Below are 144,179 nucleotides of genomic sequence, written 5' to 3'. Positions count from 1 at the left end.
TCCATTTGGATAGATCGCCTGTCGTCGATTTTATGTGGGTGCTGCGAGGGAGGAGTCGTCTTCGAATGTGCAACATTGATTATGTTGCATGTTGCAGCCACGTGTCGTGCTGGTTGTCGATCGCTGAGGGGAAACGATCACCATCAGAGGAGGGGCAGCTATATCGGGGACACGTGGCTCGATCTCCGATGTCTCCCCGCCATATTCGGAGATATCGCCTGTCAGACAATTTTCGAGCGCTGCTAGGGAGTTACCATGTACACCCTCCGATTGACAGCCTCTGACGGGATTTGAAAAGGTGGCAGGAGCGTATACAGGCTGGTTGTTCGGTAGTCCGGCAGAGGACGAGGATGGTGCACCTTCTTCTCCCTGTCTCTGTGGCTGCGTGTGCAGAGAGTTCGTCGATTCCCTAGCGCTCCACACATCTCCCCATCTGGGTTGAAAGGATTCTGACTGTTCCTTCTACACCAGAAGCAAGATAATCCGGTTATTAACCTTGACCCGGAGATGAGTCGGAAGAGGGGATCCTTTCGATCTTCTCACCCGAGCACTGATAACACCAAGTTCCACTCCCATCTTCGTCTTTGAATCAATTTCGAGAATGAATCCAAGGCGAGATGCTGCTTTGATGAAGAATTCATCGAACCAGCACTCCATCAGAACGTCCCAGATGTGGACCGAGATGTTTTCTTTGCCAAAAATAGAGAATTCTTCCCAAGCCATGATTTTAATGACCGGTCCAGACGCGAGCAATTGACCCGCCATTTTTAACATATCAGGGTTTAGACCTGGGCATACTCTTAACCCACAGAGTATTGTAGCCCAAGGGTTTGCTATCAGAGTTCCCATACTGAAATCCGGTACAGTCTCTAATCCATTCCCTAACTGCCAGAATGGTAGCATCGTCGGTTGTAATGATTACAACCGTTGATGCCAATTCGCTGCAGCTTTTCTCGAATGTTACCTGATCAACAGAGAGAGAAAATTCCTCCTGTTCATCTGGGACATCATTACTAAGGGGAGAACAGTGCTCGACGGTCATCATATCCTGAAGCGGCTCCGCGTGGGTGTCTGCTGAGTTACCATGTAATAGAGCATCTCTAAAAGAGCCGGGATCCATCCTAGTAGGGGGGTCCGGGGGGGCAAGGGGCTTTCAGCTCGTCCCAGGATGAGGAAGACGGTTGTCCGTGGCTTTTGCTTGAGATGGGTTAGCCCTCTTAAGAGTCAAAGTAGGGAATAATAATTCGGGGCCGTAGTGAGCTCTTTGGACTAAAAGTTTTTTCCCGTCATAGCTATCACCATGAAGCATGGCCACCGCCCTGGCCAGCTCAGCCTCGCTGCTCATACGAACAAGAGCAAAACCTCAATAGGCCCCACTTTCTTTGTCGCGCGGTATGACAACGTCCATAACAGCTCCCGCTTTGCCGAAAACTTTTTCTAAGTTGAGCGGGGTCCATCCGAATGGGTATCCTTTGACGAAGAGAGTGGGGTAGGAGGAGTATTTGCGGCGATTGTTGCTCATCAAGGGTCGATGTTGGTTTCTGGGTTCCACAAGAGTCCACACAGAGTCAATATTTCTAGAAGGCTCGTCGAGGGTCATCATCTTCATTAGCATCGTCATTTCAGGCGGCGTCAGCGTCGTCGGCATCAGCATCAGCGTCGTCCGTTCGAAATGTTTGGATGCTCCGTTGGACTGAATTGCAATTCCATGCGTCGATCCCTTATTATGAGTTGGGTGGGGCTAGACCCACTGGAACTTTTTTCCCCCACTCGTTGAATTGACTGATTGAAAATAAGCTCAATTGAGCATCCAAACACAGCCTTTCTAACTGAAGAGTACAAAACCGATTAGGACAAGCTTTTCTTCAACAGGTAATGGAAAATGGAAGGATCGCACAGGCGGGTAAGTTCGAAGAGCTTCTACGACAGAATATAGGATTCGAGGTGTTAGTTGGTGCACACAGCCAAGCTCTAGAGTCGATTGTCACAGCTGAAAATTCAAGCAGAACATTCGACGAATCCAAAAGAAAGACAACAGAATCCTCTAATGGAAATGAATCTGATGCGGAAGCTACTTTGGAAACTGAAGTTGAGAATTGCACCAGGCACGAGTCTGATCTAGAGATCACAGATAAATCAGGTAGAATAATGCAGGACGAAGAAAGAGAGAAAGGGAGCATAGGCAAGGACGTTTACTGGGCTTACTTGACTGCAGTGCAGGGTGGCGCTTTGGCACCAATCATAATCATAGCGCAGTCACTCTTCCAGACATTACAGATAGCAAGCAACTACTGGATGGCTTGGGCTACTCCTCCTACAACAGGGACGGCGCCGACTGTGTCGATGAGCATTGTTTTTCTTGTATATATACTTCTCGCAGTTGGAAGTTCACTGTGCGTGCTGGTCCGAGCAACGCTAATAGCAATAACCGGCCTTCGTACTTCACAGAAGTTCTTCACCAACATGCTTCATAGCATCTTCCGTGCACCGATGTCTTTCTTTGATTCTACACCGAACCATGGACATGTCAAAGAATCTGACTTCCATGCAAAGGAAAAGCATTTTCCAAGACTTTTTTTTTTGGTTAAGAAAGCAAACAAGTGCATAGGGTTTCCTTCCCCAAGCACTTTTACTTTCCCTTTCCTTCCCTTAGTTTCCCTCATTTTTTTCATAACCTTTATGTAATGGCTTTTATGGCCCTGTAACAGCCTTTACGGCACACCATGTCCTTATTCCTTGAAAAAACTATAATTTTAATGGAACTTTATGCATAATATAATTTTAGATGTTATAAAAATATTAATAAAATGGTGAAAAACTGAATGTGCAGATACTTAAATACTTTCAATGCTTTGTTTGCATTGCCTAGGGAATGTAATGCGATACATTCCAGATATCATATATTATATTTTGAGGCCCATGTGGCCCTATGTTATATTAATATTCCCTCGTCCTGAAATCGGCTAATCAGGAGGTCAGGTGGCTTGCTAAAAGTGGAGTGACAGGGGGGTCACTTACACCCGTTCTTATCTTTGCAAATCTCTCTCTCTCTCTCTCTCTCTCTCTCTCTCTCTCTCTCTCTCTCTCTCTCCCTTTTTAATAAAATCATCACCATTTAAAAAATGGGGCTAGTGAAAACAAATGATGTTTTGAATGCCGGGTGTAACTAATGCTTTGGAGAAATGGGCATTGAACTGTAACCAAGGTGTATCCACCACGAAGTCGTGCCATTGTCGTGCATACTCAATCCGGCATTTTCATGATATGATCATCTTATCAAAAGTGAAGCTCCTGCTCGATATTGGAGAGGGAGTATGTGGCTTCTTCTGTTATTTACTCAATGGACAGATAATCCTCAAAGCATGGATTAAAAAATCATCTAACTCGACTTGTCAGAGTCATTTATGATTTGTTGGAAAATGAAATGAGTTGCCCCCTAAAAAACATGCATTGATTCTGACCGAGTTGGAGTGAATCATACTGGTTTCAGTTCCCAGGTGAGCCTCAGTCCAAATCTGAGTTTTGATTCTTCACCCTGAGTGAACTATTTCAGCTTGTATTCATGGTAAGGCCTAGGAATACACTGTTGTATTTCTATATGACTTGTAGTTCTTATATTGAATGACAGCTGCAACTTAATGCTATGGAATTGAGCGGTGTATGTTCCATGCTGTTTTTTTACAAAGCTACGCCTTCTAGGCTTCCACGCTGGTGTTGATCTTTTATTCTTGTCTTCAAACAGGAAGCTAGTTTTGATATAAAGCTTCCTAGGAGAAGTTTGCTTGTACAATTCACCTGCAATGCATGTGGCGAAAGAACACAACGGACTATAAATAGGGCAGCTTATGAACGGGGAACTGTTTTTGTACAGGTACTTTCTTTTTACTGCATATGACATCCTCCATAGTGCCCTGCTCAAGATTTTCTCACTTTATGTTTCTTAACTAGCCAATGGCTTCTTTTTTTCCTCCAGTTTTTATGAACATCTCGTATGATTTTGTTTAACTGCTGTCTACTTGGTTTAAATTTCTCTGTAGAAAACATGCTAGCTGTTACAAAGTTTTTGCATAATTTCATCAATGCTTTATGTAACAAGGAATTTCCATTTTCGTGAATATTTTGTGTTAGAAATGTGTTTGTAAAACCATAGTAGACTACATTGTGGAAACTGTAACTTATTTATTTCAATGACAATAGCATGAATATATAAAGAGATGAGAGATCTATACAAATACAGAGAGATCCTAAAAGACATACATCTCAACATAAAAGAAAATATCCTAATCTAGAAGATTATCCTAATCTAATTTAACATCCTTAAACTCAAGGTGCTTTGAAAGGAGTAGCTTAATTTTGTAAGATACAAAGAACATTATTCGAAAAGAAAAAAAAATGCAACGGTAACATGAGCAGGCATGAGGTGACAAAGCAACGAGTAACATCAAGTGAGCAGGCACCTTCTGGGATGTGAACTATTTGTACTTCCAACAACTGGGAAACGATCTAATGGCACTTTCAGTGGCGGGGATTTCACTCATTACTCTTCCAGTGGATACACACTTTTGGTAGCTGAGAGTTCAACTGTTGCTCTTTTAGTGGCCTTAGATGTTCCGACAACAAAGAAAAAACAGGTTTGACCACAAGGCCAACATATTAACCAGGTCCGGTCCATAGTATCCATACGCCTAGCACAAAAACATGTCTAGTTCATACACTCAACACAAAAACGAGTTCGGTCCAAAACGCCCGGCACTCAAATGAAAAACACATCTTGTCAAAAGGCTGGGTACAAAGAAGATACATCATCGATGTATGAAGGAGATGATTGATGGTGTGATGGACGGGTGCTGTGGTGATGCACGATGTTAAATGATGAGATCAAAGGCCCCAAAACAAGGGTCAACGATCCATATTAAAAAAAATTAAAAAAATGGATGAAGCAGCAATGCACCCTTCTTGATGCTACAAGTGCCTAAAGGGGCCGAGGGTTTCTCTTTCATTGAATCCTTTTCTTTTTTTTTTCCCCGAATGACATTAAAGTTTCAGAGATACTGTAATTGGAGAATGAAGGTCTTTATTTGTGACATTGAAGAACTAATTGCTCTCTCCCTGTGGGACCTCTAGTGCAATGATGATGGTGGCTATGGGTTTGGCCAATGCAAGAGGAGAGACAGAGGAATGGTGACGATGGAGTGGCATCGTGTGTGGTGGTAGATGGGTGGAGTTGGTGATGCTAGCAAACAGGCAATGGATCAAGATCTGCCTGGGATTGGTGGCAGAGGTGATGACAATTCTGTAAAACAAGGTTCTTGAATAGAATGGTTTTTCTTTCTTTGGGTATGTTGAAGACAAAGAGAGAAGACACAAGATCTGGGCGCTCGCCAGATCTGGGTGATGATGACAGTTGGTGATGGTGGCGGTTGTGGAGCAGATCTGGGTTTGGTACTTTCCGGAGATGGGGCAAATGGGGACAGAGGACCAATAATGGTGGCAGGGATCCAAACTGACAATGACGGCACAGAAGAAGATGAAGCACAGGTATGGGTTGCAACTACGATGGTAGAGCAGTAGCGACAACAGGATTTTGGTTCATTAGATCACCAACAGATGGTGGCAGTTGTAGGAGAAGATGAAGATGATGCCGGTGGTTGTAGGGCAGACCGACGATTCCGGCGGCTGACAAAGTAGATCTAATGACAATACCGGAGGTTAGATATCACTGCTGATGATCATGGGTTCCAATCTGGTTGATGCACACTGGTGCCTCAGAAGATGACTGATGCAGAGAGGAGTGCAGGAATGCTCAGGGCCAACAACAGACAATGATGAGAAGGTGGGATGACAATGGTGATGAGGCGGGACAAGGAAGATGGACAGTTGAGATCAGGGCCTAATCATGGCTCTGATAATATGTAAAACCGTAGAATACATTTTGAAAGCTTATTTTATTTCAATGAGAATAACATGAATATATGAAAGACATGGGAGATATGTAGAGATCTGGAGTGATCCTAAAAGATAACATTTCCTAATCTAGAAGATTAGCCTAATCTACTCAGGAGTGGATTAGGTGCAGCCCCGGACTCGCCCAAGATGGCGCAGCCCGTTCTGTGGGGCTCACCTTGATGTATGTATTTTACATCCACGCTGTCCATCTGTTTTGACAGATCATTTTAGGGAATTAGCCTCAAAAATGAAGAAGATCCAAATCTCAGGTGGACCATACTATAGGAATCAATGGTGATTGAATGCCCTACCATTAAAAACATCGTAGGGTCCACTGTAATGGTTATTTGCCATCCAACCTGTTGATGAGGTTACACAGACCTGGATGAAGGGAAAAAGCAAATATCAGCTTGATCCAAAACTTTCGTGGCCCATTAATTTTCAATCACCACTTTTTCCTATGGTATGGTCCACCTGAGAATTGGATCTGCTTCAGTTATTGGCTAATGCCCTAAAATGATCTCTCAAAACGGATGGACGGCGTGAATATAGAATACATACATCAAAGTGGGCCCCGTGGTAAGGGTCGCACTGTCTTGGGTGAGGCCGGGGCCGCACCTAATCCGCTCCCAATCTACTTTAACAGTGACCAACGTGCAAATAGAGGAAAGGAAACTCTGGATCCATCCATTCTTTTGTCTTGTATTATATTTCATACACTTTATATGGTATTAGTGCATTTCAACCTATCTGGTTATGTTCTTACATACTGTATGATTTCATGATCTAATATTTGGAAGATTATAGTTTTGTTGCCATTAAAAAAGAAGAAAAGATTTAGAAGATTATATAGGCAATTGATATTTCCGCCAACCCTCTTCGGTTTCTGATTTATATACAGCTATCTTCCATTTGTAGTCCAAGTGAGGGATTCAAGCTTCCCATTCACCTATCAAAAAGGTACAAAAGTTTACTATTTCAAGGAGAAGACTCCTGTGGCCCTCCTTATCCTTAAATGTGGTGCACCTTTACTTCTATCCAAACATCCAAATTGTGGGCCACATCAGGGATGAATCATGAATCGGAATTCAGAATGATCGGGGTCACTTCCTACCTTCCAATTGGTGGCAATCAAATGGAAAGAAGTAAAATATTAAATGGTCATATTTCAATGGGCGATTTTCTCAAATAAGTAAATAAAATAAAAGGCAAAATCAGATTCTTACTATTGTGTTCTCAATCTGATTTTGGTTGTTTAATTTGCAATCCGGTCAGAATTTGGACAGGCTGGATGTGTGCGATGTTTCTGATGGACGAGTTGTAACCACTTCTAAAATGGTTGGGAACTTTCATGGAATCTAGATGGAAATGTGTGTATGCAAATCAAGTGATGGGTGTAAATACTGGCTCATTATAGTATAGTTCTATCAACATGTGAACGTCCAAGACAGTCTTGTGTCAATGTCAAACTTGCGCAGGTCACGGCGAGTAGTTTCGTACATTTTTAAAAAATTCTGTGAGAAATAAATCTTCAGGTATAAGTTTTTATTGGTATCTACTGATTTTATTATTTGGTTGAACTATTTTATATGAATGCACCAGTGATTACCTTTCATTTGCAATTAAAATTCTTGACTTAGGGTGTGTTTGGTTGCATCAAATTTCATGAAATTTTTACATCAAATTAGACTGATTTATCATGACATGTCATGAAGTTTCATGATATTTGGTGCAAACAAACACACCCTTAGTAATAAATAAGCTTCACAATTTTAGGCAGGGGATAACCAAATTAAATTGATCAAAGCTCTAAGATATATTAAGTTTTTGATTTGGCATTACCGTGCATAATGAGGTACTGATTTCAAAATTGAAGTCCTGAATCTAGTAAAAAATCCATGGAATTTCTAGCTTGAAGTATAAAGATCTGATTGTTTTGCAAATAGCATTAAAAGTATCGTGCTTCAACCCATGAAAGCCTGCTTTCTGATTCATCTCCTTTTCGAGGTCTCGTGGTTCATCTTATTATGAATAAGTTTTGAAAATGTTTTGTACTCTTGCGTATTAATGGAGCTTACCATCAGTGTGCAGGATGTCTCCAGCATCATAAATTAGTTGACAACCTCGGCCTTGTTGTTGAGTATGATTTGCGAGAGGATTCGGATTCTGACACTAATCAAGTGTAACATGTACAATATATTTTCAGGGATTGTAAGTGATGTTGCATCTTATTATAGTGTTTCTTTTGCCCTGTTGAATGCATAATTCTAAAACTTGGTGACTCGACTTGAAACTCGGCCGAGTCAACTTGACTAGACAAGGTTTTGATTTAATCTCTTGGAACTGCTAAGCATAACTCAGTTGAATCTTTCAACCAAAAAAAAAAAAAAAAACTCAAGTTGAAACTTGACTAGACTTGTTGAGTCAGCTGGTAAACTCAGTCGAGTCTACATTACTCGACATGACTTGACAATGTAACTCGACATGACATGACTCGGTCGAGTCATGTAAACTCAGTCGAGTCTACGTGACTTGACATGACTTGACCATGTAGCTCACCCATTCAAATGCTTTTTTCCTTTTTTCTTTTTTATTTCCAATAAAAAAAATGCATTGGATGAAACTTGAACCCATGCCTCGTTTCAAAGCACAGGGGCCCCTCACCGCACAACGGGCAGCTATGTCGTGTACTCTATTGTTTTTGTTTGTTTTGTCTATATTTAAAAAGTTTAATATTAACCAACAAATCATATAGTTTATATTTAATTATTAATATATTGGGTCGAGTCTTCAATATAGATTAGTCTCACTTCAAAAAAGAGATGGGGACACCCTGTGTCTTCAAAAAAATATATATATGAGTTGAGTCGGATAAAGACTCATCAAGTCTTCAAGTCAACTCGATTGGGTTGGACATAGAGTCGAGTTGAGTTTTTGGGTTTTTGAGCTATGGTTGATTGAAAATTAACCCGAAAAATAAATAAGATAAAATAAACAAAGCACAAAGAATCACAAGAACAAAAAGAGAAATCATCATTACATGTAAACAAAAGAGACTTTACTCATCAGCCATCAACGATGATGATAACAAAAACAAGGCGCAGAGAACAACAGTATAATTGCTGAAGTGACTTTGATTCTCAACACTTATAATTGATTTCCATTTCTCAAACTTGAAGTCATCCGCTTCATTAATCACAGAGACATTTTAAAACAATCTTTGGGGCTTTTGGTTTGAATTTGTCTATTGCCGCATTGCCGAAATACATTGGACAAAACAATTACATTCATCTTCCATACCCACATTCCTTAAATAGCTAAAAGAAATCTCTTTCTAGCAGGTCGCAAGAAACTCTAACCCATGACTTCAAACAACACAAAAATGGCCAGCCCAATCCTCGCCCATCTCCCAAACACCCCTCCATTCCTGTAAATTGTAATCCCTTCATTCTGCAATTGTGAAAAAAGATAACAAAAAGATTACTCAATATACACTGGTGGAATCTGATTTCGAAAGTGAAACGCTCCAACAAATAGGTGCACCAGCAACAGCACTCCGTTGTTGGTGAACCACATTGCGCTCCGGTCAAGATCACGCAGAGTGAGAAATGGATCCCACTCACTTTGACCTTTTAAGAGGAATTGTCATCAATTGGAGCCCATTTTAAGACTGGACAATTGTACAGTTCACCAGTAGCAAAGCTAACGTTGGTTTTGAGCAGTGTCCATATTAAAATAATGTTGACTGCAAGAGTGCATTACCTCATCCAGTTGGGGCGCAGGAGCCATTACATCATCTGAGGTTACAGGTGTAGGTGGTGCTGGTGGGCTCTTTGCCAATGGGGCTGGAGCAGGTCCGTGATGATGGTGGTGGTGGTGGTGGTGGTGGTGCTTCCGCTTCTTGCTCTTCGTTGGAGCTGGTGCAGGTGCTGGGACTGGCAGGATCACAGCCGGTGGAGGAGCTGGTGGCTTGACTGCTGGTGCAGGAGCGGGTGGTGGTGTTGCTGGTGCTGGTGTTGGTGGAACCTGCGGTGGTGGTGATGTGGGTGCTAGTGGTGGAGGTGAAGCTGGTGACGGTGGCAATGCTGGAGGTGGTGATGTTGGAGGTGGTGATGCTGGAGGCGGTGATGTTGGAGGTGGTGATGCTGGGGCCGGTGATGTCGGAGGCGGTGATGTTGGAGGTGGTGATGCCGGGGACGGCGATGTCGGAGGCGGTGATGTTGGAGGTGGTGATGCCGGGGGCGGTGATGTTGAGGGTGGTGGAGTTTGTGTTGGTGGCGGTGAAGTTTGAGGAGGTGGGCTCAACGATGGCGTTAATGCAGGTGGTGTTGGTGATGATATGGGAGTGGATGTGGGGGCCACATTTGTTGGTGGCAGTGGGACTGCTGGTGGTGGTATCGAAGGCGCTACTGCAGGTGCCTGCGCATGGACAGTACCGATCAGAATGCCGAGGCAGGCCACAATGCAGGCCCACCACCTAGATCTCATCATTTGAAAGGTGAGTACATAGTGAGAATGTGATGGGGGTTATATATGGGGAAGATGGTGGCAGGAGGTTGAGTAGAAATGACAAGTTGGTATGGAAGGAGAGCTGTGATTTCATGTAGGTGAACGTTCCTTTGTCAGCAGCTGGTGACTTGCAGGGGCAAATTGGTTATTTTGATTCTTAGATTTATTCCCCGAACACCCATCATGCATGTGCCATCCAAACCATTCATCAGATGGTTCAAATGTGTATGAGGAAAACATAGGGTCAGGATTAAATGATCACCGCCTATGTTCTAGACACTTACGCACCCCACCTGAAGAGTGGAGCAACCTGAGTGGATTGGACTATGCTAACAATGCGACTGGAGGTTTGCAAATGGATGGTTGAAAAGAGTTGTGCAGAATAAGCAAGCCTCTACATTCAATGGCCATAACTCAAGAACGGCAAGAATCATCCATTCAGTGCTTTTTGGAGTATGATCCATCTATGCGATGGCCGTCCAAATTGATGGTCTTGATTATTGCACAGATGTGCTGCACACCTTGCGTGTAGATTGTGTGTATCGCAGAAAAGTTGCACTGACAGCCAGCAAATACAAACGGGCAAGATTGAGCCGAGAAAGTGGGTCATCATCAACTTGAAAGATCTTTGTGATGAAACGGTGGTTGGATGATGCTGACCATTTGATCTATGGCTTGTGAAATGGACTGTTATATCGGAAATGACCAACGATTATATCTTAATCGGGTTGATTTTTGCAGTGGCCCACAAACTGTGGGCTGGAACAGATGGTCCATATCAATGCTCAGGGCATCTCCACGTCTCCAAACAGCTGGTTTCGTAGGACAATATACCTTCGTCTCTGTCGACATTGATAGATCAATGGCAACAAATGATGGGCCCCACTTGAATGGGCTAGGTAGGGACTCAAAATCAATGTATTTATGGGAAGCTGCGATTAGTAAATTCTAACCACTTCGACTATCAATGATAATCAAAACAAATGTTTGGACAGGCCTTATCCAGGTCATCTCAATCTACAGGAACTGGATCAGAGCTAGGTCTGGGGTGGGCGTGGGTCAGCCCATTCAAGCCCACCTAATTTTTTTTTCTGAGCTGAAGCCCGGCCATTGATCTTCCTAATCTAAGTCACTTATCATAAAAAGAAGACCATTATCCTTTACTTACTCAATAGGACAAGATGGGTGCGTTTGGGTGCTCTAGTGCGTTGAATTGTGATTATAGTTTTAATCAAGAGGAAATAACAAAATGATAGGGCCCAATTTGGATGCACCCTTAAAATCCACATCCGACGTTTTACCAAACTCCAATCGATCCCTCGACGCCAGGTCCTATGACTCGTTTGGATACCACCAAATAAGTTATTTTTTATCTACTTACAGCAGTAGATAAGTAACTTATTTGAGAAAAGTAGGTTTTGTTTAAGATCAATTATAAGTAACTTCTTCACTTAAAGTTACTTAGAGCCCATTTGGATCAAAGGTTGCTTAAGATAAGTTATGTCGTAAGGAACTTATCTTAGTTTCTACTTACTAAGAAGATAAGTATGTTTGGTAAACAACTTATCAGCTTCTCGTCTCTTTCTTCTCTCCCATGCCTCTCTTAGGCAACTTAAGAAAAGTAGAAAAGCTAAAAAGATTAAGTGAAGTGATTAAGTACTTTTAAGTAAAAAAGTTACTTATAACTAATCATAAGCTAAACTTATATGAAATAAGTAACCTATATACTGCTGTAAGTAGAAAAGTAACTTATTTGGTGGTATACAAACGGGCCCTTAATGGCTTTAGTTTAATAAGTAGAAACTAAGATAAGCTATTTAAGCATAAACAACTGATCTTAAGTAACTTAGGATCCAAATGCCCCTAAGGGCTCGACTGGATACCACCAAATAAGTTAGTTTTTAACTTTTTTTTATTTTTTTTATTTTTTATTTTTAAGTCATTAAATTACTTTTTACAGATAAGGGGCGTTTGGATCTTAAGTTACTTAAGATAAACTGCTTGTGCCTTAAATAACTTATCTCGGTTTCTACTTATTAAGTTGAACTGCAGAAAAAGTAGCTTATTTGGTAGTATCCAAATGTGCCTTTAGTTGGGTAAGCATCATCCTAAAAGTAACTTAATGTTGAATTTTTATAGCTTTTTGACTTGCTACTTTTCTCCCTCATTTACAATAGATGTCAAAGGAGCCTCTCTCTCTCTCTCTCACAGTCCTTACCAAAGAAGGCCGTATGTGATGAACTGTCCCTATCAAAAGTAGGGCCCACAGAATGCACAGTCGACATCAAAGGTGGGTTCCACATGATGGATGGCCCCATGTTAATATGGGCCCACATGATGGATGGTCGACATTAAAGGTCGGCCCCTGATGATAAATACCTCACATCCAAAGCAGACTAGTACAATGGACAACCCGCTTCAAAGGCGTGGCCTACATGATGGACGGTCCACTTTAAAGGTGGGCTCCGCACGATGGGTGGTGGACATTGAAGTAGGGCCCCACATGATGGATGGCTCACATCGAGGTGGGTCCCAAATGATGGACGGTCCACATTAAAGGTTGGCCCTTAACGATGAATTACCTACATCCAAGGGAAGCCTCACATCATAATGGACGACCCGCATTGAAGGTGGGGCTCACATGATGGATGGTCCACATCAAAGGTGGGCTTCACAGGTTGGATGACCCACATCAAAGTGGGTCCCACATGATGGATGGTCCACATCAAAGGTCAGCCCTAACGATGAGTGGCCCACATCCAAGCCGGGCCCCTCATGATGGGTAACCCACATCAAAGGTGGGGCCCACATGATGGATGGTCCACATCAAGGATGGGCTCCACATGATGGGCGGTGGATATTGAAGGTGGGCCGCACATGATGGACAATAATGTTGATGGTGGGCCCCACATGATGGATGACCAATATCAAAGTTTGGTCGTACATAAGGGACGATGCACATTAAAGGTCGGGCCCTAATAGTGAATGGCTCACATCCAAGGTGAGCCTTACATGATGGACAACCACATCAAAGGTGAGGTCCACACAATGAATAGTCTACATCAAAGGTTGACCCCACATGACAATGAGTATAAGGGCGGACCATAAAACCTGAAGGATAAATACTTATGTGATGTTGGAAACAAAACAAGCTTGTGACTTTTTAGTCGACAAGTACTTTGTTTACCAAACAAGCTTATTTACTTAATAAAAAGAAACCAAGATAAGCTACTTAAGGCATAAATAGCTTATCTAAAGTAATTTACAATGCAAACACCACCTAAAAAACTCATGGATGGCTTCTTATAAAAAGCCTCTTTTTTTCCTTTTTTTTTTCTTTTTAAAATTTAGGAGCTACATTCAAATGGGTCCTCAGGGAGCGTCAGGATAATAAGTTACTTTACATATTTTTTTTACTTATTAAGCAAATAAGTATGTTTGGTATATACTTAAAAGCCAAAAGTAAAAACGTATGTTGGGAGCAAATAAGTATGTTTGGTACATACTCATCAACCAAAAATTGAAAAGTATGTTTGGTTTCTAATATCACATAAGTACTTATCTCTTAATTTTGTTTGGTCCACCCTTAATATCCACCGTTCATCATGAGGGCCGAACCATTGATGTAGACTGTTCCTTATGTTGGGCCCACCTTAGATGCTGGCCATCCATTGTGCCCTTTAATGTGGACCATCCATCATGCAAGGCCCAACTTTGAAGTGGGCTATCCATCAAGCGGGGCCCACCTTGGATGTGGAGTCATTAATCAATAGGGGCCTACCTTCAATGTGAATTGTCCTCATGTAGGTCACCTTGACATGGGTCTTCTATCCTGTGGGGCCCACAATCGATGTTATTGTCCGTCATGTGAGGCCCACTTTTAATATCTACCGCCCATCATGTGGAGCTTGCCTTTGATGTGGATCGTCTATATATATCATGTAGGTCGTCCATCATGCAGGGCCCACCTTGGACATGGGTCATTAATCATCGACACCTTTGATGTGAACCTTCCATTATATGGGGCCCGCCTTGATGTGGGTGATCCATCATTTGGGGCCCACCATCAAAATAAATTGTCCATCATATCGGGCCCACCTTCAATATCCATTACTCATCACATGGAGCCCTCTTTTATGTGGACTGTCCATTGTGTGGGCCCCACCTTTGATGTGGGTCGTCCATCATGTCAGGCCCACCTTGGATGTGACCCATTCATCATTAGGAGCCAGCCTTTAATGTGAATCGTTCATTGTATGGGGCCCACCTTCAACCTCCACCGCCCATCATGTGGAGCCCATCTTTCTTATGGACCATCCATCTTGTAGGCCCCACCTTCAATGTGGGTTGTCCATCATGACAGGTAGAGTTGTACACGAGTCGAACCGAGTCGGGCTTGGCACAACTCGACTCAGCTTGGCCACTAGCTAACCCCAGCTCAAACTCAGCTCGGCTCGATCCTCGAGCCTGACTGGCCAGCTTGGCTCTATCCTTACCGTTCATTCATTTTTTTCAGATAATTTTAGATTTTAGTACCAAAAATGAGGGGATCTAAATCTCAGGTGGACCACACCACAGAAAAACAGTAGCGATTGAATGTGCACTATTAAAAACCTCCCCAGTCCCATGGCCGAATGTAATGTTATATATATATATATATATATATATATATATATATATATATATATATATATATATATATATATATATATATAGAGTCATGCTCCCCTGTCCACCTACGCACGTGTGCACCTTTGCACACGTGTCATGAGTGTCTAATCTGAATGGTCCATGTGATGCGGAATCCCATGAAACCCTTTGTGACAAAATTTCACCTAAATCTAAAGTTCTGGTGGGCCATAGCAAAGAGAAATGCAAATCAAGTGAGGAAACTGTTTTCATTTTTCATAGCCCATCAAAGTTTTAGATCAAAGTAAAACTTGGTCCCGGGGGGTTTCACGAGGTGCTGCTTCACATGAACTATTCAAATTTTGGATTCACATCACGTATGATGGGTTCTCAAAAAAGTTCGTATGTAGTACGTACGAACCGGTTCGCAGGTGAGCGTTTCCGTGTGTGTGTGTGTGTGTGTGTGTGTGTGTGTGTGTGTGTGTGTGTGTGTGTGTGTGTGTGTGTGTGTGTATATTTGTAGTGACTTGTTTCATATCCATACCTTCCTCACCACCAGTTGATCCTGCGGAGAATGTATGCACCCGAAACAACATTTCGTCGAGTCAATTCATTGAACACTTGGTGAGCAACATCAATATCAAAATAACCGAGTCACCGAACTAGTTTGATTCGAGTTGAGGTTAGATCCGAGTCGATTCAAGATTGGATAAGCTTGAACTTGGCTTGAAATTTTTTCAAGCTTCAAAAATCAGCTTAACTCCGCTTGAACTCAGTTTCGAACCAAGTTGAATCGAGCTTTTTTGAGTCGAGTCGAGCGAGTTAACTGAGCTAAATCAGTTTGTGTACAACTCTAATGACAGGCTCACCTTGGATATGAACCATTCATCATTAGGGACTAACCTTTGTTGTGGACCATTTATTATGTGGGCCCGTGTTAATATGGGTCATCCATCATGTGAGGCCTACCTTTAATGCGTACCATTCATCATTTGGACCCTACTTTCGATGTGGACCATCTATAATGTGAGCTCTCCTTTGATATGGACCTCATCACATGGAGACAAAAAATAGAAAAGTCAAAAGTTTAAAAAACAAGAACAAAAAACTTAAAGGGGACAAGTAATTTTGATTACATAATTTACATTTCCAATGAGGTATAACAAACTAAAGTTTACAAAAAGTGATTTATTAACTTAATATAAATTTAAAAAATTATTTATTAAGAAGTATCTAAACAACCCTTAATATTTTTTTCTAGTATTCATAATGGGGAAAGCCCACAGATGACTTATTAGAAAAAAAATATTTGTTACAAACAAGTCCTTAATGTTACGGGGAAGTAGCATAAAAGTCAGGCGGTCAACAACCGTGCTTGAGGTTGGCTTCAGCCGGGCCACTGGCCCTATTCAAAATTTCAATTTTACTTGGTGTCGGCCAGGCTGATCGACTACCCTCATTCAAATCACCATGACATTTGTTTTTGGGCCAACTTGAAAGTGATGTATTTAGGATTGGCAGCATAAACCCTATTAGGAATGCAAGGAAATTACCATTCTCATGTTTCCAGTCTTTGAGCCAATCTCACATATGCGGAAAGGTATTAGTTTACTTTTTTCTATGGCCATTTTCATACATTTCCTCTTACACCCTCTTCTTTGCATGTAGCTGCATGCAATGCATCTATTATAAAGCCCATGTGATAGCCATTTTCATACTTTCAATTCCTCTTACACCCTCTTCTTTGCATGTAGGCATCTGTTAGAAAGCTCATGTGATAGAGGTCGTGTGGCGCACCTTAATGGCTGTGTGATATCCAATTCATAAATATATTGTGTTGGCTCGTGTTAAAATTGTTGTTAAAAGATGTCTTGAATATGAGGAAATTCGACCAACCTGAGAAAGTTTGGCTGAAAGTCCAGCAACAATGTATTTTGAAACTTTTGAGAAATTCGACCAATCAGAAGTCAGGTTCTACTAGTCAGAGGTTCGCAGATTGTGTACTTCGACTAGCCTAAGCTCTAGTTCGACAAGTCGGAGGTTACGCAGATTATGCACGGACTGCGTAAATTTGAGGCGGATTCCGAACCAAGTCCGTGTGAAATTATTAGGGTTTCCTAATCTACAAATAGGAGTTCCTAGGGACATTCTAATACATGCTACGGCTTCTTAAAAGTATTCAAAGGGTTTCTAAAAGGGTTCTAAGGTTTGCAAAGGGTTTAGCAAGGGTGAGATCCAAAGTTGTTCGAATCGGGTAAGTCCATTCTCTTTGTAATTTTTGCTTTCATAATGAAGACCCGTCACTTTGTGCTGTGGTTTTTTTCGAAAGGGTTTTCCACGTTAAATCTTTGTGTTCTCTTGTGTTTGCTTAGTGCTCTTAAATTGCTATCCTAGATTCATCTCTGTGTGATTCTGCAAAACAATCCCCAACAAGTGGTATTAGAGCAATTGTTGGGACACAGACTTAAATCTATAGGATTAACATCAATGAGAAGCACTAGGTATGATATTGAGAAGTACTTAAGAAAAAATAACTTTGAGTTATAGAAGATCAAGATGATCAGTTCATTAACCAAGCAAGGTGAGGATGGTGCTCTTGAGGAGAGAAAGTCTACTATGACTGATGATGAATGTAATACTCTTGATAAGAAGACCTTATCCTCGATATGTTTATGTCTCATGGATGAGGTCCTCTATAATGTTTTCAGGGAGAAAATTGCAGTTGGTTTGTGGACGAAGTTAGAGGATATTTATGCTAAAAAATCTATTGAGAATCGCCTACACTTGAAGCTACAATTGTTCACCTTCAAATTGGCAGAGGGTGGAGATGTGGAGGCCCACATCGGTAATTTTAATAAACTGATTTGCAAATTGCTGGACATGGAGGAAGTGATTAACGATGAAGATCAGGCATATATATTGTTGAATACTCTACCACCATCATATGAGTCATTTAGGGACTCATTGTACACAACAAATAAATCCCTAAATGTGGATACCGTTATCTCAACCATTCAATGGAAGGTCATGAGAAAAATAAACGGTGGCATATGGACATCTTCTAATACACTATTTATGAGAGGTAGAAATTCTGAGTAAGTTACAGGATCTTCAAGACCTAGATCCAAATCCAAGGGCAATGACAAAGGAAAACTAAAGTGCTGGAACTGTAGGATGAATGGACACATGAAGAAGGATTACACAAATCCTAAAACGAAAGAAGAAAACTCAGAGGCTTCTTCTAGGGAGGCCAATGTTGTTGCATTTGACGAAGAAACAAGTGGAGGTGATGTTCTGTCTGTGTCTATAGTAGGAGACTTGCATTACAATCTTAAAGATGAGTGGATCTTTGACACAAGAGCATCATATCACATGACTCATCATCGAAGTTGGTTCGCCAGTTATAAGGAATGCGATGGTGGACAGGTCTTTATGGGTAATAACAATGCCTGTAATGTTGTGGCTATTGGTATAGTGAGCATCAAGATATTTGATGGGATGGAGCATACCTTGACTAATGTCAGTTTTGTTTCTTATATGAAGAAAAGTCTGATTTCTCTCGGTACACTCGAGGCTATAGGGTGCAAGTTCACTGGTATTGATGGTGTCCTTAAAGTTCCAAAAGGGGCACTCGTGGTTCTGAGAGCACAAAGGCACAAAAACCTTTACCGGTTGATCGAAAGAACTTTAGTATATGGAACGGTAGCGATTGTTGTAGATTCCACGTCTGCACGTATGTGGCATGCTCGTCTGCGCCACATGAGTGAGCGGATCATGAAGGTACTATCTGATCATTGTTTGATTCCAGCTTTTAAAATTTCTGATTTACATATATGTGAGCATTGTATATGTGGTAAACAATCTAGATTATTTTTTAAATCTGAAAAACATGTATGTAAGAGAGTGTTTGATTATGTGCACTCTGATGTACGGGGGCCATCGCCAGAGGTTTCTATTAAGGGGTCATTATGGTTTGTTTCATTCATTGACGACTACTCCAAAAAAGTTTGGGTTTACTTCATTAAATGAAAATTCAAAGTTTTCACCATATTCAAACAATGGAAGGCAATGGTGGAAAAACAGTCAGGGTGAAAAATAAAGATTTTAGGGACTGGCAATAATAGAGAATTTACTTCCATTGAATTTAATGAATATTCCAAAGATGAAGGGATCATTAGACATAATATAGTGCACCACACTCCCGGATAAAATAGTGTGGTTGAGCGGATAAAACAGACTTTCTTGGAGAGGGCTCGATGCATGTTAAGTAATACTACATTGGGCAAAGACTTATGGACTGAGGCCATTAACACGACTTTCTACTTGGTGAACTAATCCCCATCTATGACAATTGAATATAAAATCTCAGAGGAAGTATGGAGTGATAATAAGCTGGACTATTCAGATTTGTGCATATTTGGTTGTAAAGCTTACTCTCATGTACCATCAGTTGGGAGAGATAGCTAGACTATAAAGCTAAAAATTACATCTTTGTTGGTTATGATGTTGGTGTGAAAGGTTACAGGTTATTCGACAGTGTCACACACAAGGTCATCACTAGCCGTGATGTCAAGTTCGATGAAAGCTCCCTATTCCACAAGAATGATCAGGAGGAGCAAGAGGAACCAGAAAGGTTGATCGTACACATCTAGATTGACACAGATGATACTCAGACAGAAATATATGCACAGACAGAGGTACAAGAGTAGGTGGAGTAGCCATCAGTGAGAGGGAACCCACTGTGTAATCGCAGGTTACTGACAAGATACAGGGACGACTCTAATATCGCATATGCTCTCATTATAGATGAGGGGGAACCGTTAACTATTGAGGGGGCTCTTGATGAGCCTGATGCAGAAAAGTGGAAGGCGGCTATGAATGATAAGATGGACTCGTTACACAAAAATCACACATGGGAGCTGATTGAGCTTCCAGTGAATCAAAAAGTGATCAGATACAAGTGGTTATTTAAAAGAAAACAAGACAGATACGAAGCGAGACTAATAGTGAAGGAGCATGCTCAGAGAGAAGGAATCGACTTCACAGAGATCTTCGCGTCAGTGGTTAAGTAAGTATCCATTAGATTCATGTTAGCGCTAGTTGCCCAATACGATTTCGAGCTGGAGCAGATGGATGTCAAGACTACATTTTTGCATGGGGAGTTAGAATATCAGATCTACATGAAGCAACCAGAGGGCTACGAAGTTAAAGAGGCAGAGAAAAAGGTTTGCAGGGTAATGAGGTTGTTGTACAGCTTGAAATAGTCGTCTAGGCAGTGGTATAAGAAATTTGATTCTTTCATGTTGAGTCAGAAGTTTACTCGGAGTGAATACGATCACTGTGTTTATTATAAGACACTGAGAGATGGCAAGTTCATCATCCTAGTATTGTATGTTGATGATATGTTGATCGTCAGTCATGATATGTCTAAAATCAACATACTGAAGACTCGGTCATTAAGGACATTCGAGATGAAAGATCTGGTGATTGCAAAGAGGGTTCTCGACATAGATATTCATAGAGACAGGAAGAGGAGCAAGCTTTGTTATCACATGCAGAATACCTTAGAACAATGTCCTAAATCAAATGAGAAAAAGTAAGTTATGTCTCATGTGCCTTATTCAAATGCAGTTGGTAGTTTAATGTATGCCATGCTCTATACGAGACCAGATATTTCACAGGCAGTCGGTATTGTGAGCAGATACATGTCAAACCCCGATAAACAATATTGGAAAGCATAGAAATGGCTACTTCGATACATTCGATTTACGAAAGACTACGTCTTAACTTTTGAGAAGACAAGAGCAAAGTTGGTATGATATGTGGATTCAGACTAAGCAGGTAGTGTGGATTCCAAAAGGTCAACTTCAGGTTACTCGTTTGTACTAATGAGTGGGGCAATTAGTTGGATGTCGAAGCTTCAGTTCCTGGTGGCTCTTTCCACGATTGAAGCAGAGTATATGAAAGTGAAAGAAGCATTTAAGGAAGTTGTTTGGTGAGAGGCATGATAAATCAATTGGGGCTTCAGCAGGAAGCTGTGCTGGTTATTTGTGACGAGAAAAGCTTTATAACTTTGACTAAAAATTTCGTTTATCACTCTCGTACTAAACACATTGATGTTCGTCACCACTTTATCTGATAAGTGCTTGAGGAAGGAGACGTAACACTAGAGAAGATTCACACCACCGTGAATTCGGCAGACATGCTCACCAAGGTCGTTCTTACGGAGAAGTTTAAGTTCTGTGCAACTTCTCTGGGCTTGGTGATGGTGTAAAAGGAAGAAAGTGTGCAAAAGAAGCATTGATTGAAGCTATGATGTGATGCAGAGATAAGAGAAGAGGGCAAGAAGCTACATGTTTGAAGATTAAAGGCATGGTGGAGATTGTTTTTAAAAGATGTCTTAAATCTGAGGAAATTCGACTAGTCCGAGAAAGTTCGGCTAAAAGTCCAATAATAATGTATTTTGAAACTTCCGAGAAATTCAACCAATTGAAGGTTAGGTTCAACTAGTCGGAGGTTACGCAGATTGTGCGCTTTGACTAGCTCGAGCTCTGGTTCGACTAGTCGGAGGTTACGCAGATTATGCACGGACTGCGTAAATGTGAACCGGATTCCGGACTATTCCAAGTCGGTGCGAAAGTAGGGTTTCCTAATCTATAAATATGAGTTCCTAGGGCCATTCTAATACATGCTAAGGCTTCTTAAAAGTATTCAAAGGGTTTTTAAAAGGGTTCTAGGGTTTGTGAATGGTGTAGCAAGGGTGAGATTCGACGTTGTTCAAATCGGATAAGTCCTTTCTCTTTATAATTTTTGCTTTCATAGTGAAGATCTGTCGCTTTGTGCTGTGGTTTTTTCCTGAAAGGGTTTTCCACGTTAAATCTTTGTGTTCTCTTGTGTTTGCTTGGTGCTCTTGGATTGCTATCCTAGATTCATCTCTATGTGATTCCGCAGAACAATCCCCAACAAAGATGTCGGCACAAAAATTCAGTAGAATAGAGAATTGAGTGAGCCACATCAAGGAAACAGTGACGAAGAGTTGCCGCCATTCTCTTCTCTCTTCTCTCTCCTTGTCTCTATAACATGTACCCACATGTAGCCTCCACTCTCTCCTTTTTTTCTTTTTTTTTTCTTCTCAACCTTTTATATCTCTCACCTACCAAGATTTGTACCATAATTATGATAATAATGAGATGCTTGGGTCCACCACCCAATCACCATCATATCATGATTTGAAGGTGATAAAGTTAATGATAGAGTTTATAGTATGCAAAATCATTCATAATGCATTGTTATTTTAGGCCATGCTCGGAATTTTTCTGATTTTACATGAAGTTGTGGTAGCTTCTAATAGCTAATGTGTTGCTATTGTAGGGTTTGAACCTTATTCTAAGGCTCGCATGGCCACAGACTGTTCTTCACTCTAACTTAGAATTACAAATAATAGAGTAATTGGATTCTTTTTAGTAACTCTTAAAGTAATTCAAAGCGGGCAATGTAATTTTTACAAGTAAACTAGCTTTCCCAACATCACTTACTGAATTTCATCCAATTAAGATCAACCGCAACGGCCCATTTGAATGCCTACCTAAATGCAAGCGGTCCCAATTAGAGGTGTACACGAGTCGAGCCGAGCCAAGTATTGCCCAGCTCATGCTCGGCTCGGACTGCTCGAGTCCTAGTTCATGCTTGGCTCGTTCGAGTTCAAGCCGAGTTCGGGCAGATTTCGAGTCAAGTCTGAGTTCGAGTCTTCGAGCCTTTTTTGGAGATCAAAAGGTAGACTTGGGGAGAAAGAGGAAGCGGAAGAGGAAAAAAGAAAAACCTCCTTTAGAGATCCCTGTCTGTTTCCAAACGAGGAGATGAAGCGACCGCTCGATGAAAATCCATCAGCTGTGGAGGATCTAAAGAAGAAGAAGAGAAAGGAGGAAGAAGAAATGGCGGCGGATCTAAAGAAGAAGAAGAGAAAGGAGGAAGAAGAAATGGCGGCGGATCTAAAGAAGAAGAAGAGAAAGGAGGAAGAAGAGAAAGGAGGAAGATGAAAATATATCAGTTGTCTGTTCCCAATTGAGCTTTTTTCTTTAAAGGGTTGGGTTTTTTTTTTGAGCGAGCAGCGGGCGCTGGGATGGGGGGTTAGGGTTTTTTGTTTTGGAATAGAAGGGTATATATACCCCTGGTCACTATACCGAGTCGAGTCAATTCTGAGTAATATTCGAGTCAAGCCGAGTCGAGCAGGGTCAAGCTCGTGCTCGGCTCGAACTCGTTTCGAGTACCAAAATTCAGCTCGTTCTCAGCTCGAACTCACTTCGAGCCAAGTCGAGTTGAGTTTTTTCGAGCCGAGTCGAGTGAGTTACTGAGTATCTGTTGCTCGTGTACAGCTCCAGTCCCAATTTCTCATTACTGGGCCATTATTACACCCTTGCATTTAGACCCAAATTAGAAAACACAAGAAAGCACAAAAAATCAGATCCATACATCGATATTCACATGCAATTGCAAGTGGGTGCATTTTGTGGTTCGGGTATGAAATTCACCCACTTCAATTTATCAAGCAAATGTGAACCCAACCTTATAGTAGGAGATTAATGCATTCTTTAAAATCACTACCAATGCAGTGTGAATCTTTTACATAGCGGGTGCATCAATGAAAGAGAAGAAATCATTGTCTTCTTCCTTATCATTGATATCATTGATGAAAATTGTTGCTTACAATGTATCTGATGGCCTTATATAAGCAAAAGATGCCCTAGACTTCTAGTTCAACTCAAGCTAGACTCGTAAACAAAATAGAAAAAAATACTTAAAAATAGTAAAGGACAATTCTACATGGACTCCAAAACAACTCTTAGATGACAAAAAAACAAAGACTTTTGACTACAATCAAACTCATTAAACCATAAAATTAGCAAGAATGCAACTTAGTAAAAATAGGTAGTTTTAACTTAAAACCTAAGTTTGATCCTTACAACAATTGAATATTGCGAAGCTGTTTGAGGGCCAATGAAATTGGCTAAGATGTAAAGCTCATCAATAGCTTTGCAATGACATATTGTACATGCAAACGGACAGCTGATTGGCATTCATGTACTTCAAAAAAGACCGACCCAAATATCATAATGATCAGATGATCCTAACCATCTTAACTATTTTTAACTTTTATTTTTAATCACTGACTTGGGACCTTGACCATGTCTTTCTTCAAATGTCCAATTGGTGGCCCCCAGTTGAATTAATATGATCATTTGATCATCATAATCTGTGGGCAATATAGGCTACCACCATCTTCCAAGTTGCTCCACATGCAAGTATGTAACATGCACTTTGCACCCACTTGCTCATGAACAAGATTTTCAATGTTCTAAGTTGGAGAATGAGCATCCAACCAATGCTGAAAAATTCAGGGCTGTGAAGATTGTACTACTCATCTTTCATGAAGTGGACCAAGATCGATGGACACCCTTAACACTATCTTGTAACCTGGTGAATACTCTGACGTGTCCATCAACAACGCCTACCGACATCGAATATTTTGAAGGGGATTTACTCAAAATACAAGTGGAATACACTAACTCACAACTTGTACTGAAGACCATACACGATTCCTTTACAAGGCAAAGGGAAGAGAACACGACCTAGTTGTCGCTTATCTATCATTTTTAAAAAATTATTTCCGGTCACTCATTTATATTGTTTTAATTCTAATAAATGGTAGTATAATTACATGTGAGATGATTATAAGCACATTGCAAAATGAATATAAGAAACATATCAGATAGGTTAGATGCCTTGCTGGGCAATATAAAGGAACATAACTAGAAGTTGCTCATGTGAACGAGATAATGGTTTCCTTACATATCATGCTTGCTAATGTCCGTACATAAAGTGGGTTCTAAAACATGAATCTACAAGGGTTGGCATGAGAGACCTCATTAGAAAACGAATCGGTAACCAGGTATGAGAGTGTAAGACCAAGGACATAAGCTGACCCATGCTATGTTATTTTGTTTGGGGTGTGTTTGGTTGCACTAAAATTTCTGAAATATCATGATACTTGCACCAAATTAGACTTTATTAATAATAAAACTTCACGATATTTGCTACAACCAAACACACCTTTAGTTATTTTTATTTTTAAAAACAATCAATCCTTCTTACTGGTTTCTAAGCTTTGATCGGCGAACCTCTACTGATTACAAAACCATATCAGGCTCCCCATTTCAAAGAAAAGGCAGGTAAAATAGTTAATAATCGAGGCGTCATAGAATTTTCAAAAGGAATTAGCAAGTTCCCCTCAATCTAGTATAATGACTAGACATAAACCTTCACTTTAAGCCTGGTGCTTATATCTTATGATTCTTATCAACCAGATCATCACCAAGATGGAATGACAACCATGGACCAGTTCCATTGCTCCATAAACTCCACAAGATAAGTCACTCACACCACTCTCAACAAACTGAAGGATAAGACAAAAAATGACACTCTCGACGACCTGAAGGATAAGACAAAGCACAACTCGGAGGTGCATATCCCTAGCATGTAGAGCTCTAGGTACATTTTTCAAGGGCAAACATCCTTAGCAAGTCAAGGCATTTGCGTAGCATCACAAACCTATGCCTTCTAAGAATGCCCAACTTAAATGACAAAACCAAACCTATAAACCTGCATAGAGATTCCTACTCATCGACAATACTAATTAACTATCGTACAGAAGAAGCTACCTTGAATTTAGTGATATGATGGTCCATGATGCAGATGTTTTGCTTATTGTGGATAAAAACCTATATTACGAATTATTGAATTATAAAGCCTAATATGATTAATCTTCCCAAAAGCTAATCCATTCCAATACTAATCTTCATCCAAACAAGCTTGAATGTGTATGAGTGAAGTACAAGTTATGTAAAGTAGCATGGGTTAGAACTAAATAATACATATCTTGAAACTTTTTTGAATTTTAAAGAGCATGTAATGCATGATAGGCAAATTTTTGAATAAGACTATGGGTGGGGCCTATTGCCCACCTTGGAGGGTCATTTATATTTTGCAACCATTCATTTCTCGTACAAGTGTGGCTAACCGGAGGAGTCAAAAAGCCTGAATTTTAATCTATGGCATGTGCACTATCTGATGAACTGACTGTATCAATCACATGGACACTACCATAAAAGAAAAGGCAAATTAAGAAGAAGAAAAAAAAAAAAAAAAAAGCACCCTTGGCAAATTGCGATATTGTCTATCTATTGATTTAACTGTTAGAAACACATGATTTCTCAAAAATGAAAGTAACAAACTTCACAACCTCCATTCTTACTAAAGAATAAATGAGAATGTAATTAATGTATCAAATTAATACAAACTAAGTAAAAGTTGATATGCATAAATTATTCCTTTAATTTTGTAAGAAAAAAGAAGAAGAAAATATTAGTAAATACAAAAGAATTGGGTTTACAAGATCTTCCATTTTTACTATTTGAGATTCCATGCATACTACTTGCAATGGTTAGCGCATAAATTTCTTTTTACACACCCACACAAACATACACCACAGTCTGTCTACCACTAACCCATGTGTTAGAACAAAAAAAATTAATTACATTATTAGGGATTTTAATACGAGTGGCTTGTGTGAAAGTCAGGTATCTTAATAAGGCTGGAAGACAATGGATTGGTAAAAGACATATGACACTGCAAAAAGAAGCATAATCAATGAGCCAAAAGAACTATGCAGAAGATTTATGGGGATGAATATAACTCAACTATTTTTAAAAATGTAATTCAACTAAAGAAAGCCCTTAAGAATAAGAGGGCATATACGACTGATAAAAAAGGTATAAAGTAATTGAATTTTCTACATGGGTCGGTCGACTATTAATAAAATTAAAAAATAATAATTTATTTTATGCTGTTAAGTTAGCAAAATCTTCAAAAATAAAGAAATACACTAACCTAGTAAACAATGTATTATAATCAGTAGAATTCATGTTATTCTTCTTCGGAAAATTGACATGATCGTCCGAGTTTAAAATCTTGAACATCTGAACATAGATAAAAGTAAACACTAAATTGCATAAGTAGAGGAAGCACAAACTCCAACAATATAACCGTGTGAAACCCAAAAATAAACTCTCTTTCTTGATAAGTTTGGATGCTCAATTAAATTGAATTGGAAATATACAAATTAGTAAAGAGGACATGATAAAAACAAATCAAGCTTCATCTATTTTGCTTCAGATAACCATAGGTGTCTTTGTCCCCATTGTTTCCTGTGGTTGGTCGATTCTACCTCATGTTTGGACAGCATAGGTAGAAGAAACACAAACTCCAACAACATAATCATGTGAAACCCAAAAATCAAACATGCTCCCTCTTAAAATCAAATTTAATAAAAATAAAAAAATAATAATAATTAAAAAAAAACCTCCCACTATATGAGTTTGGATGCTTAATTGAATTAAATTGCAAACATATTAATTATTAAATAGGACATGACAAAATCAAATCATGCTTCAACTATTTTTCTTTAGATAACCATGGGAGTCTTTGTCCCCATTGTTTTCTATCGTGTGGTCGATTTTGCTTCACGTTTGGGCCCATGACTTAAAATGAGCTGGCGAAATGGATATATAGAGTGGATATATAACATACATCATGGTGGCTACATGAAGCTTAGGTCACATGATTCACTTACTGCATCGGCTGTAGGCAATTCACATCTGTCAAAGAAAGCCCTTAATCTTTGAGAAAAACTTTGATCATCTAACAAATTTTAAAGGTTGATATGCACGCATTAAGATATTTCACACTTGGCATATAGTTAATTTAAAATAAACCATCCAGATTATAGGTTCAATATTAATGGCTTTTAAATATAAAATTGTTGTTGATGTCTTAAATCTGTAAGCAACAGGGTTCGATGCCATTGACCAGTGGTCGATGCCATTGGAAAAATTTGAAAAATTCACGTTTTGTTGATGAAATGTTTTGGTGTTTTTTTTTTAATGCCATCGATAGATCATCGATTCCATCGAATTCCCATCGAGCGCACGCATAGAATTGCGTAAGTGTGGGATTTGTTTTCTATTCCGATTGTGATACTATGTGATGCTATATATATCAGGTGTAATCAAGATTTGGGTAGCAAGAAAGGTGTTCTAGACCTTCTAATTCATTCATAAGGGTTTCAAGGGCATAACTTGGGCTTGCAAAGGAGATTTGAGACTTGTTCGAATCAATAATCTCTATCTCTTGTAATTTCTTCTTTCATAATGCTTACTCGTCGCTTTATGCCATGGTTTTTTCTCAAAAGGGTTTTTCTACATAAAATTAAGATTGTTTGTATTTGGACTTTGTTGTGTGATTGATAGTACTTTGCTTGATTCATCTCTGTGTGCTCCCGCCGTTCCCCAACAAGTGGTATTAGAGATAATGTTGGGAATCAGATCGAATCTGAAAGCAACACATCAATGGCATCTAACCCAAAGTTCGATGTTGAAAAATATTCCAGTAAAAATAATTTTGAACTATGGAAGGTCAAGATGACCTGCGTCCTAGTTTATCAAAGTTTGGACAATGTCCTCGAAAAGCGATTGGAATCTGTGACTGAAAAGGAATGAAACAAGATGGATAAGATAATAAGAACATTTATCCAATTGTACTTAATGGATGAGATCCTCTATAATGTTATAAGTGAGAAAATTGTAGCAAGTACATAGGCACAAAACTAGAGAACATCTACATGAAGAAATCTCTGAAAAATCGTTTTACTTAAAACTTCAGCTATTCAATCTGAAGATAATAGAGGGGTAGATGTTGAGGTCCACATTAGTAACTTCAGTCGATTAATTTATAAATTATTGGATGTTGGGGAACAATGAAAGATGAGGATCATGCATACATTCTGTTAAATATCTCTTCCGGCTTCGCATGAGTCATTCAAGGACTTGTTGTGCACCGGTAAAACTACCATTAGTGTGAAGACTGTTATCTTAGCCCTTCAGTTGAAGGTGATGAAAAATAAAAATAGTAACGTGAGTAAATTATAAATGCACTGGTTACGAGGGGGAGAAATTCTGAGCAGGATAGTGAATCTTCATGATCGAAGTCCAAATTTGAGAATAAGGGCAAAGGCAAGTTAAAGTGGTAGAATTGTGGCATGTCCGGGCACATGAAGAAGGATTGCCAGAATCCTAAGTCAAGAAAAGATAATTTAGAAAGTTCTTTTAGGGAAGCTAACATTGCGGAATCTAGCGATGAAGCAAATAGTAGTGACGTGCTGACCGTATCAAAATTCAGGTACTTCAACGTAGAATAGATTTTGGATGCGGTGGCTTCGTACCACATGGCCCTTCATCGAAATTGGTTCACCAGTTATAGTGATTATGATGGTAGCCAGGTATTTATGAGTAATGATAATGCTTATAAAGTAGTAGGCATTAGATCGGTACATATCAAGATGTTTGATAGCATGGAGCATATCTTGACCGAAGTGAGATACATTCCTGATTTGAGGAAGAGTCGGATATCTCTAAGAGCACTCGAGGTGATTGGGTGCAAGTTCATCGGGTTTGAGCATGTACATAAAGTTTTAAAGGAGACACTCATAGTCATAAAAGCACAGAAGAACGAGAATCTATACAAGTTAATCGGAAACACTTAATCGGGTGGAGCTGTAACGTTTGTAGCGAATTTCACGTTTGCACGTATGTGAATGCACTCTTGGGCCACATGAGCGAGCGGGATATAAATGTACTTTTTGACCGTTGTTTAATTTTAGTATTTGAAAGTATTAATTTTAGTACATGCGAGCATTGTATATATGATAAACAGTTAATGTTATCTTTTAAGTCTGGTAAACATGTTTGTAAGGGTGTTCTTAATTATGTACATTCTGATGTATGGGGCTGACGCTCATGGTTTCTGATGGAAGATTGTCATAATTTGTCGCATTCAGTGACAACTATTGACGAAAAGTGTGCGTTTATTTCATAAAAAATAAATCCAATGTTTTCACTAAGCTCAAGTAGTGAAAGGCGATGGTGAAAAAATAATTAGGGCAAAAGGTAAAAGTATTAAGGATAGATAATGGCGGATAGTTCGCTTATGGAGAATTCAATAAGTATTGCAAAGATGAAGGAATCATGAGGCATAACATAAAATGCCACACACCAGAGTAGAATGGTGTGGTTGAGCGGATGAAAGAGACTCTCTTGGAGATGACCCGATGCATGATCAGTAATGCTGGGTTGGGCAAAGAGTTGTAGACTGAGACCGTTAACATGACTTACTAATTGGTAAATCGGTCCCCTTCTATGACTATTAAATGTAAAATTCCAGAGGAAGTGTGGGGTGGTCAGCGGGTAGACTACCCAATACTGCGTGTATTTAGTTGCGATACTTACTCTCATGTATCGTCAGTTGAGAGAAATAAACTAGACCAAAGAGTTAAGAAATACATCTTTGTCGACTATGTTAGTAGTGTGAAGGGGTACAGGCTGTATAACCGAGTCACATGAAAAATTATCATTAATTGTGACGTCAAATTTGATGAAGGATCCTTATTCTATAAGGATAAACATAAGGAAGCAAAAAAAGTTGATTATGGACATTTAGGTAGACAGAGATGAGATACAGGCTCATATAGGTATGCAAACAGACGTACAAGAGCAAGTGAAGCAAACATCTGTGAGAAGGAATCCGCCAAGGGATCACAGGTTACCAGCGAAATACAGGGATGACTCAAATATTACATTTTCTCTCATTACAGGTGAGGGGGATTCATTTACTCTTCAAAAGGCTCTTGATAGGCCAAATGCCTAAAAGTAGATAGCCGTGATAGATGATGAGATGGACTCATTATACAAAAACGATACGTGAGAGCTAGTGGAGCTTCTTATCGGCTGTAAAGTTATCGGGTGTAAGTGGATCTTCAAGAAGAAATAAGATGGGTATAAGGCAAAGTTGATAGCGAAGGGATACGCTAAGAGAGAAGGTGTCGACTTCAGTAATATATTAGTGCTGATTGTGAAGAAAGTATCTATTAGATTCGTATTGGTGTTGATTACTTAATAAGATCTTGAGCTGGAGTGTATAGATGTGAAGATTGCATTCTTGCATCGGAAATTTGAATGAAAGATCAACATGAAGCAACCAAAAGATTACAAAATACAAGAAATAGAGAACAAGTTTTGCAGGTTGAAAAAGTTGTTATACAGCCTGAAACAGTTGCTTAGGCAGTGGTATAAAAAGTTTGATTTTTTCATGATGAGTCAAATATTTATGAAGAGTGAATATAATCATTCTGTCTATTATAAGACACTAAGTGATGAAAAATTCATTATCCTGATTTTGTACATCGATGACATGCTTATTGTCAATCATAGGATGTTTGAGATCAACTTATTGAAGACTCAGTTATCAGGGACATTCGAGATGAAAGATCTGGAGACTACAAGGAGGGTTTTCGGCATTGATATACACAAAAACAGGAAGAGGAGCAAGATATGGTTATTTCAGGCAGAATACTTTAAGAAAATATTGATTAAGTATGGGATGGAAAGGTAAAGGTGATCATTGTTCCCCACACAGCTTACTTTAGCTATCTTCAGAACAGTGTCCAAAAACAGATGAAGAAATGCAAGATATGTCTCGTGTGCCTTATTCGAGTGTGGTAGGCAGCTTAATATATGTCATGGTCTGTACAAGACCAGATATTTCACAAACAATGGGTGTTGGTAAAATATACATGTCTAACCCCAGCAAGCAACACTGAGATACAGTGAAATGGCTACTTCGATACATTCGAGGTATGCAGGACTACGTCTTATCATTTGAGAAATTATGGGCCAAGTTAATAGGATATGTGGATTTTGATTACGCGGGTAGTGTTAATAATAGAAGGTCAACTTTTGGTTACTCGTTTTTGCTAGCGGGTAGAGCGATTAGTTGGATGTTAAATCTTCAGTTTGTGGTGGCTCTTTCTACAACTGAAGTTGAGTATATGACGGTGACAGAAGCATTCAAGGAAGGTGTTTGGTTAAAGAGGACGATAAATCAGTTAAGATTTCAGCAGAGGCCATGCAAGTCAATTATGACAGCAAAAGTGCGATCGATTTGGCTAAAAATTCTGTTTATCACTCACGTACTAAACATATTGATGTGTATCACCAATTTATCTGACATGTACTTGAGTTAGGAGGCGTGACTCTAGAAAATATTCATACAAGCATGAATCCGGCTAACATGTTTATGAATGTGATTCTCACAGATAAGTTTAAGTTTTGTGCAACTTCTCTAGGCTTGGTGAAGGCATAAATGGAAGGCGGAGTGTGCACGAGAAGCAATAGTGAAGCTATGATATATGGAAGAATTTGAGATGACGAAAATGAGCTATGGAGCTGATTTAGAGATGAGAAAAATGAGCTATGGAGAATGAAGATTAAAGACATGATGGAGAATGTTGTTCGTGTCTTAAATCTGAAAGCAAGAAGGTCTGTCGATGCCATCGACATCCCACTCATGCCATCTAGTGGTGATTGATGCCATTGAAAAAAATTTTAAAAATATATATTTTGTTGCTAGAACGGTTTGGTATTTTCTCGATGTCATTGACAGATCGTCGATGCAATTGAAGTCCCATCGAATGTGTCATCGAGCACGCGTACAGAATTGCATAAGTATGGGATTCGTTTCCTATTCCGACTATGATACTATATGATGCTATATGTATTGAGTGTAATCAGGATTTGGGTAGCAATAAAGGTGTTTTAGGCTTTCTAATTCATTCGTAAGGGTTTCAAGGGCATATTTTAGGCTTGATGAGTAGATTCGAGGCTTGTTCAAATCGGTAATCTCTATCTCTTGTAATTTTTTATTTTCATATTCCATTACTTGTCGCTTTGTGTCATGGTTTTTTCCTGATAGAGTTTTTCTACGTAAAATTCGAATTGTTTATGTTTGGACTTGGTCGTGTGATTGGTAATACTTTGCTTGATTCTTATATGTGTGCTTCTGCAATTTGCCAACAAAAATTTCTGCAATTTAGTTCATAATTAGCATATTGGTATATACATGACAAATGGTTAAAATGATATGTAATCAATGGTAAACATAAAACAAGTGAATTACTTAGAAATAATGACTCTATCTACTATGAATCTTGTACTTTAAACTTTTTAAATTTAGATTTGATGTGGTGATTATGGGGCGAGGCTTGATTCCATAGTTCACCATTATTTTGAAAGTGGGGATGATTCATCCTCCAAACAAGTGCATTTCTAACAATTCAATCATCTTATGGTTAAAAATGTTAAATGATGAGTGTACAGTTAGTTCTTAGGTTCTATCTATTAGCCACTTAACCATTTGCAGAAGTCTCAATAAAACGACACCTTGTCTCTATTGAAGAGTTGGCATTGGAATCTATCTGTTGGGCCTGATTGCTAGGCTGTTGATAATCAGATAATCAAGCCATGCTCCATCCACGCGGGTCACAAATTAGATGTTACTATTAGCTTATTTCATATTTTGCTGGAGTATATTAGTTGATATGTATGAATTAAAAAGGACTACACTATCTATTATCATCTAGAATGCAGTGAATTGAATTTAACCATCGTCTTTGTATTATTAAGACCACTCACTAAATGACTAATAATCTACCAATACTAATATCAAGTTAACATAATTTTTTAGTGTGTATCAATGATCAATATTAAAATTTTATTTTATTCATATTTCAATACCTGCTGCACTTCGAGTCTCTAATATCCTTTTGGTGGATAAATCTTTCTGTCAACAATTTAAGTCCTCAAGATATTGTGCGATAGCATTCTCTCATCATCTAAACAATAGCGACAAGGATGTTAATGCATCAAAATGTACATTTAAGAATTTACATTTGTGAATTCTTGTTAAATTCCTGAAAATTGATTCTTAGTAAAGATAGAACTTTTATATTTGAACTTAGATAAATAATAAATACATTTTTATAGTGTTTGATATTTACGTTACCTTTTTTAGTTTCCTCCCATATTTCATTTGTTGGAGTGGGTTTACACTGTTACAAATAGTTGAGGCACAATCAGTAAAAAAATATACATTATAAGAACATTTTATAATATTTGTTAAATGTAATTAATTCTAAAAAAATAGTAGTGATCTCTCTATTCAGCTAAATGAAACCAAGGTAATTATTAAATCATGTAATTAAATTGTGTCAAAGTATAGCATGCATTAGCATAGCATAATTGTAAATGTCATATATATATATATATATATATATATGGATTCATGTATATCTGTTAAGACCTTTTGCAGATCTTTATAAATCTCTCACATCTTCTACATATATTAAAATAAATATGACGATTTTCTCAATGTGGTCTCTTGTAGAGTAACAAAATGAAATGAGAGAGTAAAGTTCATGTGAATCCTCTCCCTTGCCAAACCTAATTTAACTTTTTTGTTAACTTGATTTAAATACAAGTGCAATTCACTTTTACTGATTTAATTATAGTGATAGACAAAGGGTATATTAAGCATTAAACACATTTCCCAATTGCATTACGAAATGTAATATGTTTTTTATAAATAAAATTAATTACCTTGGAAATTTTTCCATGGCTATCATAACTCATTTTTGAGTTATCTCATAGGTATAAGTCCATACCATACCAAACTTAATTTTATAATGCATACTGATGAGAAAAACATGAGGTGATAGGTAGGTCACACATAAAGCGTCCTTCATTTCAAAATTCCTTCATCTCTATCACGAATTCACAATGACATCATGTGACAATATCATTTCAAAAAAGCTAAGAAAAATCATTTAATTTTAATTAGCCTTCTAAAAAATCACATTAAAGATAGGACTTGACTACACTGAACTCAGTCTCCCGTATGTATGGCACTGCACGTACAGTTTCCTACACATGCACTTTGATTCATTTCTTATACAGGCATCCTCTTCGTCGCACGTGCTCATGTTATTAGCAAACAAGTTATAGGATTTGGGGCACATGTATGAAATCAGAACTGTCCAACTATAAGGACTTATCATGAAGGGGCCATTGATAAAAATGGAGCTAGTTTTCACATCTCAGCCGTTCAATCAGAGGCTTGTTGAGTGAAGAAAACAAATGGTTTAGGAAAATAGTCACCCAAACACTCCATTTCTAGTACATTGTTTCCTTGAAAATCTTTCATCAAAGGGTAAGAAACTTTGAATTTTTTGATTACTAAGAGGAAATGGCCCATATAGGGGTGGGGAGCAGATTAGGTGTCACCTGGGTAACACATTAGTGAGGGTTTCATTGACTCTGGGGACCTTGATATATGTGTTATATATCCACACCGTCCATTAGTTTTTTCAGCTCATTTAAGGAAATGGTTCAAAAAATGAAGCAGATTCAAATCTCAAGTAGACCACACAATAGGGATTGAATGCCCACCATTAAAAACTTCTTGGTGGCCACCAAAGTTTTGAATCGAGCTGATACCTATGTTCTCCTTCCATCAAGTTCTTTGTGACCTTATCAACAGCTTGGATGGCAAATAAACATTACGTTGGACCTTAGGAAGTTTTGAACGGTGGGAGTTAAATGATCATTGTTTCCTATGGTGTGGTCCAATTGAGATTTGGATCTGCTTCATTTTTTGAGCAGTGCCCGAATATGAGCTGGAAAAACTGATAAAAAGTGCTGATATACAATACATATATCAAGATGGGCCCCACAGTCAGGGTAACACCAACTAACTTGCTACCCGATAAAACCTAATCCGCTCCCCCAAGGATGACTTTGTGCTGGGCAGAAACATGTTTTTAAACTAGGCTTATCGTGCTGACCATATATCCAGCCATACAAAAATGGGCCCATCTGGTGGGGATGGAAATGCCCACAGTCCAAAAACTAGGTTTTACTACTCACTCAAAGTTAGCTATTTCAGCTTGTTTTCACGGTAAGGCCTGGGAATACACTGTCTATTGTTGTTTTATCCTGTCTTCAAACTTCCTATGAGAAGTTTGCTTGTACAATTCAGCTGCAAGGACTGAGTGGTGATACCTCGTTTCAACACTTGAGGTCTTGGTATCGATCCCTAGCGGGGGTGGCTAACACGGTGGGTGTGTGTGTACTGACATGGGTGTGTACTAACAAGCTAACCCAAAAAAAAAAAAGAAAAAAAGAACCCAATGGACTATAAATCATAAATCGAGAAGCCTACTAGCTGTTTTTACTATGAAGGATATAATTTCAATATCTTCATTTTTATTCATTTTCTTTTATTTTATAATAACTAAAAATGAAAAAATTGCTTATATTATTTTATTAAGTATATAACTCAGAATTTATACAGGAGAAATGGCCTAAAAAAGAAAATTTTCAGTTAAATTAAATCTATCTTAGATTAAATTGCTTGTATTATTTTATTGAGCGTAGTCTATAATTTATACCGAGAAATGGGCTCAAAAAGGAAAATTATAATGAAATTAAATTTATCTTAAGTTAATTACAACGTAATCAGATCTCTGAAAAAAATGAAAATGAATATATTGAAATTATATCCTTCCTAATAGTTTTTGTACAGGTACTTGTTCTCACTCTGTTCTTTTTTACTCATGCATTTGACATCCTCTATAGTGCCTTGGTCAAGATTTTCTCATTTTATGTTTTTTAAGTAGCCAATGTCTTACAAAATTTACCAGTTTTTATACAAATGCCCCATGATTGCCTTCTCTTTGCAGTTAAATTTCCTCATTTAGTGTGTGTTTGGCTGCACCAAATTAGACCGATTTGTCATGAAATTTTGTAATATTTAATGCAACGCAAATGCACCCGCTTCACAAAATTTTAGGCATGCAATATCCAAATTAAATTGATTGAAGCTCTAATATATATTAATGGCACAAGAAGGGACATGATGAGGTCAAACACCTTCTTTCTCAGGGAATAACTACTCCGAAACCAAGGAGCTCTCTGGACTCCTCAAAAGGCTTCCTCGAATTCATGAAGGATAAAAGCAGGAATAATACCTAATAAATTTGAAATAATTTGATTGATGAAAAAAATAAAATTACAACTTTTTAATTAAGGATCTCAAACCTAGGAGTCTAAGACGGAGATTTAGACTTAGACTCCAATTCAAACACCTTAAAAATGTGACTTACCATAAATAATAAACCTACTATTTACAAACGACCTCTATTCCTACTAGACCTCATGGTTTTCAGCCTAAAATAGCAAGTGTCCAATTTGGCCTAACCATGTTATTCTCATAAGTTTTCTAAGCCCTTTTCATGTTAGGCACAATTTCTACAACTCAAAGAATCAAAAGTTATACTTAAATTAAAACTTACTATTTATAATAAAAATTGAAATTAAACAGAACTTTTGACTATTGATCTGATGGAAGCTTGCAAATCCAATGTGGGCAACCTGACATAGCATGGTTGGTTGGCTTAAGTAGGTTCTCCTACCCCAAAATTATATATAATATGTCGAAAAACTTTTCCCAATTTGCGAGATATGATTGATTTAAAGTTCTAATGGTTTCGATTATTCCCACATCTGATCGGACCTTCTCTGGTCTATCTTTGCCGTGAAAGTGTTTGCACCCGCTCTACATTAATTAAGTTTTTTTTATTTAAAATTACTATCCGTAATGAGGGACTGATTTCAAACTTGAAAGGCCTTGAGCTAGTAAAAGAATCTCTAGCTTGAAATAGAAATATCTAATTGTTTTGCGGATAACATCAAAAGAATCTTGTTTCAACCCACAAAATCATGCTTTCTAATTCATCTCATTTTGATGTCCTGTGAGCGATCTTATTATAAATAAATCAGAAAATGCTTTGTAATCTTGATGTACAGTGAGCCGCGGACACTTTCATAGCCAAGATGAACTAGAGAATGCCCGGAGGCAGAAGTGATCAGGATCATCAGAACCTCAAAACAACTGTATCTCGCAAATCAAAATGAGTTTTTTGACATATCATATATGATTTTGGGGTAGGAGAAGCTATTTTAACCAACCAACCAATGCTCCGTATCAATGCTCGGGCAGCCCCATGTCTCCAAACAGCTGGTTTCATGAGACCATCTGCATTAATCTCTATCTACATTGATAGATCAATGGCAACAAATGATGGGCCCCACTTGTTTAAGGGTGGAATGGGCTAGGTAGGGAAACAAAATCAATGTATCTGTGGGTAGCTGCGATTAGTAATTCTAACCAATTTGACTATCAATGATAATCAATACAACTGTACGGACAGACCTTAGCCGATCCATCTCAATCTTCATGAATTTGATTTGATCTGGGCCTGGATCAGCCCATACTGAGCCCACATGATTTTACTAACCTGAAGCCTGGCCATTGATCTTCCTAATCTAAACCAGTTATCATAAAAAGAAGACCATTCTCCTCAATTTACTCATTTGGACAAGATGGGTGCGTTTGGGTGCTCTGTGAGTCGAATTGCGATTATAGTTTTAATCAAGAGGAAATTACTAAATGTTAGGGCCCATTTGGACACACCCTCGAGATGAGAGTTTGATGCCTAAATGACAATTTGTGCCAAATCCTTTTTTTTTTTTTTGTCATATGTCTGGATGCAAATTACCAAATCTCAGTTGATTTTTAGAGTTACTGAAAATTTTAAAATTAGCTTCTTAAGAATATATCCTTTCTAGCTGTTGTGTCCAAACAGGGCATTAATGTTATGTTTTGATATTCATAACAAGAAAGTAGCATAAAAGTCAAGTTTGTTAACTGGCCAAGCTTGAGGTAGGTTTCAGCTGGGCCACTAGCCCTATTCAAAATTTCAATTTTACTGGGGCCCGGCCCAGCTGATCGACTGCCCTCATTCAAATCACCATGATGTTTGATTTCAGTTCCAGCTTGAAAGTGATGTATTTGTGATTTGGAGCCCAAACCCCCAGTCAGAATACAAGAAAATTACCATTCCGAATGTTTCCACTCTATGAGCCTGAAAATTGCAATTCAGTTGGATAGTGCATCCAAACACCTGAAAAGTGGACATGTTTGGAACCATGATTGGATGCCCAACTGAGAGGTTCCTTCTCAATTAACAAATGTATAGTTGTGTCTTAATTACAACAGGGATTCTGTCGGTGACACCTTTAGTTCAGTAATCCAAACCGTTGATCTGACAATCCTAGCTGTTGATGGTGAATATCTTAGAAATCTAAGAGATATGAACATCCCAACACTTAAATGTTTGACCCTTTTTTTTTTTTTTGCAGCATCTATTTGTAGGCCAACATATTGAAGGGTTGTGATTTTCCAATATGGAAGAATTCCAAGGCATCATCCATTTATGGTGGGTCCCATTTCCTTTGTCTTGTTAAGATTGTGTTCGGATGCACAAATTATTTCAAATTTGAAAATTCAGCTTAATGAAGAGGACATGTTACAAAAGTTCTTATAGTGCACCATAAAAGTGGAATCCAATTGTGTCTAATCTCATGCAAACCACACCACATTGAGTTTGATACTCCCATCTCTTACCAAAGGAATCAGCTGACAACAACAACCACTAAAATGGTGGGGTCACCTTTCAATGGTCCAGTTGGTGAGCCACACCATGGATATGTGATTCCTATACAAATATAGAATGAAATAAGGCCCAAGTCATGTTATGCATGATCACACTTAAGTGGACCCCACCATCATGCTCAAATAGAAAAAAAAAAATCCAATGGCTAATCTGAACCGGTATTGATTTATGATGGCCATCCAAAATGATCAATGGGCCAAGCCTGCAAGAGTCTACACTAGCCATACTCCAAGTTCTTAAGTAGGTTTATACATGTATATAATACACATATCCATACATGAAAAACTAGATACATATATACATATATACGTACATACGCCCTTGTAGGCCCAGGCCCAGCCCAATCTAGCTTGACCCACTGGATCATTGAGATTGACCCGAGCCGACTAGTAGTTTTATGGACCCGACATGGTCTGATGAGCCACAGACCCATCAGGCTGGCCTAACCCATCGGCACAGAAACCACCACCTATTCCATGGATGGACCAACAGGGCTCACTGAGAAAGCTCATGACAGGCCCTCCACAAAGACCTGCTGATGTGGCTGATGTGCAAGAAACATCTGGGCCGTTGGCATGAAAAGATGGAAGTACAAGATCGTTTACAGAAGATAGGTCCAGTCAAAGATGTTTAGGGCCGTCCTCTTGCTGTGATTATGCATGATAGAAAAGAATGGGGGAATGCACTTAATGGACGGTTCAGATAAGCCATATGAATGCCAACACGTCGAAATTACACTTAAGCTATTAGATCTAACTCTTATTTTAATCTCTGTTTAATACCAGATCTGGACCCTTCATGTGTCGGGCCATGTATTGCACTTTAAAAATAAGCTGGCAGAAAAAAAAAACGTTACCACTCTTTGAGCAAAAGCCCACCAATCAGTGGCTAGGATTATCTAACCACTGTAATTTGTTCTATCTACAGTAGGAAAAAACAGATAAACGGTCTGGATTTCGTACACATGTGCCACATGTACCAATGTGGCACCCCTGACCGAGACCCGGTCCCACCATGAACAGGCCCAAGTCCAAAAATTGGATGCTTAAATTATCTAATTATAATGGTTTTTTGTGTATCTTGGACTATTCACATCGTGGCCCACCTATTGGACGGGGAAGATTTATGGATCATAGGGCTCGATGTACTTTAAAGCTGCAACGACCCAGGGTACTGTCCATCGCGCAACGCACTAGGAAGCTCTTCTAGAAGCGTTTACCTGTCTTTTCTTTAGGAGACTCAAAATTCCTTCTTAAGGATGAGAACATGGTTTTTGCGTAAAGGCTGACGTTAAAATGGGCATTGAATGAATGGACAGGATTATTTTAATCAAATCGTGAGGGTCAACGTGGGGTATTTTGGGAATAATGAAAAAGATGCATGGCCCATACTTTCCGGGCACGGCTTCGGTGGATCCGGGTATCCACCGAGGTCGGTGGATCGCTGCCTGCGGAGCCCACTGTGATGTATGTGCCTTACATCCACGCTGTCCATCCGTTTTGACATCTAATTTTAGAGTATGACCCCAAAAATGAAGCAGATCCAAATCTTAGGTGGACCACACCACAGGAAACAGTGGTGATTAAATACAAAGCATTAAAAAATTCTTTTTCCATCCAGCTTGTTAATGTCACCGAGACTGAGATTTGGATCTGCTTCATTTTTAGGATTATGCACTGAAATGAACTGTCGAAATGGATGGACGGTGTAGATTTGAGGCGCATAAATCAAGGTGGGCCCCACAGTCATAGAATGGTCAATCTATATAGTGGGCCCCACCTCTTGAAGTGGTTCTTACACTGATCCTCGTGGCCCGGGATGACCGGAATAGTATTTGACTTCAGTAGTCCTGAGGCCTGCCTGCCTGGAATACGTTTGAAGAGAAAATGCTCGGATGCCCTCAGAACTCTAAAACGTTAGTGTTCTTCGTTGAGTTTGGACACTCAGAAATTCCAATACATTGATCCAGACCGTTCATTATGTCCAATGAACATCTCATGGTCTACCATACAAATGTCTAATCAATCTAATAAATACTAAACATTTGATAGGTGGACTTTAATAGACGTTAAACAAAATAGTCCAATCACTTGTAGGGTCCCTCTTGGACTGCTTGTGAATTAAAAAAATTTACTTTTGCTGGGCTATCATAACCATCGCATGCATCCCTTTAAAAGAGAGATGGCCAAAGAAAATAATGCTAAATCATGGATGGATTGAATTATCTAGTAAGTGCATTTTGCACTGTCCTAAAAACACTTCATGCAGGACCGAACATTTAGTTCATTTTAATAAGCTAGCTTTTAACTCATAATAGTATTTTTTTCAAGTTCCTGTTTCAAGCTTTATACGACCTACCATTACATTAATGTTATGCATTAATTCTAAACTATTTTCATCTCTATAATTCAGCAGCGATCAGTTTTGTTATCAAACGTTAACAATAATATAAAATTAAAACTTATCGCAATAAAATAAATTTACTACATAGCAACTCAATGAGCCTGTTATCAAACTTTAACAATAATATAAAATTAAAACTTATCGCAATAAAATAAATTTACTACATAGCAACTCAATGAGCCCCGTATAATATATTAATAGGTTTAAAATGTTAGACTTTTACTGCACAAGCAACATTTGTGTGTTTTATTTCTCCTTTTTTATTTTTTACTTTTTTATTTAATGAAAATGGAATAAGGTGTGGAAGGGCTTAGTGTTTTTTAGTGCCCTCCTTTCATCTTCTTTACTTATTCCTTCCTTCCTCATCTCCTCACGTTGCACCCACTTATTTTAGGGCATGAATTCAGAAATTAAGCAATCTGAAACTCAAATAGACTACACCACAGGAAATAGTGGTAACTAAATTCTCACTTGAAAACTTGAGGAGAATCACACAAGTTTTGGATCAGACAGATATCTGTGTTTTCCCTTCATCTAGGTCCTAGTGACCTTACAAACACCAGGGTGGGCCCTAGAAAGGTTTCAATGGCGGGTGTCAATATCTCTATTGTTTCCAACAATGTCGTCCACTAAATCTTTGAATCTGCTTCACTTTTCAGTTAATGCCCTAATATGAGCTGCAAAAATAGATGGATGGCATGCATATAAAATACATATATTAGGTTGGCCCCACAGCGCCCAACACATCAACACGTCACTGCTGGGGTGGCATGGACAACACCACCTAATCCACGTTCGTTGATGCACCACCAATGCTTTCTCGGAATTTCTTTTTAAAATCACTCTTTGGCATTTCTATATCGTTTCCACGAATAACTTTTTAAAGATCACAAACGTTTAAGATATACACATATATACTTCGGATGGATGGGATCATCCCAATATGAACATGGTGGTCCAAAAAGAGTGAGCCAGACGTAACATGGACGGTCTATATAAATTGACCTCGCTATTCATGTGATCAATCTAAGTTATGGTGCCATGAGCTGCATCTCATCCATTCCCTTTTGTTAATTACGTAGTGACGATGGTTAGGTGAAAGTGGTTGAGAGATGATCTAATAACAGTTGTTATTATCTGGTGCTCAGGTGGGCCCACCTGGAATCATGGTGGACCATGGTTGAATGAACAATTATGAGTGGGCCCATGGCCGTTTATCAGGGAACGGATTGGCTACTCCCCCTGCCACCAGCCAATGGCTGATGGTTGGTGCTCTGTGGACCCCACCATGATGTATGTGCTTCATCCATGCCGTCCATCTATTCTTCCAGAGCATTTTATGTATCATCTATTCTTCCATGTCATTTTATGTTATGAGACCAAAATTTAGGTATATCCATTAAAAACCTTTTGGGGGGGCCATAAAAGTTTTTGATGAAGCTGATTTTTATTTTTCCCCTTCATCTGGGCCTGTATGACCTAATCAAAAGATTGGATGTTAAATAAAAAGTACAGTGGACCTTAGCAGGATTTTAATGGTGGATATCCAATTACTATCGTTTTCCTGTGGTGTGGTCCACATGAGATATATATCCCTCTCATTTTTGGGATCAATCCATAAAATGATCTGTAAAAATGGATGAACGGAATGGATGAAACACATACATCATGGTGGGGCCCACAGATCACCGACCACCAGCCACCGGGCTGATGGCAGGGGGAGTAGCCAATCCGTTTCCGTTTATCAGATCGTCGTTCTGTTGAGACGTTGATGAATTAGACGTCCACTTCAATCTCGGTCCATTGATAAATAGACCGTTCGAAGAGAAATGCAACAACGGTCCACCACGTTCAACTGAAGAAAGTTCCGAGATTGGTTCCAGGAAGCTTCTAGATGGACAGAACATTCAATGGTCTGGATAACCCAAACATGGGCCCCACGCGTCTTCTTACTAATTGTAGAAACTCAACGTGGGAATGAGAATCTTCATTGTCAGACAGGTTATGTTTGCCGTTTCCAGAAAGTTCTAAGAAATTCCTTCTCGGCCCAGACGGCCATACGCGTGGATCTGTTCCACATGTTTTGATTGGTTCAAAAAGAGTGGGAAAAAAAGGTGGGTCCCACTCCCCATTTTGAACCAATCAAATACTTGACCGGCCAAACTCGTGTACTTGTCTTAGGTCTAATTAGAAGCAGTGGGGCCCACAACATGTGTACGTATTTTCTGTGGTGGGGCCTACCCTGATATGTATACGCCATCCAAACGGACGCAGATTAATTTCCTGCGAAAGCCTTTCCCAGTAAGTTCCTGCGCTGGGAACCTGGGTGGGGCCCATTGTGATGTCTGTGAGAAATCCACTTCGTCCATTCATTTTTTGAACTCATTTTAGGACATGGTGCCAAAAATGAGCTGGAGTCAATACTCTAAGTGGGCTGAAAACGTGAGGATTGAACATCCACAGTTGAGATATTTGTGGGCCACAGAAGTTTTGAATCGGGCTGATATTTGTGTTTTAAGTTCATCCCATTAGGAATGACGTTATGAACGGTATGGATGGCATGTAAACATCACTTTTGATCCGAGGGATATTTCAACGGTAGGAAATTCCCTTCCCACCTTTTTCTTTAGTGCGGTCCACTTGAGTCTTGGATCCTTCTCAATTTTGGTCTCAATTCCTAAAATGAGCTCACAAAACGGATGGACAGAGTAGATTTCTCAAAAAAGTCACGGTGAGCCCCACATAGGTTTCCACATCCCATCCAACAGGTGCACAATGTGAACCCCACCATGATGACCGGGTAGCAAAAAAGCATGCACATATTATCACAAAAACCTCCAAAAACGGGTAAAATACTATATATTTTTGGTGGACCATTTTTAAATGGCTAGGAAAATTCGATGGCTGTGAATTTTAGACTGACTCATTCATGGTTGCCCTTGGTAAACAATAATGATACGGTTCCCTAAATAGACCATAGACCATAAAATACAACGGTCACACAATCCTAACCATGTAAAAATGTCTTTAGAAAATCAGCAACGACTTTGTAAATGGACCACAAACAAGAACATGATGATCATACAATCTTAACCATGCATCGAAAATAAAAGTACTGATTGAGTTAGATTATTTTTTTTTGTACACCAGTTTCTAATTGGTTAGGATGGCCCAGTCAACATGAATTTTGGTCTGTGACCCCTTCATGGTTTTCCTAAAAAATTAAAATAAAATGAATGGCTTGGATTGCATCGTGTGTAATTGAAAGTGAAAGACTAAAATTACATTCGGGTGATCTTCGTTGGTAGGCCTGATCTACTTATACGATAAAGAAGAACAGTGTCCAACACCACGTATTCTACATATTGTACGTGTACGAGTGTAAAAATTCTATAAGGTGGGCCTCATTGATGAGGACGCGGTTTGCGTCCTACCCGTCTCCAGCTGGGAACGGACATGAGCTTTGAGCGGCCACTGTGATGTACGGACCTTATCCACACCGTCCATTCATTTAATACAAGTGCCAAACGCTCCCTTAACATACTAATTACTCAGTAGGCAATTTGCTTCCTTAGGTGAGACCCAGGATCTACCGTAGTGGGTGGGACCCCATGACTGTGGGGCTTACAGTGATCTATGTGCTTTAAATCCACGCCGTCCATCCGTATTAAAAACTAATTTAGGGCATGATCCAAAAAGATAAGCAAATCCAAATATTATTTGACCGTACCATTGGAAACAGTAGTAACTAACGCACCATGACTGTCAGAGAGCCCAAGTACGTATTCAAACGTGCTTTGCGTTGGCCCATGACTGACGCGGCATCTCTTGTTTTATTCAATGAATGTAAACGCACGTGCGTCGGATCTAACAACTGTTTTGTACTTTAGTTTTTGGATTTTACGTCCGTGTGCAACCAACCACTAACTCAGCTGGGCCCAGCTGTATAGATTCTATATTTGAGAGATGAAGTTATCGAAACATAAGGTGGGCCACACGTGTAGATTAATCCAAGCCTTTGTTGATTTGTCTCCAACCGTCCATTCTTTTTGTACACTTGTGGCCCATCTAATGGCACCAACATTTTAACTTTGGGGAAAATTCATCTTCGTGATTGGATGAATCTAAGAAGAGGCTTGGATCTGGCAAAGGTAGGCCACCTAGCCGTCCGTTTCGGTTCCTGCTCATCCGGGCCGTACAAGAGACTGACGGTTAGGATTTCCTATATGTGGGGTCCATGGTTCATTGATCCTAGCCCTTGTTAAGGCGGATCTAACCATCATGGGTTAGAAACGCCTGAGGAATCTCCTATATTTGACTATTAAAACCCTTCGATACTTGAACCTTTCGCAATGAACACGGACCCTTGCTTTATTTATCCTCTAACGTGTCTTTCTTGGCCGCTAAAAAATAGGAGTTGGATCACCAACCTCGCACGTTTGCCGTCCATTTTTATTTTAATCCGCTCTCAGGGCCAGGCTAACAACGTCTTTGATCAAATGAACCATGTTGCACACTGCTACGTAGTGGACTGCGCTGGCGTGTTGCACAGGGATTGGGATTGAGACGGGATCCTCTGTTATCAGGTCAACAGGAAATTCCTGTTACCCTAATGGTTTGGCGTCCGAAGCTGTTTATTTTTATTTTTATTTTTTTAGTGAGTGGTGACGTGGACCAATGAGAATTAGAGTATCAGGAATTCTCTGTTGACCTGAAAACAGAGGATCCGGACTCATTGGGATTCGGTAGTGACCCTTGATTGGTGCGGGAAAGCTCTGTGAGCCCACCATGATATATGTTTTTTTTAATCCATGCCTTTGTCCATTTTACTAATTTATTTTAGACCATGATCCTAAAGTTAAGACGGATCTAAATCTTAGGAGGACCACACCACAAGAAACAATGGTGATTGAACTCCCACCATTAAAAACTTACTAAGGCCCAATGTAATATTTATTTGCCATCCAACTTGTTGATTGGGTCACACAGACTTAGATGAAGGGAAAACACTAATATCAGCTTCATCCAAAACTTCCCTGGCCCATCAGTAAGTTTTTAATGGCATGCGTTCAATCACCACTGTTTCTTGCCATGTGATACGAGAAAATTTAGATCTGCTGCCTTTTGTTTGGCCCATGCCCTAAATTGAGTTGGGAAATAGACACTAGTATGGTAAAATGCGTACATATTGGTGGGCCCCACAGCACTGGCCAGTATCCAGATCTGAGTACAGGAGGGGTCTCTAATGACAGGTCCACATTCCATAAACAGGCATTCTTTGGAGCCAGCTTCTCTAAGAGCATAAGGTCTACTGATGAAATCTGGCCATATCATTTCCCTATAGGGCATGTTTGGCTGGGCAGATCCCATGGTATTAGGAGAGATGGGAACGCGATATCCCAGGATATGCATGACGAGCCAAACAGACCCGGTGAACTTGTCCCGGGATATAAGCAATCCCATGGATCTTAAAACAATCCACTGATATCGCCATCATTACCTTAAAATTAATCCCATCCCTTAGTTGGACAGATTGGAAGGTAAAATCCTGGGATATGCCGGGCATGCCAAACAGACCCAATGAACTTGTCCCGGGATATAGCAATCCCATGGATCTTAAACCAATCCACTAACACAACCATCATTACCTTAAAATCCATCCCATCCCTCCTAATCCCATGGGATTAAGAGGGATTTGCCCAGCCAAACAGGCCCATAGGGTTGGGTGATGAGCTCCTCACCACTTTCCTTAAAAATGACTTGGACCATCTTACATGCCACGATCAAATCTCATCATGTGATTATTGTTGTAAATATTATAATGAAAAATGAAAAATATACTAATAAACATGCAAGGGTTAATGGAATCTCACACTTGCTTTAGAGAATTGTGATGGCAGTAATAATACAATCACTGATGATTTAAGATAGTTATTGGGTTGAGGCCTATACATAATTGCTATCTTTAGCCATTGGTGTAATAAATTCATACCCAACGTCCCCGACATGACTATTTCCCAATAAGTGATTCTAGATAACATGCATTGGTTGCAAGAAATTGGACACAGATACCACACCACACAACACACCTCTCTCTCTCTCTCTCCCTCCCTGTTTTTTTCTTCTAAAACCCATGTGGTCTGGTAAAACTGTATCCCACCTTGCCACACCATCTTAGGTGAGTCCAGGGTCTCATCGGCTCCCATTTTCCTCTCCATTGTTTTTGTGTTGTGACCACCCACTTATCCTAATATTAGCTGTGAAATAATAGCCGGAGTGGATTGGCTACTTACCCTGCCACCAGCCAATGGCGAGTGTTTGGCTAGTAGTCAGTGCTATGTGGGCCCTACTTGGCCCACTATAATGTTTGTGTTTCATCCATTTTGTCCATCCATTTTTCAAGATCATTTTATAGTTTGAGTGCAAAATTGAGTCAAATCCAAATCTCAAGTGGACCACACAGTGTTAATTGAACGCACACCATTAGGGCCTGTTTGGCCAGGCGAATTAAGAGGAATTAAGAGGGATGGGATGGATTTTAAGGTAATGGTGGTGGTGTCCGTGGATTGGTTTAAGATCCATGGGATTGCTATATCCCAAGACAAGTCCATCGAGTTTGTTTGGCACACCCGGCATATCTCGGGATTTTACCTTCCAATCTCTTCCAATCCATCTAACCAAACACGCAGAAGGCATGACTGAATGTATTAAGAGAGATCGGATCAGTTTTAAGTTAACGATAGTGATGTCAATAGATTAGTTTAAGATCCATGGGTTTGCTGTATCACAGGACAAGTTCACCGGGGCTATTTGGCTCGATTGGCATATCACACACCCCCCTTTAAATCCTATGGGATCCGTCCAGCCAAACTTGCCCTTAAAAACTTCTTAAGGCCACAAAAGTTTTGGATAAGCTAATATTTATTTATTTTTCTTCATTCATGTCTTTATCATCTAAGTAACAGGCTATATTTCAAATAAACATTACTATCAAGGTTTTGAGCGGTGGACATTTAATCCCTGTTGTTTCCCCGTGGTGTGGTCACCTGATATTTAGATTACGCCTTATTTTTGGAATGAAGCTCTAAAATGATATTTAAAAACGGATGAACGGCGTGGATAAAACACATACATTATGGTGGACCACATAATTTCCGCGTACGGTTATCCAATGGGTCTGAGTCGTTGCCGCCGCGCCCGTCACGCTAACGTTTGCCACAAGTTACCAAAAATTTCTTTTTCGTCAACAAGTACGTTTGAATTAGATAAAAGACAAAACCTCGACACTCTGGCAGAACGTGACGGATGACACGCAGGCACGAAGAAATTTAGTGCAAGAATTAAAATTAAACTGTCCACATTGTGGGTCCCAGTATAGATGTATCATGAAAAGGAAATTAAGCTTATTTAGTAATCTGGCCATTTGGATTGGAGAATATTAATTGGATGGTTAAAAGTGAAAATATCAAACGGTTTCCGCAAACTAATTTTCACGAATAGAGATGAGGGTTTTTTAACCAATTTGTATGTTGGAATTTTGAATTATCTACACGAGACTCTACAATTTAGTCGGTTTAATTTTATTAATTCCACGTGTACAATTCTTTTAGCGCTAGTGTATCAAGCGCCATCCTCTGTCAGGTATCAAATAATTCCCGATCAAAAGTCCATGGGCAAATTAGGTGCGGCCCCAGACTCATGCCAGACGGTGCGGCCCTTATTATGGGGGCCATATTGATGTATATATTATAAATCCACGCCGTCCATCCGTTTTTTCATATCATTTTAGAGATTACAACAAAAAATGAAGCGGATCCAATGCTTCGGTGGACCACGAAATAAGAAACAGTTGTGATTGACCATCAATAATCTACAAAAGTCATGAATCAAGCTGATATTTATTTATTTATTTTCCTTCATCTAGGTTTATGTGTGAACATATAAACAGTCGTGATATTTATTTATTTATTTTCCCATGGTTTATATGTGACCTTATAAACCGTTGTGATATTTATTTATTTATTTTCCTTTCATCTAGGTTTACGTGTGACCTTATAAACAGTTGGATGGAAATAAACATGAAAGTGAGTCCTATAAAGTTTTTACTGGTAGACCATTCAATCACCAACGTTTCCTGTAGTATGGTCCACCTGAGAATTGGATCTCTTTCTCTTGGGTTTATTCTCTAAAATTATCTCGAAAAACGGATGGATGGACTGGATAGGGATGCAGGATATATGCATCAAGGTGGGACCCACGGTAAGGGCCTCACCTTCTTGGGTGAGGCTGGCCGCCCTTAACGCGCTCTCTTAAAAGTCCGTGCTCGAGAAGCAAAGGCGATTCTGACAGAAATTTACTGATCTTTTTTCAGAAGGAATCTGGGTAGTGCATTCGAGTATGTTTCTAGGCTCTCACACGCATAAACATCAAACATGATTACACGTGCTTAGAGGATCTACGACGACCATCAGAAGTATATTATTCTATGAATAGTTTCTGCAGAACTTTTAGATGATCTGATCAATACAAAACGTGGAGATTAGAAGTATAAAATGTTAGGAGAAGTCGATCAATGGAGAAATTTCAGAGTATGGATTTACAAAACGTGGAGAATAGAAATAAAAAATTTTAGAAAAAATCGAATGGTGAACGGCTTGGATCATGTGGACGTGGTTCAATTTTCAAACGTGTAGGGGGCGAGTGTTCAAAATGTGCACTCTCGCGAAGGATAGTCTGTACTCCTATTTAACTGTTATCATATGGAGGATTTCTGAACCTGCCACGTGTCATCTAGAACGCTTCTCGACGTGGCATGCGGTTTGCCATCCAACAAGTTGAAAAGCTCGTTGAGACCTGAAGACAGAGACGAAGAGATTCACAAATATCATCTCTATTTAAAACATTTGTACCCATCGAAATGTTTTTAATAGTTGATTACCACTGTTTCCTTTATCATGGCCCACTTGAGATTTTGATATATTTCATTTTGTTTTTTTTTGGTAATGTTCACAAATTAGAGCCGTGTACTAGTCAAGTTAGTCCAGTCACTCGCTAAATTTGACTCAAAGAAGCTCCACTCACCTTGGCTCGAAATTAAATTTGGTCTTAGCTGGGCTAGTTTTTGGAGATTTAAAAAATTTCGAGCTAAGTTTGAGGTAGCTCGAGCTCGGCTCAACTCAGGTTGAACCTCTACTCGAATTGAGTAAATGGAATCAGCTCAATGACCCATTATTTTGATATGGATGTTGCTCACCAAATATTTGATGGAATGAGCTAATGAAACGTTGGCGACGAAGGAATGAATATACTAGGTGTTTGATTTTGATGCTACTCACCCAGTGGTGCATTTTGATTTTGCTCTTTACGTGTTTTGATGAAATACATGTAAAAATGTTGTTTTTATTTTGCATTCTTTAAAAAATTAAAGATGTATTTTATGTGTTTGAAAAAATGTTGCACAGGCTTAAATTCGACTAGATCTAGCCTCGGCTGCTGATTGAACCAAGCGGAGCTTGCTAGGCTAACTCAAGGATCAGGTTGAGCCAAGTTTAAGCTCGGGTTAGCTTTTGGCCAAGCTAAGCCGAGCTATGCCAAGCTCAACTCGCATAGGACTCTACCTAAAATGAGTTTTCAAACTTGAAGGACAATGTGGATACAAGAAAAATACAGCACAGTGGCTCATGGGGCCCACTATGACCTTCATGAATATAGATTTCCTGCATGATTTTTTATAAGAGAATTCATGTAGTATTTAGTATGATGTTTGTAAGAAATTCACCCTGAACATTCATTTTGTGAGCTCGTTTTAAGTTATAAGACTAAAAATAAGTTGCATCCAGGAGAGAAAGTATGGAAAGAAATGATTGCCATTGGAACCTTCTTCAGCTCTACCTTAATGTCCATGTGCCATCCAAGCCGTTTTTATGGTCATTCCCACTACGATGATCTAAAAACATAAAATTCTTAGCCTCAAAACAAAACTTTTGTGGCTATGCAAATGTTTTAATGGTGGCCCACTGTTTCCTCTTATGTGGTCCACTTGAGTCTTAGATACGGTTCATTTTTTGTGGTATCTCCTAAATATAGATATATCAGCCTAATACAAAACTTATATGGCCCCATAAATGCTTCAACCAACACTGTTTCCACTCCCATAGGAGAAAGTAGAAAGTAGAAAGGAAAATACCTACCGTTCAAGCCTTTTCAAAGTCCACCATGAAACTCATATGCCATCCACACCGTTCACAAGGTTTTTTCTACTGGGATTAACCAAAGACAGAGATGCTAGCCTGATCCAAAACTACCTCACGAATGTTTGAATAGTGGGCGTGTGGCCCACTTGAGAATTTTTGGATCCCCTCATTTTTGGAGGTCGTGTGCTGTCATATAAGCCAGTAAAACAAATGAATGGACTGGATGGATTTCCCACAAAATCAAGCTGCCCATGCCCATCTTTCAACAGCACGTGCGGTGGGGGTGGCAGGCAATCCGTGTCCTTCTAACCGTTTAACATAAACTGGTCAATATCAAGACCCAGCAATTGTCCACATTCAACCAAAGAACTCAGTTTTGGTAGGATCTCTCAATCGGGAGAATTTGAGCACGCACCTTCCATTACATGGCCCACCATACTCGAATTTCTGAGGCATGGGCCCCACTTGTTTGAAGGTGACCATATCCAAAAAGTTAGGAGATGTGTACGACTGGGATGTTTGATCTGCATTCTCTAACCGTTTATTTTTCCAAAAATCGGCAGTTAGGTTTGTCCAACGGACCAGATTTTTCAATACGGTAACATCCATTGTGGAACCCACCTGATGAGTGGTTCCGATCTCGTACTTGTGTGCCGACGGTAAGGATCAGAATCCAATATTACGGTTGTAGAAAACAGAAATGAGCGATTTTGATACTCTGGCTCAGCATGATAAATGATACACATGCACTGAGAAATTGTCCACGTAGAATAAATTAATTCAAATCAAACCGTCCAAATCAAGGTTCCTACCTTAGATGTATTGTAAACCAAAGTTATCATGTTGGTGGAGCTTCATTGGATTTTTTGAAATCAATAAAATCCAACAGTCTGTTTTTCAGAAAACGAGTGACCACAAATCAAAGGATATGATTGTTTAAATAATATAATTTTAGGATTTTGATTTATTTACAATATATTTTACAATTTATCCGGTTTAATTTGATTTAATAAGTTTCAATCATATAACATGTGAGTGACTGCGTATCAACTATCATCCATTGCCAGAGTATCAAAATAACGCCACGAGAAAAATTCAGAAAAGGGAATAAAATCACGTGAGCATTTACTTCCCGCCACGCCTAACGGCATCTACTCGTTTTTCCAAACCCTTAATTAATATATGATTAGCCTTAATTATACAATAATCAAGAAAATTCTTTTTGTAATTTCTAACCCGACAACGCTTGCGTGAGTACGCGTAGTCGTGTAGGGGCGTTACTATTCGTTGATGTGGATGGACACCTTCATGAGGAGTAGATCCATACCGTCCATCCGGTAGGCCACCATTTTCTGAAATAGATTATTAAAAATAAGGTTGATTTATAACTTATATGTACCACACCATCGAGAAAAGTTGAGATGGGAAGTTATGCCATTAAAATAGTCCAAGTTGTGTGGGGTCCAACGTAGTGTTTATATACCATCTAATCCAATCATCTGATGCTGAACAACAGGATGAATGGATTTCCAGAAAATAAGGAGATTCTAATTCTAAAGTGGGTCATAATACCTAAATTTGGAGTTTTTATGAATGATTTTGCACTATTCCCTTTGGTGTGGTCCACCTAAGTCTCTTATAATTCATATGTTTTAGTTCCACGGTCAAAATGTGACAGATAGAATGATGAACGTGTTGGATCTGATGTATATTCTTCTCCACGTGGTGCTCCGTTAGTTGTTGACACGCCCTCGGGATGCGTACGTGTGGTCAGGCAAGTGCAGTCCTTTCTTACAAAAAGGACAGCGCGAATCTCGCGTGGAATAGAAACAAACAAGGCCGTTCACACGTGCCACAGTGGCACACCTATTACAAGATCCTGTTCATTCATCAGGTGAGTCTCAAGACCTGTCACATAAATCAACCTGATTTACTTATTAGGTGGGCCACACATGTATGTTTATCTCATACTCTTGATTACAGCTTCCCAACCGTCGGATCTTTTTGTACACGTGTGTATTAATTGTCGGATAGGATAAGATGATTATAGGGCCAGGGTAGTGATCGATGTGGGCCCACCTGATGATTTTACCGCTTCTGTGATACTGGTGGCTCGGGGGCACGTGGGCTGCGAGTCGTCTTTCCTTTATTAGAAAAGATTTGGTACTCTGCCGGAGCAAAGTAGTTCATACTCTTGCACTCATGAATTTGTACACTTCTCATATATTTCACTCAAATTGAACCATCCGTATCTTGGGTCTCACCCTTTTATGGCCAAAAACTAAAAATTACACTGAAATTACATCGTTACCTACCCGATTGGTTGACATCTAAAGGACGGTAAAAATGAAAAAAGGAATTAATTGTTCCGATTGGGATCATGGCCTATCTACTCTGGGTCCCACCCGTTTGGATCTTTCATCTTGAGTTATATACCACGTCTAACCATACGCGCATGCGTATGAACATCACAGCACCGCTGAGTATCAAGTAACCCTCCTTTCCTTTTCAATTTCTTGATGATTAATATCTACCCCACTTTTGTAATGTATTTCAATTATTTCTTCTCTTTTCTATTTTTTTTTTTATTAATAGGACTCCGAACATGCACGTGTGGCATAATCTAATTCAATTTAAACCGTCCAAATTACGGGAGATACTATGATTTGATCAGCTTCCCATGATCTAATCAATTGAACGGCGGATAACACTGATTAAGTGGAATATTCTTATTTAATCTGGACTATTTTTTACTTTCATTTCAACTGTACACCAATCTCCAACTGAGTCATTTAATTCAATTTGATATTTATTTCTCATCCAATCTAATTCATGCCCCACAATTTGGACGGTTTATTTTAAGTTATTCTCATTCCACGTATGCATTTTTTTGTGCCTGCATATGAGTAATCATACTCTGCCAGAGTACAAAAAAATTTCACCTTTCCAAGTAGAATTTTCTTCTCCTCCAAGCAGGGGGCTTCAGATAGAGATGGAGTTGGATACATTGGTTTCTGTTAAAATGCGCACATGGAGATGATCCCATCTCCTTCTGATTGACTTTCTAGAACTGGTTTTTTTTTTCTTTTTTTTCTTTTTTTTCTTTGAAAAATTCCCGCAATTTTTTCATCTTGGTTTATGTCTTTTAAGCTATAGATGCCTTTTTCTCGTCTTTGTGGCGACTAGTCAATGGTAAAGAAAAATGAAAGTCTGGTCAAAGACTCCATGCACAGAAGCTGTTTCTTGAGGGGATTGGATTTGTTTGTGTTTTTTGAGTTCTTTATTTGATGTTTTATAAGCCTTTGAGAGAGTGGAATGTGGGAAAGATTGGATTTTTGAAGAGTTGGTTGAGAGGTTTTCTGTTGGTGGAGGTTTTTGGTTTTTGGCATTGAAAGTTGGGAGTTCTTGTTTTTTTGTCTGAATCTTTGTTTTTTCGACCTTTTTTTTGTCTGAAGGGGTGTTTGGTTTCTGGGTTTTTGTTAGAAAGAGGGGACTTGAAGGTAGAGGTTTTTAGCTTGAAAGGTGGGGTCTTTTGTCTGAAATTGGGGTCCGTTTGGTGTTTTTGATTGTTGGTTTGGAGAATTGAAGTTAGTTTTTTTCTGGGTTTCTGTTGGAAAGTGGAGATTTGAAGTTGGTAGTGGTTATTGTACTGAAAAATAGTGTTTTTGGTTTGAATTTTTTTGGGAGCTTTTTGGGTTGTGGATTTGGAGAATTGAAGTTGTTTTTCTTTCTTTGATTATAGTATTTGGTGGGTTTTTATTTTTTTATTTTAAACTTGGGCTTTTCAGGTCTTGTTTTGGGTTTCGATTTTAGGATTTGGTGTTCTTGAACTGAGCTGAAATTGTTAGAGAATGAATGGTGGAAGGAGAAAGAGGCTCCATTTCAGCAAGTTATATTCCTTCACATGTGGAAAATCGTCATTCAAAGATGACCATTCCCGGATCGGTGGGCCTGGTTTCTCCCGGGTAGTCTTCTGCAATGACGCGGATTGTTTTGAAGCCGGAATTCAGAGCTATGCTACGAATTACGTTTCGACGACTAAGTACACGTTGGTTACTTTCCTCCCGAAATCGCTGTTCGAGCAGTTCAGGAGAGTCGCCAACATGTACTTTCTAATTGCAGGATGCTTGGCTTTAACCCCGCTTGCTCCCTACTCTGCTGTCAGCGCCCTTGCCCCTTTGATCCTCGTGATCGGGGTCAGCATGGTGAAAGAGGCCATCGAAGATTGGAAGCGAAAAACGCAGGTAATTTCCTTTCTGAATTCTGATATTATTAGTACTTCGTTGTATATCTGTAATATATATCTGTATGCATTGCTATTGATAGTGGATAATTCAGTAGCCATTGATGCTTGCTGTTAGTGATGGAGAGATGATTACTAGTTTTTTGTGTGAAGCTCATGAGCGGGATGTTTCTGACAAACATTAGAATATCCAACGGCTAGCGTTGCTTTATAATCTCAGTGGGGAATGCCTTGATCATGGTTTTTCTCAAGTGGGTCTGCACAACCTTACTTAAGGAGGGGATGCTAATATGAAGCTCGGTCTTTGTGGTACACATGGAAAATATGTGGGGTGATTGATACTGTTGATCTGGTGGGCCACCATATCGACCTGGATCGGAGTGTTGTAGCTATCTGAACAATCGTCTGCGAAAGGAAGGGTTGGCTCAGAACAGAGCAATGGTTGACATTCAACAGCCAGAGCTAACAACTGGATGGGCAGAATCATCTGATCACTGCGAATTTTGGCCTCTGGCCCATCCATATGTGGCTCACCAAATCAACAGTCCCAATCACAACACATGTTTTTCAGGTCTACTGTGCAGGAGCTGCATAGATCTTTAATGGCAGAAGCTGGACCCCACCACTGTATAGGTGTTGTGGCCTAAGATTAGGCTGTTCTGGTCATAGCTGGGTTGCACACTGACACAGGGATGAACATGATGATGTCGATCACCGTCTTCCTCAAGGATAACTACTTCGAATCCACGAAGCTTCTTTGGACTCCTCACAGAGTCTTCTGGAATCCACAAGGAAAAAAGTAAGAAAATAGAAATAATATTCTAGAAAATTCGTAAATTGATTGATGTATGAATAAACGAGTTTACACCCCTTTAAATAGGGATACTAAGCCATGGAAGAAGTTTCGGAATTAAACTACAACTAAAACTCCTAGAAATCATGACTTACTATAAATAGTAAACTTACTATTTATAGACAGTTGTGATTCCTACTTGTGTGAATGGTTTTCGGTCAAAAATGTTGTTCTCCTAATTATTCTAAGCACTTTTCATGTTAAGTGCAACTCCTAAAGCCCAATGGATGAAGAGTTATAACCTAACTAAAAATTACTATAAATAGTAAAAATGGAAATAAGACAGTAATTCGACCGTTGATCTGATGGTATTTCGCAAATTTGGCTTGCACAACCAGGTGTAGCGGGTTGGGTGGCTAAAGTAGCTCGTCCTACCCCAAAAACATATATGGCACGTTGGATAACTCATTCTGGTTTGCGAGATACGCCTGTTTTAAGGCCCTGACGGTCCGGATCACTTCCGCCTCCAAACGGGCCTTCTCTGATCCATCTTGGCCATGAAACTGTCCGCGACTCACTCTACATCACACACGTACCAAACGAAGGAATAGTTAAAAATAATTGATCCATGGTCCACATCCAGTTTGCATGTGGTCTGCTTGATGACCGAATCAGCTTAATTTTGGGGCTGTGACACAAGTGGCATGGCCCATGGATATGGTAATCCTACTCTCCCAAGTACCTGTAACAGTTTTCTCTCGTTCTTCAGCACCCTTCCGGTTAGTTGTTACATGGACCTGCCTATGAAATTCATATAACTGGACTTCCCCTAATGATTCTGATGAAGTCTAATTGGACCCATCTTCAACCCTGACCATGTGATCATATCCCATTAAATAATGATCATTTGTTTTAATTGTTCATTTCTGTCAACTGATCCCGATTCCTAGTGTCTGTATTCCATTATTTTGGCCATGCAATGCACCAAAATAACTTCATTGATTGAAACGTTTTCAGGATATTGAGGTGAACAATCGAAAAATCAAAGTTCACCAGGGAGATGGAACTTTCGGTTACACCGAATGGAAGAATCTGAGAGTTGGAGATATAGTGAAGGTGGAGAAGGATGGATTCTTTCCTGCTGACCTTCTCTTACTCTCTTCTAGCTATGAGGAAGCTGTTTGCTACATTGAGACCATGAATCTCGATGGTGAGACGAATTTGAAACCGAAACAAGCATTGGATGTGACTTCGAACTTGCACGATGATTCTAGCTTGAAGGATTTCAAAGCTATAGTTAAATGCGAAGACCCGAATGCGAGTCTCTATTCTTTTATTGGAACTTTGGATTTTGAAGAGCAACAGTACCCTCTTTCACCTCAACAGCTTCTTCTTAGGGACTCGAAGCTCCGGAACACTGACTTCATATATGGTGCTGTGATCTTTACGGGCCATGACACGAAAGTCATGCAAAATTCAACGAAGCCGCCATCCAAACGAAGCAAGATTGAGATGAAGATGGATAAGATCATCTATTTCCTGTTCAGCGTCTTGGTCTTAATGTCTGTTGTTGGATCGATCTTCTTTGGGATTTGGACTGGAAAGGATCTACAGGATGGAAAATTGAAACGATGGTATCTCAGACCGGACAAGACCACTATCTTCTTTGATCCAGAAAATGCATTTGTCGCAGCCATGTTACATTTTTTGACAGCCTTGATGTTGTATGGCTACTTGATTCCCATCTCATTGTATGTATCCATAGAGATTGTCAAGGTGTTGCAGAGCATTTTCATCAACCAAGATGTGCACATGTATTACGAGGAGGCTGACAAGCCCGCACGGGCCCGCACTTCGAACCTGAATGAGGAGCTCGGCCAGGTTGACACAATACTTACGGATAAGACAGGCACTCTGACCTGCAACTCCATGGAGTTCATCAAATGTTCTGTGGCAGGAACAGCTTATGGCCATGGTGTTACAGAGGTTGAACAGGCCATGGCTAGAAGGAAAGGATCACCATTGGTTCGGGAGGTGGGAAATGGTGATCATCTTGAGGACCAAGTGGATAAAAGATCATCTGTTAAAGGTTTTAATTTCGAGGACAGACGGGTCATGAACGGAAATTGGGTTAATGAGCCCCACTCGGAAATCCTTCAAAAGTTCTTTCAGGTGTTGGCAATCTGCCATACAGCTATACCTGAAGAGGACAAACAGATGGGCAGAATTTCCTATGAAGCCGAATCGCCGGATGAGGCAGCCTTTGTGATTGCAGCAAGAGAACTTGGATTCGAATTCTACAAAAGAACACAAACAAGCATCTCATTGAACGAGTTGGATCCAGTGTCCGGAGTGAAAGTCGAAAGGTCAGATTTCATTTTGTTTTGCATTCTGTTTGAGTATGAACATTTACTGCATTCTGAGTTCTTCGCTGCTGAGATATTTCATGATGCATGTCAAAAGAATTCGCATTCCTTTGTTCGACCAAGCACTAGTAACAGCAGGGCCTTCATTGGGGTAACCTAGGCTGTTCAACTGGTGGGACCAATCATTTGGTAGGCCATCCCATAAAAGATGAACCTAGCCATCCAATGAAAATGGACAATTGCAACAAATGGTCCACTTTTAATGGGGTCCAATCAGATGGTCAGGTTCATCTCATGGGGTAGACCTGAGCCATTCCCATTGCATCCACCATGTTAGCCCACCATGTAATGATTTTGGGATTACCGAAAGGCAGGTCCCACATATGCAGTTTTTGGGCTGAGCAAATGCTCGATCAAGCATTATATATTTCTCAACTGCTGTGTGTTTGCATATATTCAAGAGAACTTAAGATGACCTACATTGTCTTTTCATCTAATCAATGTGTTTCCCCGCTTTTTTACAGGTCATATGAGCTTTTGAATGTCTTAGAATTCAATAGCTCCCGAAAACGGATGTCTGTGATTGTAAGAAATGAGGAGGGCCAGTTGTTGCTACTTTGCAAAGGCGCCGACAGGTTTGTAGCCTTGCGTTATTGCTAAATACTACTAAACACTCTTAGGCATGACTGAATTCCTTATGGGCACGTTTGGTTGCACCAAAATCACGATATTTCATGATTAATTAGTCTAATATGCTGCAAAATTTCATGAAATTTAGTGCAACCAAGCACACCCTATATCTAATGTTTTCAACTTCAATTAGCTTGTATTCTGATCCTCGTATGTCTTCTATCCAGTGTCATGTTTGAAAGGCTTGCGAAGAAGGGAAGGGATTTTGAGGATCAGACGAGGGAGCACCTTAATGAGTATGCTGATGCTGGCCTGAGGACCTTGGTGCTTGCATATCGTGTACTCGCTGAAGAGGAATACAAGGACTTTCGTGATGAGTTCAGCGAGGCCAAGAACTCAGTCAGTGCAGATCGGGATGAAATGGTCGACGAAGCAGCGGAGAAGATAGAGAAGGATTTGATCCTTCTTGGCGCCACGGCTGTCGAAGACAAGCTGCAAAATGGGGTAAGCTTAGAGATTAAAAATAAAATAAAAATGAAGTAGTTCAATGTGAGCCTCTGTGCTGGCAGTCGTAGAACTTTTGCCAATCTACCATTTAATACCAGACCCAAATTTTTGGGATGACGTAAGCTGTTGATCTGGTGTGTCTTATCATGTGATGAGCTATTCCCTATCAGGTGATCATAGCCATCCAATGAAACAATTGCAACCAGGAGTCTGCATTTATTGGGGCCCCAATTAAATAGTTTTTACCATCTGATGGGTGAGTTGGGATATCTCCCATCCACCATAGTGTCCAGATGGATGGTTTAAATCGCAAAGATATGGGCCTCACGTGAACTTTTTTGAGGCAAGAAAGTGAACCAAACATTGCATATGCCCTCTTTTTATCAAGTACGCATGTATTCTAAAATCATTTTCATTTGGTCCAGGTTCCTGAATGCATTGACAAGCTTGCACAAGCTGGAATAAAGATATGGGTCTTGACTGGAGATAAGATGGAGACTGCCATCAACATTGGGTATGCTTCTAGGACATAGCTTTCATGGATTTTTACATTTTGTGATGTCTGAGGTGGTTTCTCCTCCTCATCATTTGCATATTTCTGACTGGAGTTTGATTTTTTTTTTTTTGAAGGTTTGCATGTAGTTTACTCAGGCAAGAAATGAAGCAGATAATTATCAATTTGGAGACCCCAGAAATTCAAGCATTGGAGAAAGCGGGCGACAAGAATGCCATTGCTAAGGTACATGGTACTTCATCTTTTTGGTGTTTGTCCTCTCTCTGGCATCCGAGATCTTAAACTTCTTACATGCCCATTCCAATTTCCAACTGTTTGGAATTGAAAGTGTGATTTCATTCGTAACCAATCATCCTTGGCGACTTCTTTTTAATGACTTTCCCTTCGACGGCTCAATAAAGAAGTTAGTATCCATAAAATTTAGAAATTGGAAGGTGCATGGTTTTAAGACCCGGCTGAGTCAGGTGTTTCTTGGACGAGTTGACTCAGATTCAGCACTACCCAAACTAGTTCAACACCCCTAGTCACCCTCCACTCGGGCGGGTTGGGACTGGACTTGAGACGGAACAAGTCCATGCAAGTCTCCTAGTCTAACAACCATGGAAAGGACTCCTCATTTCATTAAATAGCATGAATATTTGGATTTATAAAATCTCTCCACGCCTTGAAGATCACCCAATTCTTGAATATGAAAGAATTAGAATGTGTCTATTTATTCTCAACTTCTTTTATCAGATTCTTGTACCTCATCTGATTTTGAGACGGATTATTATAACGTTGAGTTGGTTTATTGTCAATCTTTTCAGGCATCAAAGGCTAGTGTTGTCAATCAAATAACTAACGGGAAGTCCAGACTCACCACCGCGATCGGAAGTTCTAGTGTGTTTGCTTTGATCATTGACGGCAAATCTCTCACTTTTGCTCTAGAGAAGGATGTCAAGAACTCATTTCTAGAACTGGCAGTCAGCTGCGCATCTGTTATTTGCTGCCGCTCATCACCCAAACAAAAAGCACTAGTGAGTTTGCAAGCTCTTCTCGTCCCAATTTCCCTTCGTTTCTTGAAATTACATGTGGGTGTCGCATTTCCCAATGCATGCGGAAAGCACCACATCTAATCACAAGTTAGATAAGAAAAGATTGGGTTTCATATTTCACTTGTGAGTTTGGTGGAAATCAAAGCATTTGCATGTGACGGAAGCGAAACAAATCGATTTGGATTTACTTTTAGGCATGCATGAATTAATATGAACTTAAAACATACCTTTTATAGAGAATGGAAGACGATCGGTGCTCGCTCTTACATTCTTCTTCTTTTTTTGAACTAGTCACCAATGGGTTTCTACTCGATAAGCCAATGAAGCTTTCTTGAGGGTGTGGAACTCTGTGGGGCTTCCTAGGCCACTCCTATGTATTTATAGACTTGTAAGCCTTTGCCACCAAGCTTTCATTGTCATAGAGGGATCTGTTTAAGGTAATCCTTGTAAGGTTACTTAAGCTAGAAGCAACACTCATAATATATTTGCCTAACTACACAAGAACTTTGATAGTGTTAAACCTGTCTAAGTTTGGACGTTTCAACATGTAGACCACATGGATGTATGTGATTACCCTGTCTCATATTTTACATATCGCCTTTAGGCCCATTGTCCTAAGCCCATCATATCCAACGCCATGATTGATCATCTAAAGACAAATATGCACCATTAATTTTATAAAACGATGCATATGATGATTTCAAAATCAATTGTTTAGTTAAAATGATTTACAAAATTATTTGGCTGGCCATATTGGTTAATCTTTCTTAATCTTGATATAAATCTAAACTCATAAGGATCTTAGATCCTTTATTGAGAATCTTAATCCCATGAGAACATGCTCGGCCACCCAACTCACCATGATCCACCTAAGCGGCTCACATATAGGTGAATTAAAGCACTTGATCAAATCCCAACTAGGACCCTAGGTCCTCTCAAACCTAAGCCTAATAAGCATAGGAATTGCATGCTACTAGACGATTAAATCTAGCTTGACTTCCTCAATTCATTAGGGCCTGTTTGATTTTTCAAACCGGGTGTGAATACCCTGTAAATGAATAATTATTCCCGTTTCACTCGTTTGAAAATTCATCCGAATTTTTGCATGGGAAACTGGCTCAAAAGAGCTACTTTAATTTTTTTTGGACCCAATAGTGAGGTATATGATATATCCTTTCAATGGTAAGTGTTTGATTCCCTTTTTCGTATGGCGTGGTCCACTCGAGTTTTGGATATGCCTCATTTTTTTAGCTCATGCTATAAATTCATCTGGCATAATGGATGAACGGTGTGGATAAGAGAAATGCATCACAGTGGGACTCACAAATATTTTGCACTGTTTTCGGTTTCCGTGTCCAAAAAGTAGGTAGTCAAATCAAGTACGGGTGAAAATATTGTAAATGCATGAGGAAATAATTATTGCCCCTTTTACTTGGTATTTACCAATGCACTGGGAAATCAAACAAGCCCTTAATGTGTACACATGCACACACCTACATGTGTGGAGATGATGTCCTGTGGTAGAGATTCACTATATTCATAACAGTCACACCATTTATAGTGGCCCATCGTGGATTAAGCTATCCCAACTTGTCTGTTGGCCATGACAATATTCTAGGTTTATGGAAAACCGAACAAGTTAAGCCTCAGAATGTATTTCACATCGAATTTGCCCTACATCATTCCTTAGGGATATGACCTCAATGAAGTCTCCAATGAATCTGTCCCAATCATATCCGTTCCATGTATACACAATAACAATAAGTAATAAACAAAGTATTAATGAAGAATATATATAATTCATTGAACTAAAAGGGCAACATTCTAACAAAAGTAGGAAATTAGAATCATATCCCCCTGCCCCCCCGCAAAAAAAGAAAAAGAAAAAAGAACAAGTGTTCATGTCTGTTTTGGAATCCCTGCCAACTGCAACTTCAAGCACACCAGAATGCATCCTATGTTAATGCTTGTCATTGATTAATCTAAAGTGGGTATAAAAAAATGCAGGTCACAAGATTGGTTAAAGAGGGTACAGGTAAGACGACATTAGCAATTGGTGATGGCGCCAATGATGTGGGTATGCTTCAAGAAGCAGACATTGGAGTTGGTATCAGTGGCGTCGAAGGAATGCAGGTAAACAACATAAAAACTTAATGATTGATTTTTTGCACTTAGGCTACTAAGTTCATTTCCTGCCATTTCTTAAATTTTGGTGACTCATCTATCATCATGTGGCATCTTTCAAAAAAAAAAAAATCTATCGTCATGGGTGGCATACATGCATTTCAATCTAGACTGCCAAATCATGGACCCATTGTGAACAGTCTGTTACCAAAAGAGTTGGACAAGCTGATCCGTCTGATATCGGTTGTTGGACCACTGACCATGTTCATTTGCATGGTTCACTTGATGCACACCAGCGGGAGGTTAGGTTCATCTAATCAGTGCTGTTTTCAATGAGTCTCACGATTTTGAGAATCTGGATTGACGTTTGTTCATGCTGACATGCATGGTGGATGAGCCGCAACCATTCAAGCAAGAATTTTTTCCTCTGTAACTTCCATTCTTCTGTCATTGTACTATTTTAAGTTCTCTTGACAACTGTTTGATTTCAGGCTGTCATGTCAAGCGATATTGCCATTGCTCAATTTCGATTTTTGGAGCGGTTGCTGCTTGTGCATGGACACTGGTGTTACAGAAGGATCTCATCGATGGTACTATCTCCACTCTTGGAAATTTTAATTTGCAACCTCTCCACTGTTATTACTTCTCCATATCTTACATTGAGATTGATGTTCTCCTCGTGTCATTCTGCAGATATGCTATTTCTTCTACAAGAACATTGCATTCGGTTTCACTCTCTTTTTGTTCGAGGCATACGCATCATTTTCGGGCCAAGCAGCATATAACGATTGGTACATGTCATTATATAATGTCTTCTTCACATCTCTTCCTGTGCTTGCTTTGGGAGTGTTCGACCAAGACGTTTCTGCACGGTTTTGTCTGAAGGTATGCCTGCCTCTCATCCCTCATTTACTGACTACCATGTGTGGTTGTTCTGTTCAAATCGGGACCATTTGATCGATCAAATGGTCAGGGTGTCAAATGATTTTTTGGAACCAAAAGTGACAGTCTGTCGCCCCATGATGAGACTGTCATGCAGCATTCTGCCCTTTGAAATATTTAAATTGGGGGTTGGATCCCCTGCAAAACTTTTTGGGTTAAGCTTAACCTGTGTCGAGGTTCATGGGGCAGATTGTGATGTATGCATGACATCTAATCTGTCCATCATGTGAACTTCCTCATGTTCTCCTTGGCACCCAAAACTCAGGCCGATTCAAATCTCAGGTGGGCCACACCACTGGGAATAGTTGGGATGGGGATGCTTATCGTTAAAAAACCTTCCACTTGTGGGGGCCACTTTGTTTTGTACATGCTATCATTTAGAAATGTGCCCCACCAAGATGAATGCACACCTCCAAAATCAGGCTATTTGAAACCTTAGGTGGGTCATTCCATATGATTTGCGAGGTTTTAGGCATGATTTTACATGGTTGGCCCAAATGAGTTTTGGATTGGCCTGATTTCCTGTATGAAGGAGCACACGGCGGTTGCACATGATGGATGGATTGGATGTCATGAAAACATCATGATGGCCCCACACATCGCATTACAGGTTACAATTAACCTACAAAACTTTGCAGGGGAACTGGCCTCTTTAAACTATCATCATCATCATCATCATCATAGCCTTGTCCTAGCTATTCGTGGTCCGCTTTTTAAATAATCTAATTCCTTGTAGGATTATTTTTTTCCTTGAACCACTATCTATACCCAATCTTACCACCAATTCTTGAATAGCATGACTCATCCACCAAGCACATGGCATGAAAATGAAATTTGATCAAGAACGTCCAAATCATCACGTGCCCAATAGCCCAAAACTTGCACTGATTGGGCAATCTTAACCCTTAAATGGATGGTTAAAAGAAAAATGGCTTGTGATCAAAATAAGAAAGTTGACATCAGATGGTTAACATCATCCAGTTGGTGTGTTTTTTCTGGCTACACTCCATCCACAATGGGCCCATGATATGGTCACTCTCGATTGCCATACATTATGCCACGTGTATGGTCGGTCAATAACTCATCACCACCATTTATGAAATAATGGAATATGCATGTAGTTATAGCCCATTTATATATAATGGAGATTGAGAACATTCAAATCACCCCAAAAAAATAAAAATAAAATTGCAGCACACTTGAGAATGTTTACTTACAAAATTTATCTTCTCGCTCCCTATGCAGTTCCCTCTCTTGTACAAAGAAGGCACGCAAAACGTTCTCTTCAGCTGGTTTCGGATCCTCAGCTGGATGTTCAATGGCATTATCAGCGCTGTTGTCATCTTCTTCCTCTGTGTGGCTGCATTGCATCACCAGGCCTTCCGTAAGGGCGGCCAAGTCGTAGACATGGAGATCCTTGGTGCAACGATGTACACATGTGTCATTTGGGTCGTGAACTGCCAGATGGCGCTCTCGGTCAGCTACTTCACATTGATCCAGCACATCTTCATATGGGGCGGCATTGCATTGTGGTATCTCTTCCTCCTCATCTATGGTGCAATCACGCCTGCCATATCAACCACTGCCTACATGGTCTTCACTGAAGCTTGCGGCCCAGCTCCTATGTACTGGCTTCTTACCCTTTGTGTGGTGATAGCCGCCCTCCTCCCGTACTTTGCATACTCAGCTTTTCAAATGTGGATCTTTCCCATGTACCATGAGATGATACAGTGGATTAGATTGGTTGATCCAGAGTACCGCCAGATCGTGCGGCAGCAATCGCTGCGGCCCAACACAATCGGTTTTACGGCACGGGTGTGAGCTAAAACCAGTCATGTAAAAGATAGAATTCAGCAGAGGATGCAACTGTTGATAGAGCTTGCCAGGCAATTGTACAGTTTGATTCCAAAGGACTTAAAAACCCCATCAAAAGGGCCCAAGATGAATGAGCCATCTCCTTTGATTATCAGAAACTAAGAATTGGATTTGGGAGCATGGTTTCTATAACCTTATGTGGATTAAGTTCAGAAGCGAGGGTGCCTAGTGTTATTAGTTCAATGGGCAGAAAATTCCCCCAAAAGATGTAAATTCCATTTCTTGCGCTCATGGCAGCTCAGGTTTTTGTTTTTTGTTTTTGTTTTTGTTTTGTATTTGTTGCTTCTTTTAGTTACTTCAACATCAAGCATTTATATTATACTGAAGAAATCAATTCCAATTTTTTGGATTAAAATCAGATATTGAGTCCTTTGACTTGCATAAGTATTTTCCTCCTGGTTCTGTTTGCTATATGCAAGCTGCACCGTTAGATTATGTGCAGTCCATCTGCTCCTATGTGTCATAGCACATGTTTATATGTATGTGATGCAGGAAGATCCTTAAACAATGAATGAAAAGGAAGATTACCGTCTTTGCCAACCATTCAAAACCTTGAATCCACAAGGTAGCTTTTAAGTTCACAAGAAATAAGAGAGAATTCGAGTGATTTTTATTAAATAATAACCTAAAACTTTTTAATTATATCACTTAATTTAAATTCAAAAGTTATCCAAAATAGTAAAATTCTAACCTGAATTCATAGCAAAACTCTCTCAAAGTCTAATTTGTCAAAAATATAAAAGTCTAAATAAATCTTACAGGAATATTCTCAGCCTAATTACAAGCACGACTTGAAAGGCAGAAATCCTAAAACTGCAAGTAAATAAGAAATACAATAAAAACAGATTTTTTTTTGAAAAGTAAAATTTTCCTAAAATTGTGGTGTTGAAGAACAGCGTGTTTTATGGCAGAATGAATGAGTTCAGCTAGCTTGACCTCAAAAATATCATTACATAAATATCTATAGGACAAGTCATGTGTTTCATGAGGATGCCCAAATCAAAAGTTATGGCTGATTTACGGTTCACAATTTAAATGGCAATTTCTCCATGCTCAGAATGGATATCTTTGATCTTATGTCATGCCGTACGTAGGACTAGGTCCAGTTGTGATGGGCTACTTCTGCTTCACTTTTCTTTAGGCTTTTCTGGTCCAGCCGTGCTAATATAGGCGTGGCACATCGCACATCAGTATATGGATCTTTTGGGTGAATATCCGATGCATGCATTTACATGTGGCTGTGATTACAGTCATGTGTGATGACATGTACACATTTTTCACCCAGCATCAGTTTTCATGCACTTGGTTGACGTGTGCCAGCCCATCTACCGTACACTGCACAATGCACAGTAATTTGGACCATCCAAATTGTGGACCAAAGAAGAAAGGATGCAACAAAAAATGCAAAGGACCAACTCTCTTCACCTATCCTATGGTGCCATGATCAGGAACTTCCACTACAAAGGGTTTGGGAAGAGAGCATTAATTTCTAGAAAGTGGGGTCCCATGGTTTAGTGATCCAAAACACTGATATAATGGGACCCACAAACCCTTGATCCAAAATCTGTCAGATTGGAAGATGATTGCTACTGAACATTTGGCCTTTTAGTGGTTGAATGGGAACTGCTTTTCTGTATTTGTTTAGGATTTTTCCCATCTGGGGAGATTTTTGGTGTGTGGACTGTTCGCGGCGGGACCATGGAATCGACGGTTTTGGGTCACTGAACGATGGGTCAGTCACTCTTGTATAGACTGAAAACCTCAACTTGAACCACCTTCAACCATTAAAGCACAACCATATCTTGAGTTGAATATGGACTCAAAGAAACATCCATCTTACTACACCCATATGTACAATTTGAAATGGGAGACCTGAGCTCCCTGTTGTGCAGGGAGTTTGTAAATGTGGGGGCCACGGTTGGTCTATCCAAGCCTTTGATTTGATGGCTGCTGAATCTTGATGACACAGTCCACCTGAGTTCTGAATCCTGCTGATTTCCGCCGCATCGAATTTTCCATACGGAGTACATTCGATGCAGGATTTGGATCTCCCATACACATCATGGTGGTCCCACCTCAAGTCGTATGTATTGTGGTGGTGATGCCATGGTATTAAAACATATACAAATTCACAAATTTCTTGTAAAATTTTTCGAATTTATTGTGGCTTGATAGCCCCCGATTAATAATCATGAGAAATCCTTCTTGTAATAGCTTCGACGGATGTCCCACAAGAGGTGGCCAATCGAATGGACGGTCCAGATCAATTGGGTGTGCACTCCAATCAGATGATGGGAATGGTTTATATTCTAAGCTTCGTTGTCGTTTATTCATTTCATTCTTATTTCCCAAAAAATACATGAGCCCACCTTCAAGATTTTAGATCAAAAGCTCCACTTCATCATTTCTATACATGCTCACCGTGACCATCTATTAAAACCTGGCCCATTCCATGCAACATGGCCCTGATCACTTCAATTTCAGGATGATCTTCATTATCTCCAGCTACAAACTGATGAACAACCCCATCCAACTCAATCAGACTACACCCGGCCGTCTTTGCCACCCCTCTATCTCTCATCATCTTCCTCACTCCCTCCGCATTGGACCATTTACCGACGCTTGCGAATGTATTCGCCAGCATCACATACGGAGAGGCATTGCTGGCATCTAGTGCTATAAGCTTCTTAAAAGTCCACTCGGCGAAGCTCACATAGCCATGGTTAGAACAAGCACTTAGAAGGCCCTTGAGCACCAAGGTGTCAGGCTCCACAGGCATTGCTTGTACCAAATTCCACGCCTCCTCAACGTGCCCGGTTCGGCCAAGAATGTCCACCATACACCCATAATGTTCTACTCCCGGAGCGATGTTATAGAAGTCTTTCATACAGGCAAAGTGATAGCGACCCGTGTCGAGAAAACCACCATGGCTGCACGCTGTTAGGACCCCGATGAATGTGACGCGGTCCGGTCTAAATCCTAAACTAACCATCCTATTGAAGAAATGCAGTGCTTGATTGCATTGCCCATGGGTAGCAAGTGCCAAAATCATGGCCGTCCAAGCAGGTGCATCTCTTTGAGGCATTTCATCAAACACGTTCATTGCATCTACTATAGACCCGCATTTTGCATACATGGTCAGAAGTGCGGTGCCAAGGCTTGCAGTCAGAGGGATGCGGTTGCGCCAGATGTATCTGTGCACCCAATCCCCTTCCTTGAGGGCACTGACATGCGCCGCAGAGGATAGAACTGAGACCAGAGTGGCCTCAGTGGGGTCCACTCCTGCAACCCGCTGCATGTCACGGAAGAGAGCCAAGGCTTCCACATGCTGCCCGCTTTGCGAGTAGGCCGCAATCACTGCACCCCACGAAACGGCATTTCGTTCAGGCATCTCATCGAACGCCTGGCGAGCAGCATCTACCAGGCCACAACTGGCATAAGCAGAGACCAATGCAGTGTAAGAGACGATGTCTCTGTGAGGCATTTTGTCGAACACATGCCGTGCCATTTCAATTAGCCCGGTATCAGCATACAGGCTGACGAGAGCTGTTTGAAGGAAGGGATCGGACGCGAAGCCGAATAGGGTGAGATGGCAGTGAATGTGTTTGACGAAATGCGGAGCTGAGTTTTTGAGGCAGGATTTGAGGAGGAAAGTGAAGGTGAATTTGTTAGGAGGGGTGGCAGGGGATCGGAGCATTTGGGAATAAATGGAGAGAGCATGGTTAGGTAGAGAAGTGCGGAGAAGGGCGTTGTATGTGAAGGTTGAGGAGGGGGTGAGACAGGGGATAGCGAGGGTTTCGTTGTGGTAGAATTTCCTTTGGGTGTGGTTGAATTGGTTGAGGGTGGAATGGGAATGGTTGTGGTTTAGTTGGTGAGTGGTTTTAAGGTGTTTTTGCGTTTGGCTGTGGTTGAATTGTGTGATATGGTGTTTTAGCGTTTGGGTGTGGTTGAATGGTTTGCTGTGGTTGAATATCCAGGGTAAGGCGACATGTAGGCGTAGCATCCAGGAGGAGCACTATCATGCGCTGCGGGTGGAAGTGAGAGGAAGCTGTCATGAGACACCTGCGTTTTGTTTTCGGGTCTCCAAAAGGGTAGATGATTGTTTTTCCTAATATATCCATTTATCACGTAGGTTTAGGGATATTTTTTTTAAAAGCAATGAAACCAACCATCTGTGTCGAACATGGATGATTGCCTAACTAAAAATTAGAATAATATATTTATAAGATGTAACATATGTATACAAAAAGTCAGGTCGAGCTGCAATGACTAGAGCCCAAACACCAACTTGAAAATTGAATGGGTCATGATGCATGACCCATGCAATCTCACCGGTGAGCTAGTAGGTCCAAGCCCAACCCAAAGCTGAGTTGGACTCATTGGGTTGGACTAGCTCAATGTCATCCTTAGAGATGATGCAGTGGAGGCCAGGAGAACATAAATAGGGTAGAGTCATCATTTTAGAGCACATTTCTCTGTTTGTTTTTGGTCTCGTGTGTTGTATGCAGGTGTGCTACATTTGATTGTGTAGCTTGATTCAAATTGAACAACTTTGACCCCAGTCACCAAAATAGACAGATACGTTAAATATGAATATATAAAATTGAGACATAAGAAGATCGTTTGCATACTCAACTACTCGCACAAGATTGTTATAAGATGACCATGTGACTGTTGGAGGTTGGGGTTCTTCATCCAAAGATGGGTTGTACTTTGATTTCTGTACGAATGGACTTTTGTAAAATTGCATGGAATAGGATACCACAGTTATGCACAAAAGCTTAATGGATGCTGAAATTCTTATTAGAGTGTTAATGTCAAATAAGATGATTTGGAACTCATTAGTTTATGATGGATGTGAACATGGATTCACCTAGACTATTGTATTAAAAATTCATTAATTCGTCCAAGAACTGAATGCACTTTTATAAGAAATTGATTTGTAACGGTTATAAAACGGCTAGTTAATGACTTTGTTGATAGGATCGAAATAGCATTCAATTGAATCGAATGTCCGTTAATAAAATCGAACTGTTTGTCATTCCCGTCGAGAAAATCTACGAATTAGGCAGTTTGGTTGCTAAATTGTTTCTTCGATCGGATCGAGCAGGTCTTCATTTCCGTCATCCAGACCTATCAATAGTTTGTCGATGGAATCGATAACCTCTTAAAAAGAGGTGTTTTGGACTATATTTTACAGCAACTTTGTACATATTCTAGCTCTATTTATCATGTTCCAATTAGGTTTATAAGGTTAATGAATACTCAACAAAGTTTACCTATTAAGGTTGAGATCATCTAAAAATTCAAGGGTTGTTATTTGTTAAAAGTATGGATTTAACGCTTAGGAATCACCAAGGCAATGGATGGGACTCCAGGGGACCAAGATCGACGCCAGAAATTCAAGAAAATTGAGAAACCGAAGCTCAAGTGACCCGAAAATCAGCCAGAATGCAAGATCACAGGGTTTCCACCATCCGTTCAGCTCGAAACTTCGTACATGGCCTAAGGACCATAAATTAACTATACATGTCAAATTTCAGTCGTTGAAACCCTGTGAAAATGGCCCAACGGACGGATCAGCCCATAAACCATTGATTTTGGGCCCATCTGTTACTTGGATATGCTTCAAAATTGGTATTGACGGTTTAAATGATATGAAAGAATGGATGGACAGAGCGGATTTCAAAAAACATCAAAGTGGACCCTAAGATGTAGTGCATGTACACCATGTACACGAGGACTCGCCGTGCACCGAACGGATGAAACGGTCAGCAGGCGAAGACCGACTTCCTCTTCAAAATTTCTAAAAACGCAAACAGCGTTCGAGCGGCATCCGTCGGTTGACCATAGTGGGTCCCAATCATCATCCAAATTACAGATCTGGACCGTCCATTGGTCTCCCATCGAGCCTCTTGTCACTGCCTAAGTGGCAGAATTGTAGAATATTGCGAGGATCTAAACCCAATCGTTCGAACGTAATTCGGACGGCAGTCTAAAAAAACTCAGTGGGCCACATCGAAATCAGTCAAGAACCATTCACGTCCGAGTTATTTTTCGTCCTTCATCTAATGGACGGCATGGATTTCCCATTGGAATTCTATTGTGGGCCCACAGACACTACTGACTCAAATAGCATCCGCGTCTCTGTTTCTGTCTGCGAAACAGAGGCTGTGGATGATCTCAGTGGGCCATCATCATGGACCAAATAATCAATCCGAGTCGTCCATAATGCAGAGGGGTGCGATCTGGTCAAACCCATGTTGATTTTGTGTACTCATGCATGCACACGTGCTGGTTTCAACAGTCATAAACGGATAGCCCTGCACCGATTGCAGCGTGATTATTACCTTTGGCCGCGTCAAAAGCATTCCAAAACCAGTCATCTCTGGCTGAAATTTTGAGGAGAAGCTGGTGAACGGAGTGGATCTCCTGTCCGAACTTAAGAATGGGCCCCACCGAAAAATTTACGTAAGAAAGCTCTCGCTGCTGCGCAAGAAAAGGTGCGGAAGCTTCAACCGACCCAGCCTCCGTCCTCACCATCCAACCGAGACTTCTGCATGAAGTCTCCACGTTCCCAGCTGACCGGAGGAGACCATATAAGCAAGAGAGAGAGAGAGAACCAGCGGAATTTTAGCAGGGATCAAAGGGCTTGGGCTGGACGTGGATTCAAGCTTCAGAGAAAGAGAAAGAGAGGGAATTTTTAGAGTTTTTATTTTGTTCCTTTCCTTATGATTTTTGAGAGTTCTAGCCCAATTATGTCAGGCTAAACCTCTTAGCTAGGGCTAAGAGGTGAAGCTTGTGGCGTGATGGGAGTACTCCTATGGTTTTGATTCATGTTGAACTGATTTTGATGCTAGTTGATTTTAGGGAATGCTTTCAGTTTTTAAGGGTTTGTTGTGACTGAAATTACAATAGATCTGCGATGGCTTTGAGTGTTTCTTTCCACTCTTTATGTTTATGACGTCAGAAAGCCCTGTTGTTCATCATTGTCTCATGGGCATGGTCGGATGACGGTACCCTTCCTAACCTTCATGCATTGTTGATTGGTTGGTAATTAGTTTAATTCTGTTGTTTGCTTTGTCTCCTAGGCATGGTTTGGTGATGGAATCCATTCTAATTCATATACCTTTCATCTCGTGAAAACTAGATCAAGTAAGTTCAGTTTAATTTCTATAATTCTTGATGTAGCCATAAAATCTCCCTGATCTCTACAAGTGGATCCTCTGAATCCCTAGTTTTCTTCTTCTGAATTCCTTAAGTTTTAGAGTAATATTTCACCATTATTCATCAATTTATATTTGATTTATATTTCATCTTAGGTTAGTTCTATTTCTATCTAGTTTCAGATAACGTATAGGTTTCAGTCCCTTGGGATTCGACCTCGGTCTCACCGAGTTTATTATTACATCACAACCCTATACTTGGGGAGTGAACACTAACCTAGGTTTTTCTAAAATGAATTGCATGAATCTTATATAGTTGTCGGTGTTTATATAAGAATTTATGATTTTCCTTAAAATTCCTAATCGTTAATATTTTTTAACAGAACTAATACTAATAGTTGGTTGAGGCACAATTTGCTGAGACACGGCATATGCTCTTTTGGTAAAAATTGTCATCATTCGATTCAAGCTCTTAATCTGACTAGCCATCCACCCGTGGAAAGTTTCAATATGAATTTGAAATTGCTTGGCCTGAACTCATTATTGTTATGCAATATGTTGTATCCTTATTTGCATATCGTGTAGTCCAGCTGACATTATCTTAGGAAGATCAATCCAAGATAAAGATGCATTGGGAAGATTAGGTGTCGAGTTCGACAATAACTCAAGTATTAGTTGTACCTGCATTTGTGGTTGGATTGTCTCAAATTTTGCTCCACATCATCTCCGACGGATTATACACGATTTTCACAATTCGGAATCTCTAAGTCAAAAATAAATTTGTGGAAAATAAAGACATTATATGTTATAATTCGTAGCAATATTGCATGTCATGTTTATGAGGGTTATCTTGGTAAAATAATTTTAATTTTTGTATTTCCATTTGATTGTTGACCACAAGAAGGTTCAGAATACACCAACAGACAACTCAATGGTTCACTAGGTAGCCCGCTTTTGGACGCCTATTGCCTACCGACCATGATGTTTGCGAGAAATCCACCCCATTAATCTGATTTGCCAGCTCATTTGCTCAAAATTGAGCAGATCCTGAAGTGGGCCACACCACAGTAAAAAGTAGAGGGGAAATTCCTGCCAGTGAAACCTTTCCAAGGTCCACCCTAATGTTTATATGCCATTTAAACCCTTAATTCACAAGGTCATTTCCACTACGATGAGTTTACAAAAATATCAGTATGATCCAAAATTTATATGGTCCCACTACTGTTTCAATGGTGGATGTTCAATTCTCATTGCTTTATGTCATGGGGCCTATGTGAGTTTTGGATTTACGTTTTTCTTGAGCTCATGTACTCACATGAGATTGAAAAATAGATGAATGAGATTTAATTTTTACAAACATCACAGTGGGCCCCACCTAGCTTCCTAACTTAGGAAGCTCTTGCAATCAGGGTCAAAACCTATCCCCGTGCCCACTTTCTTACTCTTTGTGCATGGCCTACCATGACAATACTTTGAAGGGCTTTGAGGGTATTGGGATTACATCCATCATTCAACGGCAATTTTAAATCTTCACTTTTGATGAGATTTTATTTCATTACTTCTGCTTGGATTATTGATTTTATTTTTATTTTTCCTTTTATTGTTTTTAACTATAGGTGAATTGCACATGTTACTAAGCTATTAATCTATTTTACAAGTTAGTGGCCTATTGATGACGTCCTAAAATAATTAGATTATCAACTACATCACTAAAATTACATCAATAGAATGATACGAGAAGTCTAAATATTGGCCAAAGGTTTGGTCATGATCCTACGCTTGTGGCTCATTTAACGTAGGGCACTAATGTTCAATCAAACATTAAGTCAAGTATGAATCTGGTGTGCCTACACACAAAATTTAAATAAAAGCTTTTGATCGCATGTGCAGCATGGTGTTTGATTGAGTTGACCAAACAGACACTTGAGTGGGAGGTGTTGAAAAGTTGTAGGGACATTCTTAATGGGATAGATGACTAGATCATCTACTGAATTAGTCAAATTTGGCCCATAAATTGGACGGTTGAGATGAAAAATTACCATAAGCTCAAGTTCATCAAATAAGAGTCCCCGAATCAGAGATTGTCAAGCCAATGTGATTTTTGAATAATGGCATCCCTCGGTTTGGACGGTATAAATTTTAGTCAATATATTCTGTGCGTTTAATTTCTGAGTGCTTGTGTATCAACTATCACACTCGGCCACAGTATCAAATAATTCTCCCTAACAATAATTAGAGTCCACTTAAATTAAAGTGGAACATGTGAAGAGATACCTAGCGTCGACTTCAATGAATTGTTAGGGTTCGTTCTGTCCATGAGGTTGCACGGTATCACTAACATGTGTCACACCGTTGGGGGCCACATGAAACATGATCAGATCATCCCAACTGTCCAATCTCTGGTCACTATTTTGAACAACCTATGGCCGAATAATCAAGCTTGATTTGTAAAGGTGAACGAAATTCATTGAAATTTTTTATTTCCAATGGTCTAAATTCAGTCTTCCATATCAATGGTCAGAATCATCAGTCTAGATTAAATTTCTTACTGTGGCAATTCTAGGATAAATCTCATAACACGGGCGGTTCCGATCATCAGATCATCTTTACATGTGGGTCCTAATAGGGTCACAGGTGATGTTTATCCTGAGAGACATGTAGGCAGAACAAATTCAATTATTTATAGTTTGATAACCTCGAAACAGGCAAATTAACGCTCCAGCAATGACAGAAAACAACGACAACCGTCCATTGCGATCCCTCGTACTAACATGGCTCAACCGTCCCAAAAATAAAAAAATTGCTTGACCTTTTGAGAATTAAAATATGTTTGGGTTACCCAAAAAATAATAATTTTTCTTGACCTTCTTGGGCAGTAGAATATGTTTCACGAGAGATTTAAATGGCCCCCATAAACTTTTCTCTAAAAAGTGAAGTTGAGTATTGTGGGGCCCACAAGATGTGTTTATGACATCAAACACTTCCAATGGTGCACCACACCGTGGTTATATGACCACAAATAAAATCAGGCTAATTCAATTGCCAGGTGGACCACACCATAAAAGACAACACACACCACCCAAACATCTCCACATTCATTTGTGTCCCACCTAATGATCCGATCGGCTTAATTTTTAGTTCCACTATGATCATCATACCAGATGTACCTTTGGACGGTTTGGATGTCACGCACACAATGTCCCGCAAATGCTCTTAAATTTATAAAAATTAAAAATTAAAAAATTAAAAAAAATTGGTAAACGAGGGTTGTATAGTCATTTCATCCCTTAGGGAGAAGGGATGAGGGAGCGTTATCTTTCCGCGAGAATTCCTCCGCGATTATGATACTTCCACGTGAGAGACGCTGATTGGGTTTCTGAAAAATGGGATCCGTACATCGGTGATCCAAACCATTGTTCTATTGCCACCCACCGTTGATGGATGCTAACCATCCATTTTCACGGTGCACGTCAGAACCCAACAAAACTATGGTCTGATTTACGTAAAGGACAGGTTCCACTTAGCGGATGCAAGTCAAATGGCCCAACACGTTTCCAACCCGGTTTGAGGCCAAGTCATCAGTCGCCAGGGAGAATGAATGAGAAAAGAGACTATTACTTTTTCTACGCTTTCTCGTGCTTCCTACCTTTTGGAAGTGGGGACGCGGATTTCCTGCGAAAGCCTTTCGCAGGAAGTTCCTGCGCGAGGGTAATGGGTGGGGCCCACCACCATGTTTTTTGAAAATCTACCCTGTTCATCCGTTTGGCGATCTCATTTTAGAACAAGTGATAAAATTTTAGATGGATCTAAAACTCAAGTGGGCCACACGAGAGAGAAATTTGGGGAAAGAAATACTTACCATTGAAACCTTCCTGGGATCCACCTTGATGTTTATATGCCATCCAAACCGTTTATAAGGTCTTTACCACTGGGATGAAATGAAAATACAAAAAAATTAGCCTGAAGAAAAGCTTTATGGCCACAAGAATGTTTCGACGGTTCTAACTGAATATCCACTGATTCCTCTCGTGTGGCCCACTTGAGTCTTGGATACACCTCATTTTTGGTCAAATATCCTAAAATGAGCTTGCCAAACGGATGAACGGGGTAGATGTCCCGCAAACATGGCGAAGGCCCCACCGAGAATCCTTGCGCAGGAACTTCCTGCGAAAGGCTTTCGCAGGAAATCCGCGTCCGCTTTCTCGTCCTTCCACACGACACGCGTTGTTACGCTTCCAAACAAACGGAACCGGATTGGCCACTCCCCCTGACACCAGCCAATGGCTGGTGGTCGGTGCTCTGTGGGGCCCACCATGATGTATGTGTTTCATCCATGCCGTCCATCTATTTTTAAAGATCATTTTACGGTATGAGACAAAAAATAAGGTATATCCCAGTCTCAATTGGACCACATTACAGGAAACAGTGTTGAATGAGGGTCGACCGTTAAAAGCATTTTGGGAGCCATAAAAGTTTTGGATCCAGCTGATTTTTGTTTTTTCCCTTAATCTGGGCCTGTATGACCTAATCAACAGATTGGATGTCAAATAAACAGTACATTGGGCCTTAGGAGGATTTTAATGCTGGATATCCAATCGCTATTGTTTTCATGTGGTGTGGTCCACCTGAGATGTATATACCTCTCATTTTTAAAAACAAGCCTAAAATGATCTTTAAAAATGGATGAACGGAATGGATGAAACACATACATCATGGTGGGTCCCACGGAGCACCAGGGCTGGTGTCAGAGGGAGTAGCCAATCCGTTTCCCCAAACATAACCGTGCATTTGGGACCCATACCATACTTCTGTTGTCACCGACGGTCCAGGCATCGCATCCCCAAAATATCCAATATCCAAAATTTAGTCATAGGTCTTTGAACGTTTTCACTTGAATGTGGGTCATTGTGATATTTCTATTTCCAACCATCCATTTACATGGCCCACGTCGGAACCCAACACAACCATGGACGAGTTTCCCTAAGGACGGCCCCAACTGGAAACGGATTGGCTACTCCCCTGCGACTAGCCAATGGCTCCTCTGTGGACCCAACATTATGTAAGGGGTCGTTTGGCACCTTGGATTGGAGGGGATTAGAGGGGGTTTCAAATCCCTTTGGTTGTTTGGCAGCATAAAGCAACTGGGGATTGTCAATCCAGGGGGTTCCCAATCCCCTCTTTGAGGGGGTTTGTAATCCAAGGTGAGAGCTTGGATTACACCTAAAATCATTTTAATAGTTGCACGTGTAAATGTAAGTCATTGTACACTATCATTCTACTAGGCACATGGCCCACTAACGATGCTCAGCACCGTCCAAACATTGTTCATGTAGATCAACACCGTCCAAATATTGTCCAGCACCATCCAAACATTGTCCATATTAATCAACGACTAAAAATCGTTGGTTAGTCACTTGGACATAATCTTGTGCTTGCGGTCCATCTGAGACTTGGAATTTCATCATTTTTAGGCAAAGCATATATTTTAGCGGGCTTATCACAACCATAGTGTCAAAAATTATATATCTCACTAATTGGGGATATTAAAGTTGATTTAGTAATTAAATTCAAACCCCCGTAAATATACCATGTATAGGTATTTTTGAATTAAAGTTGATTCACACTCCAGGTGCCAAACACACCGAGAGGATTGTCAATCCAGGGGGCTTCCAATCCTGGGGGTTGCGAATCCAGGGGGTTCCAAATCCACATTCCCAAACAGGCCCTAAGCGTCTCTTCCATGCCGGCCATCCATTTTTCCAGGTAATTTTATTATATGAACCTAAAACTGAGGTAGATCAAAATCCCAAGTTGGCCACACAGTGTTGATTGAACTCTGACCATTAAAATCTTCTTGGTTTTGAATAAAGGTAATATTTGTTTTCTTTCCTTCATTCAAGTCCGTATGACCTACTTTACAGCATGGATGTCAAATAAACATTAAAGTGGGCCGTAGGAGTTTTTAAATGATAGATCACATGAGATTTTCATCTGCCTCATTTATAGGATAAATTATTTAATTGACGTGTAAAAATGAATAGACTGTAGAGAAAACACATAAATCATGGTGAGCCCACGTAGCACCGACCACTAGCTACCTAGCTAGTTGCAGCATTATTAGCGAAACCGCGTCCGGCCCAACTTGGGGTAACAAGTCAATTGTTCTGACGCCAGTTGGACTCAGGCAAAAAAGTAGGCTATTTAGAATAATGGGTTGAGCTTGGATTTAAGCCAGCCCTATCCGGACCAACCCCTGTATTGAATGATCGGGTCCCGATCTTAACTCAACTCGTAATCTGAAACAAATGTGTTCTAATAAACGGAAGGGAATGGCTGGTCTACCACACAGCACCCACCCCGGTGGTTTGTTGACATCACTAAGTTCAGTGTTTTTCTATTTAGCAGCAAGATCATTCTTGTAAGGCATGAGCCAAAAAATAAGACATATCTAAATATCTAGTGGACTTCATTACAGAAAAAGTAGTCAGAGATTGAACGTCTACCGTTGAAATCTTATATATTGCGGTCATAGAAGTTTTGAATCAATTTAATATTTATTTTTTCTCTTCATTTAGTTCTGTAATCTTGTGAACAGATTGGATGGAACAAAAACATTATTATAAGCTCTAGTGAAAATTATTATCTATACTAATCTTTGTGATATGGTCCACTTCAGCTTTGAATATGGATATAATAAATAAATCATTGTAGGCTCATGTAACTTTAATCTCCTCTCAACCATTCGTACATTACTCTTCTTGAAGGATGGTGGTATGTGGTACACCAGCCAATCCGCTTCCCCCAAGAACATGTGTAATTACTCATCTGCAAATGCGTGGATCAACTGGAAGACAATCCAGATTCAAAGGAAAAAAGACCTGACTCTTTTTTTTTTTTTTTTTTACACACGCACACACACTCACGCTGGTCGAATTTCACCACCTATGGGTACTCGAACCGTCGATAGGGAGTTGAAACTCCTGAGAGTCTACCACCCGAGCAAGAGTAAGGACCCAATCCAAATGTATAGGTAGGTAGGTAGATGGGAGAATTCGGCTTGGATTCCAGCTCCCCAAAATTTTGAGATAGTCGGGTTGGTCCAGAGCTGAAAAACACGTCTTACACTGCTGAGGCAGCAGATTAGGTGCGGGCCCGGCCTCACCAAAGACGGTGCAGCCCTTACTGTGGGGCCCACCTTGATGTATATATATTCTATATCCACACCGTTCATCCGTTTTTCCTGAACATTTTAGGGAATGAGACAAAAAATGAAAAAGATCCAAACCTCAGGTGGACCATACTGTAGGAAAATTTTAGGGAATGGTCAATCACCACCTTTTTCTACAGTATGGTTCACCTAAAAATTGGATTTGCTTCATTTTTTGGATCATCGTCTAAAATGATCTGAAAAAACGGATGGACTGTGTGGATATAGAATACATACATCAATGAGGGCCCCACCTTAAGGTCCGCACCCAATCCGCTCCCCGCTGCGGAACTAGAGGGCATTTTGGTCTTTTCATCCTAAAATCATTTTGGGGTTTTGAAAATGTCAAGGCATTGTTTGGTAAAAATCGGATAAAAATCCCTAAAAAATCAGTGGGAGAGGATCAAGTCAAATACCTCTCGGTCAGTCCGCTGGAGAGAGAGAACCAAGTTAAGATCTGATAAAGAGATTTGCCAACTGATGAACGGATGAGAATGCAAAGATTTGATGAAGAGATTGATACCATTGATTAACGATGTTGATGATGTAGTTAACAGATACATGATGAAAACAATGTACAGATATCCAGCTACGACATGGCGATGCCGAGGAAATCAGCGGCCGATTTCGCCATAACGGAAGCAAACTCAGTGAAGCTGATCGCGCCATCGCCGTCAGTATCAGCCTCTCGGAACATCTCCGTCAGCTCTCGGAACGTGAGGGGGTGGCCCATCTTGGCCATGGATTGCGCTAGCTCGGCGGCTGTTATGTAACCGTTGCCGTCGCGATCGAAGGATCGGAAAACCTCCATCAGCTGCTCCTGGTTGACCAATGTCTCCTGGTTCATCTCGGGCATGATGGCGTCGATCAGCTCGTCGAATTCCACGGTGCCGTTGCCGTTTGAGTCGATGTTAGCCAGGAGGACATGGATCTGATCGCCGTTGGGCTTGAGGCCCAGAGACCGAAGAAGGGCCGCTAACTCGAGGTGGGTCAGGCTCCCGTCGGAGTCCATGTCGAAGCGTGCGAAGATGTCTCTCAGCTGTTTTAGCTGATCGGCTTGCATGGAGCCCATGATCTGATAATGGATGATGTTGAAATGAGAGAGAGAGAGAAGAGTCTTGCTTTTTGGCTTTGGTTTGTTTGAGATGTGGGTAGGTTGGTTTTTTATGAGAGAAACAGAAAGCGCGTTGGTTTATGCGTCGGTGAATATTTATCTGTACATCAGATGGACGGTCAAGATTGCTTTCACTCTTTTGTTTGATACTCTGGCTGATATGACTCTCATACGCTGCTACTTAAAACGGTCCATCCACTGAAGTTCCCAACATGTGGACGGTTCTGATCTAATTCAGACACCTGCTACGTGTACGGTGGAAGGATGCTTCTATTGCAATACGATGGAAACGACATAGAATTCTATATGTGTCGCGTTTTACAATGGCCCACATTTTGAGTTCTGAAATGATCGGAACTGTCCATTTTGTAGAATCTACGTGATAAGAACCAATAAATTAAAAATAATATTTTATGATTATTTCTTTTATCATCATCTACAGGTAAATTATAACAGTGAATAAAATTTTCAATGGATCGCATTCAACTCTGAGTTAATGAAGCTTATTATCTCACAATAGCTTATTCATGATATAAAATAAAGCATGAACGGTTCAAATCATTGGATTATTTCCGAATGCGGGCCCACAGAGCAGCGACACACGCTGGACTCTCAGTCGCGAGAGTGGGAAAACGAGAGAATACCGAGAGAAATAATATTTACTTTTCTGTACAACGTCAGTATTAGACGGACGCAGTTCTTCGGGAGGGCCATATCTATTTATCCGTGCCGTCCATCCCTATTCTCAGATCATTCAAAGATATAGACACAAAAATGAGGCAAATCCAACTTTAAAGTGAACCACACCACATATAATTCTTGCATTTAAGCATTTAGAGACTGTTTGATTTTCCCTGATATAGGTAAATAAGTAATTATTATTATTTTGCGTGTTTGAATATGAGTGGGTAATTTTACTTAGAAAACCGGTCGAAAAATATTTGACTTAAATCCATAGCCCCACTGTGATGTACAGGGCATGAGCCGAAAAATAAAAAAGAGATACAACGCTCAACTGGCCGACGTTGAAGGAAGCAGTGGGCGTAATTTATCCACCATTGAAAGTTGATTTTTTTATTGAGTCTATTCACCGTTGAATCTGTTCATAGGATCACATAAGCATAGATAAGTGAAAAACATAAATATAAACTTGATCTAAAGCTTCTAAGAGCCCCCGTGAAGTTTTTAATGGTAGGCATTCAATTCTCTCAATTTTGTATGGTATGATCCACTTGAGCTTTGGATCTACCTAATTTTTAGGCTCATACCTTAAATTCAGTTGGCATCATAAATGAATGGTGTGGATAAGCCACACATGTTATGATGGACTATATGTTTATTTTGCAAATTTCTCAATTTAAAAGTATCCAAAAAATATCCAGTCAAGTCAACATTAGGAAAGATGCAGTAATTACTTTGATAAATAATGATTACTCATTTATAAGATAATTACAGTTGAGCAAGAAAATCAAACAGGTCTTTAATGATTTTTGCATTTAATGCAACCTAAGCTTATTTTTTGGTGTGGTACATTTGAGGGTTGGATATGCTTCATTTTAGTTCTCATGTATTAGAATAGTGGATGGACGGCGTGAATAAATAGATACATTACGGTTGGCTGGCCCAAAGAACTGCCCGTTCGTGGCTAGAGACGCCATCCGGCCGTGTCCGTACTAGACTATTGGACGCCGCTTGCCTGTAAGCCGGGTTTACACGGCTCCCCTGTAACCCCAACCTCTATGCGGGCCACCACAATATTTCTGTTATATCCACTCCGTCCATCCGTTTCCTGAGCTCATTTTAGTCAATTTTTAAAAACATGACAGAGTTCCAAAATTCAAGTGAACCACAAGACCGATTATTAAATAAAACCGTTTAAACCTTAAAGGGTACCACAGAAGTTTTGTATCTTGATTATATTTATGTTTTCCCTTCATCCAGGTGGGCATCTAAACATCACCGTGGGCCAGGAAGGTTTCGAGGGTGGGTGTCTCCCTCCCTACTGTTTCCTGTGGTATGGCCCTACAGAAACTCGGTCCACATCCAAAGTGGGATTTCAGCCGTCCTCACATGCACCGTGCATAGAGACACCCACCTAACATGAACGAAGATACACCGTCACATGTAAGTTCCAACGAAGGTGTTGTAATCTTACTTTTTCCACGTAAATTTCCCATTTTGAATCCGGCTCTGTTTAGACCCAATCTAAATTGTTACTGGGTCAGGGTCGGATTTTAAAAACTATCTTCACCGTCTGACTGGTGATCGTGCTAGTATCCTCCACCCTAAAGAAGCAGGGCCGTGTTTTTATTTATTTATTTTATTTTATTTTATTGTGATTTGGACCAACGATTAGATGGGCCCACCCAGATGGACCATCCCCCAAATTTCTCCCTAATGTAGAAATACAAACCTTCGATTCACTACATGCAAATAGACAGCTAAGCATTATAGCAACATCCTATATTCATCAACTGTGTAAAAAAAACCAAAGATTTGATGGATAGGATCAACCAATGTGGGAGATTAATAGGACAGGTTTAATCCATGGTGGGGACCATCATCTCAGCGGTCTGGATCAAAGCTACCCCACTTGTAAAAGCTGTAAAAAGATAAACGGATGACAGTATTATCTATGGTCAGGGACATCATATGTCCTCCAACATTAAAATATCCATGAAATTATGAAAAAGGAATTAGGGGAATTAATAATCGATACTCTGGCAGCGTATGATGCTTGATGCACAGGCGCTCATAAATTGTACACGTGGCATACATGAATTCAAATTATTAAACTGTGTAACCCACTCCTAACCTGCGATGGTTTAGTTTGAATTACTTATATGCCAGTTATGCAATTCCTAAGTTTGTTCCAGGTGGCTGCATATCATGGATCACACTACACCAGAGTATCAAAGTTCTCCTGATGAAATAAGGGTTTATATGAAAATTAAGATTAATCTCATAATATTTTCTGGCTAATTACGATTACAGCATCGATTGTCATAAGACATTAGCCTAGTAAGCTTTACATGACTGAGAATGTAATTACTTTCTACTACAGCAGTTTCTTGTTGTAGTAGATTTCTCTCTCTTGATAATATCCCACGTATTTTTAATTCATGCTCTAATCTAATCACTTCATCTTCTCCTCTAATCACTCCATCAAAGCATAAATATCTCCCACAAGCTCCACCGTCCATCTCTTCGTAAACCTTGACATGGGCCTCTGCAACTTTATTCACATCGACGGTCGCCAGTACTCCACGTCGAAGCATGGTCACACTCCCTACACTTGATTACAGTTAAATCAGAAACGTTCACATTATGGGAGGCTATATGTGGGGCCCACTCTTCCAATCTAGCTTAATGTAGGGCTGGGCCACACTCTACATTAAATCAGACCATTGGTTGTCTGATGATTTCGACGGTGTACGTTGACTGATGAGTGGACCATCTTGGCTCTCACTGCAGGTGTTCTTCATGATGTGGCCCACCTTTTCTAGGGTTTGGATGTTCTACACAGCCATAGGTTGGGATGAAAGATACAATTCTGTCCTTTCCCACCAACTCGTCATCAGTGCAGAAGATCTGAACCGTTCAAAAAGGTGGGACTTACCATAAATATTATATGATATAAAACATACCAAATCCACTCGTTATATGGGTCACCCCAACATTTGCCAATGGACGGATGTACTTGTGCGTTTGATATGTTTTAAAGATGAAGTTGATTGGTGGTTTACCTTTAAGATAGGGTATCAAGGCTGATTGATGAGCGATATGAGCCGTTGGATGTGTGAGAAGGCCATGGCAAACGCTGACCAACTTCACTTGCATTTCCTCCGATTTCCTCCAAGCAACTTTCTCCATCATCGTCTTACCCAATGCAAGCCATAGCTGCATTTTGGTCAATGGACGGTTTAGATTAAATCTAATGTAATTGAGGTTGAAGATCCTAACCATTCAATTTGGTTTCTGAAAATAGATGATCAAGAGCGGTCCACATTCACTAGAGAAAAATATTACAAAATTGGCAAATAGAATAGGAAGATTTTTGGGCCTTGTTCTACCGTGGATCACATCAAATCAATGGTATGGATCATTGAACCAATGGGCCTCACTTGTACAATCTGAAAACCCTCACTTGTGCAAAAAAAGGTTATGTGGGACCCACCGTGATTTAAATCGAAAAATACATAAATGTCACCATCAGTTGATAATCCTACTCGTCTGTCCAATGGACTTCAAGCAGTCCATATTTATCAACGGTATGGCCCACCAGATGGACGGTTTGGATGATCTGATTATGCAGTGTAGTGGACCCATCATGAAAATCCAAGAATGATGGACCCACAATAACGGACGGATGAAAATCTCCTCTAAAATATCTACCTTGTTAGCTCTACAGAACTCTTCATCACTCCAGCAGCTCTCATCCAAGACTCCTGAAACAACATTTCTGGGCCAGACAGAAGCGAGTAAGGAGGAAGTGAGAATGCATCTTTTCTCGCATGGGGCCCACTTGCAAGCTTCGATCACGTTCGCTGCTCCTTCTGCCTCTACCATCGCCATCCGTTCCTGCAAGAGATGTTGTAAGATTACATCATCTCCATTGAAGTGGAAGGCTACTCCCACGCCTCACACGTGCCAATGCTACACACGTTTGCATCATCGGATCCGTTCACGAGGGACCCAAATCCTCCACAACACCTGTAAAACACCTGAGCTCTTTGGGTCCCACCATGGGAGTCACATACAATGCCTTCTTTCCCGCTAAATCATAACTTTTTATAACATCCAAACCGTGAAAATGGTGGGATGCATCATGAAGAATACATTGGGAGAAAGCCAGGATGGTCCGTTCATCAGGTAGTCTTCACCGTCAAAATCAGTGGACAGATGATGCTCTGATTCAATGTAAGTGTGTAGCCCAAATAATGAGTGGATTCTTCCCATTTTTTCTCCAGATCTTCTTTACAGTATCTCCGACCATTTGCACAGCGTGGATGTTCCCCCAAAGTGTTACATTAGCCAAAAATAAAAATGAGTTGTATACTAAATTCCCCATGCAACGTTGCATGCGTACAACAATGAAAAATCCTCCATACACCCAAGAAGGGCCAGGAACCGTTCAATCCAGCTAGCACACACGGCGACATGTCACGTGTGAACAACATCCGTTCCATGCATTAAGGTGGGCCATACTGCAAAAATTGCTGGCACAAAGATCAGGCCAGTCAAATCATCAGGCAGGCCACATGCACATGCTCATGGAATCAGACCATTAATATGTCCAAATTTCATGTTTTAAACCGTCCATTTTTTTCATACACGGGGGTCCACCTTGCCCTACCTTATGGACGGATAGGATGTCATAGACATCGTATGAGAAGTTCACTAACCGAATATCCTGAGATGCCCTTGGGGTCGATAAAGGAAGAGGTATGGAAAATGGCATGGCACCCTCTAAATGCCTCACAAAGGCTACACAAGTTCCCCATATTTGCTATCACAACATTCTCCACGCTCCTGAATTCTTCCATTCTTTGAAATTCCTCTAATTCCTCTGCAAATAAATAAAATAAATAAATACACTATATATTTAAAAAATTAAAGAAATTTATCTGGTCCATCTATCGATCCGTCTCGTTAACTGATCATTGATCTATTGGGAGAAAGTGGGGTCCATTCTTAATTTCCATCCGGTGGACCGATAATAGATATGCTCATATCGAACTTTCATTGTAGGTGCTTCGGTGTGGATCTTTACGCCGGTAAAACATGTGTGATCCATTATGAGAACAAGAGTTGCACATGAGTTAGTTTTCATCAGGGGTGTACATGGAGTCGAACCGAGTCGAGTTGGACTCGGCTCGGCCACTAGCTGACCTCGACTCGGTTCGATCCTCGAGCTTGACTAGCCAGCTCGGCTCGGTTCAGTTAGCATATAACGTCTCAGAAAAATCCGTACAAGGGCCCGAGTACCACCTCAGGCAGAAATCCCTAAGGATCGTATCTTATAGAAATTTAAGCAAAATTTAGTTAAATATTAAACTAAATAGGCAGTGAATTTAGCTTGAACTACTATCTATACAAATGACAAGACCCAAAACTATCAAAAGCAATGACTCAACACTACTTAATAACCTAAGAGAAATTCCAAAAGCCAGTTGCTCTCGGGAGCATAGACCGCACGTCGAAAGTCCAATGACGGCAAAACTATAGGGTTATGTCCGTCTTACAGGGCTTGACGAACATTGCGGGAATCGAGCCAAATAGTATCCAGAAACGCATAACTTAAGCCCTAAGTAAAGTGTGTGAGAAACGCGAATATCCTTAGAAAAGGTATTGAAACTTAAGTGAATTGGGCCATTTTCTTGCAGGCGAAATTAAAGATTTCAGACCGTCAGTTTCTAACCAAACTTCACCCATGGATCAGGAAAATTTTCCTACACATATCTGTATATTTGTGGCCCTGATCAAGCGACAACGACCGTTGATCTAACACAGGTCCTCCACGGTCAATCCGCTAATCCGATCGTACCAAAATCATAACCTAGCTTAGATTCATAGTTACGGAACTTACCTTATGCCGTAAGTGAGAAAGGGACCTTCTTAAGGGCCCTGTTTGTCAGAAACAGGCACCCTTTAGCTGTAACCTAAGTATACCATGGCCCTGGGGCCATTTACACCAATTATGGGCCTATATAATGCCCTTAAACCACCTCATTCCCATTTCATACGAATTTCTCTAATCTTAGGAGAGAGAAGAGAGAAAAGAGGAGAAAAGAGTGAGGAGAAGAGAGAGAGATAGGGAGATCGTTGCTGGGATTCACTCTCACTACTCCACGGGCTAAATCACTGCTCCCGTTTCGTTACACAACCTGTTTCAACTATGATTTGGGTAAGAAATCCTAACCCTAATCCTAATTTAGGGATTCAAGTAATGTAAATGACGAAATATCTAACCTATTTCAATGTTTAGGTACCCGTTGTTCTGTATTCGGGAACGTAGGATTCGAATCGAGTTCGAAACAAGTATTCCGACAAAAGGTGCAGACTATAAATGTTTAGGTTATGGTTTTCAATGCTATCAATGTTAGCTAATGATTTATGTCTGACTTGATTACTACCATATCGTCTTAGACACGTCGATTTCGATGTATGAACTATGTTGTATAACTATGCATCTTATGTGTTTGTTGAAGTGTTTCAATGAACATGTAAACATGATTTGTATTTATTATGATTACTAAGCTAGGATTCATGATTGTTATTTGCATGATGACATCCTTGTAAATGGAATTGCTAAAATATTTGTTGCTAAAATATTTGCTTATGTGTAGCCTAAGTGTTTGATAAATAGTCTGAATGAGAAAATGTTGATGATTCGTACTTATTACAGGTATTAAGATAGTATTTTGCATTACCTTGTATGTATGTATAATTTATTTCATGTGATCATACTTGCTTCTACGGAATTTATAAATAAAATGCAAATGTTTGTTAACATATTCAAGGTGTTTGATAAAATGCTCAAATGAAGTATTTACTTGGATTATTTGCCAAATGCTGAAATGATTATCACATGTATTTATTTATTACATCTGAGTAAGATTGGGGCTACAATGTAGTCCAGGCAATCAGTAACAGCCCCTGTTCAGGTGGCCGAATTAGTTGCGTCACATCGGGAAAATTCAACGAATCCAGGTCACACAAGGGTTGTTGGCAGTGGTTAGGCCACACGGAGTGTTTATGCACTCCATGTCAATTACATTAGCGTGTGCTCATACCAATCGAACTTCCCTAACAAGCGGATCAGCCTATTGTATGTTCACCATGTATGGACGCCACTGCTTGAATCTAAGATATTCCTGCTAGTGTAAAAGCCCATTTTAACCATGGTACCACGATCCGCTAAGACTTGAACCGAGTATGGTGGTATAAGACACATACGCTAGGGTGATGAGTCTCCCCGTAGTGACCAGTGAGCAACCCAAACTCATGAGACGAATATGGTGGTATGGGACACTGTATTTGAGCTGTCGGCTTGCGCTGAGGTGACGAGCCTCCCCGTAGTGACCTCAAGTGTAAACTCTCGAACTTACCTATCCACTGTTTTTCATTAGGAGTAATGTCTTACAACTTGCCTATCGTATGTGATTGACTAGGATTGACGACCTTAGATGGATCTTTCGGTTCGGTAAATGATAAAAAAGAAGGTACCTTAGCTTCCTGAATTTACTGTATGAATAAGCCTAATTATGTACTCGGTTAACACAATCATGCACTGCATTGCATGTGCTTTAGCTATGAAGTATACTTTATGGAGTTTGTCATGCGCGAATGGTTGATGTAGTCGCTTGAGGGAGTGTCGTGCGAGGGCATGCATCATTACTGCATACCATACCTGCATTAATAAGAGTAGTTAGGAAATGATTGTTGTACTGCCTTTTCATTACTGCTTGATTAAATTGATAACATGTTAACATTTGCCTTATAGTACCACTGAGTTGATCACTCATTCTCACTTTGAGACGGTGTTTTAAAACACCAACCAGACTCTGTTATAGATACAGGTGATGAGGATGCATATGTAACAGAGTTGAACTTCGCAGATGAGGAGGAAGAGTTCTCCTATGTTCAGCTCTTTGGCATGTCTATGTAAACCTCGTGCTGCTTCGATGGGATTTCAGGGATACATGGATTACTCGAACACTTACATTTTGTCATTTTGAGTTAACACATGTATATATTCGGCCCGATAATATACTCATACTCTGGAGGTTGTAAAACATGTACATATACTTTATATATCCATCTCAGTCTTCCGCTTGCTTAATTATATTAACTCTGGAGTATGATATGTCAATTTAGTGTAATCCCTCTCATGTTTAATATACTAATATGGACAACATTTAAATATCATTATCTATGTTACATAAGTGATGCGTTGAATCTCGGAAGTTGAGCTTTGCTTAACCCTCGAATTCTGGGGCGTTACACAGCAGCTTGGGCCAGTTCAAGCCGAGATCGAGCCGAGTTCACCATTGCAGCATTTTCACAAACACCTGAACTGCACCTTTAAAATCTCTCCATATTTGAGACAGCGGCAATGGTTTTACAAGTATTTTATCAAACACCTTTTAAGCAACATAAAAATCAAGAAAAAAAGGGTGTTTGTTTTATATACATACCTTCCTTGCCACCAGCCACACTTCTTTGGGCCATTTCATCAAACACTTGGTAAGCAACATCAATATTAAAGTAACCGAGTCACCGAACTGGTTCCATCCGAGTTTGATTCAAGCTGAGTTCTATCTGAGTCGCGTCGAGCTAGGGCCAACTTGAACTCGGCTCAAACTCATTTTCGAGCTCAAAAAATCTGCTCGACTCAGCTCAAACTCAGCTTCGAACCGATTCAAATCAAGCTTTTTTGAGTCGAGTCGAGCAAGCTAACTGAACTAGCTCGGTTTGTGTCACCTCTAGTTTTAATATGTATCATGGTGTGTGGGGTGTTAGTCCTAATAACGAGATTAAGTAGGAAATTCAACTATAACATAAAAAAAATAATGAACGAGCAATCTGAAGAGCTAAGGCACGTTACAATCATTATATTAAAGATAGATTTACCCTCGAAGGAAGAACCTCGATATAATGGGTCTCGACAATTCTGTCCTCATATATAACAACTCTCCTTTATAAGTGATTGTTTTGATTAGGTGCGTACACGATCTCAGTTAAATGAATTGAAACCTACTCGCACTAATTTGCTCAAAGAAAAATTGTAGAAAGAAAATTGAAGAGAATAAGGGATATGATTTATTTTTTGGAATGTGGCTTCTGAATGAGAAATGATGAGCCTTTATAGAGAGAGAGAGAGAGAGAGAGAGAGAGAGAGAGAGAGAGAAGAAGATATAACCATTGGGGCTTGAGGTGCATGCGGGCAATGCATTAAAAATTTGTCCGTATGTGTCGGCTCAATTAATATTGAGTCACATAGAGGCTCTATGCCTATGTGTACATGCACATGATTGACCACACTCTAACAAAGAAAAAAAAAAATAGGCCGAGTCAAAGACACCACATCGATCTCCCCGCATTGCGGCCCGTGTGTATGTGAAGTTGGCCCCATGACATACGTTTAGATTCCAATACGTTAAGTGATGGATTCTCATATAGTCTCAAATTTCTCATCATCTTTACATCGTGTGACTAAAATAAACACAATTAAAGCAAGTGGGGTTAACACAAGACAAAAACCACTTTTCCTTAATTTTTTAAAATCCTCACTTTTCCTTTTTATTCTAATATGAGGTAGAGATTGGATGGTGATGGGAAGTGGGAACCGCGTTTGGCTGTGGTGAAAGTAGGGTGGCAACTGAGCTGGGGTTGCTCAGTCTGAGCCTTGGGTCATGTGGGTTGGATATGGCCCGGCTTATATAGGAAGTAACTAATCATGTAGGATATGGACTTGCATGTGCCTAAAGGGCAAGGCTTTCAACAAGTGGGATTGGGTCTCAGTTGGGTAGCTTCTAGTATACCATACTCGGATTGATGCGGGTGCATCTCTACACTGGGGTGGGGTGGGCCTATGATGTGGGGCCTAGGAGGGGCAGGATGGCCACGAGGTGGGTCCCATTGCAGGACCCATGAGATCCAAGATAGCCCGATGGGAGGTCTTGGTCAGGTTACCCAGGAGGGTCAGGATGAGTGGATATTTCAATGCTTCTCCAATAGCTCTTGAGCTTTTTATGAATTGGACGGTACTCACTGCAGCAAGTAGTAGTATCAAAGTAGGAGATGTTCAAGTCTCCTTACTTACTTCCTTAGGATTTAGACTCATACTTAGCTTTAACTGGGTTGGATTCTTAAGTTATTCGTTTCGCTTGAACTAATGAGAAGCGAAAGCTTATGGAGGTGGGATGATCCATGGTGCAAAAACACAAGACTGGAGTCGACTTAAAACCGAGTCAACTCGATGACTCGGATGAGTTTGTGGAAAACTTGTTCCAGTTCTTTCAGGTCCTTCTTCTTCTTCTTGTTTTTTTTTTTTTCTTCGGGTTGAGTAGGGATTTTCTTGAGTTTTGGTTGAGTTGTCACCCAATTTGATTTTGTGTTGGTGAAATCTGGTTGAGTCATAGTCAAAAACATCAATTCCCATCCGAGCTACTTTTATGATTAAGATTCCAACCATTAAATTGGAATTGAATGTGAACCATTTCCCATTATAGTTATTAATGATTCATTTTGAATGCCAACAATCAATGTTGTACATCATACATCTGAAGTAATGTTTGGACCATGGCCCTTCAATGAGAGAGCCCAAGATATGAGCAATTGATCCACCTGGAATACACACACACACACACACATGTATGTGTGTACACATGGACACATGACATATATGTATGTATGCATATACATATGTATGTGTGTGAACACATGGTCACATGACATATATGTATGGATACATATACATACATACATATGTGTGTCTATGTGTGTGGGAAGTCGTTACACAACTAGTTGTACATATGATGAGAGAAGAGCGTGAACAGGTTAAAAAAAAGGAAGATCATCGTCTTCCCCACGTGTTAAAACCTTGAATCTTAAGGTTATTTTTTCATCCACAAGAAAGAAAAGAAAAATTCAAAATTAGTTTATTAAATAATCATCAAACTTTCCAATTACATTAATTATAGAAAAAAGTAAAATCCTAATTAAAAGTCCTAAATCAACTAAATTAAAATTTATCCTAAAATAATAAATTTTACCAAAAATAGAAAATCCTAAACTAATCATGTACGATGATTCTTAGCATGGTTATGAGCAGTTCCTAAGAAAACTACTTATATCTAAATTAAAACTACAAAAGTAGTAAATTTTTACGAAAAGCGCATTTTTTGAATCGGAATGAAGTGTTTTCTCATTAAATGGACCAACGTGACCTGCCTTGCAGGTCAGTTGACCTTAGATGGCTTGTTACAGTTAAGTTTGATAGGTCATGCATCCCACAATGATGCCCGAATCAAAAGTTATAAATGATTTATGGTTCATACTTTAAATGATAATTATTTCTCTCCAAATGAGTTTCTTCAAACCAGGCGCGTTGAGGCCCGGTTATGTCATACCCTATGTAGGATTGTGCCCGAGTATGATGGACTACGTCCACTTCCGTTTGAACTACTTTCAGTCCAATTGTACCAAGAATATGTTTGTGGCCCACTCTACATCAGCATCTAACTAGTTGACATGTGGGTCCTAAAATAGTCTGTATGACATCTTGCCCATCCGGTTGTCCTATTAAAAAAATGAGATGCCTCGATCAATGGGGCATCCCATTTTGATGGTTGGATCACTTGATTATGGGGCATCCCAATTTCATGGTGGACAACCTAAATGGATAGATAAGATGTTATACAAACACCATGGTGGCCCCATATTTCAACTAGTTGGACGTACCATAAGTTGCATGTGAGACAAAGGGTGTAAGGCTTAAGTGGACCCATCATGATATGTTTCGAAAATCTCTGTCCATCCGTGCATGACCATATTTTAGGCTAGGGGCTAAAAAATCAGTGAGATTTGTGATTCAAGAGAGCCAAACAGAGGGAAACAGTTGGGAGGGAGATGCCTCATCTAGATTTTTTACAGGCCCACCATGATGTATATGTACAATCCACTCCAACCATCGAATGCATCATCCATCATTAGGCCTAGTGCCCAAAACTCAGATTGAGCCTTGAATCATGTGGCCACATCAAAGGAAATAGTTGAGAATGCGGCATCCACCCTTAATTTTTTACAAGGCCCACTGTGATGAGTATGTGAAATCCACTCCAACCATCAGCTATCTCTCGAAAACTTATGCTATGGATCACACCAAAAATAGTTTGGAGGGTGGGCATGCCTTTGCACACTGTTTACACTGGTGTGGTCCACTAGAACCATGGATGTGGGTTATTTTTAGGCCTTACAACCTTACATGGCTTGGTCGGCAGGACAGTACGCCCATAGAAATCAGGTCAATCTAGGTGAGCCACATGAAATCTTTCTGTTTGTTTACGGGTAGAGTTGTACACAAGTTGGACCGACTCGGTGGACTCGACTCAACCCAAACCGAAATGGTAGAGTTGGGTTTGGATCAAGTAGCCCTATTTTGATCCGAAACCTGGCCAAATCGAGTTCGAATTATAACTTAACCTAACTCAAACCGAAACTCAATCCAGCCCGACTTGACCCGATCCAAAACCCGACTCAATCCGGTTGTCAAGCAATGTGTGTGTGTGTGTGTGTGTGTGTGTGTAAACTTTCCTTTCCCTCTACCCTAACCCTACGTACCCGCCGCACCTGATCGAGCAAACTAATCTGAAACTAATTCTGGCACAGTAGCACCCGTTTGACTGTCCCTCCTCCTCCTCTCTCTCCCCTCTCCACTTCCTCCCTCCACCTGTCCGTCCTAGCTTCAGTAACAATTCGGCAACAATTCAGCTCAATTGAAGTAAAATATAATTAAAAAAATTAATAATTCCTAATTTGTCATGGAGTGGCCTGGGCTTGTTGCGGTGGTCTGGGTTGGATCGAGTGTGGTGCGGAGCTCTCTCCACCTGACCGGGCTCGCTGGTGAGTCCCACCTGGCCTAGATCAGGTGCAGCGGTGCGTCCCGCCTAGCCTAGCTCGGGCGCGGACCGTGCGGTGTGGTCGGGCTTGCTGTGGTGCGTCTGTCCTAACTCGGGTGTGACCGGGTTAAAACCTAACCCTAAACCCTAATCCCCAATCCCTAAACCTAAAACCTAACCCTAACCCGATACCTAAACCCGCCTTGCCCTAGTAACCCAGCTCGGCGACCCGATTTGACTCGGTGCCAACTCGATCCGACTCGGTATTTTTGACCGGGTCAGACTCGGTTCGGATCAGTCCATCCCATACCTGGACTCGATTGAGTCAAGCATACTAGACTCAGTACCGAGTCGGATCAAGTTTGGGTCCGGCCTTTTTCAAAACCAGATCGAGTCAGGTGAGACCTAACTCGGTCTGACTCGACTTGATGCCCACCTCTATTTACAGGGCCATTGACATGTGGTTCAGACATTCCAACCATCCATCGTGTGAATCTCATTAGGATGGTGTGGGCTTAGGTGGGCTCCATCAGTTATTTAGAATGATTTCACATGGTTCAGATGGTGTGGCCCATCTGAGTTCTAGATATGGTTGAATTTTGGAACATCCAATAATCTGGAGGGAGAGAGAGAGATGTACCTTGTGTGTGCACCATGACTCGGACCAAGTACCCTCGAATCAAAAGCGCCTTGACGATGAAATGGCCCAGGAAAGAATTCCCACTCGTGACACACACAAGTTTTCTATCTTTTTTACAGCCGTTGGATGAAAGATCAATGGCCAATGATCTCTCCTCATGTGATGAAGGTGGCCACACTGGCATTGGCTCGGGCACCACAATACCGCCTTCTCTGATACCATTCATCCTTCCAACGGATCTCTCATGCTCCAAGCATCGGCATTTGAATCAGCCGAGCAGACGTAGGTTGGCAGCACGTGCGTGAAGAAGTGTAGGTGTGGAATGCTAGGTCACTCGATTCTCACACGTGGCGACAATGTAGTGCACATGCGTGAGATCCAATCCAATTATTGAGCACGTACCCCCGTGTAGATATGTTATTATAAAATTCACGCTATTTAGATTATTGGGTTGGCCACATATATGCAAAAGAAATGGACGGTTAATATGAATACACTGGCAATCTTTGTTCGATGTATAAGAATGGCCCATGTGACCATTAGATCAGTCTAATTTTTTCAATAATGCATATGAACAGCCGGATACATCTGATAAGCATGTGGGATCTTTCCCACGTGTTCTATTTTTGCACGTGTGAGGGGGAGTGATGGAAGACTGCACGAGGTCGAGTGCACTGTAGTATTCATGCGTCGAAGTAGATGGAAACATACTCGAGCGAGGTTGGTATGCATTAATTCCTCGAAGTAGATGGAAACATAGTCGAACGAGGTTGGTATGCATGCACCTTATCCATCTACGTGTCAGCGGATAAGCTTTGGAAACGGATTGGCTACTCCCCTGCCACCAGCCAATGGCTGATGATCGGTGCTCTGTGGGCCCCACCATGATGTATGTGTTTCATCCATGCCGTCCATCTATTTTTCTAGATCATTTTAGGATATGAGACCAAAAATGAGGTATATCCCAAACTCAAGTGGACCACACTACAGGAAATAGTGTTGAATGAATGTCGACCATTAAAAACTTTTTGGGGACCATAAAAGTTTTGGATCAAGCTGATATTTATTTTATTTACTTCATCTAGGTCCGTATAATCTAATCAACAGATTAGATGTCAAATAAAAAGTACAGTTGGCCTTAGGAGGATTTTAATGGTGGATATCTAATCACTATTGTTTTCCTGTGGTGTGGTCCATCTGAGATTTATATCCCTCTCGTTTTTGGGATCACGATATAAAATGATTTGTGAAAATGGATGAACGGCTTTAAGGTTTTGTCAAATCCCGACCGTCTATCTTGTGAGATAGTCTTTCGATGGTGATCAATGCAAAATCTACGCTGAATTAAGAACTCTATGGCGTCAGAGTATTAGAACTAATTTTTTGTTTGGATCCGAATAATTTCTCCTTTTATATGTGACCGTTCATTTGAAGGCCACAGATGGAACGGATAGGACTGCTTTTTCGTGGGAAATCAGTTATAGGAAGCGGATTGGGTGGTGTACCACACACCAGCTATATAGCTGGTGTAGATACGTGTCGTGCGAAGTGTACGGATTCACTAACGGTAGTAAGAGCACAAAGAGTGGTATATTGCCTGAAGTGTACGGTACACCAAAGACTTCTGGAAGTGTACGTGGTATGAAAGTGGGGCACGGATTAGGTGCGGCCCTTACCATGGGGTCCACCCTGATGTGTTTATTCTATATCTATGCCGTCCATACGTTTTTTCATATCATTTTAGGGCATGATCCTAAAAATTAACTAGATCCGAAACTCAGGTGGACCACACCTTAGGAAACAGCAGTGATTGACTATTAAAAACATTGTGGGTCAGAAATGTTTTGGATGAAGCTGATATTTGTTCTTTCCCTCCATCCAGGTTTGTGTGGCCTTATAAACAGGTTGGATGGAAAATAATCATTACCTAAACATTACGGTGGGCCCTACGAAGTTTTTAATGGTGGGATGTTCAATCACCATTGTTTCTTCTAGTATGGTACATATGAGATTTGGATAATTTTTCAGATCATGACCTTAAATGATATGAAAAAATGAATGGATAGCATGGATATACAATAAATACATCAAGGTGGGACCCGCGGTAAGGGCCACACTGTCGTGGGTGAGGCCAGCCGCACCTATTCCGCTTCCATGAAGGTGTACCACAGTTATGAGGTTATTTTAATTGATAAAGTTATTCAAGAAAATTGTAAAATTAAAGAAAATGTGACCAAAAGATCTATTTTACCTATTTATATGAATAAAGGAAACATGATACTCTAATTTTGCTGGATTAAATTCATTAGTATGGTATGAATATTTTATGAAGAGTAATTGAGCAAAAGACTAAGGCACGACACAAACACATTAGAAAATCAATTAGGTTCCGTGCGAAGGAGTTTAAAGTATGTTACTCTAAATTCATTCAAATTAGATCGTATGTGTGAGCAAAGGCTTATATTAAATGTAGGCGGGTGTGACTAAGATCGGCAGCATGTCAGAGTATACTTGACTCAAGAGTTAATTAAATAGTTGACATCTCCTTCTCTAAGATGGACAAACTGGACAATGGACATAGGATCAAGAGTCCTCTCAACGGTAGATATTGTGATTCGTTTAGATGATTTATAAAAGGAAATGAGGCTAATCCTTTTGAAAGAGTTCTTTTTACCTTGTGACAATAGGCATGAATCTATGAACTCAAGGACTTGTTCTGTCACCAGCACTTTAAGTTCAATATATTTCTCAAAGAAATAATGATGCACATACAAATTAAAGAAAGCAAAATGTTATTGATTTCATTAACATTTGGAAGTGATGCTTATTAGAATCGACAAGTTGCGAGACAATCAAATGCATAAACAAAACAAAGGAAAATGATTAATACTTGGCGGGTGTGATCAACTAAATTGGAACTTAAATTATCACGGTCTTACAACATAAGGTTGCAAAAATTTACTTCTACTCTTAAGGTATTGTAGCAGAAACCATTAGGCAGTAGCTATGTAAAACTAAGCTAAGATTACGCTCGGAAAAAATAAAGGAAAGATGAAATAAAAAATAAGTTGATGTGTTTGGCATGAGGCGTCGAGGTCTTCTTTAATTGCTCCTTTTTATATATTGTTGAGGCGGTGAAACCCTCACTAGTTCCTGTTGCTTTTACATCCTTTATGCTCATGTCGTTGTTCTAGATATAGGGAACCCTTCGATTGCTCCGAAACTAGCAACTTAGATTGGGACTCCTATCATATTCGGATTCCTTGGCTTCTGGAATATTCTTCTTATAGTTGATCCGTCGCTGGGTGTCTATGGTTCACTAGAGATCAAGCCTAAATATGTCAAGATTCCTCTGATCAAGACAGCTAGGTCAAGGGGTTAGGCCTAATCAATCTCGGCCACTCAAATCTCAAGTGATGGTCCGTTATGCCAAATGTAACCAAGAGGTGTCGAGTAGCGTACATTAGGCCTCCTCTGACATTTTCAGCATTCATTACGGGATGGTTTCGAATACTAGAAAAGATGGATGGACAATATCCATCACATATTGACCTCTCAGATTCTTAATCCTGATTGAGGTCCGATTCTGGGGGTGTCCAGGTACTTCCTCTATCTCTTCCTATTTCCACATTGGTGGACGAATTAGATTTGCCTGATATGTTATCACCGGACAGACTTGCCTTCTTATCTAGCTCTCTCATCCTTTTTAGCCTAATCAATGAATGACTTGAGATTAGTCGATGAGATTTTCTTTTAACTTAGGTTCGGTCAAAGGCCGGGTTAGCTTGAACATGGGTTCATTCGATCTTTTGATGTTTGAAACCTTCTCGATTCCTGCTGCCTCTCTGAACATTTCTAGGGAGATCTCACATTCTTGAAAGATCATGAGAGATGACTTTGCATTGGATATCATCGCCAAATTCATGATAGATACACTATTCGATGGGTCTCTTATAGGCATGCTTGCTACGTTACCTCGTAAATAGGCACGTTGATCATGGCCACACGGCATGTGATGATTCACTCCCTTGAGGCATACGTATGAGTCCGTGTCATCACATTAATAATAGAATGTGTAATGCTGAAAGGAAATTAACTGAAGATTTCTTCAGGTGCGAGTATGCTTCTTGTGTATGCTATACACGTGGTGCCACCATGTGGCAATTTCTTATTGGGTCATGTCAAGGTGCCGAAAATGGATATAAACAAAGTCTACCACCGATTTCCTACTTAGATAATTGCTGAGAAATATAAGATAATGAGGAAGGATATCTACATGACCTTTATTGACTTGGAGAAAGCTTAAGATAGAGTTCTTGGAGAGTTAATTTAATGAGTGTTGAGAAGAAAAAAAACCTTTCAAGAAGATGCGTTGATATGATTAAAGATATGTACAAATGAACATTAACAAATGTGAGAACCACTAAAGGGGAGAGAAGCGGAGTTTCCAGTTTATATAAGATTCCACACGGGGTTGGCATTGAACCTGTATCCTTTTACTGGGAAAGTAACGGACCATTTGTTTTGAAGAAGTCTCATAATGTTTGTGTTTATAGATAACACGGCTTGATTGATAAGATAAAGGAGAGAATTAATACAAAGCTAGATTTATGAAGGGGTACTTTAAAATATATAAGATTTAAAATTAGTTAAATTAGGACAAAGTATATGGAGTATAATTTTATTAATATTTTGCGCAAAAATGAAGAGTTAGTAAAGAAGCTTTGCAAAATAATCACTTCCGATATCTTGAGTTGATAATTCATGAGAGTGGAAAGATTTACAAGTTTTTTTTAGATTTTTGCTTATATAAATCTAGTGAAGCGGAGGAAATGGAGTTGTGCCTCCAGAGTTTTATATGATCTTGTGCACCACTCAAACCTCAAATGGAAATTTTATAGGAAGGATATAAGACCAGCCATGCTTTTTGGGACACGGAGCTGCAGCCCACATCCCAGTTCCAACATACATCACAAAACTTGAACATGGAGCTGGGCATCATCTTGACCGTCCATACAAGATCCATGTTACTGAGGGTCGCCCCTTCCAACCCCCACCGTACGTAGGCAAGTGGGTTAGAAGGGAAGCGGATTGACTACTCCCCCTGACACCAGCCAATGGCTGGTGGTCGCAGCTATGTGAGCCCCACCATGATGTATGTGTTTCATCCATGCCATCCATCTATTTTTAGAGATCATTCTACGGTATGAATCCAAAAATGAGGTATATCCAATTTTCAAGTGGAGCACATTATAGGAAACAGTGTCGAATGAGGATCGACCATTAAAAACATTTAGGGGGCCATAAAAGTTTTGGATCAAGCTGATCTTTGTTTTTTCTCTTCATCTGGGCCTGTATGACCTAATCAACAGATTGGATGTCAAATAAACAGTATAGTGGGCCTTAGCAGGTTTTTAATGGTGGATATCCAATCACTATTGTTTTCATGTGGTGTGGTCCACCTGAGATTTATATCCCTCTAATTTTCGGTACCATACATAAAATTATCTGTAAAAATGGATGAACGGAATGGATGAAATACAAACATCATGGTGGGGCCCACGGAGCACCAACCATCAGCCACGGAGCTGGTGGCAGGGGGAGTAGCCAATCCGTTTCCGGTTAGAAGATGTTTTACTCATCACGAATGAACAGTTATCTGATCGAGCAGGATGAAGTAGATGTAGGGCCATGGCTCGATTATCCAACCTGTTTGATAAGACGGGCCACACACTTGAACGGTATTCCCTAGAATGGTAGATCAAGGCCCTTGATATTCAGCCTTTCTACAATGAATGTTGACCATTGCTAATTATCTGTTGACTGAAATATCAATGAGCTAGGATTATCAGATCCTGGATATTCTCCAATATCCATCTCAGTGCTGAGGCCCATTAAATCAACCGTCTGGATCAACTAATCATGGACCAGTATGAAGACCATAGTTACCTGAATCGCAATTCAACGAATTCGTTTGCGTAGCTTCTTTTCATTTTTTCACTTAACTTAAATTGGCCTAATTCAATAGACATGTATACCTCACATTTTAACACTACCTGAGTGGGGCGTGTCTCCTGGGGATGGGACCCCTGACTGTAGGGCCCACCGTGATGTATGTGACTACATCCATGCCGTCCATCCATGTTGAAAGCTCATTTTAGGGCAGGATCTAAAAATGGAAGCAGATCCAAATCTCAGCTGGACCATAGTACCAGAAATAGTGGTAATTGACCATTCAAAACTTACTGTGGGCCACAAAAGCTTTGGATCATGATGATATTTGTATGATCTCCTCGTCTAGGGCTCCGTGACCTTATCAACAGGTTGGATGGTAAATAAGCATTCCGGTGGAATCCATGATGTTTTTAATGGTGATGATTCAATAGCGACTGTTTCCCGTGGTGTAGTCTACCTAAGATTTGGGTCAGCTTCATTTTTGAAATCATACCCTAAAATGAGCTGTCAAAAGGGTTGGACGGTGTGGATTTAAGACACATACATCACTGTGAGCCCCAGGGTCAGGGGTCCCACCCAACTTGGTGGATCCAGGGATCCACCGAAGCCGCGCCCACCAGAGTCATATTTTCGCCGCACATTTTGCTTGTTAGCGTTTCATCAGGACTGTCCATCTGGTGGATGTTTATTATAAAATTTACACCTGGTGAAAAATCTCAGCCATCAATTTCTTCATTTTGTAATCACAATACACCCCCTATCCATTTCTATTTTTCATGTCCGAGCCATAGACCTTAGATCTGATATCATGCTGCATTGATCTAGATCACTTTTGCAATGAGCCTCACCATCGACGGGTAATAACCAATGAAATCTTCAAGATTGGAAGATCATCTCAATAACCCAGAAAACAACACTAAAAACCAGATGGTCCATATTAGAAAATGTGTCAAATGATCAACGGTTGAAATATTTCCAATGAAGTATCACCGAGCATGCATGCAATCTCCACCCCACCAACGCGCAAGTCTAGCAAACACGTACAATATCTAGGCCACTCATCATAAGAGGGTAAACCTTAAAAGATCTTATAGCTAAAAATGAGGTTGGTCCACTCATCATGATAGCCAATATGTTAGAAATAGTTTGAGAACATAGAAATCTTCAGCCATACATATTTTCAGAAAAACCATAGCCTACATGATTAATGGACCAATCTCATTCTTGGGCCCATTGATGGATAGATTGGATCCAATAGTTATGTGCCATCTGGCACATATAGTGGGACCTCTTGATGGATGGATTGATCTCATTGCGTATACATGAGCTGCATTGTATAGGTATTTTGCACCTGGGCCAACAAAAGTTCTAAAATCACATACATCAGGGTTTGACATACCATCTCCAAGTCAGCACGTGCCAATGTGGGAAGCCAATGCAATATCCCAAACGTCCATCATGTTCGACCGTATTGTTCTGACCCAGAATTTAGCTGGTCCACCAATCAGATGAGCCAAAATGCAGTCAGCTTAGAAATATTCAACAAAGATTTTTCAGCCATACTTTGTATTTATTTCATTAACCGTAACCAACCTAATCAGTGGACCCAGCAGATTTTTGGGTCAGAAGGATGACTACTGATGTAGGACAATTAACCACTTGCTCTAAAAGCTCGAACTGTTAGAGTATGGCGAATTAATCCCTTTATCTTATTGCCCAAGCCCCACGTCTCATGGGTTAGGTCCGCGATCGAACCCCCCTCGTAGGCCCCAAATCACATAAGTACCGCCTCACACGAGCCACCCGAGTCACACGGGTGGGGCCCGCATCTCACGAGCCACCTGCCTCACCGCATTAATCACCTCCGGTGAGGAGTCTCGAAAGTGTGACGAATTAATCCCTTTATCTCATTGCCCAGGCCCCACGTCTCATGGGTTAGGCTCTCAATTGAACCCCCCTCGTGTGCCCCAAATTACATGGGTACCGCCTCACACAAGCCACCCGAGTCACACGGGTGGGGCCCGCATGGTCTTGTGAGCCTTCTCACGTCTAGGATGCACGACAGGGACTAATGACGAATGTACAATCAACCCTAGAACCTATCTATTCACAGCAGATGGACCACTTGGTGTGTTCCTTCGTCCTGGTGAGGAGAACCTGATGACTGGTTTGGATGGCATATACACAAGACAGTGGACCCCACATCCATCTGCAAGTTTCTATGGTGGGCATTATTCCCTTCGATGCGGCCCACCTGAGCCATGGATCAGAAAAAAAATTTCAGGATCTAGGCCTAACTTATGGGGCAAAAACTAACAGAAACGTTAGATGGTACTCACACATCATGGTGAGCCCCAAAAAGCTTGAACAAATGATAATCACCTTACAGTCGGACCTATGCAATCATTCCCCTAGTTATAAATTGGGGCCCCAACAGGGAATTTATGGCGTTTAAAGATATAAAGACTTGCATTTTGGGAACTTTGAAAAATCAAATAAACGTTTTATTAACAGTTCTAAAAAGAACGGTGAGAGGCGGGCAAAAAAAAAAAAACACAGGGCATCCACATAAGCATCCCAATTAATTAAGGGAATAAAAGAATTATATGGAAAAATGGATGTATAGGGGAAAGACTGAAACCTGGTTACAAGTCTCTTTCAGTTCTCCAACTAGAATGGCTGAAATCAGAGCTGTAATCTTGATTCCCAAAAGCCATCCTCTGAAAGCGTCTGATTTCCTCTGAATGCTGCGCGGAATCATAGAGTACGCTTTGGCCTGGTTTGATGCCGTTGTTTAGATCCGCAGAGTCATATATAGAGTCCAGAGCTCTCACCACCTAAGAGCAAAAGAGATGAGATACATCATGATTGGGCCCCAATCAGGTGGACGAGAGGAACTGTATGATCCTTAACTCGAGGAGCTGAATGGTATCCTTGAATCTTTAGTTTGGATAAGGGGGGCATGGTTCAGTGATCCAGAAATTTGATTTCATGGGCCCGCAACAAACGGGCCACGGCCCAAAAGTCTCCCAGATCAGGAGACCTTATCTGTCCACGCCTCCGACTTTATTCAGATGAATGTGGACCATAGTTGTGTCGATTGGCCCCCCAATCAATGTCTGAGAGGAACTGTATGAACCTCAATACAAGGAGCTGAACGGTATCCTTGGGTCTTTACTTTGTATAGGGCCAGGAAGCTGAGGAGATAAAGTTATGGCCCTTGATAGAATGGAATGGCAGAAAAGGATTCTGCCATTCCTTGGATCTTTAGTTTGTATAGGACCATGTAGCTGAGGAGCTAAAGTTATGGCCCTTCGTAGAATGGAATGGCAGAGAAGGATTCATGTAGTTGGGATAAGGCTTAGATGATGATGATGATGGAGGTGGTGGTGGTGATGATAGGGGGGTCATGCTTCAGTCATTTGGGACTGTCAATTTCCATGGGCCATGTCCCAAATGTCTCCCAATGGGGAGACCCTATCCATCCATCCACACTTACCAACTTTTTCAGTTGAATGTTGGCCATTGTCATGTTGATTGGCACCCCAATCCAATCAGAGGAACTGTATGAGGCTTGAGGAGTTGAATGGCATCCTTGGATCGCTGGGTTTCATAGGGGGGCCATGTTCCAGTGATCTGGACCATTGATTCGATGGGCCTTGTGGCGAATGGGATATGTCCTATAAGTCTCCCAGATCAGAAGACCCTATCTGTCTGCACTCCCAACTCTTTTCAATTGAACGTCAACCGCTGTCAGGTTGATTGGCTACATTCAGATGAGAGGAACAGTATGATCCTTGGCTAAGGAGCTGAATGGCTTCCACAGATCTTTAGTTTGGGATCTGGATCATTGATTTGATGGACCTAGCAATGAATGGGCCACATCCCAAACGTCACCAAGATCCAAAGACCCTGTCCACCCTTCCAACTTTTTGCAGTTGGATGTTGACCATTGTAGTGTTGATTGAACCCCAATCAGACAAGGAACTGTATCATCCTTGACCCGAGGAGCTGAAAGACATCCTTGGAACTTTACTACAACAAATGGACCATGTCTCAAAAGTCTCCCAGATCAGAAGACAATCCATCCACCCTTCCAATTTTTTTATGGTTGAATGTCAACCGTTTTTGTGTTTCATTTCTTAGCCGCCAATGTGCAGGCCACATATGAAATGATGAGGATTGTATGTCAAGGGCATTTATGGATCATGGTCCATAAACTTTGCAGTCCATCATATTAACACTCTGGATCACCATACGATGGACCCCATTTGAACAAAAGAACATGCAGATGCTATTCATATTAGCATCCGATTTGAGATCTATATAATTTCCCATCAGAAGAAAAGTAGTTGTACTCGGAAATTACCTGTGCCATTCGAGGCCTCTTTGCAGCTGAATGTCGTACGCATGCTGCGGCCGCCTCAATCACCCGAAACACTTCATTTTCGACGTAGTTCTTTCCAAGCCTTGGATCGACTAAACCTTCATAGTCTCTGTTCTCAAGTGCATTGCTCAGCAGTGGTCGAGCCTGAAAGATAAATTGGCATTTCTTCAATACCTTTCTTTATTACAGAATCTTCATCTCATTACCATTAAGAAAATAAAAATCCATGTATGATTTTAAAGGTGTGTTTGGATTTTTGGACACACCTTATATTGCAATATATTGTGATGTTTCAATATGGGAAGTTTGCTAGCCCCCACATGCACCCTTTACAACTAGCAAGATTGTCGGACATCTCAGTACATAAGGTGTGGATCCCATCCCACTGTCAAGATGACCAGGGACCAAAATCAGGCTGGCCACACATGTATATTGAATGTACACTTGTAAAGAAATGTCGCCAACTAATGACTAGGCCAACCTGATTTTTGTGAGGTTCAGTTTCATGGTGGGGGCCACCTAATGCCCTGGTAAGATGTCACACACCGTTGCCAGGTTGGCACGTGTGCTGCATGTAATGGTGCATGTGGAGACAATGCATGTGGTGTGAGGCTAGCACCCTTTCCAATATGGTGGGATGAGTGGCGTTCATTCCACTGAATGCCGCCATTGTCTTATTCGGCAGAAGGTGGAGATGTTGGAATGTCCCACCTTCTATCTGAATGATGAGTCAGTAAGCTGGGCAAAAATGATATTATATGGGCTCATATCAGCGATACTACTTTTCCCAAAAAAAGGGGGAGGGGGGGAGGGGGGGGGGGGAATAAATGTAAAATGCTGGAATCTATCATTTCTTGTGTTTTTAACACGTATTCAATGGTGAAGCAGACCACAAGGAAAGTCAACCAAATAGGCCTAAATTGAATGCAAATCAAGCATGAATTGTTAGATTTGAGCCCATTACATATAAATACTACAAAAACATGATGGAAAAATGGAAAAAGAAAATGGTGGTGCCACATTCTTATGATCATTCCCAAAATAGTCCATTCAGCTTCAAATCATCAAATCCCACTCAATCTTGTATTTTGATCCTCAAAATACACTTTAGATCTAGTGTGAAATTAGTTCCTAAGGTTCCTCATAATATTTGAAATGAAGAAGTGGAAAAATGAGAGAATTAAAAATAAAATAATAAAAAATCAAGTCCATCCCGTAGATATGGGGCATGTCGGCCTACGGGCCAATACAACCCATTTTTGAAACCATATTTATCATAAATTTTTTTCCTTTTTAGTCGATAAATATGTGTGAAAATGCCCTTACATTAATCACCCTCTGATACCACTCTGATACCACTTTGATGCAGGACAATTAACCATTTGCTCTAAAAGCTCGAACTATTAGAGCATGGCGAATCAATTCTTATATCTCATAGCCCAGGTCCCACATCGCATGGGTTAGGACCTCCGCCGAACCCCCCTCGTAGGCCTCACATCACATGGGTACCGCCTCACACAGGTCGTCCATCCCGAGTGTGTCCCCGCATCCCACAGGCTACCCCACTCGAGCCCGGTATGAAAATATCCCTGCATTAATTGACCTATTTCACCTGGGTAGTGTTCAACCTCACTTAACCAACAAATCTTAAGATGGGGCTACATGGCTTTATGTTTAATATGCTACTATGTTTGTATGTGTATCATCATTGTCATCGTCCTCGTCCTTGTCGTCATCGTAAGCCTATCCCAATTAATTGGGGTCCACTACATGAATCTTGTTCCACCTATGCGTGCAAGTGCGCATGTGTAGGGTTTTGCCAACATCCTCACCTTCATGGGGACGTTAGCAACATCCCCGATATTTTTAAATGGCACATGGAGTAACACATTATTGATCTGAACCGTTCATTCATTCATACAACTAGGAGCAAACCATGGTGTAAAAATCACACCAATCAGATGATCCTAAGCGTCCAATCAATAACATGGACAATGGACAGCCAAGATTGAGCATAGAAACAAACTAACTCCAACATCATCTTGAAACATCTACTGGATAGATCACACTCTGAATTGCTTATGATTCCAAAGTAGTAGCACTTTGGTTTGATGATTCTAACCACGTGATCTATGACTCATAAACAATAGACATTTGTAACAAATTGGCCTCACTCAAAAGGGTTAGGAACAACCGATTGGCGTGAGTTTTGCACCATGGCTTGCTCCAATTGGTACAATTGAATGAACCGTCCTGATCGATGATTGGACATACCACGTGTCATTCAAAAGGTTTGGGACGTGTGAGCTTTACCAGTAAAAAGATTATCGAATTTTATTTTTTCTTATGGGGTCATGGATTGGGTGATGCCGGAGAAGATTGATGAATTCCTCCAGGCACAGTGAGGGGGGCTGTTTTGATAAAAGGTCTTGTGGTGTCTTGCTCTCTTGACAGCTTGGCCTGTTTGGATGGAAGGTAATAACAGAACATATTGTAACCAATCTCAATCACAGGATTAGGTCTTTTAGAAGGCTTGGAACAGAATCCTTAGTTGGGATACAGGCATTAAAGCTTTTTGTCAGGTGTAGCACTGGCCAAATCAAGGAGGTTAGGTGGGTTGGGCATTGGTTATGAAGGGTCTCATTGTCTCTCATTAGCATTCTTTCTGAATTGTCCTTTGGTGCGTTTGTTTACTTTTTTGTGTTTTTTTTCCCGTTATCATTCCTTCGAAAGTGTTACAAATCATAGCTATCTTTTTTTTAAAAAAAAAAAAAAAGAAGAAGAAGAAAATCTTTATTAATCTCAATATTTTACTCAATTTCTAAATATTTTATTATCATTTTTAATTCTTATTTTAATGTATATTCGCTACATCTGAGCCATATCCGACGCTGATCACATTACGATGCCCATGTCGTGGCATACCTGACATGGGCACTCCAAGAGATTCAAAGGATCTAGTTACCAATGTCAATCAGCAAATGAATAACTTGGGAAAGGCAGCATTTGGATGCTCAATTGAATTGAATTGAATTGCGATGATCCAATTCAATAGAGTGGAAATGTCCTGAGTGAGGTTAGCTAGTAGTAACCTGCTCCATTAATAATAAGGGACTACCCCCTGAAAGACAATTCAGACCCCTTCAACTACAACTTGAAATGCATGGCATCGAAATTAAGGTCCGGTCATCATCATTGTGAATTGAAATGGCCCCAACGCCATCTTGGCCATTTACTCTAAAGTCTATACTTGATTGATGCAAATTCAATCCATGGTTTTAAGGATGAGAACCACAGTGGAACAGATGTGGGGCCCACGTGATGTATACAGGACGTTCAACCTGTCCATCGGATGTGTTAGCTCGTGTTAGCGCTAGGTATAAAAAATCAGCCTGATTCCAACACTCAGGTGGGCCACAGTACAGGGAACAAGATGGGAGGGAATGCCCACCCTTGATTTTCACCAGCGCCCACCTGAGTTGCAAAACAGCCTGATTTTGGGTCCGACCCTTCATCCATGTTAGATGAACAACAATCGGGTGGGCCACAGTACAGGGAACAGGATGGGAGAGAACACCCACCCTTGATTTTCACCGGTGCCACTTGAGTTGCAAAACAGCCTGATTTTGGGCCTGACCCTTCATCCAGATCAGATTAAGGTTCTGAATGGCCTGGATTGTGGATACACTACACAGTAGGCCTCCTGTCCAAATCAACAGTAAGCATCCACTTTTAACTTGTTCCCTGTGGTGTGGCCCACCTGAGCTTGGATTGTGCTGAGTTTTGTGTAGCAAGGGTAAATTGAGGTCATGCATCTGATGGAGAATACATCACGTGGGCCCCACTTGTCCCGTACCACTGTAGCTTATGGTGGCACGGGTACCAGCTAGTGTGCCCTGATTTTAAATGTCAATCATGACAATCGTCCCCAGGCCCAAACCAACAAGACTCCCTTCCAATGTGGTCAGATTGTTTAGCCCGCCACGGACACCAAGTTGACTCTGCCAATTTAACTAGCCAAACACTCCAAAAAAAAAAAAAAAAAAAGTTCAAATAAGGAAAAGTACCTACCCATTCAACCAGACTCTCATCTCCCACGGGTTGAGATCCATCAACAGGCTTGCGTCCAGTTAGAAGCTCTAACAGCACGACTCCATAAGAGAATACATCGGATTTATCAGTCAACTTCCCACTCGATGCGTACTCTGGAGCCAAATACCTGAAAAACCAAGACGTTTGTCAGATCTTGAGAGAGCCACAGCATCAGAGAGTGCACTCACACAAGCGTGTTTTCCAAGGGATGCAAAACTCACATGAGCAAGATGTCCAAACCATGTAAATGCATCAGCCATCAGGTGGCTAACTCATGTACTAGAAGATGAACAACTCAGGGACTTTGACCGTCGGTCCAAATTCAATGAACATGTGGGGTGCACTAAAGGAGCAGACCAACCTGATTTTTGGCACGGTGCATCTACATGGTGGGGTCCACCTGATGAGTGGCTTGGATCTCACACTTCTGGGAACTGGATTTTTGCAGAAAAGAAAGGATTAATGTTCCAGTGCTCTGAGAACACTATAAGTTATAGTGCTCCTAGTTGAATTGGTTCACTTGAACAGTCCAATTGATCAATCTGAAATGCGCATCAAGTCCAGAAGACATTTCATGGTCTACCATGCAAGACTTTCACTAATCGAATGATCTAATCTATCCTTGATTTGGCCTTATTTCTATAGCCATCCTTTTCCAAGCCATAGATAGGACGGTAACAATTGCCTAACCAAAAGTAATTCTTTAGGAATCATAGCCAATCGTGACAGCTCCTAACAAAGAGATGGATTAAGTTGTTGATTGGACCTATTTTTGAGCACACGATCTTGACCGCTCGTACAAAAGGACGTTGATCAAATGGTTATATTTGTCAGATCAGTGTGATGTTTGCATTGTGGCCCATGAAATGTCCCTTGGACCTAATGAACAGTTTGGATCAATGGGATGGACTGAGTGTCCCAATGCAACTAGGATACTATAACTTATAGTGCTTTGAGAGCACTGGAGCATTTTTTATTTTTTTTGAAAAGTCAGTGAATATATATATTAAAAGAAAAAGGAAATGGGATACAAAGCAGGGCAGAAGAGAGAGATCGCCGAGGAGGCCATCAACAACTAGACTCCAAGAAAAAGAAAAGCAACATCCTTTAGGCCCACTACATAGAGCACTGGAGCATTTCCCAAAGAAAAATCATTAAAGTTTAGCAGATATCCGGACTAAGCTCTGTTTGCCTACCCGAAAGTTCCCATTACACGAGTAGTTACATGAGTGAATGAATCCAGCGCTAACCTCGCAAGCCCAAAATCTGAAACCTATTACATGGGAAATGATTTAAACAATTACAAACGAAATTAATAGAAAAAAAAATGAAAATCATATACCTAAGACTCCTGAAAGTCCAGTTTTCAAAACATACGAATGTACCTGAGCTTCAAAGTTATTATCTATAAGAATGTTCGATGACTTTATATCCCTATGGATGATACGAGGATGGCCTGATAATACAAAAACAAATAAATAAATAAATAAATATGAAAACCCAAATGTCAGTAATATAATAGAAATGTATGGAGCTCAGTAAATCTGTATAAAAAAAGAGAAAGAATTACAGTCTTCATGCAGGTAGGCGATTCCACGAGCTGCACCAGCAGCTACCCTAAGCCGGGTCCCCCAATCCATAACTGGCCTTCCTTCCCCTACAAAATGCATATACAGTTATGGTACATTAACAGACCAACCATGCTGACTAATGAGAATAAAACTGAAACTACACTTCTTACATTAGTAGAGAACAGGACACGATAACACTTCATACATAATAATGTGGAAAAATGTATTATTATACCAATCTTATCTATACTATGTGGGATCTAATCTAGATGCGGAATAGGCCCACGGATCTGTCTGTGCATGGGACATGGCGATCAGGGGTCGGATAGCTTACCTAGCTGAGACGCCGCCATGAAAGCCGGATAAGAATACCAGAATACCTGTAGAACTTAGGATCTTCCTCTCCTTCACACCCTTTCTGCAAATCAGTAGATGGGACTCGAATTTCTGCTGTGGTGTAGGATTGGGGACCCAGCTCTCTTTTATAGAGTCTGTGGAGAGGGAGTTTGAAACCTATCACAACTCTCTCTCCCATGCTCCACGTTGTAGCATCCTAGTTCAACTCAAACTGCTGTCTGTGTAAGACAGCTATAGCATTCCAGCCCTAGTACGCAGTGCTGCGCAGATAGACTGCGCAGCGCATCACCTGAAGTGGGGCCCACTGGTCTACTCAATCATCCAGTCCAACTGTATAACAATCCAAACCGTTGATCAGTGAGGCCCACTAAATAGAGTTCTTACATTCTCCCACTTGGGCCTCATTGAGCAATGTCAATGATAGTCATATATATAATAATTTTGTAAATAAGTTTTGATATTTTAAGAAAATATCTAAATGGTTAACCAATGAAAACAGTTGGACAATATGAGTAATGCTATTCAATCTGGTCCATCAAAACAGTCAGTATCGAAACGCGGTAGTCATCACAATATTTAATTTAGGCGAAGTGAGTCTAAGCGCGATCACAAATACTTTCAATCTTCACGACATAGATCACGAACTAGGAAATGTGGTATAAGGATTACACACTTTAGTGTGATAATATGTGCCTATCCTTAAGAGGTCCTGAAGCTTTTTCATGTCTCCAACGAGACACAACTGTAGTTCCACTTATTCAAAATTTGCGCATATATATAAATAAGCAGAAATAAATCTTTATATCAAAATCATCCAAACAAACTGTATAAAACGAGATCTCTAAGTGTCTGTGAAAATCAAAGTACGCTCAACTCCCACTAACTGAAAACATCTGTGGGATCAATGACTCCCATGGATGTTACATGCTCCTGAAATAACGTGATAGGGAGCCCTTTAGTGAGCGGATCTGCAATCATCTGCTTAGTGCCGATGAATTCCACGGACACTTGATGATTCTGAACTCTTTCCTTTACAACAAGATACTTGATGTCGATATGCCTCGACCTTGACGAATGCTTGTTGTTACTAGAGAAGGAAATAGCAGCCGAATTATCGCAAAATATTCTCAACGGTTTCGGGATATGCTCCAGTACCCGCAAACCCGAGAAGAAACTCTGTAACCATAGTGCCTGATTAGATGCCTCATGGCAAGCAATAAATTCAGCTTCCATAGTGGATGAGGCTGTGGTAGATTGTTTCACGCTTTTCCACGACACAGCTCCTCCCACCATCATGAAGATGTATCCTGAAGTAGACTTCTTAGTATCGACGCAGCCTGCGAAGTCTGCATCTGAATATCCGATCAACTCCAACTGATCAGACCTTCTGTATGTGAGTCTGAAGTCTTTTGTTCTCTAAAGATACCGTAATACTTTCTTTGCAGCTATCCAATGTTGCATTCCTGGATTAGATAGATATCTTCCCAACATTCCAATGACAAAGGCAATGTCCGGTCGCGTACAGACTTGAGCATACATGATGCTCCCTACTACTGATGCGTACGGAAATTCTTTCATTCGATTCTTTTCTAAATCATTCTTTGGACACTGAAATAAACCAAATTTGTCGCCCTTCACAATGGGGGACTTTCCTGAAGCACAATTTTGCATGTCATACCTTTCGAGTACCCTAGCAATATAGGTCCTCTGTGACAAGCTGAGCAGTCCAAGTGTTCTGTCACGGCGAATCTCAATGCCAATGACGTAAGAAGCTTCACCAAGGTCTTTCATTTCAAACTTTTGAGATAAAAATTTCTTGGTATCGCTCAACATCCTGGTATCACTGCTAGCTAACAGAATGTCATCAACATACAAAATCATCATAACGAACTTACTCCCACTGGTTTTAATGTAGATGCATTCATCTGCAGTGTTTTCTACAAAGCCATATGAAGAAATTACTTCATGAAACTTAAGGTACCACTGCCGCGATGCCTGTTTCAACCCATAGATGGACTTCTTAAGTTTGCAAACCAAATGTTCTGCGCCAGTAGCTACAAAACCTTCGGGCTGCAACATGTACACATTCTCATTTAGATCCCCATTGAGAAATGCAGTCTTTACATCCATCTGATGTAACTCTAAATCCATATGAGCTACAAGAGCCATTATGATCCTGAATGAGTCTTTCTTGGATACTGGTGAGAAAGTCTCCTTAAAGTCAATGCCCTCACGTTGGTTAAAACCTTTGGCAACAAGTCTGGCTTTATATCGTTCGACATTACCTTTGGAGTCTCGTTTGGTTTTAAATATCCATTTACAACCAATCGGCCTTATTCCAGTGGGTAACTCTATAAGATCTCATACTTTATTGTCCTGCATGGATTTCAACTCATCTTTCATGGCATTAAACCAACGAGAAGGATCAGCACTTTGTTTGACTTGTGTAAAGGATTCAGGATCCTTTTCCACCCCTATGTCAAAGTCGTGTTCCTGTAAGTATACGATGTAATCGTCTCGATTTACAGGCCTTCTCTCTCTTTCAGATCTTCTTAATGGTTCAGCTTGTTGGGTCTGATCTTGATTTTCCTCATCAGTGGTTTGTATATGAGGTTCTACGTGTTGCTCTGCAGTAACTGCAGAATCGACTGCATTATTAATGTCCACGTGATCTGGATTGACTATGACAGGAGTCAACAGTCCTTTGTTCCTCAAATACAAAATTTCTTATGTTCGTGCTCCCACTGTTTTCAGTGTCCTCAATGAATCTGGCATTTCCAGTCTCAACAATTCTGAAGGAGTGGGAAGGACAGTAGAATCGATAGCCTTTTGATCTTTCTGGGTATCCAATGAAGAAACAACTTATGGTTCTAGGATCAAGCTTCTTTTCATGCGGGTTATAAATTTTGGCCTCAGCAGAACAACCCCAAACATGTAGATATCGGAGACTTGGTTTTCTCACATTCCACAACTCAAAAGGAGTTTTGCTTACTGCTTTGCTGGGAACCCTGTTTAATATATGAACTGCGGTTTTGATCGCATCACCCCACAGAGATTCTGGTAATGTTGAATTGCTGACCATACTTCGCACCATATCCATAAGGGTGCGATTACGTCTCTCAGCAACTCCATTCTGCTCTGGAGTACCAGGCATAGTGTACTGAGCAACAATGCCACAATCCTGTAGGTATTTAGCGAATGGCCCTGGATTGCGTCCTGATTCGTCATATCTGCCATAGTATTCACCACCACGGTCAGATCTGACAACTTTAATTCTCTTATCGAGTTGATTTTCAACCTCGGCTTTATAGATTTTAAAAGCATCCAGGGCATCTGATTTCTCACTGATAAGGTATAAGTACCCAAAGCGAGAGTAGTCATCTATAAAGGTAATGAAATATTTGTGGCCACTCCATGAGGCTGTAGGGAATGGTCCACAGATATCTGTATGTATAACCTCTAATAGATCTACACTCGTGGTTGCACCTTTCTTTCTCGTTCTAGTCTGTTTGCCTTTTATGCAATCAATGCATACTTTATAGTCAGAAAAGTCTAGAGAATGCAAAATTCCTTCTCGCACAAGCCTGTCTAATCTCTCACGAGATATATGGCATAGCCGCCTGTGCCACAACATGGAGGAATTCTCATAGTCTAGTCTTCGCTTGGATCCCACTACATTTCCATGCAATGTATTAATATTATAGACGTGAGAGGCAATCAAGTCTAACTGGTATAAGTTGTTTACTAAAGAGTCGGTTCCAACTTTAATCGAATTAAAGTAAATACTAAAACTTTTATTTCCAAAGTGAAACGAATATCCCAACTTATCCAAACAGGAAATTGAAACTAAATTGCGCCTTATAGACGGCACACAGAATGTATTTACTAAATTCAAAAAATGACCAGTCTTCAACTTAAGCCTATAGACTCCTATTGCCTCCACATCAACTTTGACACCATTGCCTACGTATACTGAGTGCTCCGCATCGCCTGGCCTGTAGTAATTCCTGCATAGAAGTGCATATGTGAATAGTAGTTCCTGAATCTATCCACCAGGAATCCACTGACACATCGGTCAGATTAGATTCAAAACAGACAAGAACAGAATGATTACCTTTCTTTATGAGCCATTCCTTAAAACCTTCACAGTCTTTCTTTAGATGACCCGTCTTTTTACAAAAGTAGCACGGTTTGCCTTTAACCCGTTTGCGTTTAGATCCATTTCCAGATTGATTCTCATGGTTTCCAGATGGAGGACCAGAGAATCCATTATTAGAACCTTGTTTCCTCTTCTTTCTACCTTTATTCCCTTGCCCATGCCCTTGTCTTGAAGTTACCATATTAACATTTTGAGCTTTTATCATCTGTCTGATCCTGTCTTCTTCTTGGACGCACTGTGTGATGAGTTCATCCAATGTCCACAGTATTATAGTTTACCAAGAACGTGTCGAATTGGGGAGGTAGGTTGTTCATGATCAAATGAACCAGTTGATCATTAGTGAGTGCAAGTCCTAGAGCACGGATCTTAGAAACAACTTCGATCCGCTCTACAATGTATTCACGGATGTTGCCTTTTCTATCGTAAGATGAGCGAGTCAATTTATTCAAAAGAATGCTCACTTCAGATTTATCAGATTTCTTGAATCGTTTTCCCATTTCAGTTAGGAAAACTTTAGCCTTATCTGTTTCAGGCATGGCACCCTTCATCGATTCAAAAATTGAATATTTAATGACTTTCAGGCATGTATCATTTGATCTAAACCATGCAACCCATCTATTATATTCAACTTCAGTGGCATTATCAGATGGCTTTGGCGGTTCTGGTATTATCAGGGCAAGATCTAATTGAAGACAGTACAACTTCAATGGCGTTCTTCCATTGAGTATAATTAGACCCATTTAAGGCAGGGACTTGATGCGTATTAGTTGGAATTGAGACTGAAATATAAGAGATACACATATACTCACATTAGTTCATTATTTCACAAAGCAATTTAGTGAATGTAAATAAATATCAGGCAAAGTTAATCAATTCAGTTGCTAAGGGAGGCATTGACTGAATCATCCAAGATGAAGATGGGCCCAACCATCACATCTTAGTGAGAATCTGTTACATCATCATCATTCCTCCCGTGGGAGGTAATAACAACATGTTAGTGATTCTCCTGAACATGAAGCTAAGTGATGTCAGTCATGTAAATCTGAGACACTCAACACCTGTGGGTGAGATGAGTCTTTCAGCTTTACATTACCAGCACCATTTACTTCACCCGTTCACTTGACTGCCAAATGGTAATCGTCTGTGTTTTCGTTACCGTATGCATGAAAATGTGAACGCAACTGTATGCAATCCACTTATCCCAATGTTACAAGTCTGTACTTGCAATATTTTCATCGATTGAGGTCACTATGGTGGCTAACACAACTGAATCCAAAACTACAAATATAGACTTTAGGATTGCTATTATAATCCTGCCTCTCTATGGATTATATCTTAATTAGTCCGATGCGGCCCATAAGTTAGTTGATACTGACCTTTTTGGAAATAAAGGGACCTTAAGTGAAACATATAAATAGGTTTCACACCTTACATTCCAACGGTCCATATCAATACTTAAATATGGGTGATGGGCAAATAATAGGGCCGAATCAGGACTCTCATTTGATCTGTACTTGTTCAAATGAGCATGATTAAATCGAGCTCTTGACATTCTAATAATGGACCGATATTATGGATTGAATAAATTTGATGGGTAGATCTGTGTATGGCCGTCCATAAGTTTGAATAGATGAGTTTAAAAGTCAGATGAAAGTTCCTGATCAAACTAATAAACGGTCAGATCATAATAAATGGTCCCTATCCTCCTGAATGAGTTAGATGATACGCTCATGATTGAACCCATATATGGTCCAGGCCAAAAATAAAAATAAAATTATATCAGAATGATATCAAGTGGACCAGATTATCGGACCAATGGGCCTTGAATGATGTCAGGGCCCACTAATAGAAATATTGGATAATAGAAAATCCGGTTCGGGTCCTGAATTGCAGACCCGACTATCATTCAATCGGGTCCGCAAACCCGTCACCCAAAATTCGGGTAGGTTAAATCCCTGCCTCTAATGCTTCTGCTCGAAAACAAAACAGCTGCTGCTGCTGCTGTTTCTGTTCGAAAAAACAGCCGCTGCTGCTGCTCGCCCTAGTTTCGAAGCAGTCGTCGCTGCCAGCCATCCTTGGGACCGGACGTCCGACGTCCATCACCAGACCGACGGGAAGAATCTCCAGTCACGATGATGGCCACCGTGGCCAGGGAAGAACACAACTAGCTGAGACGCTGCCATGGATGGAAGATGGTGGATACAAGGATCCAGTCGGCCATCAATGGAGGTTGTAACCTCGGATCTGCTGAAGTCAAAGATGATGCATAACTCCGGCGGTGAATAGGGTATCCATGGCTGCCTCCTTTAAAGACACAGGTGAGGGTATGGAAAACCCTAACGAGAAGAATTTTGGGCGTCTGATCCGAAATTTCCCAAACTGTATTTGGAGATCTGGATTCCGAAATCCCTAATTAATCTATATTTGGGGATCTGATTCCGGAAATCCCTAATTAATCAACCGGATTTGGGGATTTCGAAATCCCTAACTCTGGATTCTGTAATTGGGGTTCAAATCCCTAATTACTGGATCAAAAGTCCCTAATCGGATGTCTGCATTTAGGGGTTCGAATCTAAAATCTCAGATTTTAGGGCTATTGGAACTGAAATCCCTAATCTGGATTTGGGATTCGAAATCCTGTTTCAGGAATTCGAAAAATCCTGATGTTGATCTGATATGGGATTCGAAATCCCTAATGTTGATCTGTTTCAAAGATTTGAAAAATCCCTGATGCTGATCTGATATGGGATCCAAATTAGAAAGCCCTAATTGCTGTATGGGTTTCGAATTTGAAAGCCCTAATTGACGAATTTGATCATCCATTCCTATGCACATTGGCTCTGGTACCAACTGTGGGATCTAATCTAGATGCGGAATAGGCCCACGGATCTGTCTGTGCATGGGACATGGCGATCAGGGGTCGAATAACTTACCTAGCTGAGACGCCACCATGGAAGCCGGATAAGAATACCAGAATACCTGTAGAACTTAGGATCTTCCTCTCCTTCACACCCTTTCTGCAAATCAGTAGATGGGACTCGAATTTCTGTTGTGTTGTAGGATTGGGGACCTAGCTCTCTTTTATAGAGTCTGTGGAGAGGGAGTTTGAAACCCATCACAACTCTCTCTCCCATGCTCCACGTTGTAGCATCCTAGTTCAACTCAAACTGCTGTCTGCGTAAGACAGCTATAGCATTCCAGCCCTAGTACGCAGAGCTGCGCAGATAGACTGCGCAGCGCATCACCTGAAGTGGGGCCCACTGGACTACTCAATCATCCAGTCCAACTGTATAACAATCCAGACCGTTGATCAGTGAGGCCCACTAAATAGAGTTCTTACATACTATATATAAAGCAATCAGCTTTTGGACATTTTTTCCATCCGCACTTAGTTTCTGAAGGCGGAAAACTTTCAAATATTCGAAGGACGTGGGAAGACATTTTAAATGAAGGCATGTTGAGAACTAAAAATGCGGCTATTATCCAGGATACAGTTTAGATTTCACCTGCAAACGTCTACAACGGCTTAGATTCTACGCACATCATTTCAGCTCTCTCTCTCTCTCTCTCTCTCTCTCTCTCTCTCTCTCTCTCTCCCATCGTAAGTGCATTGCACTCACTTCCCGTAGTAGTTAATAGAGGCATAAGATCAAACAAAGAATACTTGCATAACTAGATACACTTTAGAACTATATAAATATGGGGAATGAGCACCTGCAACCCATTGTATGTGAAGTTAAAATGCAAAGATTGTTCAACCCATGCGTAGGACAAGCTGATCACCTGGAGCAATAATCAGGCTGGCCCGCTATCAGGTGGGCTAGACATGTGGTGGGAATCAGCCTGTCAGCAGGTCTGATTTGAACCATCCATTGTTCTGTACAAGGCAGCCTGCCTAACATGATTGGACTTCCCTGATTTTTGCACCATGTGATCTTCATGTTGTGCACCACCTTTTGCACAGTTCAGATGTCATAAACACATGATACATTGGCAAATGAGACTCATTGCATGAGTTCATATGCAATGTTTTGTAGCGACCATTCCTCCGTAGACATCATATCAATACCTCTTTTTCTTCTTTTTTTTCCCTCAATCTTATTATTATTATTTTTTATGAATAACATCATATGGATACTAATAGGGCTGTCAAATGGTTGGGTCCGGGTCGGGTCCTATAGTACCCGTACCTGGGCTAACCAAGCTTGGGTCTCGCCAAATCCCGGTCTAGTTCATGAAGAATCAGATCTGGATCCAATCGGGTTTGAGTACCCATTGGGTCTTTGAATCTAGGTTTCTAGTTAAGTTTTGGACAAATAAGAGCATTTACATCGTTTGGCCCGTGACGGGGACATCACGCGCACGCGCACACGCACGCCGCCCCCTACGCACATACGCCAGAAGAAAGAAGACCCCACCATCGATGTGGATCGATGACGACGTCCAGGGAGGGCCTCCTGGAATAAAGTTTTGATTCAAAAGAGTGGGCCCGACAATCAAGAAAAGCCCACCATGGGATCTCATGATCGTAGCCCACTAGTCGGATTGATTTCATATTGTAGGTTTTGCTTATTGTTATTATTTAGAACATCATGAACGTTTTAGATTTCTTTGTTTGGTTTTTATTTTAGTTTACTTCATCGCCAAGTAATATGTTGCGCACATGGCGCGAGTTTTGAGGGTATAGGGTTTTCCTATAAATAAGCACCCCTTGTAGTTCTTTTGATTTATTAAATATTAATAAAAAATTCTGTGTTTTCCTACACTCTGAGTTGTGAAGCCTAATTGGGTGCGAAGCCCTCCCTTCTTCGAATGGTTAACTACCGTGGTGCGAAGCCACATCTATCCCGATTCGCCCCCACCTTCTTCCATCCATATTTCTCCTCCTACAAGCATTCCATCTGCAAATCCATCAATATTGCAGCCGTTTTTCCCTCTACAGTAGATTTCCAGAATCTGGCCCTGCAGGAGGCTTGAAACTTCGGCGAAACACCACGCACAAACCGTGCATCGGATTGAGCTGAGATTTGCGGGTTTTGGAGTCCATCCCTGGCCGACCAGAGCCAAGGTGGCCTTTTGCTGAATAGTGGCCCCACACACGTGTGGCCATGATCACACGCACGTGCGTCTACGCCATTGTCGTTGTCCGCGCGCGGGAACTGTCCTCTGGTTCAGGTTTCCTTCTTCTTTTACTCTCTCATGCTTTCTTTTTTTTTATTATTTATAAACCCTAGCCCTAGATTGTTCTAAATCCTCAATTTCTACCCCCTCTCTCACCCTAGGGTTCCTTGATTTGAAATTGGTGAATTCCTTAGAGTAGGGATTGATTGTCATGCATGTGTGGATGATTTTTATTTCCCTTTAAGTATTGTTTAGTTCATAATTTTTATTGATCCAGCCCTAACGTGTGTAGGCCTGGACTCACATAGATTCCCCTTAATTGAATGTTTGGACTTTTGTGTGGGATATGGAATTTGTGTAATTGTTTCTGAACTAACATGATCTTAAGCCTGAAATCTTGCACATCATATCTGAATTTCATGTCCTGCATCAAATTTGGTATCAAAGCTTATGGTTCTTATAGGGGAATGCATTACATGTTTAGGGTTTAGTTATTTATGTCCATTACGCATCAATTCTCATCAGATATGGCTGTTTAGAGGTCCATAAGCCCTGACATAAGCTGCTGAAATTTTCTATTATACTCTTATTTGAATTATTTTATAAATTAACTTAGCTTTCTATTTCTAGGTTTAGAAACTTTCCTTTTCTATTTTTCAGAAACTTTCTTAATCTGTTTTTAGAAACTAATTTCCTTTCCTTTTTCCATTTTAGAAACTAGTTTACTTTCTTTTTTCTTTTTTTAGAAACTAACTTACTTTCTATTTTTAGAAACTTTCTTTCTTTTTCTTTTTCTTTTTAGAAACTAGGTTATTTCGTTTTAAAATTTAAAATAAAAATAAAAATAAAAATAAAAAAAAACCTTCTTATATTTTGACAACTATATTGCTAAATTTTGGTAGCACTGCGTAGTTTCCCTCATATAGAGTCTCATAGGATCATTTAGTCTCGTTTAGTTGCATATAGTCGTGGTAGAAAGTCCTTGGGTGGAGTTAGCAGTCATATGCCACACGTACGGGTTATGGTTTTGGCTTGCACCCTACACTAAACATGGAGCAACTGCTAGAGTCACTAAACGAACTGTCCCAGAAGATCGAGGTTTTAAGTAAGCGCTGGGAACAACATATAGACCAACGCTTTGATCAACTTGATGTACGCATTACCCGACTAAAGACCATCGCCATGACAAACCCCACCATTAGGGTAGATGTCCAATCTCAGGCAGGTGGCCTAAAGGATAGACCAATGAATGGATTTGGTCAAGGAATCAATTATGGGCGTGCACCCGTGCACTCACCCCATAAGGGACATCAAGACAACTATTTTGAGGGGAACAACATGTGTGGCCTTGTGGCTGGAGAGAGTGCACCAAAGGCTAGTGTAGAGTTACCCACTGAGGCCATTCCGATAGTGGATGAGTTACGTGATGTCTTTCGTGATAATCTATCAGATGAGTCTCCCCCTAAGAGGGATATAGAACACACCAAAACATGGGACACCGTAATACCTACAGTCGAGTTTGCGTTTAATAGTTTTGTTGATAGGTCCACAGGTCTCAGTCCTTATGAAGTCGTTACTGGTTATAAACCTGAGAAACCTATTGATCTTGTCCCTATGTCATTGTCCCATGGGCTGTCAGAGCCTGCAGTCTTTTTGTGCATCATATTCATTCATGGCATCAAAAAATTAGGCAGAAGATCACTACTAGTAATGAACATTACAAATTTCTGCAAACCAGCATAAACGTTTCAAAGAATTCAATATTGAGGACTCTGTGATGGTCCGCATCAGGCCCGAGCGGTACCCTCCGGGGGCCATTCGTAAGTTACACGCGCGTAGCGCTGGACCCTTCAAAATTATAAAACGAAACGGTCTCAACGTGTATGAGGTAGATCTTTCATCTTCCATGGGAATTAGTTTCACATTCGATGTGGAGAATCTAGTTACTTTTCAGGGGACCACTGATACTTTGTCCGGCCCTTCGCCCACCCATCTTGATTCCCCATATTTATCCCATGAACCATTGCCCATTCCCGACCCATTTTTCCAGCATCTACCTCCCATACCTACTCTTCCTGACCTTTCTTCCCAACCTCTACCTCCCATACATACCCTTCTCAACCCATTTTCCCATCCTCTACCTCCCATACCTACCTGTCCTGACCCATTTTCCCAGCCTCTACCTACCATACCTACTCTTCCTGACTTTTCTTCCCAGCCTCTGCCTCCCAAACCTAACCTTCACACACCCAGAGAGGATATCCTGGACCATCAGATGTTTCAATCTCGGACGGCGGGTTTCAGAAGTACCGGGTTAAATGGAAGTCACGCCCAGCTTCAGATAGCATGTGGCTCACTGAGGAGCTTCAGAGACTTGATCCTGACATCCCGGAGCGGTTCAGGAGTTTTATTTCGCTAGTGGCGAAATCTTCGCAGCTAAGGAGAATTGATGGGGACATCACGCGCGCACACGCCGCCCCCTACGCACATACGCCAGAAGGAGGAGGACCCCATCGTCGATGTGGATCGATGATGACGTCCAAAGAGGGCCTCCTAGTTAGGAGATGAAGTTTTGATTCAAAAGAGTGGGTCCGACAATCAAGAAAAGCCCACCATGGGATCTCATGAACGCAGCCCACTAGTCGGATTGATTTCATATTGTAGGTTTTGCTTATTGTTATTATTTAGAACATCATGAACGCTTTAGATTTCTTTATTTGGTTTTTATTTTAATTTACTTCATCGCCAAGTAATAGGTTACGCACATGGCGCGAGTTTTAAGGTATAAGATTTTCCTATAAATAGGCACCCCTTCTAGTTCTTTTGATTCATTGAAGATTAATAAAAAAATTTATGTATTTTCCTACTCTTTGAGTTGTGAAGCCTAATTAGGTGCGAAGCCCTCCCTTCTTCGAAGAGTTAAGTACCGTGGTGCGAAGCCACATCTATCCCGATTCGCCCCCACCTTCTTCCATCCATATTTACAAGCATTCCATCTTCAAATCCATCAATAGTTGCAGCCGTTTTTCTCTCTACAGTAGATTTCCATAATCTGGCCCTGCAGGAGGGCTAAAACTTCGACGGAGCATCACGGCCCATGCACAAACCGTGCATCGGATCGAGCAGAGATTTGGGGATTTTGGAGTTCATCCCTGGCCGACCAGGACTAAGGTAGCCTTTTGCTGAATAGTGGGCCACACGCACGCGCGGCCGTGATCACACGCACGTGCGTCTAGGCCATTGTTGCTATCCGTGGGCAGGAACTGTCCTCTGGTTTAGGTTTCCTTCTTCTTTTACTCTCTCATGCTTCTTCTTTTTTTTATAAACCCTAGCCCTAGATTATTCTAAATCCCTAATTTCTACCCTCTCTCACCCTAGGGTTCCTTAATTTGAAATTGGTGAATTCCTTAGAGCAGGGATTGATTGTCATACATGTATAGATGATTTCTATTTCCCTTTGAGTATTGTTTAGTTCATAATTTTTATTGATCCAGCCCTAACGTGTGTAGGCCTGAACTCACATAGATTCCCCTTAATTGAATGTTTGGACTTTTGTGTGGGATATGGAATTTGTATAATTGTTTCTGAATTAATGTGATCTTAAGCCTGAAATCTTGTGCATCATGTCTGAATTTCATGTCCTACATCAGCCCACCCGAAGTATGGATTAGGTCGCACACAAATGTACCGCTTTGACACATGCGCAGAGTGTAAGCGGGTTCTCTAACATGTTTGTGGCTTAGGAAACCTTATTTTATTGCTCAAATCATCAATATATGTTAAATATGTATAATTATACAATTAAATTCAATTGGACCCGACCAGGCCCAATTTTTAACCAGGTCTAAAATGTGAGACCCTAAACCAACCAGATTTCTTTACAGGTCCAAAAGATGGGACCAAGACCCATTAAAATTGGGTCGGATCCATAGGGTACCTGCAGATCCGAGTATCCATTGACGGCCCTAGGTACTATGAAATACAAGAACTAAAAGTATGAGTTTTTTCTAATAGCAGGGATGCATGTCTAACATGGGTATCAAACACAGCAATTTCTTTGAGATCATGGACTAGAAATTTGCAGAGTGAGATGCAGGATATTAGCGACTACGTGCTCACAAAGCATGTCCCCAAAGCTTGATATATATATATATATATATAACTCTCGAGTCCAACCGGTTGGACCACAAGTTATAGTCCACCTGGCTGATAACTTCCAACCAGTTAAGGGCATGTGACATCAAAGCCCTTGAATAGGTTGGCACAACCATGATGATTGCTTAGTTAAAAAAAATCAGCCCCATCTGCTCATTGGATAGACCACAACATGGTAAACAATTTCTAGCCATTGATTAATGGAAAATTACAAGTGCATGCCATTTGGCAAGTGGATGCAGCTGATTTTGCTAAAGGAGATCCTCATGATAGGGCCAACCTATTAGACGGCTTGGATGTTGCACAAATGTCACAAGTTGGAAGTTATTTAATGGGTGGACTGCAAGTTATAGTCCAACCGGTTGGACTTGAGATATATATATATATATATAAAAGGAAAAAGCTGAAAAATATTTCTTACCATGAAGATGATAATAGAGTGTGTTGTTAGGGACATAATCATACACAAGCAACCTTTGACGCTCGGATATGCAGTATCCAACAAGTGAAACCAGATGCCGATGGTGTACACGACTAATAATCTCAACTTCTGCTTGGAACTCTCGTTCACCTTGTGCACCACCAACATTGAGCTGTTTTACAGCCACTTCTCTTCCATCAGGCAGGCATCCCTTGTAGACACAACCGAATCCGCCTTCACCCAAAAGGTTATGCTCAGAAAACCCGTCTGTGACCTGTAACAGTTCTTCATATGTGAACCATGATCTCGAGTTGCCTAAGCCGCCCGGTTCTGGAGGTGAATATGGGTATCCACTGCCACCAGAGCCATTTTCTACAAGAGGAACTGTCGACAGCGGCTTTGAATAGGATGAATCTGAAGACAGGAAAGCATTCTTATTAAGTTCTATCAATGGCCTAATGCACATACATTAATTAAAAGAAAATCGAGTGTACCCAAGAAAGGATTCTGAGTAACGCATGGTACATGCAACTATAAACTGTAGCTTGAATGGAAAAGGAAAGGCCAGTTACAAGCGTAGTTCTAAAACTCGGTAACTCGACTCAGCAAGATCTTGAGCCAAGTCACTGTCAAACGCGGTTGTGAGCCTGACTCGGCTTCGACTAGGCATGACTCGTCAAGTCAACTCGCTGGCTTGGTTGAGTTGACTCCACATAAGTCACTCGCTTGAGAATCTTTTTTAACATTTAAATAAAAAAATAAAAAATAACAAAAAAATGAAGAAGAAGTAGTAGTAGTAACTGGGTTTCAAACCCAAGAACTCAAGTAGGAGCAAGCTGTAACCAACAAGCCAAGCACCTTCCTTACCCTTCATTATTTTCAAATTTTATCAATATATAACCATTTAAAATATTTACAAATAATATCAATTAAATTATTAAATATCGGGTTGAGTCAAGTAAAGATCCATTCAAGCCTTCTGAGTCAACCTGACCTGGCTAGACATAGAGTCGAATTGAGCTTTTGAGCTTTTAAATGGTTAGGCTGTTTGTTTTCTTATTTACCTCTGTAAATCCCTGTAAATGGGTAATGATTAATTACCAGCATAATTCCTGCAGCATTTTCAATGTAGAGGTTGACAGCTTACTTTTTAAATGCTAAAACCGAAGAGGTGTGCGAACTTCATGTGGGGACTACTGTAATGTATGTGGCTTATCCACACCATCCATCCGTTCTGTCAGCTAATTTTAGGGCATGAGCCCAAATTTGATAAAGATCCAAAGCTCAAGTGGACCACACCACAGGAAATGGTGGGGATTAAACGCCTACCGTTAAAAACTTCTTGGGGGCCCTAGAAGCTTTGGATCAAGCTGATATTTGTCTAATCCCCTTATACATGTCTGTGTGACCTTAGGAACACGTTAGATGACAAATAAAAAACCTTGTGGGCCTTAGGAAGAAAAACCTTTTCAACAGTGGACGTTTTACAACCACCATTTCCTGTTTTGTGGGCCACTTGAGCTTTGGACCAGCCTTGTTGTTGGGCCCATGTACTAAAATGTTCCATTAAACAGATGGACGGCGTGGATACATCACATACATCACAGAAGGGCCCACAAGTTTACGTTGGTCCTTTTTGGACAGCTTCTTGAGGCAGAAATACTCATCAGCTTTCAAACAGGAGAAAAGAGTAATAATTTACTATTTATAGTGAATTTACGCTATAAATGAAAAATCAAACACCACCTAAAAGTAATTGTAAAGAGGAAATATACAATGTTGCGCTAGAAAGTGGTGTTTGTCACTTTCTTACGCTTAACTTATCAAGGATATGCTTTCACACTCGTGCCATAAATGTATAAGATGCAAGCCAATCACCAGGTCAGCTGCACCTTGAACAGACCATACGCAAAAATCACAACAACTTGACAATCCAAACCATTGCTCGGAGGATTTTTGGGGAAAGAAAATACATGGTTATTGAAATAAAATAAAAAAGAGTTTCGTTGTCCATCCCTTTCTTCCTCCAAAAAAATCATCACGTCTATGTGTTAGGATTTCCTATCAGTGCTAAAAAATCATCCAATCTAAGCATTAGGATGTCCAATCAGTGTTAATTTTTGGACATGGCCCTTCCAAGGTAGGGGGCACCAGATGACCAGTTTGATTGTCTTGCATGTCTGCCACAAGTAGGAAAAGGTGTCACTGATACGTTCAGTGAAAGAAAGTGATAAACATTCTAGGTTTTTCATACAATGTTCAATCGAGCATCTGCCCAGGTCCAACAAACTGTATATGTGGGGCCACCTTTTGCCGAGCCAAGTCAAGCATATGGTGTCGGCCCACAATAGATGGTATACACGCCAGAAAACTCTCCCAACAGATGATCCAAACAGTCAGCAGGCCCTTTTTAAATTGGTGAATTATCGCTAGTAACTGTCCCTTTTCATGATGACTAGGACCAATTTTATAGGGAGATATTAGAGCATGGCGATCCCATGGTGGGACCCACCAGATCAATGTATTTGGCCATTAAAACTCACCTCTACGATTGCTGGCTGAACAAATACACCTTTCCTTTCCATCAAGCAGCACATAGTAACCCAATTATAAACAGTGGCAGTTTTGAATTGCAGAGAAGTATCAATGAATAAAATGCTAAATGAAAAGATGAACAAGGGCATATGTATTACCTGACCTCCGAGAAGTTCCAAGTGGTGTAGGGATAACATAGCCACCATTAAATCGCCTTGTCTTTCTCTTTTTCTTCACCACAAACCACAGAAATCCGATGACAAAAAGCACTACAAGAGCACCAACAATGCTTCCCACCACAACTCCGATCTTATTATTACTGCTTCCGGCTGAGATTGGGCTTCTCGACCCCCCGTCAACATTTGGATTAGAATTAGAAGATTTCGTTGGTGAAGGAGTTACTGAAGGATCGACATTCCCCGATGGTGCTGGGGGAGAGGGCAGGGCTGGTGTAGAAGGGGTCCCTGGAGCAGAAGAATTACTTTGAGAGGGGAGAGGGGGCTGCGGTTGATTTACAGGTGGTGGCGAAGATTGGTTTGGTGGGGAATTTGAGGGGGGAGGGGCATGTCGACGACCAGAGGGAACAGGGGGTGGAGGTGAACTTTTGGATGGGGTTGTTGACGGCGGTGGTGGAGATGCAGCACGTGGTGGAGATGTGGCAGGCGGTGGAGATGCGGCAGGCGGTGGAGATGAAACGGCAACAGGAGGAGGTGGGGCAAGAGGTTGAGAAGGTGAGGCCGCTTGAGGAGGAGGTGGGGAAAGTGCAGGAGGGTTACCAGCAGAAGGAGGAGGAGGCGATGATGTTCGAGTAGGTGGGGGAGCTGAAACAGGAGGTGGGGAAAGGAGAGGAGGCGGCGGAGCTAAAATGGGAGGCGGGGTTAAGAGAGGTGGTGGCAGAGCTGAAACTGGAGGTGGCGAAGGGATCGAAGGTGGGGGTGGTGAAAGTGCAGGCGGAGAAGCAGGTGGAGTTGATGCATTGGGAGGAGATGGTGGGGGAGATAGAGGGATGGGAGGAGGAGCTAAAGGAATGGACGGTGGAGGGGATTGAGTAGGAGGGGACGGCGAAGGATTAGAAGAAGTCAATGGTGTTGGCGGATCGGAATTTGCATTGGGTTGAGATTGCGTGGGGGGAAGAACCGATGCAGGTGGTGGTGTGTCCAAAGGCAGGGGCAGAGTGATCGAAGGAGGAGAATTCGGAGACGGGGATGAAGCTGCCATTTTCACCAAAATTCCCACTTTGACCAAAATTCAAAATCAGGTGAATCCTGAATCTACATAGGGTATAACCAAATTCCAAAGCTGAAATCTCTCTTTGAGGGAAACCTAAATTCACTAGAATCTCTTCTGAGCAAAACGCAAATCACCAAAACCTTTCTGTCTGAGAAAAATCCAAATCACCAAATTCTTTTCTGAAGAAAAACCAGATCACTAAAATCTACTCACCAGAATCTAGTCCAAACAAAACCCAACTAACCGACCCAAATCAATTCCCAGCAAAACCCAAATCACCAAAATCTAATCTTAGCAGAACCCAAATCACCAAAATGCCATCCAAGCAAAACCCAACTCACCAAACCTTTCCTGAGCAAAACCCTATTCACAAAAATCTAATCTGAGCAAAACCCAAATCACAAAAAAAGCCTAATCTGAGCAAAACCCAATTCGCAAAAATCAAATCTGAACAACACCCAACTCACCGAAACCTCTTCTAAGCAAAATCCAACTCATCAAGACCTCTGCAGAGCAAAACCCGATACACCAAACTCCATTGTCTACAGAATCCAATTCACCAAACTAACAAAAACCGATCCAAAACTACATTCTAAGCAAAACCCAGGTACCAAAAACCTTCACTAACCAAAACCCAAATCCCAGTTTCTGTGAAACCACACTAAAAAAACCACAAGAAGAAAAAAAAAATCTAAAATTCCTAAATCTTTTCGAAGAAAATGCACCAAACACAGTACAGCAGAAAAGACATGAAAAAAGACCCCCAAATCTTGAAAGAACTCACCTTTCTCTCTCCATCTCTTACTCAGGACGAGATTTGGATTGAAAGGAGAATAAGAAAACCTCACCGAAATGAATGAAGATTTGAATTGTAAAGGAAGCTTCGTCTCTCCATTGGAAACAGAAAAGCGAGTGAAAGAGCAAAAGGAAGGGCCTAAAAATCAGGAAATGGAGACGTGAGAGCGACTCACATGTGAACAGGGTGGTGTCCTAGCCATAATTGAATCACGAGGAATTTTTCGTACTCTGACACTGCTGACGTGTTCCTAATCCAAACCGTCCAAATCACGACAACCGGTGGAATTTGCGTGGGGGAGTAAAAAGAATGCTAATCCACGCGCGCCAACGCGCCAATGAGAAGCTTGTGCAAGGGATCGGGGATGTTCAGCAACTGGGACCCATCACGAGTGGGGCCCACCAAAGAATCTAGGTGGTCCATTTACCTATGTGAGGCACGCCTGGATGATTAAATGGACGGTATAGATCACCCACGGTCTGAAATTCCAGTACGCGGATTAGGTACTACCCCTTCCCCAGTTAGTAACGGACAGGGGCTCACAGCGGCTACCGTGATGTAAGGCTTCTATCCACACCGTCCATCCATTTTTACATATCATTTTATAATAATATCCTAAAAATGAGTTAGTTGCAAGACTTAAGTGCACCACACAGTCGGATGAAACACTTACCGTTGAAAACTTTTTTGGGGCCACAGAAGTTTTGGATCAAGATGATATTATTGGTTTCCCTTCATCCAAGTCTAAGTGACCTTATGAAAAGGTTGGATGGAAATTACCATCACAGTGGCCCTAGGAAGGTCTCAACGGTGGGTATCATTATCACCGTTGTTTCCTGTGGTGTGGTCCACTTGAATATTGGTTCTGTCTCATTTTTGGGTTCTTATCCTAACATGACATGGAAAAATGGATGGACGGTGTGGATAACATCCATACATTTAGGTGGGCCATCGAGTCCCCATCTACTCTTGGCTAGGACAGAGTGTAGTACCCAATCCGCGTCCGAATTTCTACGTTCGTCTGCCGGGACCGCACCATTAACGTGTGGTGCGCTTCCCACTTGTCAGAGGATCCTGGCCACCCCAATCAAGGAGTCTTGTAGATCTAGCAAGTATGGTGCATCACATGCATGTACCAACCTATTTGCACATGCTATTTGTGTAGCTCAATCTGAACCGTACAAATGTTGGTTCCTATTGCAAATGAGGCATTGGACATCATTCTGGTAGACGATACTGTCCATGATTCTCAGAGTAATAGATGATTACTTAAATCTGAACCGTTGAATAGTTCTCATTTTAACCGTCCACTTAACTGCCACCAAAGAGTTAGAGAACTGTCCCACCAAACCTATTTTTATATCGTTCCAACATCAACATTGAGCCTCGCCATATGGACCGTTTAGGTTGAGATTCGTACAAAGGTATCCTCTGATTTGCATGTGTCTGATATACCATTCTGCTGTTGGAGTTGATTCTGCCGGAAGCGGATTGGCTGGTGTACCACACACCACCTGTATAGCTGATGTGCCAAGACGAGCGCCGACGCTCCTGGAGCTCCGAGTTGTACGAACGGTCCAAATGAGATCAAAGTTAAATGGGACCCACAATGATTTATTTATTATATCCACACCGTTAATCCATGTTTTCAAATCATTTTAGAGCATTAGGAAAAAAATGAATCACATTCAAATCTTAAATGGACCACACCAAAAATAGCAGCGGGCTAATAATTTTCACCGTAAAAAAATTTGTAGCGTCGACCCTAACCTTAAATGGACCACACCAAAAATATCAGCGGGCTAATGATTTTCACCGTAAAAAGAATTTGTAGCGTCGACCCTAACGTTTATTTTCCATCCAATCGGTTCATAAGGTCACAAATACCTGTATGAAGGGGAAAAACAAATTTCATATCGTTCTCAAACTTCTGTAACTCCGGAAGGGTTTCAATGGTAAACGTTCAATCCACCACTGCTTTTTGCAGCATGGTCCACTTAATCTTTATATCTGTCTTAATTTTTGTCTCAAGCCTTAAGAGACGAGCTCTAAAAATAGATGAACGGTTTGAATATAACACATCCCTCGTAATGGGATCCACTATATAGCTGATGTGTGGTACACCGGCCAATCCGCTTCCGATTCTGCCTCTGTCGGCCGCGGTTTGGGTGGATTCCCAGATTCACCGACTTCCCTGGGGAAGCGGATTGCGTACGATTAGCATACCGAGTTCACTGTTACGTATGTATTTTATCCTCTTTGTTCTTCCATTTCTTCAGGTAATTTTAAGGCTTAAGCCAAACAAAAATAAAGCATTTACGATATTTAACTGGACCACACTATAGAAAAAAATTGAATTGAACTTCTACCATTAAATTTTTTTTAGGGTCAACAGAAGTTCTGGATCAAGCTTATATTTGTGTTTTCCATTCATCCCTGTATGTATCATCTTACAAACAACTTAGATGACAAATAAACATCACTATGGGGGCATAGCAAGGTTTTGACGGTGGAAATCACTATCCCTACTGTTTCTAGTGGCATGATCGACTTATCTTTGGATATGCTTCAATTTTGGGCTCAACTCCTTAAATCAAATGAAAAAATGGATGGACAATGTGGATAGACCAAATACATTCAAGGTGGACCCAACTGAGTTTACTCAGTACAATAAGAGCCTACTGAGCGCAATCCCATTTCCGTCCATAGATCCCTAACCCCTAATTGGGTCATATTGTACATGACTTAGATCAAAATACATCCGTTTTAAAAGCTCATTTTAAGGCATGATTCCGAAAATGAACCCTATCCAAATTTAAGATGGCCTGTACCATAGAAAATAGTATTAATTGAATCCATATCATTAAAAGCTCCGTGGGGCCACCGGAATTTTTATTTGCCATCCAACTCAATGATAATGTGGTAGAGACATGGATGAAAAGATACAATAAATATCAGCTTCATTCAAAACTTTTGTGTCCCATTGTAAGCTTTTAATAACATATTGCCCATGTTTCCTATAACATGATTTACCTGAGATTTGGATCTACATGCTCTATTGGATTGTGCAATGTCAGCTCTATCATGATGTATGTGTCTCTAGGGGTGTACATGAACTGAGCTAGCTCGGTTAGCTCAGTTGACTTGACTCGACTCAACTCGAAAAAGCTTAATTCAACTCGGTTCAAAGTTGAGTTCAAGCTAAGTTGAGTTGATTTTTTGAGCTCGAAAATGAGTTTGAGCTGGCACCAGCTCAACTCGACTTAGATCGAACCTAGCTTGAATCGAACTCGGATCAAACCAATTTGGTGACTCGGTTACTTTGATGTTGATGTTGCTCACCGAGTGTGTGATAAAATGACTCAACGAAGTATGGCGGGTGGCAAGGAAGGTATGTATATGAAACAAATACCTTTTTTTTCTTGATTTTTATGTTGCTTTAGAAGGTGTTTGATAAAATAACTTTAAAACCAGTGCTATTATTTTACATATAGTGAGATTTTGAAGGTGCAATTCAGGTGTTTGTGAAAATGCTGCACAAGTGAACTCAGCTCAATCTTGGCTCGAACTAGCCCGATCTGTTGACTGAACCGAGCCGAGCTGGCCAGTCAAGCTTGAGGACCGAGCCAAGCCAAGTTCAAGCTGAGGTCAGCTAGTGGTCGAGCTGAGGCCAGCTCGACTCGACGTACACCCCTATGTGTCTCATCTACTCCATTAATCTATTTATTTTAGGGCATGATCTAAAAAACAAGTTAGATCTAAATCATAAGTGGATCATACCATACCAAAACAGTAGTAATTAAATGGCCAAAATTATTTTTATTATTTTTATTATTTTTTTAAAGAATTATTGTTTTGCCATCCAACCTATTAATTAGATTAAAAAAAAAACCCTATACCAAGTAAAAAAATCAACAATCAAATAATAGCTTGATTTAAAAGTTTTTTTTTGTTGCCACAAGTTTTTAATAATGGATGTTTAATCACACTCTGTCCTACTGTGTATTTCATGAGAGATTTTGATCTACTTCATTTTTTATTCATGCCATAAAATAAGCAGGAAAACAAATGGACGAAGCAAATAGAATACATACACCATGGTAGGGCTGACAGAGCACTGGCAAGCTGTGAGCAATGGTGTAGTATGCAATCAGCATTCGATTTCAACAGTTTATACTCAAATGGGGATTACGCCTACCACCCGAAAACAAGAAGTTCCAATGGTTTGAAGTTGTTTATACGAAATTCAACCCAACCATCTGGCTCATTTTAAAATTTAATGTAAAAAAACAACGACGCAAATCTAAAATTCAAATGAACCGTGCAATAGAAAAAGGAAGGGAGGAAAATTACATAATGATATTTATATACCTTCTAAATAACTTTTCATAAAGTCATTTCCATTAGGATAGGCTAAAACATAGAAATATTAATGTAATCCATAACTAAAATGGCTCTACAATGTTTCAACACTAGGTGTTGATGTAGAAATCTAGTTGACCTTCCCTGGACCTCCATGTACCTACACAAGAGACGAATAAATGAAACCCTGACTACTATAGGGGATTCTTCGATACTTAAGTTAGGTAGGGAATCTAAGTCTAGTCAACCAATGAGTTTTAAGCTAGAGATCGTGCATACCTTTCACCATTAGAGATGTTCCTCTTTATAGTTGAGGAGAGGTGGTGGCGTAGGAGGGGTCTCCTAATTTAGCAGCTTGTAATAGAATTCGGATCCTACTATAAGTCATGAGGTTCTCCTTAGATTTTCGACTAGGATCTAGGACGGATCCGTATTGCGGTAGGCTTCCTAGATCTTTGGTTAAGATCATGGATGAGCACAGTCGAGATTAGGTCAGATCCGGTAGAAGGCGGGTCTTGCTGACTTGAGATAAGCCGGCTCTCTTCTTTGGCGAGTGGTCGGCCACTTAGGCTGAGGTGTGAGACCGGGCCCAACCTTGAACTTATTCTGAGCTTGTCCCTATACTTAAGGCAATCTGGAGTGGAGATTGAGCTCAGGGTTGGATAGACTGAGCTCGGGGTCGGTTGGATAGTGGTCTTGGGCTGCCATGGTTGATGCCAATTGGCGAGTGAACCACATCTTAGTAGATTTCTCGAAGGAAGTTATTCTCCGATCTTTAGTTATCTTGGTCAGAACATTTTTACCCACAACACTGGGCATTTAATCTTCTCATTATTTCATGTCTTGTGTCCCGTACATATTGAATCTGCCTCATTTTTTAATGGCTTCAATTTTTTTTTTATTAATGTTTTAATATGTATTGAAAAAATATATGAATTAAGATGAATTTATGGCAAACATCAAGGTAGGCCCCACCTAGATATGGCATTAATACCTTTCATGGTGGAGGGCATTGCATGCAAACCTATCCCAACTTCTTCCTTTTTTCCTTTTCCTTTTTTTTCTTTTTTAACACACCCACCACATATCGTCTAAATGTTGAAACGGAGTTTGTCTATAACTGGGCCATAGGCAATCCTATCTTAGCTGCTATCATAAAAAAGCTATTATCCAGTCATCACCATGATCTCAACCCTTTGATTTTTAAATTTATATCTGACCCATTCAACGTTTTATTTTCATTGTTCTAAATTCAACTTCAGATAGTATGGTCAAAATCATCTGTTCAGAGTAAGTACCTATAATAGAATAAATTCCGCACGATGGACGGTTCGATCATCGAGAAACTCAACATGTCAGCCCCGTGGTCAGCGACACACGGTGGATCCTATGTCGCGACAAAGGCAATATATACATGTTTCCTTCAACAGTCACCTACTCGCACACGCCCATATGCAAGCGCAGGGAAAAAAAGTCCTCATGCATGATGGATTAAAACGATCCGAGCCATTAAACAAGCATTCCTTTGCTGTTAACTTAGAATAATTTAATATATTATTCCTTTTATAACTGAATATAGAGGACAGTTAAAAATGTACAACTAACGGTATTACTTAAATAAAAAATTGTGGACCACCTGGCTAAATTATGAGAGTAATAATTTTTTTTCACGGAATATAAAATATTTATTCTTATGATGAATGGTTCGGATCTTGTAAAAATATGCCATTTTTATGCACATATGTAGCGCTTGTTGACACCTGCAGAGCGCTTACAACTATCATTTTGTCAAATGTTACGTGAGTTGTAATCTTATTCTAATAATCCCCAAAAGCGAAACGAACTGGATGGTAATCTGGTCGAGTATGATAAATCATCCTTGTCCACACGCATCCATTGTACACGTGGCGCACATGCACGGCAATTTACCAATCCATTTGATAGAATTACATTTTTTAGACAATCGTAACCATCCAATTTATGTACGGTGAATCCGGACCAATAACCATTTAGTTTTCAACCATTCAATGGTCAGCCATCTATTAGATGGTTAGGATTATTTAATCAAATTGATTTTCGTGGTGTCACCCATCCACTGTAATAGTCAGATTTTGAACAGTCTGGATTGATGTATATGCACCCCATGTGTCTGAAGGATGAGAACATGTGTATGATCCTCCAACCTCTTCCAGAGTACGACATACTCCTCTCATATTATAATTTATACATGGTCCCAGCTGGAATTGTCAGCACCTGGGAAAATCATTTTCCTGCTCATCTTTGTTACGCTTTTGGACTTTTAATTTTTTCCATCCCGCGGTTTTGACTTATGGATGGTTTGGATTTGTCTAATAAAGGGGCCTATTTCATACTCTGGCAGAATAGGATGATTCATACTCATGCACTCAGAAATGGTTCATCTCTCATCCATTCACTTTAATCTAAACCGACCAAATCATGAGATCAAAGGTAAATAGGACTGTTAAGCACAATTACATTGATTTGGACAATAAATACTTCCGATAGTCAACAGCTGTTCACTGAAATTGCACCGTTGATTATATTCAATTTAACCATTTATTAGGTATCCACTAATAAACTATCTATAATATCAGATCTGCGTAATTATTGTTATGTGGTCTACCAATATAAAGCCCATTATTTGGACGGTTTGATTTAAGTTTGATGTTTATGTGTCCACGTGGACTTTAGGAACGTGCCAGAACCCGAAGTGTACGGAACAAAGACGTTTCAGTGCTCATCACGTGCTAGCTTGTCATGTATTGCAAATTGGATCTTTCTGATGAATGTAGAACAATCATGGGTCCCGCTGATTATGGTGCAAGAAAAAGGCCAAAACCTATTATAAAATGTGAATGGGACACTGATGGCATGATTCATGTTATAAAATATTCCATAGATAGAATGATTTTGTGACAATCAGCTTATTAAAATGGAATGGTCCAAGGAATAGTATTTGGATGTAACTAGTTTGGAGAATAAATTCCAGGCTTGCTTGTAAATTGATGGTGATAGATTCAAGTCATGTATTTCATTTATCACTTCATGGGCTGTTCCTGTCTTTAACTATAGTTTTGAATAAATGATTATTGCCCATTGGTTAACAGTTTTTTAAAAAAAGGATGGTCCAATTATTTTTTACAAATGAGGTATTTCATGTACTGAGAGTCCATCACATGAGGCTTGCCATTGCTTCATCTCGCCTTGGTCGTTAAATGTTTACAGAAAAAATGGCAGACTCATATCTCTACAATAGTACAAAATGGTGAGTGTTTGCACCCACATCATATGGCTCGAAAGATGCCACATGACAACCACATCATGTATATAAACTTCAGAAGGAAAGATCTAGAGCAAAAATAATAAATGACTATGCATATCTCTACAATGGTATAAGATGGTAGATACTAAAAATTGCCTCATGTGGCAAAATCAACAATTAAACCTTTATTTACTGATCTTGATTGCCTAAAAGGCTTAAATTCCAAATTATAATCCAAAGATCAGCACCTAAGTTGAAGTCTCAAAATGTTGTTTTGAAGTCTACATTGTTGATATGGCTAATCTGATGGTTAGATCATGAAAGCTGTATTCGATTATCATAAGTCTATTCACATGGCACATGTGAAGACTTGCGCCAACTTATTCAAATTGAAGATATCGATATAGATTGAAAGTGTGTGAAGTTTGGAGTTTGTTTGATAATTAAGTCACATAATATCAAGAAATCCACATTTGTCCGCTCACTTATGAATTTCCATATAGGAAAACATTGGAAGAAAGACCTTAACACACCTAAAATGTGTATGAAGTTAAAGCCAAAATGTGTACGTCTAACCATTTGTCATAAATGTGCCAAATAGGTCTCACATACATTAAATTCATCTCCCAAATAGGTCCACATACATTAAATTCATCTCCTAAACAACACTGGATAAAGATCCATACATGCCAGGGACATCCATAGAGTTACACGTCAAACAAATTATAGAATCCTGAGAAAATGATTTGACGACAAATTATAGAATCCTGAGAAAATGATTTGACGACGATTGCACATCATGGTTGGTAGGAGCCGGTACTTGTCTGAATATCTATTAATAGGCATTAAATCAAAGAACTCAATGCGATGAAGTTTCATATAAAGTTTTAGGTCAATTCAACCTAGTAGGGATTGCAATCCAAGTCCAAATGACACCAAAGTAACTTTATTAGACTATATCTCATTCATTACATATGGAAAAAGTAATCTTTAACTTATTAGAAAGATAATTTAACAAACTTTTAAATTATATTGTAACTTTATTTGGATACTATTTAATTGATTTAAAACATCCCACTGCTTAAAGGTTCCTAGATAGTAAGTATCCCATGATTGATGATGGTAGGCTGAACTATTGTGCTGGATGATTGATTCTTTGTTATTGGGTTGATCTTGTATATTTCTCTTCGAATCTACCTATGTCATATATAATCCTTCCTAGGAGAGATACGAGAATAGCGCCTTTACATGTAACTAGTTGGGAAAGAGTAGTTATTTTTCCTTATTGTTGTTTTGCCTTTGTCGAACACTCAAAACATGCTCCAATGTTGATGTGGCCATAACAACTACTTGTCTTTATCTAAGAATAGCTTAAATACAAAGTTTCTCAAATGCTTGATTTGTCCTTCATATATTTGATGCATGCTCTAAAGATATCAAATATACCACATGATTCAATTTGTATCATTAACTCTGTCAAATTTTGGTACAAACAACCTAATAGAATATGCTAGATACATACATAACCAAATTATATGATATCACATTCAGGTGTTCGATATTACTTGAATAAAAAAAAAACTCTAATAAATAAAAGAGAATTATTCAATTATTGATATATACAACTTAGGAATGCAATTGAGAAATCTTTTAAAATACTAAAGTTTTATTTCCCAACTTTAAAGCCCATTATCATAACTGCTACACATTTACATTATAAGTGCTAGAGAGCATGAGTTACCTTATGTTCTGCCCCCCAACATGGTAGCAGACGTATTATTGGATGAACATGAGAAATAATGAAAATCTTTTGTATATTATACATTGAAAATAAGGATTATCACTTGAAGAGAGTGAACTTCATATATGTATGTATATATGGGAAAATGTATTATGCGCTCGACCCCACGAGTTCGTCTCATGAGGTCGAGCTGTGTGGGCCCCACCGTGATGCGTTTCGAACATCTACCCCATCAGTCAGATGCACCATTCCATCGTGGGCTTAGGTCTCAAAAATCAAGTCAATCCGTGACTTGTGTGGGGCACACCACATATAGAAGTGGGGAGGGGCCGTGCACCATTAAAACATTCATAATCATTTTTTGGGCCCACCGAGATGTGGTTTGCAAATCCAGCCCATCCATTATGTGTGTCCCACTTGGATGAGGGTTCAGACCAAGTTTCAGCAGCATTCAAAACTCAGGTGGGCCCCACCAAGTGCTTTTATATGTTTTAACGGTGTCTTCATATGATTTTAGATGGTATGGTCCACCTGAGTTCCGTATACGGCTGATTTTTGGGATATCCCATAATTTAGAGGGGACCCATCAAATGCGCGATTTTGATGGTCGACACGCATCACAGTGGGGCCCACACAGCTCGACCTCACGGGAATTTGGTGGGGTGTTTTACATGCTGCAAAATAGGGTTGTTTAGGCCCAAAGAATGATAATTCACCAAGCAATCACACTCCATTCAATGTCGTTGTACATTGTAGATGGGCTATTATCTCTAAAATCACAATGATCAAGCAATCACAACCATTAAATTAAATTAATGGCTATCCAATGGATGATTCAAAGTAACATAGTGAGTGAGTATTGGCTACTATAACTACTTGATTATTTATCATTAGTTGAGTCAACTGTTTGGACGATTTTGACCCAATTTTAATGGTGGGGTCCCATCTCAACTATCCCCCTTGGTGTAAACCACCTAAGTTATAAAGTGGCTTATTGAGTCCCATTCCAAACCCAAGGTGGTGAACCCAATGGAAGGGCATGTTTGCATCCATGATCGTAGGAAATTCCTGGGGTTAGAAGGTAGGTGGGGCTATCGTGATTTTTGTGAGAAATCCAACCTGTCCATATGTTTTAGTGATATCATTTTAAGACATGAGCCCAAAAATGAGGCGGATCCAAAACTCAAGGAGGGCACCACGGGAAAAAGTAGGAGGGAAATGCCTTACTTTGAAACCTTTCCAGGCTCCACCTTGATGTTTATGTGCCATCCAAATCGTTCATAAGGTCCTTCCATTAGGATGATTTGAAAACATGTAAATATTAGCTTGTTACGAAACTTGTTTGGTCCTATAACATTTCAACTGTGGGCGTTCAATCGCTACAGTTTCCAATCATGTGACTGATTTGAGTTTTCGATCCTACTCTTTTTTTTTTCTTCTCATGTCTTAAAATAAGCTGGCAAAATGGATGGGCAGAGTGGATTTCTGACAATCCGCGTCTATGGAATGCAAATATAGATTTCATCATCATGAAGTTATCCCATCCATGTTAGGGGAAACTAAGACTATGAGACTCATATGATTACACAACTCAAGTAGTCAGTTTCAGCTACAAAGATGCAATAGGATTGTACTACGACCCATGTGTACATTTAAGTGGTTTATCAAGGGTTCATGTAAAATTCTTTATAAAAAAAGCTCTTAGTGCTCCTAGTTGCATCAGCTTCGTTAGACAACCAAATGGATTGATCTGAACCGTCTATTCAGTTCAAAACACATTTTTAAAGGTACCATTCATGCATCACACTAATCCGATGATCTATTCATCCTCTATTTTCCCTTGTCTTCCATAGCCATCCTTTTGCATGCCATGGAAGGGTTGGCTACGATTATGAAGGCTTATATCAAATCATTGATTAAACCTAATCTTGACCATCCATACTAAAAATCATTAATCTAACTTGATAAATGGTTAATATTTGTTAGATTGGTTGATTCTTGAATGGTTACTCATGAAATATACATTCGACCTAGCGAACAGTCCAGATCTATGGATTGGACATTGCAAGTATCCCTATTCAACCAAGAGCACTATGGTTTGTTTTCGTAGAAAATTTTACATAATACTACCTCATCAATATGGTATTTACATCTTGGTACACATTTGAAATCTCACCAAAGCTACCTTGTTAATCAAGAGCAGTACATTTTTTTTCATAAATGATAGAAAATGCCCACCAATTAACTTGATTAATGGGGTAGCTAGAAAAATTAATTTAAATAGGTATTAAGATATAAATGGCATATTAATGAGGTAATATCATGTGAAAATCCCTCTTTTTTGAAGGTGAAGATTAGCAGAGGACCCTAATTAGGATAACCCAACCTTTAGATTTGTGAATTATAAATGGACGGTTAAGGAAAGAAATAAAAACAAAGGTTTTAATATTAACCATTGGGATCTTCTGATCAGCGAGACTTTTTGGGTCATTCTAGATTCGCTTAGGACACAACAGATCTATGGTCTAGATTGGAAACTCGTATACACTCTGAAAATATGTAGGCCACGTGTCAAATAATTCCTCATCTTAAACCATTTGTGTAAATATGTGTGGGTCCACTTCGTGCCCTAGCCACTTGTATTGGTGTCAATGGTCCAGGTTGGTCTGTGAGGCTTCTGGGCTTGACCCGATCAGGTCGGGCTTAGCCTCGGGCCAAGCCCGACTCAGGCCGGGCTTGGGATGGAGAGTCTAACCATTTCAAAATCAGCTGGGATTGGATGCACTATATATGTAGAGATAGGAATGCTTCTGTGCACCCATTCTACGAGAACCCGTGAGAACTTTTGAGAACCCGTTTTCTGTAATATGATCCCAAAATCTAAACTGTTGACGTGATGCATCACCCCGTGAAACCTTTAGGGTCTAACATTTGACTTGATTCAAAACTATAGTGGGCCATGGAAAAAGAGAGAGGCAAA

At 40.3% G+C, this 144,179-nt stretch overlaps 6 protein-coding genes and 1 long non-coding RNA gene across 13 annotated transcripts in view; 2 read left to right on the top strand and 5 right to left on the bottom strand.

The window, feature by feature from the left end:
* The window catches only part of LOC131237755 (uncharacterized), an 18,223-nt gene extending 10,019 nt beyond the window's left edge, over positions 1–8,204 (top strand). The window contains exons 3-5 of the mRNA XM_058235711.1: positions 3,743–3,871; positions 6,848–6,906; positions 8,038–8,204. Coding sequence (XP_058091694.1) covers positions 3,743–3,871; positions 6,848–6,906; positions 8,038–8,056 — 207 coding nt within the window. The 3' untranslated portion in view covers positions 8,057–8,204. The remainder of the gene's footprint in view (positions 1–3,742; positions 3,872–6,847; positions 6,907–8,037) is intronic.
* Positions 8,205–8,955: 751 nt separating this feature from the next.
* Positions 8,956–10,534, bottom strand: LOC131237754 (lysine-rich arabinogalactan protein 19). Of its 5 annotated transcripts, XM_058235710.1 has the most exons (4): positions 10,202–10,534; positions 10,113–10,150; positions 9,709–10,082; positions 8,956–9,396 (listed from the first exon to the last, which is right to left on the bottom strand). In XM_058235710.1, the coding sequence occupies exons 1-4, from the start codon at positions 10,435–10,437 to the stop codon at positions 9,301–9,303; spliced, it is 744 nt and encodes a 247-aa protein (XP_058091693.1). In that variant the 5' UTR covers positions 10,438–10,534; the 3' UTR covers positions 8,956–9,300. The 5 variants fall into 5 exon arrangements, with proteins under 5 accessions (XP_058091693.1, XP_058091690.1, XP_058091692.1 ...); XM_058235707.1 differs by having other exon boundaries at positions 10,113–10,533; XM_058235709.1 differs by lacking the exon at positions 10,113–10,150 and having other exon boundaries at positions 10,158–10,533.
* A 15,824-nt stretch (positions 10,535–26,358) lies between these two features.
* Positions 26,359–27,985, bottom strand: LOC131230694 (uncharacterized). Its single transcript, XR_009164062.1, has 2 exons — positions 27,028–27,985; positions 26,359–26,766 (listed from the first exon to the last, which is right to left on the bottom strand). It is a non-coding gene; the product is annotated as an uncharacterized LOC131230694 (long non-coding RNA).
* Positions 27,986–55,349: 27,364 nt separating this feature from the next.
* On the top strand, positions 55,350–67,640 carry LOC131237753 (putative phospholipid-transporting ATPase 9). The gene is made up of 11 exons (XM_058235705.1): positions 55,350–56,498; positions 58,308–59,656; positions 60,181–60,291; positions 60,514–60,790; positions 61,219–61,307; positions 61,424–61,532; positions 62,114–62,323; positions 64,349–64,474; positions 64,957–65,055; positions 65,159–65,350; positions 66,653–67,640. The coding sequence occupies exons 1-11, from the start codon at positions 56,106–56,108 to the stop codon at positions 67,226–67,228; spliced, it is 3,531 nt and encodes a 1,176-aa protein (XP_058091688.1). The 5' UTR covers positions 55,350–56,105; the 3' UTR covers positions 67,229–67,640.
* Positions 67,641–69,689: 2,049 nt separating this feature from the next.
* On the bottom strand, positions 69,690–70,979 carry LOC131228065 (pentatricopeptide repeat-containing protein At3g62890-like). Its single transcript, XM_058223896.1, has one exon. It carries the CDS (start codon positions 70,977–70,979, stop codon positions 69,690–69,692), a length of 1,290 nt encoding a protein of 429 aa, XP_058079879.1.
* Positions 70,980–80,976: 9,997 nt separating this feature from the next.
* LOC131237752 (probable calcium-binding protein CML16) lies at positions 80,977–97,276 on the bottom strand. 3 transcript variants are annotated; one of them, XR_009167394.1, is made up of 7 exons: positions 97,035–97,276; positions 88,175–88,338; positions 87,165–87,350; positions 86,516–86,669; positions 85,802–86,058; positions 82,179–82,730; positions 80,977–81,273 (listed from the first exon to the last, which is right to left on the bottom strand). XR_009167394.1 is itself a non-coding variant. In XM_058235703.1 (6 exons), the coding sequence occupies exons 1-6, from the start codon at positions 97,258–97,260 to the stop codon at positions 82,245–82,247; spliced, it is 1,473 nt and encodes a 490-aa protein (XP_058091686.1). In that variant the 5' UTR covers positions 97,261–97,276; the 3' UTR covers positions 82,159–82,244. The 3 variants fall into 3 exon arrangements, 2 of the variants coding, with proteins under 2 accessions (XP_058091686.1, XP_058091687.1); XM_058235703.1 differs by lacking the exon at positions 80,977–81,273 and having other exon boundaries at positions 82,159–82,730; XM_058235704.1 differs by lacking the exons at positions 80,977–81,273; positions 87,165–87,350; positions 88,175–88,338; positions 97,035–97,276 and having other exon boundaries at positions 82,159–82,730; positions 85,802–86,063; positions 86,516–86,623.
* An 8,154-nt stretch (positions 97,277–105,430) lies between these two features.
* On the bottom strand, positions 105,431–131,989 carry LOC131237751 (proline-rich receptor-like protein kinase PERK8). The gene is made up of 8 exons (XM_058235702.1): positions 129,946–131,989; positions 127,253–127,666; positions 113,039–113,125; positions 112,854–112,924; positions 112,665–112,741; positions 111,448–111,595; positions 107,359–107,520; positions 105,431–105,826 (listed from the first exon to the last, which is right to left on the bottom strand). The coding sequence occupies exons 1-8, from the start codon at positions 131,003–131,005 to the stop codon at positions 105,635–105,637; spliced, it is 2,211 nt and encodes a 736-aa protein (XP_058091685.1). The 5' UTR covers positions 131,006–131,989; the 3' UTR covers positions 105,431–105,634.
* Between the last annotated feature and the right edge of the window lie 12,190 nt (positions 131,990–144,179).

Source organism: Magnolia sinica, chromosome 2, assembly GCF_029962835.1.
Source record: "Magnolia sinica isolate HGM2019 chromosome 2, MsV1, whole genome shotgun sequence".
NCBI classification, from domain to species: Eukaryota; Viridiplantae; Streptophyta; class Magnoliopsida; order Magnoliales; family Magnoliaceae; genus Magnolia; species Magnolia sinica.
Note: the sequence above shows the minus strand (reverse complement) of the source record. Positions and strands in the feature narration are given on the sequence as shown.

Excerpts from the sequence above, each read along its gene's own strand:
- LOC131237754 (XM_058235706.1), bottom strand. The coding sequence starts at position 10,437 with ATGATGAGATCTAGGTGGTGGGCCTGCATTGTGGCCTGCCTCGGCATT. Across the intron at positions 9,397-9,708 it reads CTGCGCCCCAACTGGATGAG|AATGAAGGGATTACAATTTA; the intron begins GTAATGCACTCT and ends TCACAATTGCAG.
- LOC131237753 (XM_058235705.1), top strand. The coding sequence starts at position 56,106 with ATGAATGGTGGAAGGAGAAAGAGGCTCCATTTCAGCAAGTTATATTCC. Across the intron at positions 61,533-62,113 it reads ACAAGAATGCCATTGCTAAG|GCATCAAAGGCTAGTGTTGT; the intron begins GTACATGGTACT and ends CAATCTTTTCAG. Across the intron at positions 65,056-65,158 it reads ACAGAAGGATCTCATCGATG|ATATGCTATTTCTTCTACAA; the intron begins GTACTATCTCCA and ends GTCATTCTGCAG.
- LOC131228065 (XM_058223896.1), bottom strand. The coding sequence starts at position 70,979 with ATGCTCCGATCCCCTGCCACCCCTCCTAACAAATTCACCTTCACTTTC.
- LOC131237752 (XM_058235703.1), bottom strand. The coding sequence starts at position 97,260 with ATGAATGGTATCAGAGAAGGCGGTATTGTGGTGCCCGAGCCAATGCCA. Across the intron at positions 87,351-88,174 it reads AGGGCATCTCAGGATATTCG|GAACGGATGGCGATGGTAGA; the intron begins GTTAGTGAACTT and ends CATCTCTTGCAG. Across the intron at positions 82,731-85,801 it reads GTAATTACATTCTCAGTCAT|ATCATGGGCTCCATGCAAGC; the intron begins GTAAAGCTTACT and ends ATCCATTATCAG.
- LOC131237751 (XM_058235702.1), bottom strand. The coding sequence starts at position 131,005 with ATGGCAGCTTCATCCCCGTCTCCGAATTCTCCTCCTTCGATCACTCTG. Across the intron at positions 113,126-127,252 it reads ACTCTATTATCATCTTCATG|GGGAAGGAAGGCCAGTTATG; the intron begins GTAAGAAATATT and ends TGCATTTTGTAG. Across the intron at positions 105,827-107,358 it reads AGAGGCCTCGAATGGCACAG|GTGGTGAGAGCTCTGGACTC; the intron begins GTAATTTCCGAG and ends TTTTGCTCTTAG.